The sequence below is a fragment of the Protopterus annectens genome, chromosome 9.part0 (assembly GCF_019279795.1).
Source record: "Protopterus annectens isolate FY-2018-M chromosome 9.part0, PAN1.0, whole genome shotgun sequence".
Lineage (NCBI taxonomy): Eukaryota > Metazoa > Chordata > Ceratodontiformes > Protopteridae > Protopterus > Protopterus annectens.
The window spans coordinates 967,699,858-967,844,036 of NC_056743.1; the positions used below are offsets into that span (position 1 = coordinate 967,699,858).

The following is a 144,179-nucleotide window of genomic DNA, read 5'->3' on the forward strand; positions in this document are numbered from 1 at the left end:
TTTTAAAAATTCCCTGCAAAGTGCAGTACCACAAATACTGGGTGAGGAACTGGATATAGCCAAGGAAATTACTTTTTGGAGCTATGATATGGAATCTGAAATGCAGCCTTGTTGAGTCTAACTATGTTGGCTACCAAAACAGCAATTACTAGGAAATGGAACTCAAGTCTAAACCTGCTGTACTAGAAGTACTGCATTTAGTTACACAGTTAAAATGTGGAAATGGGATTATTATAAAAGGGTAGCAGCAAATGACACAGATAAAGTGGAAATGGAGAAAAAAATACATGCAGAATAAAATATGTAAGGAGGATTGAGGTTCAAAGGAAGTTAGGATTTGAATGAGCTATGTAATGGAATGGCAATAACTGGATATATTATAACCAATGTGCAATGTTTGCTACCACAAATATGTCAGTATGGTTTGTTTTCATTTATATAAATGTAAGATTGCCTACATCTTACATTATAATTTAATACAGATGTTTCCTGTTGTAAAACAACAGAAAAAGAAATGAAGAAACAATCCAAGGGACGTGGCCTCAAGTGGCCATCATCATTTCTCTGGCAGTGTGTCTGTAACAAGAAAAGGACTTCTGTGATGCTGGAGGGACAACTAACACTGCAAGATGAAGGCCCTTTTTGCAAGTTCTGTTTCTTAGACAGAAGGCACAACCTGACATTTGTTCATCATTCCATTATCCACATCAAGACTTCAGTGAGAGTCAGTACAGGCGGCAGTGCAGCAGCAGTGCTCAACCATGCAAAGGTTGTTGTGGCAGCCTTCCATATGCATACCAGCAGTGGCTGATAAATTATAATTACACTTCATTTATCATTAGAAGTAATACCTTTATAACTGCTTTTGTGACAGCAGCAATGTCAGCAAAGGTAACTTACCGGGAAAGCAGTTTGATAAAGAACGTTGATTTCTTCCAGGCAGAAATCCACCATGAAGCAACTAGGTTTCCATTCATCATTCCATTGCTTCAAGATATTCAATGGCTCCAGAATGCACATGGATGTTTCTAGTTGAGTAACAAATGCTGCAACAACTGTGTAACAAACATTTGTACGCACACAAAGGAAAAACAGAGGTAATGCATATCTTGTTGTCCTGTATATTGCATCCAGCAGTGTTATCTGGTTCCCATATTTTTTTTAACAATTTCTTTTGCCAATCTGTCTGGTAGCAAAAAAGGAAATTTTGTTGAACTGAGTTCGCTTCAGAGACAATTCAATTTTTTAAGAGCATGGCTCAGTGGTTCTGTTTGCATTAGGTTACCAATTAACAATGCATTTGCCTATTAATTTATTTGCCTATTAACTAAGCTGTTAACACATTTGTGATATTATTACTTGTAGTATATAAATCTGTGTTTTTGTGAGTGCAAACTCATCTTGAAAAAGCCTGGTACTGATCCAGGCGAAAGCGCTTGATCTCATTTGTTTTTCGTCTTTTATTTTGAACAAATTTGACAGTGAGCTACAGTTGAACTGGTTCGCTTTTCTCCTTTGCTCTGGATTTTGGTATTCATTCGCTTCAGAGACACTATTGGCACAACAGAAAATGTTACAATTTGGAGTTTGCTTTTGCTAGTTCTGCACAAGAGTTTGGAGAAACATTACCTAATTGGACAGCTGAAGCTAAATGTTATTAACCTGCAAATGCCATCATATGAAAAATATGAGAATACATGTGCATTCCCAAGCACAATGAAACTGAGTGACATCTGAACAGGACTTGTACCCCCTCCTGTGATAGCAACCAGTTAGCCATGCCTTCAGCATCCCACAGACAGGCTGTCCTGGGTGCCAATGGGGATTCAGAGTTCACTGCATTGGTGGTTGTAAGGCAAAGTGGCCTCTGACATACTTCTGCTTCTGACATGGGTGATACTGTACAACATGATAATAAAATCAAGAAAGAAAAATAACAGCATATCTGCATATGATGATCAGTACAATGCTATGCTCACACAATCACCCACCATTTCCCTGTTAAGTATCTGGCCACATGGAGAGTTTGGCTTTCTGCTGGCAGGCCAATCAATTACTCTCCTGTGAAGTAGCAAAACAGAACACTAGATGGATGCACATTTTGCATATCCCTTGTAAATGAACTGGAATACTGGTACATGTACAAGGCTGTGTAACAATGTACCAATGCAGTACAGCAATCAACTACTAGGAGCAGCCTGCTCTCCCTACCTCATGATTTACATTTAAAGGTAGAAATGATGTAGGTGCTTCCTCACCGGGTCACTGCACTGGTGGCAGAAGAGATCAACCAAGCGAGTGATAACTGTAAAGTACAGTTGTGTACACTTACCATAAATGTAGATGTTCAAGTGTATTCACTGCTGCAGTCATCAAATTCAGGTTATCTGCTTGCAGTAGTCCTCATTCGGTCTGAAAAAGTCTTGGGTCCTGCATCGGTTGCTGTCCTTTCTTCCATGACATCAGGTCATCAGGGGTATAAATCATGCAGCTGATGCCATTACATAAGTTTTTCTTGCCCCAGATGTCAGGTGCCCCCCCTAATTGGAAGCAATTAAATCTATAAATACACAAGGTTATACCTCCAACAAAAAAGCAAATACACCAAAAAGCTTTTGAGCATAGTAAAGTAGAGTAGAGGTATAGCCAAAAGAAGAAAGGGGGCTGGAGGGAGGGTAACCAGGACTCCAACAGTGAATACACTACAACATCTACATTTATGGTAAGTGTACACAACTGTACTATGTTCTTCGTGTTTCACTGTTGCAGTCATCACATTTGGGTAGATTCCCAAAGCTAAGGATGGGAGGAGGAATTTAGATAGCATTAGGACCAGCTATAAGGCCCTGCAAGACTGCAGTGGCAAAGCCAGCTCTGGATATAGAGAAAATTGGCAGATGGTGATGCTTGGTGAAAGTATGTACTGAACTCCAGGTAGCAGCTTCTAGGATGTCCCTGGTAGGGACGCCTCTGAGGAAGGCTGTAGAGGTAGATGCAGCCCTGGTTGAGTGGGGTCTAATCCCCTGTGGGATAGGTTTTCCATGGTGCTTGTATCCGAAATGAATGCAATAGCCTATCCATTTGGAAATGGTTTGCTTTGAAATAGCCTTCCTCTCTGCCCCTGCAGCAAATGCCACCAGCAGTTGGTCAGATTTCCTTTGAGGTTTAGTCCTGTCCAAGTAGAATCTAAGTTGTCTGTGCATGTCTAAGGAGTGCAGTATCCATTCCCCTTTGTTCTGTGGGTTAGGAAAGAAGGTTGGCAAATGGATGGACTGATTAAGAGCCACACTGGATACCACCTTGGGCATAAAGGAGGGATTGGTCCTGAGGGACACCCTGTCCACATGAAAGATGATGAAAGGCTCCACTGCCATGATGGCCTGTAATTCAGATACCCTTCTTGCTGAAGTGATTGCTAAAAAGGAAAGCTGTTTTCCAAGAGAGGAATTTTAAATCCGCAGTAGCAGCTGGCTCGAAAAGAGGAAGGGTGAGCTTTTCTAATACAAAGTTAAGGTCCCAGGCTGGAGTTGGGGTTCTCCTGGGCGGTCATAAATTTTTGGCCCCTCTGAGGAACTGCTTAAGCAGTGGATGAGAGAAGAGGGGAGGTTCTGTGTTATAATGAGCTGAAATGGCTGAGGTGTGAATTTTGATGGAGGAGAAAGGCAGGCCCTTGTGAAGCATCTCAGTAAAGTATTGTAAAATCTGAGGTAAATTGGGCACTGCTGTGCTCATCCCTTGAGACTGGTTCTAGGCACAGAATCTTTTCCATTTTTCAGCATAAAATTTCTTAGTACTAGGCCTCCTTGCCCCTAAAATGATATCCATCACTGGTTTACTGAGGGATGGTAAAGGAGAGATTAGGTACTTAGCTAGGCTGCTAGGTTCAGTGCATGAAGCTGAGGGTGCAGAATTGGGTTCTCCTGCTGAGACAATAGGGTAGGAGTCTGAGGCAGGTGCCATGGGACCAACAGTGACACACTGCACAAGAGGGGGTACCAGTATTGGCATGGCCAGTCTGGTGCAATCAAAATCATCCTTGGTTTGTCTTGTTTGATCTTTAGTAGTACTTTGGAAAGCAGAGGCAGAAGAGGAAAGGCATAAAGTGATAGTTTTTTCTAGCTGAAGGACAGAGGATCCACTTTCCAAGCTTGTTTGTGGGGAGTCCTTATGCAAAATTTGTCCAATTGAAAGTTGTGTGGGGGTGGGGGTGGCAAACAGGTTTATATCTGGGCTCCCCCATTTGCTTGCAACATGTTGAAAATCCTTGGTTCCAGCTTCCACTCATGTGGGTCCATGAGGTTTCTGCTTAGTTTGTCTGCTAGTGTATTTAGTTTTCCTGGCAGGAATTGAGCTTGTAGATGCACTTGGTAGCTCAGGGCTGTGTTCCACAATGCCATGGCTAGTCTGCATAGGTGCTTTGAATGTGTACCCCCCTGCTTGTTTATGTACCACATAACAGTGGTGTTGTCTGTCTTTACTATTAATTGTCCTGGAAGAATGTGGTCCTTGAAGGCTGTCTGAGCATGCTGTACAGCTAACATTTCTTTTTGATTGATATACAAGTGCATTTGACTTGGGTTCCATTTGCCCTCAATGCACTTCCCTGCCAGGTGAGCCCCCCATGCATAATATGATGCGTCTGTTGTTAGGGTTTGGGCGGCAGGGGGTGGTGTGAATGGTAGTCCCTTCTTTTGGTGGCAGACCTCTGCCCACCAAAGAATCTCTAGGTGTAGGCAAGGTATGATAGGAAACAAGAAGTTATGTACTCACCATAACGTTCGATGTATGTAGCCCATCTCGCCTCACATTCTTACCTGTGGGTTCGGAGCCGAATGTTGGCTCCGACTCGGCCAAAACTTTTCTAGCTCAAAGTCTTTCAATTGGCTGGGCTAAGATGGTATCCCATGCTGCACTGCTCCATATCCCCAGATCTAGTTTGATGCAAACACCAGCACTCATTCTCCATGCATAACAACACCCAAGGAAAGGAAGAACAAACCAAGAGTGAAGGGAACTCTGAAAACCAGTCCTAACCTCCAGATCCTCCAGGTAGGGGGAAGGAGGGGGGTATGTAAGAATGTGAGGCGAGATGGACTACATACATCATACGTTATTATGAGTACATAACTTCTTGATGTTATGTAGTCCAATCTCACCTTTTTCTTACCTGTGGGACAGTGTTCCCAGCACCTATCTTATTGGAAAATACTCCTGAGCACTGTGGAACCAAAGGAAGACCTGCCCTTAGATACCACATCCAACTTGTAATGAGTAACAAAGGTGTGAGGAGATGCCCAAGTAGCCTCAGCACAAATATCATCCATAGACAATCTGGCCTGATAGGCTGTAGATGTAGATACAGACCGAGTAGAATAAGCCTTCACTGGAAACAGTAAATCTTTATCACCTGAAGAATAAACAAAGGAGATACAGCTGGAAATCCACCTGGACAGAGTAACTTTGGAAACAGGAGACCCCATTCTGTTTTCTGAAAAGGACGCAAACAATTGATCAGATTTCCTGAAGTTTTTGGTTCTATGCAGATAAAAACGTAATTGTCTGTGTACATCCAATTGATGGAATTTGAATTCTGCCCTGTTTGAGAACTGAGGAAAGAACACTGGTAATTCAATGGATTGATTAAGGTTACTGATTGACGCCACTTTGGGAAGAAAGGAGGGGTTAGGTCTAAGAGAAATCCCGTCCTTATGAAAAATCAAGTATGGGGGTTTTATTGATAGAGCTGAATCCCTTACAAAGGCACTCTATGAGCACCTGCAAGAATGCATGGATCATGCTATCCCAAGCAAAACCAAGACTCACTCCTCCAAGAAAAGGAAAACAGACTGGTGGACCCCTGCCATAAACAAGCTATACAATAGAAGGAGGAAACTAGAATAGAAAAGAGTAAAATCCCAAGAAGGAAAAACATCCCTGATCAGTATCAGCAAGAAACTATGATCCCTCATAAAATATTCCAAGGCTAGCTTCGAAAGAAAAACTGCCAAGGACTCCAAAGATAACCACAAAGCATTCTTTAGCTATGCCAAGAACCTAAGTGGAAACTCTCAGATCTGCTCTGAGTTAGTGCAGAATGGCATAAAATACACTGAAACAACTGATACTGCCAACATTCTGGCAGACAGGTTTAGTGCAAACTTCAACCCCCTCTCACCCCCTAAAGGACCCATAACCATACCAGAAGAATGTAAAGCCCCAGCAATCACTGACACACAGGTTAAAACAGCCCTATCCAAAGCCAAAAACACAGCTTCAATGGGACCGAATGGTGTCCCAGGCTGTGTCTTACACGAGCTCCAAAATGAACTAACCCCTCACCTAAACACACTGTTCAAACTCAGCCTCTCTACAGGCTATGTACCCATAGAGTGGCGCACAGCAACAGTTATCCCACTCCACAAAGGTGGAGCCACAACGGACCCTGGGAACTATCGCCCTATAAGCCTGACTAGCCTGGTCTGCAAGGCTATGGAGCGCATAATCATGGAATTCATTAAGAGAGACATTGGGAACCTCCAAACATTGGACCCTACCCAGTTTGGCTTTGTTAAGGGCAGATCATGCCTTCTAAACCTGGTGGACTTCTTTGAGACAGTTACCATGGCTTTAGATGAGGGAAAGGAGGTCCACACAGCCTACCTAGACCTTGCAAAGGTTTTTGACACCATTCCCCATTCTGGTATTATAGACAAGCTCACCAGCCTGAACATAAACCCCTATGTCACAAGATGGGTTGCCAATTGGCTCACGTATAGAACCCACACGGTGAGAGTTGCAGGCTCTAGGTCTGACTCTAAACCAGTTACAAGTTGCATCCCCCAGGGCTCAGTTGTGGGACCCCTCCTGTTTGGTATATACTTCTCAGAGGTACAGGCAAGCACAGGAGGACTATGGCTGACCAAGTTCACAGACGACTGCAAACTGGGGGACGGGGACATAATTGACTCTCCAGCTCATACAGACATCCTCCGGTCCTTGAAGGTTGTCTGAGCATGCTGTACAGCTAACATTTCTTTTTAATTGATATACAAGTGCATTTGACTTGGGTTCCATTTGCCCTGAATGCACTTCCCTGCCAGGTGGGCCCCCCATGCACAATATGATGCATCTGTTGTTAGGGTTTGGGCGGCAGGGGGTGGTGTGAATGGTAGTCCCTTGCTTTGGTGGCAGGCCTCTGCCCACCAAAGAATCTCTAGGCGTAAGCAAGGTATGATAGGAAACAAGAAGTTATGTACTCACCATAACATTCGATGTATGTAGTCCATCTCGCCTCGCATTCTTACCTGTGGGTTCGGAGCCGAATGTTGGCTCCGACTTGGCCAAAACTTTTCTAGCTCAAAGTCTTTCAATTGGCTGGGCTAAGATGGTATCCCATGCTGCACTGCTCCATATCCCCAGATCTAGTTTGCTGCGAACACCAGCACTCATTCTCCATGCATAACAACACCCAAGGAAAGGAAGAACAAACCAAGAGTGAAGGGAACTCTGAAACCAGTCCTAACCTCCAGATCCTCCAGGTAGGGGGAAGGAGGCGGGGCTAAGTAAGAATGTGAGGTGAGATGGACTACATACATCAAACGTTATGGTGAGTACATAACTTCTTGATGTTATGTAGTCCAATCTCGCCTACATTCTTACCCATGGGACAATGTCCCCAGCACCTAAATCCTGGGAGACTTAGTGGAAAATACTCCTGAGCATTGTGGAACCAAAGGAAGACCTTCCCCTAGATACCACATCCAACTTGTAATGAGTAACAAAGGTGTGAGGAGATGCCCAAGTAGCCGCAGCACAAATATCATCCATAGACAATCTGGCCTGATAGGCTGTAGATGTAGATACAGACCGAGTAGAATGAGCCTTCACTGGAAACGGTACATCTTTATCACCTGAGGAATAAACAAAGGAGATACAGCTGGAAATCCACCTGGACACAGTAACTTTGGAAACAGGAGACCCCATTCTGTTTTCCGAAAAGGACACAAACAATTGATCAGATTTCCTGAAGTTTTCGGTTCTATGCAGATAAAAACGTAATTGTGTACATCCAATTGATGGAATTTGAATTCCGCCCTGTTTGAGAACTGAGGAAAGAACACTGGTAATTCAATGGATTGATTAAGGTTACTGATTGACGCCACTTTGGGAAGAAAGGAGGGGTTAGGTCTAAGAGAAACCCTGTCCTTATGAAAAATCAAGTATGGGGGTTTTATTGATAGAGCTTGAATCTCTGAAACATGTCTAGCTGATGTGATGGCTACTAAAAAGACAGTCTTCCAGGTCAAGAATTTCAAATCACAAGTAGCTGCAGGTTCAAAGGGTGAAGATGTAAGAGCCTGTAGAACAAAGTTTAAATCCCAAGGCATGACAGGTTCCGATACTGGAGGACGGATTAACAGCGTGCCCTTCAGGAAAGCCTTACAGAGTCTGTGAGTCATCAGACTAGGCCCATTAGCGACATGAAAGTTAGAAATTGCCGCCAATTGCACTTTCCCCATCTGCGGAAGATCCGTTCCGCAACTTGACAGTTCAGGGACCACTCGTAAGGCATCAGAATAGCTCTGCTTAGCCTGTCATCGATCATGTTGGACTTCCCCGGAATGTGCGTTGCCACTAGAAAACGTTGGGAAGACACTGCCCGCTGCCACACTCGCACGCCCTCCCTGCACAGGGGATATGACTTGGTTCCTCCCTGCTTGTTCAGATACCACACCACTGACATACTATCCGAATGGATTGCAATAGTCCCGAGGGGAAGAAAGCTCTGAAGTGCCTGCAACACAAGTAGCACTGCTCTCATCTCCAGGACATTGATATGCAAATGTATCTCGTGCTCTTGCCACATGCCTTGGACAGTCCTGCCTAGATAATGCCCCCCCCCATCTGGGAGGCATCCGTGGTCACCGTGGCTATCAGGGGCGGCGGAAAGAAGGGTTTTCCCGTGTCCAGATTGTCGGTGCAAAGCCACCAACTGAGATCCTGTTTGCACCTGGCTATGAGTAGAACAGGGTGAGAAAGTGGAAGCCGTTGGAGAGACCACTGGGCAAAGAGGAGCCACTGAAGGATTCTCATATGTAACCTTGCTAGAGGGACTAACATAATTGTCGCAGCCATAGTCCCCAGGAGTTGGAGAACCCATTTTGCCTTCGCTCTTCTCAGAGGGAGCAGGGCATGAACTTGATGTTGTAGAGCTCTGATTCTTTCCTGTGCTAGAAACGCCCACATGAGGACGGTGTCTAGTTTTGCACCTATAAAAGTAACACGCTGTGAGAGTAACAAGGCAGATTTTTCCCAGTTCAGTGTTATGCCCAACTGTTGACACAGAGTTATAGTGGTGACCCTGGTCTGAACTAGTAGATGCCTGGTGGTGGCAGTGAGGAGCCAGTCATCCAGATAAGGAAACACCTGGAATCCTTGACGTGAGCAGTCACCACTGCCATGCATTTGGTGAACACCCTGGGGGCAGTGGTGAGACCAAAGGGCAGAACTCAAAACTGAAAATGACTGGCTCCCAGCCGGAAGCGTAGGTGACTCCTGGATGTCCTGTCCATTTTGATATGGTAGTAAGCATCCTTGAGGTCGATGGAGCACATCCATACTTCTTTTCCCAACAATGGGAGAATAGACTGCAATGTGACCATTCGGAACCTGGACTTTCGTACATGGTTGTTCAATCAGCTGAGATCTAATATGGGTCTCAGGTCCCCTGCTCTTTTCAGCACCAAAAAGAATCATGAGTAAGTCCCTAATCCGATCTGGTCTGAGGGGACACGTTCGATGGCTCCTTTTTCTAGCAGCTTTGAAACTTCTGAAGCTGCGTGATCACTTTGACTGGGTGGAACATCCATAATTTTTCTGACTGGAGGGGGGGGTCTGACGAAAAGGGAATGACATAACCTCTGGAAATTATTCGTAAAACCCATTGGTCCTGGGTGATGTCTTGCCAGGCCTCCGGGTATAATGATATTCGATCCTCGACTGGCTCCGGAAACGCACAGTCGGGCCTCCCATCAGGCACGACAGTAGGGAGAATCACAAAAGGAATTGCGGTCTCTCGAGTTGCGGGGGCCTCCTCTGCCTCTAGGGCAGCATCTCCCTAAATAACCCCCCCTGCCTCTGGTGGGTGTGCACCAGGAAAAAAGCCTCTGTGATTTCTTGAACCACATTTTTCCACCCCTCTGGGCCTTGGAATAAGGCCAAGAAGGAAGGGAAAAATGGACCACTACAGCAGACAGAGTTTTTCCCTCCTGCTCGCACCTGGTGAGGGTGTCTTTCACCTTGGTTCTGAACAAAGAGGAACCATCAAAGGGGGCATCGGTGAATGAAGACTTGAAGGCCTCCGCGAAATGACAAAGGCGCATCCAGGCCTGTCTCCTAAGGGCGACTCCTGAGCTTGCTGCCCTACTTGCTCCCTTGGCTACATACGAAATCAGCCTCTTGGAGGAGTTAACGATAGAATTGAGGGTAGACATCTGGGCGTTAACTGCCTGGGTCAACACCTCAGAAACATTACCCGTGAGAGTATCTCCAAGCTCCTTAAGGAGATCTCTTTGGAGCTGTGTAAAGTGAGATAAATAATTCAGCGACCGTAAGGTAAAAGTCACTAATGAGAGGGTATGCTTCCTGTACCAGTTCATGGTCCTAGACTCCTTGTTAGGAGGATGGACGGTTGAAGAAGTCTCAGCTAGTTCCTTCTGAGTGGCCGCAGCCACCACCATGGCATCCACAGGGACTCCCTTGGACAGAAATTCCTTACCAGGGGGAGCAGACAGAAACTTATTGGGTCTCCTGGGGACTGGTTCCACAGAGTCAGGGTTCTCCCACACCCTCCGACAAATCAAATCCAGGAGCTCGAAGGGTAGAGACACCTAGGAGGTGGAGGGCTGAGCACCGAAGGCCTTCAGGAAGACCGACTCCTCCTCGAAGGGGGCTTTAGATGGCCAGTCACCTCTTTGTTTCAATATCTCTAGGATGTCAGAGAAAGAAACATCCTCAGAGGATGACTTGGGGACCCCCTCCGATTCTTCGAGGTCAGTATCTGAGGTGAGAGACTCATCATGGTAGTCTATGTGCTTCCTCTTGCACGTTTTATTTCTGGGGGGGGCTCTTCAGGCAAGCACTCTGAAGGGGGCCCTCAGAAACTTGGGGACCACTCATGGGGGTACCCTGTGGCCTTGGTGCTCCACTGTCTAAAGATAGGTGGTGATCAGGGACCCACACTGGAGTGGAAGGGGACAGAATGACCAACCCACATGATGTTGCTGATGATTTGGCCAGCGCACTCCGCATGGCCTCAACGGCTGGTCCCCCTGAGTCTGAGGAGCGACCAGCCTCTGAAGCCAAGATAGGAGTCGGACTTCCCCAAGCTGAAGCACCAAGAGGGAGACTAGGAACCAAAAGATGTCCCAAAGCCTCTCCCTCGGGTCCGACTGAAGAATCCAAAGTCCTGAATCCCGTGGATGGTGCCAATGGGGTCGGAGCCAATGTCGGCACCGATGAGCTGGGAGGGGCCATAAGAACTGAACCGGATACATCACATGGAGCCAAGCACTCTGGCTCCGAAGGCAGGGATGAGCTCAGAGGAGGAAGTATCGAAGTAGGTTGCAGGATGGGCTCCGGAGCAGACTGGGACGGAGCCGAGAACAATTTTGCCAAGACTGAAGGAGTCTCTGCACCACTTTATCGACGTCCACATCTGATAAAGCCCTGGAGGATTGGGAGGACAGGGAGGGAGATTGATATCTCCTCTCAGGTGATACTTGCCTAACACCAGATGATCGGCTCCGAATAGGCTCCAAAATGATTGGAGCTAACGCCGGTTCCATCACCACTGATACATCCTGTGGCCCCAATGACAGTGGAGCTGAGGATATCGAAGCTGATTTAGCTATTTTCTCCAGTGGCTCTGAGAAGACTGAGGGAGCCGGAGACCTCTTTTTTGATTTTGTCATTTTAGCTTTAGAGCTGGAAGCAGATTCCAGATCTTCTTCAAAGGAGGGTTTCAGAAGTCCCTTCAGAATCAACTTATTCTTTCTTTCACGAAGGACCCTAGGACTAAATGCGTGACAGAAGCTGCAAGACTCCTGCAGATGGATTGCTCCCAGACAATATACACATACAGAATGTCCATTGGTAATGGACATTTTATAGCCACACTTTGAGCACTTCTTGAAGCCCGAGGGCTTGTGCTCCTTAGAATCTTTAGACATCGTAAAGAACTACCAACAGACACCTAGACAAAAAACAGGTACAGAACCAAGTGGAAAAAAACAGTCACAGACCTACACAACACTTAGTGTGGGAAACTAGTACTAACAAACTCCAACAATGATCCTCTGACACACACACAATAAAGGGTTTAGGATTAAAAAACTCTAATTTAAACGGTTTTAGACTGGAAAGTTTGACAGACAGGGAAGCAAGGGGACAGACTAGGTCCTCTAACTGAAACGGGCCTAGCCCGTTGGAACAGCTAGTGGGATACCACAGAAACAATCACACACACACAAAAAGTTTACAAAATTTCCACACAATAACACCAAACAAACAATATCTATTAAAATAGCTTTTTGTTTGCAATAAATTCTCTCAAGAAGAACTAAAAATGGTACTTAGCCACAGCAAGACCACCTTGCAGATAGTAGGGTTTTTGTGGCCAATTGTTTGAAGTAGGTTGTCAAATGAATTTGTTTCTCTGGCATGAAGAAAGCCATCTGGGAAATTGTATTCAAGCTTGCTCCCAGCAATATGATTTGTTGACAGGGTACCAGGTGTGATTTCTTTTATTTATGGTGTACCCTAGACCAGTTAGCACCCTTTGTACAAAGGCCAGATGATTCAAAAGTATGTTCTGGCTTTCTGCCTGAATTAAACAATCGTCCAGGTATGGGTATATTTGAATATTTCTTTGCTTACAAAATGCGATGACTGGGGCTAGGCACTTTGTGAATACCATGTGTGCAGTAGATAAGCCAAAGGGCAGTGCAGAGAACTGGTAGTGACTGTAGCCTGCTTTGAAGTGTAGGTATCTTCTGCAAGATTCCCTGATTGGAATGTGCAGGTATACTTCCTTTAAATTGAGTGTTACCATCCAGGCATCTTTTCCTAGCATAGGAAGCAACTGGTGAAGAATCAGCATCTTGAATTTTGGAATTACCAAAAAGGTGTTTAGAGTAGACAGATCCAGAATAGGACACCATGAATTGTCTTTTCTGCGTACCAGGAAAAGTCTGGAGTAGAAACCTTGTCCTTCTTCCTCTTCTGGTACAGTTTGAATAGCCTTTATGTTTAAAAGACAGAATATTTGCTTTTCAGCCTTGGCCCACTGATTTGGGGGTAGATCTGGCCAACCTTTTGGTGTTGGTAATGTGTGGAAGTGAAATCTGTGTCCTTGGGACACTATAAAACCCATTTGTCCTGGGTAATGAGTTCCCAAATTTTGGCCTGCAGACCAAACTTTCCTCCTAAGGAGCATTCAGTTGAGAAGACCTTAGAAGTTTTAAAATCAAGTCATATAGACAGTTTTCCATAGGGGGAGTCTTACTACTCTCCGATTTGGAAGCGGAAGCCCCCCACTGCTTAGTCTTATGCACACCTTGGGACTGAAACCTGGGATTTCTGTTGTGTCTGGGTTTGGATTTAGAAGGCCTGGAAGGAGCCGGAAAGGACCAATTCTTAGAGGGCCAATGCCTACTAAATCCTGGAGGCTGAACTTGTAAGAAATCTTTAACAGTTTGTATAGATTTAGCTTTATCTTCCATCTTTTTAAGAACTTCCTCAGCTTTGTTGCTAAACAGGTGGTCCTGATTTAAGGGTGCATCCAACAGTTTAGCTTTAACATGATCAGGCCAAGATTGCTCCTTAAGCCAAACATGCCTTCTGAGAACAGATCCAGTGACAGCAGCCCTGCAAGAAGCCTTTAAAGAATCAAACCCACATTTCAAAGTATGTTTTCCAACCTGTTCAGCAGAATGCATTAAATCCTGTAATTCCTTATTTTCAGCACAGTCAGGAATCAACATCATTTTCTGTTTAAGCAATCCAATAATATGCTGTTGATACTTTAACATATGAAACTGACAGTTTAAGGCCCTAATGGCCAAGGTTGCAGAAGTGTAAACCTTCTTATCCCATCTATCCAGCGCCATGGAGTCTCTATCAGAAGGGGTAGGGTTTTTGGCAACAGAGGTCATAACTTGGGTCCCTGTGAAATAGTCTCTGGATCCGCAATAGGATTTTTAAAAAGGAACTTGTAAGAATCAGGAACCCTGTAATATCGGTCAGGTTTTCTGGGAGCAGGAGGCAAAGAATCAGGGGCCAAACTAGATTCCAAAAAGGCATCATCAATAATGTCTAGTACAGCAGGTATAGCTAAAGGCCTATGCTGAGGCAGGAGTAAGAAATCCCTAAGCCTCATTTTGAATCAGAAAAATCCTGGCTTTCCCAGTGGAAATGCTCCCTTAGAGTGTGCAACGTTTCACCAAAAGACAAAATCCTCCAGAGGGGAAGCAGAGGGAATAGAATCCTCTGCAACAGAATCCTCGTAAGTAGATAAGGGTAAATCCAGATCATTAGAAGAATCAGAAAAAAAACAGAATCCTGGTCAGAAGATTCATAAACAATTTCAGTTCTAGGCCTCTTAGAAGAGGGTGGTCTGCTTCCCCTGATTAAAGTTATAAGATCTTCAGCCATTCTTATCATTTGTTTTTTAGACATAGAGGCCTGAGCATGCGGCCTGGGCGTCGGTTTTCTAGGCATGGTTCAAGGTTTAGGGCTTAAAGAAGAAAGAGGCATCGGTTTAATATGCAAGCCTGTAGGCCTGAATGCACCCTCAGAAGCCGGTGCCTGCACAGCTGCTCCGGACCCATCCAAGGTAGAGACATCTGCAGGTTCCACAGTTGAAGCATCTCACTGCATACCAGACTCCGAATGCGTCTCAGTAGAGGCCTGCAAATCAGAAGTAGCAGGTATCAAAGGCTGCAAAAGCCCCTCACTGAGTACCGGTGAACTGGCGACTGGCTTAGAAGAAGCATTGTCGGCAGCTTTGGACCTAGGCTGCCTGTCTCTGTCTTTATCTTTGCGTTTTTTTTTTTTTTTTGGAATTCTGGTAGTCGATGGCTTACCGACTACATTTCTGGATAATTGAACCGAGAACCGAAATATTTAGAGGCGAAAATATACCGGCGACGGATAGTACGTTGATTAAATAAAGCACAAAACCGACAACAAGGTACATTGTAGTCAGAGCCTAGGCAAGGAAAACAGTACAAATGAAAATCTTTGCGAGGTATTTGCTTTCCACAAGAAATGCAATTATTAACTTTTGCTGACATCGGTAAGGAGCAAGAAAAAGTTTCCCCAATGGGGTACTTGGCTTTAATTGAAGACTTTGATTCTGAAACTCGAAAACGAAAATTTCAGGAATTGGCCAACCGATCAGGCACCGCATGGCAAGAAAGACTGATGCAATGGTGTTAGCTGCATGTTTTATAACCCTGACGACCTCACATCATGGAAGAAGGGGCAGCAACCGACGCAGGACCCAAGACTTTGTTAATCAGGCCGATTGAGGGCTACTTCAAGCAGATAACCCAAATGTGATGACTGCATCAGTGAAACACAAAGAACGTCAGTGTTGCATTCCATACTGAAGTGATGTCATGCATACACACTGTACAGTGGTCTGTCATACACCTTTGTGTACATATTGTATTTGCTGAATATGTTTTTCTGTATTTGGATTTGTTTACGTAACTTACCTTATGATTTCAGTGGTAAAGTTGCACTTATTTGTGTTATGCTTCCCCTCTGAATTACAACTGAACTTGTAGTTAGGATGCTGAGTGATTATGAATTCTACTTCATTGTTCATCCTTTTGTATGTAGTCACTTTAAAGTGTTAGCTTTCTTTGATTGGTTGTTGTCCTGTGCTGAGTATAAAATAGTTAATTTTAATCAGTCTTCTGCTCATTATGGATGATGCAAGTAAATGATTGAATGTCACCTCTCCATTACATTCACAGAATTCTTCTGTGCTTGCATTAATCAGTGTGTGTTCATGAGATAGCTCAAAGGAAAGAAATTCTGAATCAGAGACATGGCAAAACCACAATGAGGAAGGTGTCATAAGCAACTAATCATCATGCCTCTGTACTGAACACATGCAGGCACACTAGCATGTTCCACAACACTGGCACACAGTCATGCAAATACCCTTTTACCCTCTCACATATTCAAACCTGCACACATATGTATGATGGTGACATCATCTCCCTCCCTCCCTACCATACTGTGACCACCCTCTCACAAAAAATAGGCATACAACACACCTCAACCACTCAGGCTGGCTGGCATTACCTGTTTCAGTAGTACAGTCATAGAAATTAATATCTGTTTATTATCTTTGGACACTGTTCACCACTTCCTATAGTGTAACATTTCACTAAGCTGGGTGATTTGGGAGAAAAAAACATATGGGAAAATTTGGAGGAGCTGACAGTTACAGGGTGTGCAATTGTTTTAGTAGTATTACCCACTTTCCAAAACAGCCACATTAGCATGCTGCTTTACCCACAAGCCTATTTTGCTTGCTGAGGCACCCAGAAAGGGAATTCCTCAGTGTAAACTACAGTAACAAGTGTACATGCTTATCATGATATGGCTATCTTCACAGATATGGAGTCTGCACTGTACTAAACCTTTCTGAATCCCACTGCCCATCATAGGTCACATATGTGAAAAGCTGATGGTGTGATATATCACTCATATGAAACACATACAGCTGGATATAAACAGAAAGGAACTGAAAAAAATGACACACAAGCACATCTTTTTTTATCTGAACATAAATGTTTTACTTGCATGTTTTTTATCTGAAATGCCTATAATTTTAATGTGTTTAGACTACATGAATCTCAATTTTGTAAATCATTACCTAGGATTACAAATGTTATGTCTTTTTTTAACAAATTGTATATTATGTCTGTATATTTCACTGTCCTACTAGTATATTTACTTTTGTATAACTATTGTAACATTGTCTATATCCTGTGGAGCTTTTCTCCCTTGGGCCGCCACTGAAAACGGGCTCTTCCAGGCCCAGTGGACTATCCTGGTCATCAAACTATAATGAATAAATAAATGCCATAACTCTTGGCTTCTGAAAATGAAACAGTGACATGAAAGAAGTGCCAGTTGTAATCTTCAACTATGCAACATGTATCTTCTTGAAAGACTTTTGTTATTGACACTAATACAATCTGTGCATGTACATTTATTCATTTGCTTATCCACCTGTAGTATTTCACATCATAAGAAGCAAGTAATTGAACAGTTAGTTACCTCTCCACTCACTGCATGATTGACATGGTCTGAGCGTTTAGGAAATGTTGTCAAATATGTATGCAGTACATGAATATTTCTGGTATTCTTCTGAAGAGCAGACTTCAGTTTCTGAGATGCCAGTTTTCTTCTTTTCTCAGTGACACTGTGGATCTAATGCAATATTAAGATTTGTGAAACTGGCATACATTTTTCACAGTTAGCTTGCAATGCACTGCTTACTTAAAAAAAAAAAAAATTAAGACGGGAGCAAACATGGCAGCAGTGACATTTTCAGGGCTGTGCTGTGTCCATTTTCCATATCCCATTCTATGTGTAGCTCTTCAAACATCCTCTTTACAGTAATGAAGTCAACTGTTTTCCGAGTACAATGCGCTGTTTGCAATACATTCATTACTACTAATGATACTTAAAGTAATAAAATGAAGTCTGAAAAATATCTGTACATTTTTTCCAATGTTGGAATATTGGCTGCAATACTTTTGTTAGTTGTCATGATAAGTAAAACAATATGCAGATCGAAACATACTTAAATGTCTTAATCCTCATTAATAATCACCATGTACCCACCTTTGCCTTAAGATTGCCATTCTGTAATCAAGGACAACTGCATGGAAAAGGAGGACCCAAATGGTTTCAAAATCTAGTTATTACTCTTTGGGAAATACTACTTCATCTATCAGTCTCACTTCATGCATAAACAGTGTACGTAGTCACACAATGAATACATAATGCTTTTGTTCTGTAACATTACTTATGATAATCTTGACTCTCAGGCTGTACATGTCATGTGATAGTATCACATCCTTTTTCTGTATATCTTTAGATTAATAACGTCAAAAAACTTTCTAATAAATGAATCCAGTACTAGTGGGTTCACACAGTTGATCTACAGTTTGGTGGGAATATCTCACAATGAACATGTTCAAGACTGCGGAGGAGTTACTTAATAGATGGAAAGTAACAGGCCCCAAATATTATATAATGCTTCAACATGATGCTCACCAGCCCAAGAGGTTGTTCTGTCTAGATTGCATTGGACATTGAACTGTACCTTTCATGACTAAGATACCTTCTCAGTTCATATTCCATGGCATAAGTTCAGTTTTACAGTCCATTTATCAGTGTAAGTGGGTCTGTAACATGTATGTGATATACAACTCCATTGTACAATGTTAACATTTTGCAGGATATGCTAGTAATATTTTCACGTCATTGATTCTAACATACTGTTAGTACAGTTACCATAATCAAGTGGACATTTGCAATGTACATGCACTGGTAAGTATATTGCAGAAAATACACAAAACAACTATGCTTGCATCCCCTATGTTTGTCACTGCAAAAATACTGAGAGAAATGGCAAAGCATAACTGCATACCTTATAATCTAGAAAAGACATGACATGATAAATAAGGATTTTTGCTGGACAATTCATCTTTTTGGTATGCTGAATAAGCTGTCTTTGTTGTAAGATAATGTGTTCATCTCCCTTTAAAAGTAAGCATAAACAAAAGTATGACCAGCAGTATCCAATATGTATGTAGAATTTATAAATAGCAAAATGTTAAATAGATATCCAGAATTTATCATTGTGAAAGCACTGGTATAGATGTGTTAACTATTACAGTTATAATAAATGAAGTCGCTGCTGTACTATTAATCACATTGTGACTGGAGTCTGTGTAGTCTAACTGCATGCATATGAAGGCTCAAATGTAATAGCAAGTGTAATAGATCAACAATGCTGGATCATTTGAAACATGCATTTCAGTTGATATTAATTTATACTTAACAGCACTTAGATGTTCAGAATGAATTATTCAGAAGTGGTCCTTTTCTCCTGCTATTCTATAGGTAAACCAACTGACACGATACTGGGAGTAGTCACTATTGACACAGCATAGGCATGTTTTCTCAACATATCAAAGCATTTCTTCTGTAAACTGCACTATAATCTATCACGAAACACTCAGTGGCTTGAGAGACTATTGACTTGTCATGAATACATAATCACAGTCATTGAAAAGCCCAAATATTACACAGCCATCTGTTTGTTGGGACTAAAGCCTTCCTGTACTCATCTGCTACCTAAAGATACCAACTGCAGGATTGTATCGTCATGTGGATAGATCAATTTTCCCAGTCATTAAACAGCTTATTTTGGATCAGCTGCAATGGCTAGTTCACTTTTTGATGGAAGGACTTCTGAAAAGGTTTGACTCGTATTATGAGCACCTGAAGGGAAATGGAGATAAATGCAAATTTATTTTATTTATTTATTTATTTTACATTTGTTTACCGGGAGAAATCAGACTGGATACATGTCCATTTTCAGCGGAGGCCCGGGGAGAAAAACTCCAAAATCAGACAAAAACAGCAATTATGAGTTAAGTAAAATACATATTAGATATTGAGGATGATTACACGAATACATGTCATTATGTTATAAAAACAAATAAACAATGTAGTAATTATACTAATATAAGTTCTATAGGTAAATTCTTTTAATACATTTACTGAAAAAAAAAAAAAAAGCAATCATAAGATGTAGGTAAGGAGACGACTATTCCTGTGAGAAACTAGTAGACACCAGATAGTGGTCTATTATGAGAGTTTTGTTACAGGAAGAATAAAAGAGGATTAAGGTTTGAGCGAGAAATTGAAGACATTTAGGATCCTAGGTAGGGTTAATCAGGAAATGAGCATTGGCATAGCCAGTGCGACTGGAAGTGGTGGAAAAGTTGTTTTTTGAATTGGGGTAGACAAGTAATTGTGAGAATACTAAGAGGAAGTGAGTTCCAAACTTTTCCACGTTTGTAAATAGTGCATCACCTCCTGAGTTGAAAGATTTAACCATTTTCAAGAGTGGCCTGTTAGAAGAGCGTAGACTGTTTAGGTTGGTATATGGTAAGACTAAGTTCTCAAGTGAAGGACATTTGTCAGGGTGTTTGAGTATTTTAAATGCCTCAGTAAGTTGGGTCAGTTTTACAAGGTTTGGGAGTTCTATCCACCCTAGGCTTTTTAGGTTGATACAATGATGAGTTCTATATGGAGTTCCTGTTGCAAATATTGCAATATGATTGTAAGAGCAGGAGAGTTTATTTAAGTTGATTTTGTTCAGATTGGTGAAAATTGTGGATGCATAAAGAAGGGTGGAGAGCAAATGTGTTCGGGCAATGGTCACTTTTGCCGTTGGGGTTAGAAAATTTTTGATTCTATATAGAGATCCTAGTTTTTTGTTCACAGTTTTAATGGCTAAATTAATATGTGTGTCAAATCTGAGTTTATTATCAATAGTAACTCCTAGTAGTTTCGTGTGAGGGTCTGGGGAGATAATCGTCCCATTATTTGATGTTATAGAAAAGTCTATAAGGTGAAGTTTGTGGGTTGGCTGAAAGAGCAATAATTTAGTTTTTTTTGGATTTAGGATTAACTGACGACCAGATAGCCAGTTTTCCACTTTGGTAAAGCAGCTTTGAGTTTTGGTTAGTAGTCTGTCAGGAGATATGTCAGAGCATACTAGTGTCGAATCGTCAGCATATTGAATACAGGTGGCCTCAGGAATGGCTTTGTGGAGATCATTAATGAAGACTGAGAAGACAAGTGGACCTAATATGGACCCTTGAGGAACCCCAATGGTGTTAGGTAGCAAATTGGAGAGTTTATTCTGCCAGAGTACTGCTTGTTTCCTGCCAGAGAGGTAGGCATTGAACCATTCTAGAGTTAAGTTATCCAGGTAAAGATTTTTTTAAGGTGTCCAGAAGTAGTTGGTGGTTGACCATATCAAATGCCTTTGATAGATCCAGAAAGAGGGCTGATGACACTTTTTTGTCATTACGGTTATGATTTATTGTGTCTGTAAAGGAGAGGAGGGCCGTTGTTGTGCTGTGGTTGGGTCTAAAGCCGTGCTGAGAACTAGTTAGTAGTTTGTTTTGGATAAGATATTGAAGGAGTTGTTTATGCATACATTTTTCCATAACTTTGGCTAAAGGGGACATTATAGCTATGGGCCTGTAGTTAGATAGTTCTGTGGAGGACCCCCCTTTATGAAGTGGAATAACGTGGATATTTTCCATATAGACGGGATTATAGACTCGGTAAAGGTCCGATTGATAAGGATAGAAACAGGGTAGGCTATGACATCTGCAGCTTTTTGTAGGTATTCTGCTGGTAGGAGGTCTGCTGAGAGGGTAGTTGGTTTAAGTTTTTGTAGTAGGGATCTTATTAAGGATGTGGGGACGGGTTTTAGGTTGAAGGTATTTATAGGTTCTGGGATATTCTCAATTACCGATAAGTTGTTGGTGGATAGTTGGGTTAGCTAATGTTTGGATAATATTCGTAAAGAAAGTGTTGAAGGTATTGGCTATTTCTTCAGGGTCTTTATCCATCACTACTTCTGGGGTCGGAGTGGACGACTTGCCTGGGTGGAGAAGGTTATTTAAGCCTGCCCAAAATTGTTGAGGGTTATTTTGGTGTTTATTCTGTAGTTGGCAGTAATAGTTTTTTTTATCAGATAATATGGCTTTTTTAGTTACATTTCTTAGCTGTTGGAATTTAGTGCGGTCTAAGGTAGATTTGGTTGAACGCCAGGTTTCCCAGGCCTTATTTCTGAGTTTGATTTTAAGTTTAGAGTCTTTTGTGAGCCACGGTGCAATCTTAGTTTTAGTTTTGATGAGTCTTTTTGGAGCGTGAGTATCTAGTATGGTTAGGAAAGTGGTGTTAAAGTAATCTACTGCCTCTTCTAGGGGGAGATACTTGAGTGTTGCCCAACTACAGGATTTCAGTTCATTCTTAAATTTTGTGAGGTCAAACTTTTTTTTGTTTCTAACTGACCTATACATTGGGACTGTGGAGTAACCTGATTTATTTTAGTTATATATGTTATAAGGTGATCACTAATGTCATTTGATAGGGTCCCGGACTTGTACATGTGGGGGTGACTGTTTATAAGGATCCAATCGAGAATACTTTCTTTTTGGTTGGAGTTTCCTATTCTAGTGAGGTGGTTATAATCTGTGAGAATCCATAAAGGTTAATGTGTATGGGGTTCTTTTCTGAAGAACATAGGTTCCAGTCAATGTTAACATCACTCATTATTATAGTTTCTTGTGGGTAGTTATTAGATAGCCAGCTTAGTATGTTCTCCAAAGTATTAGTATTATTCCCAGGAGGGATATACATAACAATTAAATTTATGCTTTTTTCTTTATTCAGTTGAAATTTCAAGGCAAGTATTTCAGCATTAGAGATTTGGGGTGGTTGGGTAGAGTTGATAGTAATGTTAAGGTTACTTTTATAGAGTGCGCCACCACCCTTTTTTTTGTTTCTGTCATTCCTATGTATATTGTACCCTGGTGGGATGAGCTCATTATCTTTGATCTCTGGCTTTAGCCAGGTTTCAGTTAAACATATTATATCTGGTAGGTGAGTATCTAGGAGAGCGTGCAAATTATGTACCTTCTTGTTAATACTTCTGATATTTAGGTGGTAAATTTGTAGAGAATGGGATGACATTGGGGAAAATGCAGGGCAGTCTGGGTTGTTTATTGATGTCGGGCCAGGATTAGGGTGGATATCTCCATCATTGGTGATATTCTAAAAGTCTTAAAAGTTTATGTAATAGTTTCTGGGTTTGCTTGGATTTGGGATGGTTTTATTTTATTTTGATTCAGTGGTGATAGATGGTCTTAGATTTTATACAGCAAGGCTGTTGGGTATTAACTTTAATAGAGAGTGGGAATCCAAAGGTACTCCAAAGGGAATCCAAATAGTAGAAAACTGTTGTCAATGACACTGACTAAAATGACATCTGGGAAATGGCAGTAAATAAGTGCTAACTTCTGAGTTTAGCTAAAAATAACATATACATTTCCGGCAAACTAATATATCTTTAGTGAATTAAACATGAAGCCTTTAACTCTGATTAAACTTGATTACAGGATAATCACCTGATACTACATTCCAATTTAACTAACTTATTTGTTTCCCCAAATCCCATTTTCATGGAAAAGCAACTGTCACATTTCTTCCTTAAACTGAAAAAAACACTGTAGTGCCCCCACAGAAAACAACTGGGCATGACAAATAATGAGAATATTAATTTCATTTGCATATCAGCAACATCATCAAGAAATACCCATCCACAACTAGGCCCCCTACACAGAGTCAAAAAATTCATTACAGACTCAGCCAGGGTTACTGTAGGTACCATTTACCTCTTACCCTCTCTGTCGTATATAAATTCCCTATCATGACAAATTTAAAAGCATTACTTAGTTCTGCATTGGAACAGTGTTATAACAAAGTCAGCAGATTTGCTTGCAACAAGCCTTAGCAGACCCTGCAATGTTTAGCACTAAACACTTAACAGCCTTGAGCTTCCTTACCACCTATGTTATTACTCAGCTCACCTTACCCCATAAAATAATCCACATCCCACCTGACTGCCCAGGAATTAGACCAATGCTCCATTACTATCTTCCAACCTCCCCCTTTGGTCCAACAAATGATCAATATATTACCATATGCAAACTACACAAGCTGGTGGGGTCAGTCTCAATTTTAATAGTGTAGCTACCACTTGTAATAGCATTCCTATATCACTCAGGTGTATCGCATACCTTCACCTTATCAAAACATTATTAAAAGAGTTCCTCTATGGTTCTTGGCTTTGTCTGCACTCCTTATCTGGGACATATCTTTCCAGTACCCTCAATCAGCTTTTCTATACCTACCTTGAAAGCAGTGAATCACTTAAGCTGCTTATCCCTTCCAATACCTCACTGCACTGTACATCTTAACGTATTATTCCTACTTCAAACTGGCACTCCCAAATTACTGTGATATCAGTACTGTGTATTAACACTTACATGGGCTTAATTGCTCTAATACCTCCCTCTGTTATATGTGCTAAAGTACTCCAACCTGTATTATACATCACTATTCTTTACGTCATGTCTCAAAACAATGTTTGTTAATTAGTTTTTATGAACACAAGTACGAATTGTATTACGTACGCTATGTACTCACGGAAACTGCATTATTATACTTGTTATTGTTGAGTATTGAATGCATTACATATCATGCCTTGCAGCTTTTCTCCTTGAGCCTCCACTGTCAATACAATGAATAAATGAAACATGCATCCATTACTGTGGACCATAAGTGCTTCCAAGTGACACAAGCACCTATTACTGAACATCATATCAATGTAAACAAAACAGTACATCAGATAAGTAAAGAATGCTATTTTCAGCAGTACCTAGGAGTCACACTGAAAGTTTAGTGACATCAGAATTAAAACTGGTGTAGTGTGAAATCTCCCAATGTGCAATTAAGTACAGTCCATGGATATTGCTCCCAAGCAGCTGTGCACAAGCGTTATATGTCAATAAAAACTTATTGCGTAAGCGTTGCAGTGATAAGCACAGCATCACAAACTACTCACAGACACACAAAAATTAATGTCAACATGCATAGCAAAGCATGGGCTTCTCTTCATTACTTTCCAGCTTTGACAGCAAAAGTGTAGAAGGACATATAGTGAGAAACAATACTGCAATCTTCAGTATGATACATGTCCACCTGTAGGTGACAGCATGAGAATCTGATAGTATATGCTGTGTCTGCAGCTGGAAAGCACTTAGCAGCAGAGGAAACATGGATGGAATTGGTATATGAACATGCGGTATGCTAGTCAGCCAAAGCTGTATGTGTGCATTGAGCATATTATTGCTTGCCAAGAAAGGTTGAAACACCATGTGTCACACTCACATTTGGTATTGGTCCAATGCACTCTTACAATGTTCTTCACATGTTGGTATAGTGAAAATAAATGGCAATTTCATGTCTTTTGTCTCCTTGTGTTAGTACATTTGTAAAGAGAGGTTCACAGTCCAGGTATTTTAAGTAATAATGATCCATTCCAAAGGGTTGTCAAGGTGAGATGACACTGTTAAATTTACTTTAAAGAGAAAGACGCGTTAAACATGTTATCAGCAGAATGCTGAGTGCCTCAACATATGGCAGTTTCAGTAATGAATATCTGTAAACATCAGGAAAACCATGCTGTTTCATATGTACTAAATACATGTTTATATGGATATGTAGGGCACACCACATAAAATTTTGTAAATCAAGTCTGCAATGCTTCGTGTTTTATGGCATCTTTAGAGTTTGCCCCCCCGAGAGGAATAACATAAAAGCAGTACTGAACAGCATTATGTGTAGCACAGTCAAATGTCACACAGGGAGTATGTAACACATTCATTACCATGTGTTCATAAACAAATATACCACTTAATGCTTGTTGCTGGAATATTGTAGGGATGGTTTTCTCACAGGCTGAAATAAGTATGTGTTATACCTATAACAGACTTCATGGAATAAACAGCAAAACTGCCAACAAAGAAGATAACTAAGGACAAAGTGATGCATGGATATTACAGCAACATGGACAGACTGAAATCTATCAGACATAAGAAAGACATTGCATATGCTGCATCTCTTTAGGTAAGTGAAATATAAATAACAGTATAGAAATCTGGAAATAGTTATGGAGTTTAACTTTCGATATGGAAGCCTGGTGTTTGAATGTAAGATTGCAGCCATGTGTCCAGTGAAACTTTTATTACAAGTTTAATTTTCTGATCAGTATACATCAGCAGTACCTTATGAACGCATGTAATTGTTAACTTTTCATGATGGGGTCTTGTACAGCCTGTTTGACATCAATGTAATCAACTGTGTAGAAGTACAATGAAAGGAAAGGCAAATGTAGAGGAAGCAGACATTGATACAAAGTGTTGTGCTGAAGATGATTAATACTGTGCCTAAAGAAACAAGAGAGGGAAACATGAAGGATGAGGGTGAAGCAGTTTTTCAAAAGAAGTCCCAAAACAGTATCTTCTGGTTGTAGCATTAATGTATATAACAATGAATGACATACAAAGTGATGCGAGTCGTATACATATAAATGACAATTACTGAATCAGAAGCTTAAAGTCAATAGTTCAGTTAGCAGTCACCATGTCTGTAAAACAAATGTACATTATACATTCCTATGATGTATATGTTACACAGTGGGTAAAATGCAGTGATTCTCTCATTAGTCAAGTTTTGTTTTAATTAATTTGGAATTATGAAATACTTAATAATGGCTGCAAAGTTTGCAAATTCTAAATTAAGCAAGGGTATAATGGTAAATTTTTGTATAACTGCAAACCACTGAAATTTGATCTACAACTGTTATTTCATTCAGTAAAACAGGGACAAACAACTACATTATGAAAACAAACCTCATACTCACCTGTTTTTTGTTTCTCTGTTCAGCATATTTCCTTTTCTTGGCAACTGCCAAATCTCTTCCCAAATGACACATTAGAACTTTCCGCCCAATAATCACATATGGAATACCGTTGAAGGGTATCACAATTACACCTTGTAGGGTTTGTTGCTGCCAATGAATTCTTGTCTTCAGAGCTGGCCAAAAATCTATACAATGGAAAACAAATTAAATAAATAGCAATAATTTGTACTGATTCGGTTATTATTACAATTAGTAGTTACCACAAGGTATATAGATCTACATGGACCTCTCAGATGTTGATGTGTCTCCAGGAAATGTATGTCATATATGTACATGAATGTATATGTGTGTTCAAGTATGTGTATATGCATATGTGCATCTATATATTTATAGAATTAAACCACATTCTGTATCTATATAGTCTGGCACACTGACATCCCACTCACTAGGCTGGACAAGGAGAAGGTTACTGTTAGCTGCCTGTCGGGATCCAGAATCTGCCACATAACACAAGCACTCGGGTCACCCCAGAACAAGTACAAATATGACTCTGTCATTGTTCATGTTGGTGTGAATGACCTGAGACGTACCTCTCTGGACTACATGAAAAGAGACATGGAAGAGATCTCGGATCATGTAGCCCAGGCGGGTATGACCCTGACCCTGAGTAGCATCCTGCCCTCACCAAGAATGATACCACATTGTAGAGAAAATTATTAATTTCAACAATTGGCTAAGCTTCTGGTGTCATTCAAAGGGGATCCGGTGTCTGTCAGCCTGGGACGACATGCTCGACAAGCCTCGTTGCTTCGCAAGGGATGTCTTGCACCTGTCACCCCTAGGCTTTCGAATACTGGCCAAGGCTCTTGCTACCCCCATAGTGCCATTTTTAAGCAAGGCTCAAAAGTCAAACCCACCTACGTAAACAGCACAAATAAAAAAATGAGGGCTATGCTACTCAACGCCAGGAGTTTAAATCTCAAAATGCAAGTGCTCGAAGCACTCTTCAGTATGGAAAACGTTGACATCTGTGCAGTAACTGAAACCTGGTTCAAGGCTCCATAGAGAACCCCAGCACTACTGGGCTACAACTCATAATACACATTTCGGAAACAGAACATGGACCGAAACACAAAAGGAGGGGGTGTATCCATATTCATCAAGGATACCTACACCTCCAGGTTAGTGGACAGCATGATATCTCTGAGATCATCCATGTGCAACTAACATCAGGCAAATCTGCAATGCAAATTGGGGTCCACTACAGATCACCCTCCATGACCCAGGACCACCACTCCGCCTTTCTGGGGACAGTGGAAAACATGAAGGTTCTACAGAACACCCTGATATTGGGCGATTTCAATTACTCTACTGTTAACTGGGAAAACTACTCAAGTACAAACTCCCAGGACCAGCACTTCCTGGAATTTATCAACTCAAATGCCCTGGATCAGCTGGTGAACTCCCCTACCAGAGGTGAAAACATATTGGACCTGGTCATCACCAACATGGGTGACAGGTGTTCCGCACTGGAGGTCAACCCATCACTGGTTAGATCAGACCATAAACTAATCACTCTGGATATCCACATTCCACCACCATCCCTGGTCAAAGAATCCACCGTGAAAAACTTTTCAACAGCAAACTTCACGTTACTTAAGACCAAGGTGGGAAGTTTCAAAACCCCCATGCTAAAGGATAACGCTGTCCAACCTGCAAAATCCTTTACTAATGCACTCTACGGGCACCTACAAGAATGCATGGATCATGCTATCCCCAAACAAAACCAAGACTCACTCCCCTAAGAGAAGGAAACCAATCTGGTGGACCCCTGCCATGAACAGGCGATACAATAAAAGGAGGAAAGTAGTTCAGAAAAAAAAGAAAATCCCAAGAAGGAAAGACATCCCTGATCAGTATCAGTAAGAAACTAAGGTCCCTCATAAAATCATCCAAGGCTAACTTCGAAAGAAAAATAGACAAGGATTCGAAAGATAACCACTGAGCCTTCTTTAGCTATGTCAAGAATCTAAGTGGCAACTCGCAGATATGCTCTGAGTTAGTGTAAAATAGCACAAAATATACTGAACCTACTGATACTGCCAACATCCTGGCAGATAGATTCAGTGCAAACTTCACCCTCCACTGACCCCCAAAAGGGCCCACAACAATACCAGAAAAGTGTAGTAACCTGGAAATCACAAACACACAGGTGAAAACAGCCCTTTCAAAAGCTAAAAGCACAGCGTCAATGGGGCCAGATGGTGTCCCAGGCTGCATCTTGCACGAACTACAGAACAAACTAAACCCCCAACACACTGTTCAAACTCAGCCTCTCCACAGGCTACATGCCCATAGAATGGTGCACAGCAATGGTTATTCTGCTCCACAAACGAGAGACCACAACTGACCCTGGTAACTATCGCCCCATAAGCCTGACTAGCCTGGTCTGCAAGGGTATGGAGCGCATCATCATGGAACTCATTAACAAAGACATTGGGAACCTCCAAACACTTGACCTGACCCAGTTCGGCTTTCTTAAGGGCAGATCATGCCTACTAAACCTGGTTGACTTCTTCGAGACAGTCACCAAGGCCATAGATGAGGGGAAGGTGGTTCACACATCCTATCTTGACCTCTCCAAGGCTTTTGACACCATTCCCCACACGGGAATTATAGAAAATCTCACCAGCATGAACATAAACCCCTACGTCATGAGATGGGTTGCCAACAGGCTTACAGACAGAACTAACACAGTAAGAATAGCAGGCTCCAGGTCCGACTCTAAACCAGTCACAACTGGTGTCTCACAAGGCTCGGTCCTGGGACCCCTACTGTTCAGCATATAATTCTCAGAAGTACAGGCAAACACAGGAGGACTATGGCTAACCAAGTTTGCCGATGACTGCAAACTGGGAGCCATAATTGACTCTCTGGCTGACACAGACATTCTCCAAAAGGGCCTTACTGAGACGGACACCTGGTGTCAAAGTCATGGTCTCAAGCTAAATGCCACAAAATGCATAGTCATCCCATTTGGGAAAAACAAAACACCCATGAATTACCATATAGGTGGCAGCCCCCTTAATACAGAAGAGGTAATAAGAGATCTGGGGACCCAGGTAGATAGTAATCTCTCCTTTGACAATCATATTGCCAAAGCAGTCAGGCAATCCTTCTATGTAGCCCATTTAATTACTAAAGGGTTCGCATCCAGAAATAAAGAGTTTATAGTGCCCCTCTACTCGTCACTCATCAGACCCATCATAGAGTACAATGCCCCATTTGGGATGTACCTCACAAGACACTTCCAACAGCTGGAAAGACCACAAAAGTAACTCACCAAGAGGATTACTGGCCTAAAACATACATCCTATGCAGCCCGACTGGAAAAACTCAGGTTGTACTCAGTGGCATATCGCTTACTCAGAGGTGATCTCTGCTTGACTTACAAAGCCATGTTCAACTCAGAATTGATGGACATGCTCCACCTAAATATATCCAAGTAACTGTGAGCCACTCACTCTAGTGAGTTAAACCTCGCCACAACAATAAATAGAACATGCTGGAGGGATACATTCCTGTCACAGAGAGACTCCCCATGGTTTTGAACAAAATTCCTAACTACATTAGGCAGAGCCCCTCACTAACACTCTTCAAGAGAAACCTTGACGAATGGATGGGTAACAGAAAATACAGCCCTGGGATCACTTCATTGGCTCTTCTTGACAGAGGCAGAGTTAATTAATCAATGGGGTGGCGAAAGCTGGCACATGAATCTAGCTAGGCTTATAAATGCCCTCAGGCAGATAGCCTAGTACCTACCTATAAACCTATATATATATATATATATATATATATATATATATATATATATATATATATATATATCTATCTATATATATATATATATATATATATATATATATATATATATTCATTTTCATACGTATATATATATATATATATATATATTTTCACATGTACACACATATACATAGTGCGCACATGCACACACACACACATCAAGAAGTACAAGGGATTCATCTCTTCTATGAAACTGGCTGTGTAGTTGGTGCAAACCTGCAATACTGTGGAGTCTCAGATATGAAATTCTGGAATTTATGTGTAGAAGGCTCTCCAGCAATGACTGCTCATGTCCGAGTAGGAGTATAAGATTGTATACCATCTGCTTCGTAGTATGAGACAAGTTTAACTGAGAAATGGCTAGTACAGGAAATGTACAGCAACATTACAAAAACAACCTTTTGTGACACTTTTGTTAACAGAAGTGCTTCTCATTCTGCATGACTATTTTGAGATCACAGACACAGTCAAGAAATGTGAATGAATTAGTATCAGTAAGAGTACCAATTTTTTTTGGGTGCATGACATCAAACACATAGCCAGTGAAGTGCTACATTCACTGCAGTTATGACCAATGTGACATTTTTATCAGTATGACCCTAAATGATTATTTTCATTCTGCTGCCAGTAGGTCCCACAGCAGGCGGTCGGACATTTTTTATTTCTAAAATGTGGATCATAACCCTACTTGTCAATTGAAAAGGCAGCAATAATATAACGCCTGCTCTTTTAAACTGTTGTTGTCACCATAGGAACAGAGCGAAATACTGAAATAATTCACAACAAACCAGAGTACAGTGAACTGTACCTTTTTAAAAGGGACTTCTTTAACTGTATTAACCCTTAATGTGTACTGAACAAGTGTTAGTGGAAGAAACATACAGTAATTACCCCACCACCCTTCAGAGACAACAGTTTCAATGTTTGTCTAAGAAATGAGAATATCCACTGAGAAGGAATGTAAAGATATTGAAGCCATGTCATGGTCATCACAATTTGTTGTTGATTGACATATAACAGCAGTGAAAAATGAGTTCAGTAATCATACATGCTCTACAGACAAGTTTGAAAACTGAAACACATTGATACAAATTTTGCTAAAAAGAATTGCATAAGCTATATCAATTCAAGCATCATCTGCCTGACATGACCAGATGGCCCTGTGTATGTAGTGTGGAAATGTAAGGTATTAACACTGTACCACTTGTAAGCTTTCCGCAGCTGCATGAATGGGTCAGCATCTGGCACAGTATTCACTGAAGTAAGAAAATAACCTTGATTCAATCCATTATTCCTATAAAGGCATATGCTCTCATCTCTGAAATCCAGCATGCCTGCAATATGCAGAAGGCATGTTGCTGAGATGTAGAGCCTTTGATTCCATGTTCTACATGGTATCAGTGTACTGTGTCAACTGTCAACAAATCTCTACATTTAAGGACGGTCTCCTATATTCTTCAGCTGTCATACCTGTCGGAGGTTTTAACCTATGCAATGTGTACATCTGTTTGCAGGACACCTTCATGTCCTCAAATTTCTTGTTTGTTCCAAATCTTTTGCACCACATTGCTCCTTTCATTTGCAACAAGTATGACCAAACTGCCATGATCTGCTGAACTTCTAAGCAATTTGAGCTACTGCTATAATATCCTCATTTCTTTCAGTGTCACAGTCTGTGTCCTACCACCTGTCTCACGCACTTCACCTCCATCACCTCTGCTTTCCTCAGCTGCTCTGACTGCACTGACCATGATTCTGTCTCATTACAGTAGTTCTGGCTACAGCAATGGTTAATACTCCTACTGTTTCAGGTTCTGTGGCAGCCTTCTGTCACTGCCTACTCCTGACTGTGCGTGTCACCCGAGAGCACTCTGATTGTAGCTTTGAACTCCTCATTCAGACTTCCCTTCTGTACAACCACCCCTCCCAGGTACATAAAGCAGTCAACCTATTCCATAGGTTCATAGGTAAGTACTAGGTTATCTGCCCGAGGGCATCTATAAGCATAGCCAGAATGTGTTGGCTTTCGCCGCCCCCTTAGATTAGTTCCCTGTGCCTCAGTCCAGCAGAGCCATTAGTTCCCTGTGCCTCTGTCCAGCAGAGCCACTGCAGTAATCCACAATTTTCCTGTCTATGTTATTTTTCAGGCACCTGATTGCCCTCTTGTACTGCTGTAACCACCGTGTTATTTGCACACAGATTCGTGGGATGTGGCTTCACTGTTGCATTCCATTTCACTATCCAGGTGACAACATTTTTAGAGTCTGGCTGTAGTTACAAGATATGAATACAGCAACTTTATTGATCTGTACTTCTTGATGTTTGAAGCTAGATGGATAAGCTGTGTGCTGTGCTCTTAATGAGATGACCCTTTGTCTCCCTAAAGTGATGCAAGTAGAGGTAGCAACTGTTTTACCATAATACTCATATGGAAGGAAATCAGAATGTTATTATTCATACAAAATTGATACAAACACAGCAATGTTAAAATTGCATAATTATCAGTATTGAAATGTGGATTTTTTTTGTGTGTGTCAAACCATAAATCCTGCAAAATCCTTACTTTCATTCGAAAAGTGTTTGTTCTGTTCCACAACAATGAAATTGGATTTTACGTTTTCCTCAAATTCACTGATAGCTTTCCTCACTTCTTCAAAGGAGTGAAATGATTCCACTTCAGATTTCTCACACGTCTGTAGTTCCCTAAGAAATCACAAAGATGAAAAACGTATTAATGCAGCAGTAGTAATAATTTATACAGATGTCCAAATTACAGTATGTAGCACACATTCTGTAGTAAGACATGACTGTACTTTCCAATTGTCACAATAGATTTCAATTTTGGGCAACATTACACTGAGTTATCACCAGTTCTCTTCCCCACACAAATTACCCACACAGCTGAGGAAGGAAATAATGGTGCATTGCAATTCATTCGAAATAGTGAATTCTGTTTTAACTTCTGCCATGGATTTGCACTGAGATACCATTTTTTTGGTCATCAATGGCACAACATGCAAATGCAAGGTTAATACAAAGAAGAGACCAGAAGTTACGGGAAAAATATTTTGTGATGTAGTGAATAATTACATGGGAAATCACATTTCCACAAAAGGTTTGGCTCCTACGGTTTTCAAGTTCTCCTGTATTTTACAGGACTCATTGCCAAGTAGTACTAGACAGTAGAAACAATAACTCAATTGCTTTAGGAAGTACCTGTTAAAAATATACCTAAATACTGCAAAATAATGATATTAAATGCCTTCTACATTAGTGGTAATATTTACTTACATATAACAGCAAAGAAGTAACTGCAGTACCTAGAAAAGTAAACCTCATAATTTTTAGTTAATTAACATCCGCAAATGGACAGTCAAGTGACATGAATTTCAAACACAGAACCGCCTGAAACCCTTTTTGAAATATATTTGCCTTCCATTCAGGTTTCTCAGTAAAATCAATTCAAACATGTGAAAAACGATCTCAGCTAGCACAGTGAAATGGTTTGAGTAACTAAAAATTTTAAACTTCCCTTGTCTGATTTCTTAGGGTGCTACTTTAGGAATGAAAAAGGTGTTCAGAGTTATGACCTCATAAGTACGATACAGTGAAGTATTTGAAGAAAATATTTTAATGTATCTATAGTTGTTCAGCACATGAAACACTGTTTTGAACTACACCTTCATAAATACATGTGCAAAGTAGGTAGCTACAGAAGGTGCAGTACTTGGTCTTGCTCAGTCTTGGTCTCCATGCAGTTCCTGCAGTTATACTGGGCATATCCTTGTACACATATTTCAGTAGGAACTGCTTAACAGTGTACAGAAGGAAGGCTTACTTTTTCAGTTACTCTCACTGTAATCTTCACAACAGCAATCATTACAACATAATGTAAAGAAATTGGCATCATACCTGCTCTTCAGTTTTCAGTGGTAATTCAGTGTTTCCAAGTCTGATATGAGAAACACCTGTTCTTCTGTATTTGTATGTTTAGAACTCATTTCTGTAGGTTCAACTAGTAAGAGATGCACAAAAATGTCAGCATTTATTTTGCAGTGGTTTACCATCTGCAAATCATACATATTGCTTAAACATTACTAAGGCAGTTGTTCTACATTAAGTAATCTACTGCAGTTGACCTACTGCATCACAAAGTACTAACCTGCCATACGTACCTTGTATAGCAGAGTAGTAAAGTACTGAAGTCATTACATCAAAAGATGCGGTATACCTCAGACATATCTTGTCCTGAACTGGACCTTTATTTAAGGAGTTTACCGTCAGTGTTATGATAGTAAAAATTGTTTCAAAGTAGCACTGCATCTCTGGGTGTAATGTGAAATGTAAAATATAGAAATTTTCCTCTAGAGCTTCCACAGAAGCACTGGTAAAAGCCCAGTTTGGATACACTGTCCAAAAGATTGACAACTACAAGCAATCAAGCAAACAGCTTCCCCAGAAACATGTAATAGAAAATGACCACTACTCTCACTTTTTTCATGTTTTCACTTGTACTGCATTTATATGTTTTCCAGGGGCTATAAAGGATTAATAAATATTATTACAGCCATGGGTATTTTCAAGTGTCAATACTGGAATTTTCTGAAGACAGGATATTTTCAGGGAGCCATACTATGGATAATCTGCCGAGTGACATCTAATTTCTGTGTAGGTAGACAGTAAACAAAGTGTGGAGGACACAACTGCTTAACCCATGAACCTACGGAAAATAAATCTATTCTATTTGTTGCTAAGAACATACATTGTTGTACCTCAATTTACCTTAACAGTGCATGTTCAATGACATCTCTGCTATGGTACCCTTAGGTATGTGGGTCTTCTAAAGCCTTCTGCTCCTTTCATGTGTGCATTAAGGCTGCTACTGACTCCTGCATCCTGCCTGTGATGGCAAATCAGGGGTGTAGGGTCAAAAGCAGTTCAGGACTTTCTTGACAAATGAAAATGGGGATGGAACTGTCCTAATAAGACAGTCACGCTAGCAAAAGGTTCACTGTAGCAGAAACCATACAGAGAGAAAGGGACAGGGCAAACTATGGCTATAGCAGCAGTGATGTAGCAGAAACCGTACAGAGAGAAAGGGACAGGGCAAACTATGGCTATAGCAGCAGTGATGTAGCAGAAACCATACAGAGAGAAAGGGACAGGGCAAACTATGGCTATAGCAGCAGTGATGTAGCAGAAACCGTACAGAGAGAAAGGGACAGGGCAAACTATGGCTATAGCAGCAGTGATGTAGCAGAAACCGTACAGAGAGAAAGGGACAGGGCAAACTATATCTACAGCAGCAGTGATGTAGCAGAAACCATACAGAGAGAAAGGACAGGGCAAACTATGGCTATAGCAGCAGTGATGTAGCAGAAACCATACAGAGAGAAATGGACAGGGCAAACTATGGCTATAACAGCAGTGAGTTGACTGAACATGTATTGTTGTGGTAAGTGCACTTTCAAATCTATATTATCTTCATCAGAAACCACTGCTGAAGTAGCTGCAGCTATACATGTAAATTTCCATAAATGACACAGGCTGGGAGGAGGAAGAATGAGGGTCCTGAATATCTTGGAGACAGATCATAGCAAAGTGTGTGTTCTGTCTAAAGAGAAATAATTTTGGTCTGTATTCTTATATAACAGTATATGCAGGGTGTGATGATGTGAGGTAGGGCCTGCTGTGCTACGGGGAGTAAGGCAGTGCATGTGTGACATATGCCAGTTTAGCTAGGTTGAATTTTGTAAAGAATTGTATATTATTTGAATATCAAACTGATTTGTACAGTTGATTGTGTTTAAAATGTATCTAAAGTTTCTTCAGTTAAAAATGCATCAACAGCGGGTCTGGCATGACATAAAAGAAATACACATGTATGTCAGACTGTATTGTAGTAACTACTGAAATGTATATATTTCATGGAGGAAATTGTAAGGGAAGGTGTAAGCTGAGCCCAGGTAATCTTAATAAAAATATCCTTAAATGAAATTCATTGGTTTAGGCCATAAAGACTATCTCACAGGTCTGAAGGCATCCCGAGATGCAATGTCTGTGAAAAGCCTGGCTTATTAGTTTCTGCAGGAAGGGTGTAAGTGTTGGAATTGTTTTAGTGTTTCCAGATGCTGTAGTAAGCCTTAGCAAAATTCTAGGTGTGTATTGTGACACATCTGTTTTCAGATCCTGGCTCAACTTCTAGTGAGGGGTTAGTGTGGTAAGCACTAGTCAGATGACCAGATATGATGTCTTAGGGTGCTACTTTAGGAATGAAAAAGGTGTTCAGAGTTATGACCTCATAAGTACGATACAGTGAAGTATTTGAAGAAAATATTTTAATGCATCTATAGTTGTTCAGCACATGAAACTGTTTTAAACTACACCTTCATAAATACATGTGCAAAGTAGGTAGCTACAGAAGGTGCAGTACTTGGTCTTGCTCAGTCTTGGTCTCCATGCAGTTCCTGCAGTTATACTGGGCATATCCTTGTACACATATTTCAGTAGGAACTGCTTAACAGTATACAGAAGGAAGGCTTACTTTTTCAGTTACACTCACTGTAATCTTCACAACAGCAATCATTACAACATAATGTAAAGAAATTGGCATCATACCTGCTCTTCAGTTTTCAGTGGTAATTCAGTGTTTCCCAAGTCTGACATGAGAAACACCTGTTTTTTCTGTATTTGTATATTTAGAACTCATTTCTGCAGGTTCAACTAGTAAGAGATGCACCAAAAATGTCAGCATTTATTTTGCAATGGTTTACCATCTGTAAATCATACATATTGCTTAAACATTACTAAGGCAGTTGTTCTATATTAAGTAATCTACTGCAGTTGACCTACTGCATCCCAAAGTACTAACCTGCCATACGTACCTTGTATAGCAGAGTAGTAAAGTACTGAAGTTATTACATCAAAAGATGTGGTGTACCTCAGACATATCTTGTCCTGAACTGGACCTTTATTTAAGGAGTTTACCGTCAGTGTTATGACAGTAAAAACTGTTTCAAAGTAGCACTGCATCTCTGGGTGTAATGTGAAATGTAAGGTATAGAAATTTTCCTCTAGGGCTTCCACAGAAGCACTGGTAAAAGCCCAGTTTGGAAACGCTGTCCAAAAGATTGACAACTACAAGCAATCAAGCAAACAGCTTCCCTAGAAACATGTAATAGAAAATGACCACTACTCTCACTTTTTCATGTTTTCACTTGTACTGCATTTATATGTTTTCCAGGGGCTATAAAGGATTAATAAATATTATTATAGCATGGGTAATTTCAAGTGTCAATACTGGATTTTTCTGAAGACAGGATATTTTCAGGGATCCATACTATGGATAATCTGCCGAGTGACATCTAATTTCTGTGTAGGTAGACAGTAAACAAAGTGTGGAGGACACAACTGCTTAACCCATGAACCTACGGAAAATAAATCCATTATATTTGTTGCTAAGAACATACATTGTTGTACCTCAATTTACCTTAACAGTGCATGTTCAATGACATCTCTGCTATGGTACCCTTAGGTATGTGGGTCTTCTAAAGCCTTCTGCTCCTTTCATGTGTGCATTAAGGCTGCTACTGACTCCTGCATCCTGCCTGTGATGGCAAATCAGGGGTGTAGGGTCAAAAGCAGTTCAGGACTTTCTTGACAAATGAAAATGGGGAGGGAACTGTCCTAATAAGACAGTCAAGCTAGCAAAAAGTTCAAAGTTCACTGTAGCAGAAACCATACAGAGAGAAAGGTACAGGGCAAACTATGGCTATAGCAGCAGTGATGTAGCAGAAACCATACAGAGAAAGGGACAGGGCAAACTATGGCTATAGCAGCAGTGATGTAGCAGAAACCATACAGAGAGAAAGGGACAGGGCAAACTATGGCTATAGCAGCAGTGATGTAGCAGAAACCATACAGAGAGAAAGGGACAGGGCAAACTATGGCTATAGCAGCAGTGATGTAGCAGAAACCGTACAGAGAGAAAGGGACAGGGCAAACTATATCTACAGCAGCAGTGATGTAGCAGAAACCATACAGAGAGAAAGGACAGGGCAAACTATGGCTATAGCAGCAGTGATGTAGCAGAAACCATACAGAGAGAAAGGGACAGGGCAAACTATGGCTATAGCAGCAGTGAGTTGACTGAACATGTATTGTTGTGGTAAGTGCACTTTCAAATCTATATTATCTTCATCAGAAACCACTGCTGAAGTAGCTGCAGCTATACATGTAAATTTCCATAAATGACACAGGCTGGGAGGAGGAAGAATGAGGGTCTTGAATAACCTGGAGACGGATCATAGCAAAGTGCGTGTTCTGTCTAAAGAGAAATAATTTTGGTCTGTATTCTTATATAATAGTATATGCAGGGTGTGATGTGAGGTAGGGCCTGCTGTGTTACAGGGAGTAAGGCAGTGCATGTGCGATATATGCCAGTTTAGCTAGGTTGAATTTTGTAAAGAATTGTATGTTATTTGAATATCAAACTGATTTGTACAGTTGATTGCGTTTAAAATGCATCTGTAAAGTTTCTTCAGTTAAAAATGCATCAACAGCGGGTCTGGCATGACACAAAAGAAATACACATGTATGTCAGACTGTATTGTAGTTACTACTGAAATGTATATATTTCATGGAGGAAATTGTAAGGGAAGGTGTAAGCTGAGCCCAGGTAATCTTATGAATAATATCCTTAAATGAAATTCATTGGTTTAGGCCATAAAGACTTTATCTCAAGGTCTGAATGCATCCAGAGATGCAATGTCTGTGAAAAGCCTGGCTTATTAGTTTCTGCAGGAAGGGAGTAAGTGTTGGAATTGTTTGTGTTTCCAGATGCTGTAGTAAACCTTAGCAAAATTCTAGGTGTGTATTGTGACACATCTGTTTTCAGATCCTGGCTCAACTTCTAGTGAGAGGTTAGTGTGGTAAACACTAGTCAGATGACCAGATATGATGTCACTCTAGCCATCAATGAAACTGTAATTGAATACTAGTGAGAGATATGATAGAAGCACTCTGTTTTGGGAACTTGACAAGAGACACTCATCACACTTCCTCTCGCCTTGTTGTAGTAAGTCACTAGGGAACAGTAATTCCTCAGTCAGTTAAGAAAATCTAGTGTGATTAGGTAAATATTACTTTTCTAACTGTCAGAGTCTTTACATCTGTGTTGTTGTTTATATTTCCTGTGATTGAAACTGTGTTTTTTTTGTGAATAGGTATTTAGTACTGTCATATGCTTTTTGTACTAATATTATTATTAAATGTATCTAAACCATTCATTGTGTCTGGTTTATTCCAAAAATATTTAAACCTTTGAGAGTTCTTGCATTTATATAGTGGCCTTGTGGCTCCACACTCCTGAAAGTCTAGTTATTTGGTCAAACACTACCATTTGTACAGGTATTAATTTTAGTAAGTGTACCTGTTAATAGCCTTAAAATAGCTGGATGTGGGTGTTCTAGTGGCAGTATATCTAACTTATAGTCTGGCAGTAGGTAGCAGAGTAGGTGACCTGTGCCAGCCTTTCCCAGGTGTGTGTGTGTGAATCTAAATCTCAGTGATAGCTACTTTGAACAGGGACACAGAGCAATGACTTCACAGAGAGGGTGGTGGCAGACTTGGCTTTGAAAACACAGCTGAGGAGTTAACTGTTTAGTGGGCACTGTAGAGTTCTATTTTGGTCCTGGAGAGAAAGTCAAGCCCCAGGAATGAGTATGAATACCCTGTGAGCTCTTAAGTGAAACTCTGTGTGGTGCAGAAGGGTTGCATCTGAAAATACTGTGTGCATCTATTTTTCTTACAGTGAGCTTTCCCCTCCAGTGTCCGTGGTGAGGATTCAGGCTCTTTGATCACTGTCTCAGAGGAGGGACGTCACACAGACGGCTACTCAGTTGCCTCTAGAATGCCACTAGAGTCAAACCCATTGCAGTATGCCATCCAGGAAATCAGGACTGCATTAGAAATTGACTTAATCATTCCTGGAGTTGTTTTACCATGGTTACAAATTATGATTTGCACTGCTGTTCTTCTTACATGATGGACTTAGAACAGACAACATAATAACAGAGTTTAAAACAAAACATCAGCAGCAGTGCAAATGGCATCCTTTCTTTCTGCTAATCAGTTTCTGAAAGGCATGATGGATGTTGAAAGCTAGCCTGAAGGTACACCCTGAAAGTTGTGAGGGCATGATTGGGATGTTTGTTGGAGAATTAACCCTACATGCACAGACCAGTAAAAGGGTTGACCCATTGTGAAAAGAGGCAGATGAGATACAAGCATTTGTGAAACTGGCAAGTGAGTTAGTGTACTAAGAAATGAGCCATAAACAGCCACAGTATCTGCTTGAAATGTAGACAGGAAGCAATATCCAGCAGAAAGTACATATCCAAATCAGGTTTAATTGTAGAACATGTGGCATTACATTTACACAGAACAAAAGTCTTAATTCAACTAGCAGTAGTTATGAAGTGGACATGGTAATTAATGTAACGTAATGTGATAGAAATGTATACTCAAAATATTGTTTGCACAAAATTAAAATGTCAGAAAGGTTTTGTGAGTTCATGACCTGGGATTCAATAAACTGCATGTCTCGTTTGTGCGAAGCCTACACAGAGTTTACATGTCAGGAAGGTACATAGCAGTGCTGTTTGCAGATGCATGTTACTTGTGATGTGCACAGGAACACAAGCACATTTCCATGGCCATCAACAGTGGTGGCAGCCATGAAACAGTGTACAGTATCACAAGCACTCATACAGTAAATACACAGCTTGGCCAATGGGCATACTTGCTACTTGAGTTTGCACATACAACTGCACAGATCACCTTGGAAGAAAGGAATGCAGTTGAAACATAAACAGGATGGAAAAGTGTACTGCGTGGAATGTACACTGAAACATCATACATGTACACACAGTAATGAAAGGGTGAAGGGAATAGCAAGGACAGCTACAATGAAAGACACACCGCGTAGGGAAGGTGTGTTGATGTCAAAGTGCACACAAAGGAAATATACGAATGAATAATAATGAAGAGGGCAGGCTACATGTGGAGAGTTTCCTCAGTGGACTTATTTAAGTGTGCACACTTCTCCAGGACAACTGAGTAGTTTAAAAGTATGCAAAATGTATGTCACAACACTTACTGCCATTCCCACTTCTTGAGCAAATGTGGTGCAATGGAAACAGGCACAACAGTATATGAATTGACAGTTACAGAAGCTTGCATTGCAATGCAGGTGACTTGTGATATAAACATCAGGGACATGCTGAGGTGATAGGACAGTTATCAAGGATGGTACATAAATGAGATTTGTATAGCTTGTAGGTCCTCAGAATGACATGTCACAGAAAAAAACACAATGGCAATCTAGCTGTAACATAATCAGGGAGAAATATCAACAGATTCACGGACACACTGAGAAAAAATCAGGGACACTGTTAATATATAAGTACTACCAACCTGAAGCATTGTCAAAGTAAGGCAATATACAGTAATACACATTTTCTGAAGTAAAAAATGTGGAACTGTAACAATTGTCAATAGTTGTTAAAAAGACGTTATGTACTTACCATAACGTTCCATGTGAGTTGTTTATCTCGCCTTTATTCTCACTGATGGGTTCTGGAGAAGTATCCTCAAACACACCTATCCGCTTGCTTCCTTTTCCACCCTCCCAGTCAAGGTGAACCCTGGCCAAAGGTACTTGGAATTGTATCCTCCCATTGCTCAAGTAAGTACTACTCCTCTGTAATCACGCAGAATTCAGAATGGTTATGTCAGAGGCAGTAGCTCTCTTAGCAGTGGCAGTGGCCAGGATCCGCCACATAACACAAGCACTCAGGTCATTACAGAACAAGTACAAATATGACTCTGTCATTGCCCATGTTGGTGTGAATGACCTGAGCCATACCTCTCTGGACTACATGAAAAGAGACATGGAATTGCTCTCTGATCACATAGCCCAGGTCATTATGACCCTGACCCTGAGTAGCATCCTGCCCTCTCCAAGAATGATACCACAGTATAAAGAAAAAAATTCTCAATTTCAACAACTGGCTAAGTTTCTGGTGTCATTCAAAGGGGATCCAGTGTCTGTCTGCCTGGGATGACATGCTCGACAAGCCACACTGCTTCACTAGAGACGGCTTGCACCTGTCACACATAGGCTTTTGAATACTGGCCAAGGCTCTTGCCACCCCCATATTGCCTTTTTTAGGCAAGGCTCAAAAGACAAACCCACCACCATAAATAGCACAAGTAAGATAAAACTGAGGGTAATGCTACTCAATGCCAGAAGTCTGAACCTCAAAATGCATGCACTCGAGGCACTCCTCAGTATGGAGAAAATTGATATATATGCAGTAACAGAAACCTGGTTTAAGGCTCCAGAGAGCACCCCAGCACTACCAGTCTACAACTCATACCATACATTTCGGCCACAGAACCCAAACCAAAATACAAAAGGCGGGGGAATATCCATATTCATCAAGGATACCCACACCTCCAGGTTAGTGGCACAGCACGATTCTTCAGAGATCATCCATGTGCAACTAACAATGGGAAAAACTGCAATTCAAATTGTAGCTTGCTACATCTCACCCATCATGTCCCAGGACCCCCATTCCGCATTTCTGGAAACACTGGGAAACATAAAGGTCCTACCAAACAACCTAATATTGGGTGATTTCAATTACCCAAACATTAACTGGGAGAACTACTCAAGTACTAACTCCCTTGCCCAACACTTCCTAGAATTTATAAACTCAAACGCCCTGGTTCAACTGGTCAACACTCCCACCAGAGGTGAAAACATATTGAACCTGGTCATCACCAACATGAGAGACCAGTGTTCCACACTGGAGGTCAACCCCTCGCTGGTTAGAGCTGACCATAAAAAAATCACTTTGGATATTCACATTCCACCCCCACCACCGGACAAGAAAACCACTATGAAAAACTTTTCAAAAGCAAACTTCACGTTACTTAAGACCGAGGTGGAAAGTTTCAAAGTACCCATGCTGAAGGATAACACTGACCAAGCTGCAAAATCCTTTACTAATGCATTCTATGGGCACCTACAAGAATGCATGGATCATGCCATCCCAGGCAAAATCAAGACTCACTCCTCCAAGAAAAGGAAACCAGTCTGGTGGACTCCTGCCATAAACAAGCTACACAATAGAAGGAGAAAACTAGTACTGAAAAGAGTAAAATCCCAAGAAGGGAAGACATCCCTGATCAGTATCAGCAAGAAACTACGATCCCTCATAAAATCATCCAAGGTGAGCTTTGAAAGAAAAATTGCCAAGGACTCCAAAGATGACCACAAGGCATTCTTTACCTATGTCAAGAATCTAAGTGGCAATGTTCAGATCTGCTCTGAGTTAGTGCAGAATGGCACAAAATACAGTGAACCGAGCGATATCGCCAACATCCTGGCAGACAAGTTCAGCGCAAACTTCATTCCCCTCTCACCCCCAAGAGGGCCCACAACCATACCAGAAGATTGTATAGTCCCTGAAATCACAGACACTCAGGTTAAAACAGCCCTTTCCAAAGCCAAAAATACAGCATCAATGGGACCAGACGGTGTCCCAGGCTGTGTCCTACACAAGCTCAAATAAGAACTAACCTCTCACCTAAACACACTGTTCAAACTCAGCCTCTCCACAGGCTACATACCCATAGAGTGGCACATAGCAGCGGTTATTCCACTTCACAATGGTGGAGCCACAACAGACCTCGGGAACTATTGCCTATAAGCCTGACTAGCTTGGTCTGCAAGGCTATGGAGCACATCATCATGGAACTCATAAACAGAGACATTGGGAACCTTGAAACACTGCCCAGTTCGGCTTTGTTAAGGGCAGATCATGCCTCCTAAACCTGATGGACTTCTTTGAGACAGTTACCAAGGCTACAGATGAGGGAAAAGAGGTACACACAGCCTACCTAGACCTCGCAAAGGCCTTCAACACCATTCCCCATTCTGCTATTATAGACAAGCTCACCAGCCTGAACATAAACCCCTACGTCACAAGATGGGTTGCCAGCTATCTCATGGATAGAACCCACATGGTGAGAGTTGCAGGAGCTAGGTCAGACTTTAAATCGGTTACAAGTAGAGTTCCCCAGGGCTCAGTCCTAGGACCCCTCCTGTTTTGCATATACTTCTCAGAGGTACAGGCAAGCACAGGAGGAGTATGGCTGACCAAGTTCGTAGACGACTGCAAACTAGGGGCTATAACTGACTTTCCGGCTGACACAGACATCCTCCAAAAGGGTCTCACTGAGACGGATACCTGGTGTCAAAATCATGGCCTCAAGCTAAATGCCAAAAAGTGCATAGTCATCCCTTTTGGAAAAAACAAAGTACCAAAAACTACCACATAGGTGGTAGCCCCCTAAATACAGAAGACGCAATAAGGGATCTGGGGACCCAAGTAGATAGTAATCTCACCTTTGATAATCACATTGCCAAAGTGGTTAGAAAATCATTTAACGTGGCCCACCTAATCACAAAAGGGTTCACATCCAGATCAAAAGAGGTCATTGTGCCCCTCTACTCATCACTCATCAGACCCATCATAAAGTACAACACCCCATTTGGGATGTACCTTACAAGACACCTGCAACACCTGGAAAGACCACAGATGTATCTCACCAAGAGGATCACTGGCCTCAAACAGATGCCCTATGCAGCTCGACTGAAGAAATTACAGCTGTACTCAGTTGCATACCGCCTACTCAGAGGTGATCTCTGCCTGACATACAAACCCAGAATTGATGGACATGCTCCACCTAAAGAAAACCTTATCCCCATGAGCCACACGCTCAAGGGATCTAAACCTCACCATAAAAAATAAATAGGACATGCTGGAGGGATAGATTCCTGTCCCAGACACTTCCCATGCTTTGGAACAAGATCCCAATCTACATTAGGCAGAGCTCCTCGCTAACACTCTTCAAAAGAAATCTTGACGAGTGGATGGTAAACAGAAAGTTTACCTCGGGGATCACTTCAGTAGCTCTGCTGGACAGAGGCACAGGGAATTAATCTAAAGGGGCGGCAAAAGCCAACACATTCTGGCTAGGCTTACAAATGCCTTCGGGCAGATAGCCTAGTACCTACCTATGGACCTATGTCTTCCATCCACTAAGATAGGATACAAACTCCAGTGATAGTTTGGTATCCCTGTTGTCTCCAGACAACTTACCACAAGAAATGTTGTTATTGCCACTTGCTGGCTCCCTCGCCTTTTGTTTCCCACCTTGCTGCAGTGTACATGTGCATGCTACATGGCCCCTCTGTTTACATGTAAAATAGCTAAACCTTGATCCTAATTTGGACTTGAGCTACTGGCTTACCCTATTGTTGGTGGACTGTATTGGGTTGGTTTATGGAGCCCTCATGGGTTCCCTTATGTACATGTGAAGCACTAAGTATCCCATTTTAATACAGTGATGCCCTGCTTGCTAAGCGGAGAACCCCTTTTCTCCCCAGCTCATCTACAGAGTTACACTCCTGGTCGTATATCCTCAGGGAAAGTACTAAGGGCTTGTTCCCTCCCAAGCAGGTCTGCCAATCTTTCAAAAGTGGTGACCTGACACTCACTTACCCACCTATGGAAATAACTCCTTAACTCAGCAATATAATCACATACATTTTCATCTACCTTGCGTCTATGCTCACAAAACCTTTTTGCTGTAATCTTCCAGTGTTAACTAAAAACATTCCAATAAACATTAACTTTATTATAATTTAAACAAACAATATCAGACAGTGTAGAAGCAGCAGTTAGAGCTTTACCATCGTGTAAGGGGGGGGGGGCAGGACCCATACCATAGCCCTTGGTCAGCATTAAACTGTTTGCATGCTATTTCAAATATAGGAATAAAACTATCAAAATCATCCTCTTTCATATATTGTGGAAAAGGTTTACTGAACTTCTGTTGCTTTTTAGTTATTCCCTTCCCAATTACCTCCATGACCCTGACAAAGAGTCAACATCCCCTTTTCATGATGTCACTGTTTCTCATTTTCTTCAGCCTTCAAATACCACAGTCTTTTTGCTGATTGCAACTCCATACCTTTGGCCTCCAGTTAAAGTCCGTTTAACTCCAGATGGGTTTCCTAAGCCTCTGAGAGAAAAGGTAAACTGTCCTATTGCCAAGGGCTGCACATCCCCTTCACCAAACTGGTTATCCTCCTGATTGCTGGTCTGAGCGGCAGCAGCAAGTAAAGCTGAAATCATTCCTTCTGTGGTCTGGTTGGCACGCACCAATCTTTTAGCTTCACACAACATGGACAAGTGGTTCCTTGACAGCTTGCCTTAATCCTCTGCTGACATCTTTGCCTGCTTTCCCTGACTAAGCTAAACTAGAAAAAAAAAATAAAATTGTTGATAAAATGAAACTCTGCATGTTTAACTTGTGGCTGTGGAGAGTATACACACCTTCAGTAACAACCGCCCACAGGGTATTGAAGTTCATTTAATATCCTACTGCTCTGCCACCAGTATGTGACAGCCTCTCAACCCCAGGTGAGTAATGAATGAGCCTCAGTCCTCACCAATGCGACAAGTGACAGGCGGCCACTAAAACAGTAATGGATTTAACTGAATTTTACTCAGTATTTTAAAATGCAGTGCTTTGCACCAAGCAGACTTTCCCATTAACAGCACACATGAAAAAGCTGTTAAAGAATGCTAGTCCTCTGTGTCTTGGTACACCCACCTCAAAACAAGGTCACAAATAAATGGATAGGACTGTAGTTCTACCGAACTAGAAATAAACGTCCAAAATAAGTAAAAAAAAAAAAAAAAAAAACTGTTTGAATTTTTGATTGATCAGAGAATTAATATGGATACCTACAATTTTTTAAAGGTACAGTATCCCGTTTTGGCATCTATTGTAGGTATTCTGAAAGTACACAAACACATTGACAACCCCCCCGTTTAGACCCATAATTTCAGGGAGTAGGTCAAAAACTTTCCCTATGGGAACGGCTGTCGACAATTTTCTCAAGCATATTTATGACAAAATACCTCATTTAGTAAAAGACTCATGGAATTTTTTGAAAAATTACCCAGTACATCTGTGGAATGAAGATCTCATTTTTGTCACTGTTGATGTCATTGACCTTTTATTCCAAAAGTTGCTGGGTTGGAAGCTTTTGTTAACAGCATTAGGAAGTATGCTGGTATAGATTGGGATAAAGTTAGTTTAATTTTAGAACTGATGTCACTAGTATTGGAACACAACTGTATCCACTATAAGGGGGAATACTTCAGACAAATTAAAGGCGTAGCTATGGGAGCAGCATGTGCTCCCATATACGTCAATTTAGTTATGCTTGACTGGGAAGAGTCCACTGTTTTCAAGAGCGAGTATGTTCAATACATCAAATATTATTCTTGCTACCTTGATGACATTTACATCTTATGGCATGGTGGTATAGACACATTGAAGTTATTTTTGGACTATCTAAACACTAGCAGTGATTTTTTGAAATTCACTTCATCTCATAGTTATTAAGGTCTCCCTTATTTAGATACTTTTATTTCCAAGGGTGACAGCAGTTTTAAATCTAGATTAAATAGAAAAAACACTTTTTCCAACAGTTACCTAGAATTTACTAGTAACCATCCTAGGAAACTATTTACTAATATATATAAAGGTCAAATTATACGAGCCATAAGAATGACATCAACATACTCAGAAATGTTAGAAGAGGTATCATTTATCACTTCCCTTTTTAGAGAGAAAGGCTATGACACTAGGATGATGGCCCAAATTAGCAACACCATTATAAATGAATGGGGTAAAAAATATACGCCATTATTGGGTTTGAACTTCCTTAATGGAGGAAATAATATAGAAAATCAGACCAAGATTGTCAAAGCTGGTACAGACTATGGAAGAGCTTGTGTTCTTGAATTTGGTCCACATATTAGTAAGATTAAAAAAATTATGGTTAACAACTGGGCCATTATACAGTCGGACCACGATTTAGTAAAAATATTGGGGACCCAACCACTATTCGTGAACAAAATGGGGCGCAACATTAAGAGTTGTTTAGAGAGAACTAGTATTACTACGGTTCACACCCATAGGCACACCACCAAGTGTGGAAATTGTAAGCAATGTTACACAATATTAGAGGAGAGAAGCATCACTTTAGAAAATGCTAATGGGACAAATATAAAGTTTAAATATGGTAACTGTAACACTAAATTAGTGATATACTTAGCTAAATGTATGGTCTGCCCTGGAATTTATATAGGAAAGACAGAGAGAAGTCTAAATAAACATATATATGCTCATTTATACAGCATTAAGATGAAGGAAGAAAACAACACTTTATATAGACATATTACAAAATGTGAGGACAGACACTACTTTAAATTTGCTATTTTAGACTATGTTCACATTGATCCAAAAGGGGGAGACTACAAAGGTATACTGTCATACAAAGAAATGTGGTGGCAGCTTTATACAGATGCTTCCACTTCTCCAGGACTTAATGATTATTTTACTATTAAGCCACTTTTGAAAATATAATACATTTTTTCCAGTTGTATTCGTTTAGTACACACATTTATTATAGATGTAAAGAAAATTATTAGTTAAACATTCATGACGGTTTTGTATATATTATATTAGACTTTTTGTACCATATGTGGAACAATTATAGGAACTGTGTTGACTTAAATTAGTTAGTGGACTTGGACTTGTGTCTTAAGCTAATCAATTTGTATCACACACAGGATTTTTTTTATTAATTAGTGCATATCTTTATGCTTTTTTTAGGTATTAATTTTATGTATCAACTTGTTATTTTATTAATAGTGCATATGTTGCTTTAACACAGTGCCTTTTGGCGCCAAAGAACTTATTTAAATGTTACACTAACATTCTAATGGAGTTCTGAAGAAGCTCGCATTGCAGCGAGTGAAAGCACTTAACTCTTTGGACAATAAACAGTTTTTTTACTTATTTTGGCCGTTTATTTCTAGTTCGGTAGAACTACAGTCCTATCTGTTTATTTGTGACCTTGTTTTTAGGTGGGTGTACCAAGACACAGAGGACTAGTGTTCTTTAACAGTTTTTTTCGTTCGTTGTTCACTGAGCGCTTACTTTTATTAATTAACAGCACACAGGGAACACGCTCAAGATGGCCTGAACTCTTGTTTCTCTCCAGACTCCAAGCAAGACTCCACAGTGACCACTTTGGAGCAGTGTTTACCAGTTTTAAATAGCTGATGCACCCACAGCTGGTTATTTGATTTTCACACACAAGCACTCTGCAGAAAGGTTGGCACAGGATTACTAGCTGTACCTCCTCTTTCCAGACTGTAAGGTAATTACACTGCCACCAGTCAGCTACTCTAAGGGTCTTGCAAGAGTACTGAATTATACTGAGTAAAATGAATTCTAATACAAATGGTGGAGTGTGACCCAAGCACCAAAGCTTTTCTGGGTGGCCACAGTGTCAGTGAAATAATCATAAGAACTGCCAACATGTTAAAAGTATTCTGTAAAAGACCAGCCACAATGAAATGTATAGATATATTTAATAATAAATATTAACATAGAAAACATGGAAATACTGAATATCTAATTACAATGAACACCAGAGTTTCAATCACAGGAGATGTGAGAATACAGTTGGACAGAGTCACATAGCTACAGAAAAACAATATTTACCCAATATCACTGAATTAACCTAATACATTCAGCAATGCAGTATGACGTCCTGAGATGTTGACTTCCACAAGGCCAGGTGATGATCTAAGTAAGTGAGATATCTGTCAAATACCTTTGCTTGTCAGGGAAATCAAAACAACACAAACTGCTGCAAGAGTTCTGTCCCTTCAGTACTGTTTACAGAATGACATCATACACTCAAAAAATATTTCATTTATTCTAACCAGGTCTGTCTGCAGTTGTGGTATATTTTCCTCTTGGTTACTGGATGTCATGTCTGGAACTTGCACTGCTTTTTGCTCAACAGCTGCAGTACTTTTCCCAGTCAGTGATTTTTCCTCACCATTTGTAGCTGATTTTACTTCTGGTCCTCTGTAATTCTTTTTTCTTGGCATCCAGGCAATGCACTTAGTAGACAGCTAGTAAATTTTACCCAGAAACACAAAAGTCCACTGGCCTTCTCTGCTGAGTTTCTGTTTTCACACTGGGAGAGCTAGAATTAAGCTATTACTGAATGTGCATCCATCTTGAAAGTGTCTCCCTGGCAATCTTACTGATTCCAAGCAAGAATCAGAACTTCAGAGGTCTACTAGGGTAGATGCCCCTGTTATGAAAAAGCAGAAAAAATAGAGTTGTGTACAATCTTACCAAAGCAGTAGATGTACTTCTTTATCGCTGTGCAGCATATTACATAAATGGATGTCGTACACAGAGCAGCCCAATGCTCAGCCACAATGAAAAAGCATAAAAAGGATCTTGTATGTGCTGTATGTCACATTTATGCTATCTGCAGAGAAGGTAGGGCATAAAAGGGGTATAGAGATGCAACTATCCAGAACATCTTTGCCACCAATTTGAATGCAACTTTTGCCAGTTGGTCTGAATGCCTTGTTGCTGCAATGAATATTTAGCAATACCAGATAAGTGCCCCGCTTTTATTCTTTTCTTGCTTTTTTATTTTATTTTGCTAACTAAAACTTATATTGTTCAATAATGGAAAATGTCAGTGTGGAACGCATATTCCCCATAAGGATTGTCACAAATATTGTCTTTTTTTGTTGGGCTGCTTCCCATGACCATACCTTTTGTAGTATCTCTAAAGGCATTCTGAAGCCGTTTGTCTTCCCTGGTACTTTATCTTGAGATCCAAAGGCTTACACATGTAGCCCAGGGTACTATGACAGAATTATTTATACCCGAGATACTCCTGTTAGGTAAAAAGACAACCAAGAAGTCTTGAACAGATTCTTTAGCTGTCCAGCCTCCAACAGATGTACCTATAGAAGCAGATAATAGCTCTGCGAGTTGATCAGCATCTACGTCAGACTCCTCTGCCGTGACTCCACCACAGGCTAGCATAGATCTGTCTTTTCACACATCGTTTGATGCTTTGGATGTGCCTGCTATAGAGTTTGAGGGGCAACCCTGGTTGATAATGTTGAAGGGTTCTAGATGGATTCTGCAAATACTGCTGAAGGAGAAAGTTCTGGTTTCTCTTATCAAATCGAAACAAGGGTTGGAAACTCTGGTACGTGTTAGGGTGGATATCCCTCAAAAGAAAAGATAAAGGCTTTGTACCAGTTTAGTACCACACATCTTGTTCTGCGCTGAAGTGGGCATGGTCGCCATGATTGACAAGTATAGTTTGAGAGCCTTATCAATATTCATACTGCTGGCTGTCTGAATACAAATTTTCTTAACCACGACTTCATCGTTTAGGATGGACTTGCTACTGCGCATCCTGTGAGGTACTACACTGAAACAAAGCCAAGATAAAAAACTGAAGCATGGTTTGGTCTGACCTAAGGATCCTCAAAGGGAATGGAAAGAGTTTACTCAAGACTTGTTTTCTGTCTTAATGGTCCTAAAGCCATCCAATAAATTCCAGAAGAATTATTCTTGTAGGCAAGCCTGCCAGCCCTGTAGAGGCAGGAATGGTGGGAGCCTGGAACTGCCTGTTAAGCCTCTCAGATTTCTGTTGCCCAGAAGCCTCCTTCATCTGATGAGCCTGCCTCTCTTTGACAATTCACCCCCCCCCCCTTCTTGTAGCCAAGATTCCCTTGTCCCTTTGGCTCTCCCTTTGTCTTCCAAATCGGTGTATCTGCACTTCAGACTCTTGGGTTTTTTCTGTCATCCATCAGGGTTACTTCATGGTATGGAAATGTTGGCCTCCTTTTTCCAGGGTTCCTCAACTTCCTCATTTATAGGTGGTTCTAGGGGCCCTGTTTAGCCAAGGAATCATTCAGCCTGTTCCACTCTTCACAAGGGGAAAGGGTTTTTTCTTCCAGGATTTTCCTGGTTCCTCCAAAGGAGGTCACTTAATGACCTAATTTGGATCTCTCAGGGCTCAATACTTTTCTTGAAATATCCCTTCTTTTTGGATGCTTACTCTTCAAACTCTGATTCCTCTTTTATTTCTGCAGGCTTTTTCATGGTCCTTGAATCTGAAAGATGCTCACCTTCATATCCTACATCACCCTCTTTTTAGGAATTTTTTAGATTTCTCTGTCTCTTCCTCTCATTTTCAGTTCTCTGCTTTGCCCTTTGGCCTCTCTAATGGCCCAAGGATTTCAACAAAATGCATAGCTCCTGTGATTGCCTTATGCAGGCTACAAGGCATTCAGATTTTTTTCATATGTAGGTCAACCTGTTGCTTCAGTTGCTTTCTTACAGTCGATTGTTACACAATGTGCATTTAACCATCTCTCTTCTTCAAAGTCTGGGGTTTACTATCAACTTGCAAAAGTCCATCCTGACTCCTTCTCAGGGCCATGTGTATCTGGGATGCATAACTGAAACAGTACCAAAGCTGGCCTGGTATTGTCGTTGATGGCCTTCTTTCAGTCTGTTCTTCCACTGAGTGCAATGTCAGTCACAGATTTTCTTCAGGCCCTGGTATTAATGGTCTCTTCTATTCCAAAGCTTCACCTTGCTGACTGCATATGCAGAAGCTTCAGTGGTATGTGTACTCAGTTTGTTTAAAACATAGTCACCCTCTGGATTTAAATATACCTCTCCTTCCCTGTCTCAAGAAGGAATTTGAGTGGTGAATTTAACAGTTCACTGCCATCCCAGGCTGGCTCTTTCAGCCTCCAGTCCCTTCTCAAGAGCTGTTCACCAATGCCTCAAGACATGAAGTGGAGGTCTTTATGTAGTCACTTGAAAGTGCAGGGTCTCTTCCACCATCAGAAGTCCAACCATATCAAGATGAAAGAGAGGATAGCTCTGGTTCTGGGCCTTCAGGATTTTCATCCCATGTTCTCTCCAGGACCCTTGAAAGTGTACACAGACAACACTACAATAATGTGGTACGTCAACAAGAGAGGAGAACAGAAATCTTACCTCCTCTGCATGATTTCACTTCAAGCTTGGGAGATGGTTCTCAGTTATCAGTTAACTTTTCAGGCAATATACATTCCTTCAGAGCACAGTATAGAGGCAGACTGTCTGAGCAGGTCCAAAACACAGGTTCATGAATGGATGCTTCACAGACATGTTTGTGCATATTATACATCAGTGGGGTATTCCCACAGGTAGAGCTTTTTTGCCTCCACTCTGAATAGGCAGCTTCCTGTCTTCTGTTCCAGAGTGCCATGCCATCTAGCATGGAAGATGGAACCCTTTCTTTTTCTTGGAAGGGAATGTTTCGTTATGCTTTCCTGTCTGCTCCTCTACATGCAGGAGTACTGGAGAAGATTCAGCTGGACTCCACAAAACCCTTGCTAGTGACTCCATTTTGGTCAAGACAGCACTGGTTCCCCCTCTTAATGCATCTGTCCAGGGGCAAGCAAGCATCACAAGTTACTTCACCGATTGGATCTCCTTACACAGGACAAGTGGTCTCTCATTCATCACCACTTCTGTATCTGCAACTGACATTGTGGGTGATCCCTTTCAGGCACCTCTTTTCTGAGAATATGCTCAGGGTTTTACAGGAGGCAAGGAAACCCTCAACCAGAAAAAGATATATGTCCAAATGGAAAAGACTTTCAGTCTGGTGCCATGCTGGTAACCAGCACCCTTTTTAGTGAGAGTCCCTGGGGTCCTCTATTATTTGTGTGAGTTGCTTCAGTGTGGCTTGGCCTGTCCTGGTCTGAAGGCTCATTTGTCATTCATTTCTGCATGTCTGCCTTTGAATCCTCCTTCAACTTCTCATTTTGAGGTCAAACAATTTCTTAAAGGTGTCCTGCGTATTAGGCATGCTTGAAAACATATTCCTCCTCCTTGGGACCTTTATTTTGTTTTCCATTCCTCCTCTTTTTATTTTCACTGGAACAGGGTGCCCCTTTGTACTAATCCTTCTGTTATGCCCAAGGTAGTCACTAAATGAGTTTCCTTTAATCAGTCAGCACAACACCCTTCCTTTTCCCCTTCTCCTCAGTCAGCTAGTGAGAGGGTCCTGCATACCTTGGATTTGTGCAGACAGGTCAGGTAATATTCGGATAAATGTAGGACTATTCGCAAGTCTGATCAGCTTTCTGTTTCCTTTCATTCTTTTCATTCCAGGTCTTCGGGTTTGGCTGCTAAGACTCTCTTCCTGGATATCTAAGGCCATTACCTTTTGTTATTCTTTTCACTGCAAATCTCTGCCTACTTCTGTTAGAGCTCATTCCAACAGGGCTGTTTTCTTTTCTGGCGCCTTCATCAAGGTGTTGGACACCAATTCCATTCTTGAAGCTGCTACTTTGGTCTTCAGTGCATAGCTTTATTTTTGTTTAACATTTGTTAACTGGGAAAGTCTGAATAGAAACAGAGCCTCTTTTCAGCAGAGGCCTGTGGAGAAATGTTCCAGGTGCATGCCTCTGTAATGTGGGAAGAAGTCCACACAAATGCCGGGAGGACATGCATACTCCACATAATAGGCATCCCAGCTGAGAATCAAATCAGAGAACCTCTTGCTGTGAGGTGACAACGCTAACCACTATGCCACTGCACTTTCCATTCTAGGGACAGAGCAGGGTTTGCTGAGACCATGTTGGGTGGGTTTGTGGAGGGCTCTCCTCAGACATCCATCACCCATCCTGTTTCTTGGGCTTTTAGGTTCATAGGTTCATAGGTTCATACTAGGCTATCTGCCCGAGGGCATTTACAAGCCTAGCCCATCGTTTTGTGGGCTACGCACCCCTTTAGTATGGGGAACTATACCCATTATTTTGCTGTGCCTCTGTCGAGCAGTGGCACTGAGGTAATCCCTGGGGTATATCTGCGATCTCCCATCCATTGGTCAAGATTTCTCTTGAACAAGGCCAGCGAGGGCTCTGCCTCACATGTAACGGATTTTGTTCCACAGCATAGGAGTCTTTGGGTGATGAATCTATCCCTCCAGCACGTCCTATTAATAGCCGTGTCAAGGTTTAAGTCTCCGCCCTTGTGGCTCTGATGATGGAGATTTTTGAGGTGAAGCATATTCATCAAATCTGGGTTTGACATGGCCTTGTATGTTAGGCAAAGGTCACCTCTGAGCAGAGCTGGAGTTCTTTCAGTCGGGCAGCATAGGACAGATTTTTGAGACCCTTTATCCTTTTGGTGAGGAACTTTTGTGGCCTCTCCAGCTGCTGCAAGTGTCGGGTCAGATACATTCCGAATGGGGCATTGTACTCAATCATTGGTCTGATGAGTGATGAGTAAAGGGAGACTATGACCTCCCTTGATCTAGATGAGAATCCCTTCATGATAAGGTGGGCAATGTAGAAGGTCTTCCTAACTACTTTAGCTACATGTACATATACTCTCCCTTGTATGTGGAATACTGCAACAGTGGTATAGAAGGACATGGTACAGTTAAGTAAAATCTTACCATAACAGTGGATATCCATCTCTTCACTACTTCAGTATTCACTCCCTCTTTCCAACCGCCTCTTGTTTGTTCTGTATTTTTCCTTCCAGATGTGCTTTTGTCCTATGGAGGCTGTTCCCTTCTTGGGCAATTAAGTTGTGTAGCTACATACGCACGGCCCTTTTATATCCTATGTTGCAAGGAGCATAAATGTGACGTTAGCATAAAACATCTTTTTAAGCTTTTCCATACTGGCAAAGCGTTGGGCTGCCCTGGATGGAACATGCTTCTATGGAAATGACTGCAACAGTGAATAGAAGAATGTCTGTCCAGGGCAGCCTGACATTTGACCAGTGTACAAAATCCTTATGATCTTGCATGCACCGTACATCTCAGATATGCTCCCTGCACAGAATGTAAAGCTTAAAGTGATGTATGGATGCAGTTACCCAGAGCAGAACTGCCCCAGCAGAAAACATTATCCATAGGAAAAAGGGGTCCATGCACATCCAGAATGAGAAAATGCAGAAGAGAAAGGGGAGGCCCTCAACCAGAAGGAAATCCAAAACAAAGAGCAGAGCAAACAAGAGGGGGTTGGAGGGAGTGAGTGAGTACTACAACAGTGAAAAGAAGGGCATCTACTGTTAAAGTAAGAGTTTACACAACTGGTACTATGTCCTTCTGTATCACTGTTACACGATTATTTGCTATAGGGTCAGTATAAAAGCTCAAGAAACAGAATGGAAAGTGGAACTGAGAAAAGTCCTCAACAAAGTCACAAAATGGTTCTATCAAAACCTGCTCTGTCGTTAGAACCAATTTCCAACTTATAATGCTTAGTAAAGGTATGCAACGAACAGCAGGTGCAGCTTCAAGGATGGAATGGTGTTCAACCCTTACAGAAAGCACCAGAAGAGGCAATAGCCCTAGTGGAATAAGTTCTAAAAGAAGGAGACTTAGATTTTCCATGAAAATAATAACAAAAAGAAAGGCATTAAATATCTGGGAGGAGATGGTTTGCTTAAAAATAGCCAAACCCAATATCCTGGGATGAAAGGAAACAAACAGCTGGTCAAACTTACAAATGGCCTTAGTTTTATCTAAGTAGCACCTGAGCTGTCTGCAAATCCAGGGTATGAAAGACCCTGTAAGTAGCAGACTGAGGATAAGGAAAAAAGAAGCGAGTTGTACTGACTAATTCAAGGTGAACTCATTTACTACCTTGGGCATAAAAAAATGATTAGTACAAAGGATCACCTTGTCTCTGTGAATAAACAAAAAAGAAGAATGGCTATAAGGGCCTAGAGCTCATAAACCCACCAAGCAGAAGGAACAGCCAGCAACAAAACAGCATTCCAGGAATCTGCAAGCTCAAAAGGAGCCTGATTTAATTGTTCTAAAAGAAAATTAAGGTCCCAAAGAGGAGGAATAGTTTTCCTTGAAGGCCTAATATGCAGGATGTCTTTAAGATGTTTTTTTTAACTCAAAACAAGAAGCCAAGGGAGGATTCAAGGGCAGGAAAGCAAAAATGTTTGAAAAATGGGCTTTCACAGAAGAATAAGCAAAGCCAGACTGGAGAAACTCAACACAAGTAAGACAGAACCTGACAGGACCCCCTCCCCCCACACACACACTGAAAAACAGTACTAATTACCAGCATGGCACCAAACAAAATCTTTTCCATTTGGACAATTTAGATTTTCAGGCTGAGGTTTCCTCTCCTCCAGTGAAACCCTGAGAAAAGTCTCAGAAAAAAAAATGTGCTTGAAAGGGATCAACACCCTACTGCCCTCATTGTCAATTGGAGTGGACAGGTGAGGATGGATGAGAGACTCCTTGTCCCATGTGAGGAGGCCCAACCAGTGAGGTAACGTGGTGACTGTCCATGGCCAGATGCATTAAGAGGTAGAACCAGTGCTATCTTTGCCAAAAGGGAGTCACAGAATTTTGGGGGAGTATAGATGAATCTTCTCCAGGACTCTTAAAGATACAGGGAGAGGAAAGCATAAAGAATCAACCCTACCAAGGAAAAGAAAGAGCATCTCTCTTCCACACCAGATGCTACGGCACTCTGGAAAAGAAGAGAGGGAGTTGCCTTTTCAGAGGAGAGGCAAAAAGATCTACCTGAGGAAAACCACACTGAGCAGCAATGTACAGCAACACATCCCTGTGAGGCATCCATTTGTAAACATGTATTTTAGGCCTGTGCAGAGAGTCTACCAGTAGATTGTGCTCTGAAGAAATGTAAACTAACTGAAGAATGAACTGATAACTGACAGCCACCTCCCTAGACAGCAGGCATGTCGATAAGGACCAAATGCAGGAAGGGTCTATATTATAAAGTCGAACGCTTACCCCCATCAAATAACTAAACGTCGACCCATCATCATCAAACCACATAAACACTGAACGCCCTAAACCACAAAATTCAAAAAGTCGAACTGTCATACTTGTCCCACCACACTCCCCGCTACATACTACCTACACAAACAAACTAAATAAACCACATACATACACTAACCAAAACCCTACTTCTAACCCTAAAGTAAACCCTACTTCTAACCCTACACTAAATCTTACATATGCCTTTTCAGAGGAGAGGCAAAAAGATCTACCTGAGGAAAACCACCCTGAGGAGCAATGTACAGCAACACATAACTGTGAAGCATCCATTTGTAAACATGTATTTTAGACCTGTGTAGAGAGTCTACCAGTAGATTGTGCTCTGAAGAAATGTAAACTAACTGAAGAATGAACTGATAACTGACAGCCACCTCCCTAGACAGCAGGCATGTCGATAAGGACCAAATGCAGGAAGGGTCTATATTATAAAGTAGAACGCTTACCTCATTGAATAACTAAACGTTGACCCATCGTCATCAAACCGCATAAACACTGAACGCCCTAAACCACGAAATTCAAAAAGTCGAACTGTCATACTTGTCCCACCACACTGCCCGCTACTTACTACCTACACAAACAAACTAAATAAACCACATACATACACTAACCAAAACCCTACTTCTAACCCTAAAGTAAACCCTACTTCTAACCCTACACTAAATCTTACATATGCCACCATGTATGCACTTAACTTAAAATGCACCCTAACCTTAAGGTTCGTAAGTATCGCACACTTACTTTAAAAAGCTAAACCCAAACAAACTAAATAATCCACACACATACACTTAACAAAACCCTACACTAAATCTAACATACATTACCATCTATGCACTTACCTTAACCCGCACACTAACCCTAAGGTCCGTAAGTATCACACACTTACCTTTACGGAGCTATACCACAGAAGGCCAACCATGACGATTTGACGTTTCTGCTTTCGCTCTTCTGGACGATCAATGTTTTCGCAGTTCAATAACGATGGGTCGACGTTTAGGTATTCAATGAGGTAAGCGTTCAACTTTACAATATAGACCCTGCATGAATGGTTAAGGAGAGGTGAATTTAAACCAAAAGACGAAAGATTAATATTGGCGGCCCAAGATAGTGGACTACGTAACTGCTGGTTTAAAAATTCCACGGAACATGTGGGAGAAATGGACAAATGTAGGTTTTGTAAAACAAAACTGGAAACACTCGCACATCTTATAGCTACTTGTGCTATACTAAAGGCAGAAGGACTGTATACTGAAAGCCATAATAATGTGGCAAGATTGTTGCATTGGGGAATGTGCAAACATTATGGTACTAAAGTGGCTGAAAAACACTGGAAACATGAACCACAAAGCAGCACAGAAAATGATGAAGTTTACATCACATGGGATCACCCATTACCAACAGTTCAAAAAAATAGATGCAAGAAAACCAGATGTAGTAGTACATGAAAAGAAAACAAAAGTAGCATTGATTATTGATACTGATACACTCAGCGACTACACTGTCTCATAGACAGATAGGCTGAAAGTCATAAAATACCAGGATTTGCAGGCAGAAATGAGGGCAATGTGGAAGACAGATACCCAGATAGTCCCAGTAGTAGTAGGAGCAACGGGTCTCATAAAAAAGAATTTACAATCGTACTTAAATATGTTACCAATACATGTAACTCCATACGAATTGCAGGAGGAGTCATTGCTGGGCACATTGTAGGTGCTGCGAAGAGTACTTTTGGCCAGTGTAAAAGGTTGAAACAATAGAAATTACATAAACATTTATCGTACTTTGAATTGGGAATGGGGTCCATTCCTGTGATGCTATTAAAAACCCAAAAGATGTGGAGAAATTAGAAAGAGAGAGTAGATAAGATTTTGTGCCTCTCTGCTTGTTGACATACCATGTTGCCTGTGTACACTTATAAGGGGCATGTAGAGAATATTGGGTGAAAAGCATGAAGAGCCATAATCAGAGTTCTCATTTATTTAAAGTATATATGGTCTGACTTGTGATGGGGGGCTAGAGACCCTAAACTTTCAGATGACCACATGAAATCCTCACACCCCAAGTCTGAGGAATTCCTGACCAGATGTTCAGAAGGGAGTGGAAGATGAATATGCAGGCTGGGGAAGGAGAGGTACACTGAAATCCAGAAAGTGGCAATGCTGCAGCCAAACCAAGTTGAGGTACCATTGAAGACTCTGCATATGCAGTCTGACAAGAGGGAGCACTGGAACAGAAGAGGTCATGAATCCTACGGCCAGAAGAAAGTCTCTGGCTGGAATGGTAGTCAGAGGAAAAAGACTGACAGTGGCAAAGCTGCTGGAGGTGGAAGAGAGGCCAACACTGGCACTTTCTGAATCCTGCATCCCAGATACACATGATCCTGAGAGGGAGTCAGGACTGAGTTAAGAAAGTTGATAGTGAACCCCAGAGTTTGAGGAAAGGGGATGGTGAACTCCAGATCCTGTAACAGGTGACTAGGAGAAAGTGCCTAAAGAAACAGGTCATCTAGATAAGGAAAAACCTGAATGCCTTGGAGTCTGCAAAAAGCACTCACAGGAGCTAGGCATTTTTGTGAATACCCTTGGGGGCAGTACAGAGTTCAAAGGTAAAAACAAAGAACTGAAAATGAAAAGAAGAAATAGAGAAACAAAAAAAGATTATTTAAAAGAAGGTGACTAGGGATATGAAAGGATGCATCCTTGAGATCCAAAGCCAAGAGAAACGCATGGGCTAGTAAAAGAATAAACATGGTTTGAAGAGTAAGCATCCAAAAAGAGAGGACTTTGAGAAAGGTGTTGAGCAAGGAGAGATCCAGGATAGGTCTCCAAGTGCCCTCCTTTCTATGAACCAAGAATGTCTCGTAATAAAAACCCTTTCCCACTTCGAAAGGGGGAACAGGCTGAATGGTTCCTTGATTCACCAGGGACCATAGGGCATCTGGGAAATAAGGAAGCTACTCTAAAGGAGGTTGAGGAATCCCTGAAAAAGGAGAGAGAGACTTAAATAGTATGACGTAACCCTGATGGATGATAGAAAGAACCCAAGAATATGAAGTGATGAAAAGCCAATTTGGAAGACAAACAAAAAGGTGAAGGGACAAAGGAACCTGGTCTAAGGGAAGGGGGGGGGGGGCAATTTGTCAAACAGAAGCAGGCTTATCAGATAAAGAAGGCTTCTGGGCCAGAGAAGTCTGATAAACCCTAGCAGTGAAGGCTTGTCTATCATGCTTCCTGCCCTTGGAGGCCTGGCAGGACTGCCTATCGACAAAAGTAGATGAATAAGATTAATTCCTGTGGAACATATGTATAGGAAAGACAAAAATATGTTTCACATCTTGCAAGGCTTTGTGTTTCTCTTAGAGACAAAAATGTCAACAGCAGCAGTCCCAAAAAGATGCGTATTATCGGATTCACTTTCGAACATCGATAGCCTATAACATTGAAATTCAAAACACCGAGACCAAAATCCTTAAAATTCAAAAGACTGAAAACTCAAAACTTTGAATCCCATAACAATGAAAATACATAGGAAGGCAACATGCACTATATTCCAGCACAACTACATACAGAAACAAATAAAAATCAAACCATATTGCACTTCTTCAACTATAAGCAGCGGGGCAAGCCCCCCTGCAACTTAAATATATCAACTCCAAGATCGCACTACACTACACTAAGATGTGTTATGTTGTAGTATAGTAAGTAAGAAGGGAACATGACTTAGGTTACCTATGAAACTCGGGTATGTATCGGAGAGATATATAGTAATGTGTAATGTTTTAATAGTGAAGTAATGTTTCTAAGAGAAGGTTGAGGACAGATTTTTTACAATTTAAACAGGCAGTTATGAAGCGCGGAATGCTATGTTTGCCATTTTGTTCTGTGTAGTGCGATCTTGGAGTTGATATATTTAAGTAGCAGGGGGTATGGGGGGCATAGTCCCCCACATGGGGGTTGCAACAGTGTTTGCCCCCCTGCTTATAGCTGAAGAAGTGTAATATGGTTTGTTTTTTTATTTGTTTTTGTATGTAGTTGTGCTGGCAGATATCAAATGTTGGTTTCCTATGTATTTTCAGTGTTGTGGGATTCAATGTTTTGAGTTTTTAGTGTTTTAAATTTTCAAGATTTTGGTCTCAGTGTTTTGAATTTCAATGTTAGGGGCTTTCAATTTTCTAAAGTGAATCCGTATTATCCAAAGGAAGATCAAACAGCTTGGCCATAATGCCCTCAGTCAAAGACTGGAGATGAAGGTAAGAATAATGCCTCATGACAGACCCAAAAGCCACAGCACTGGAAAAGGCATCAACGCCATCATCATAGCTACACTTGTAAAAGTGGCTAGCCACTTGAGAAGTGGAACCTAAAACAGATAGGGCAAAAGATTTGTCTTCAGAATCAGGGAGGTCAGATATAACCTGACAAACTTAAGCAATCAAGACTGGAGCATATCTGGTTATGTGGGTCTGGTAAATTAATAGCTGTAAACGTCAAATTAAAAGCAGTGTAAACCTTCTTAACAACTCTCTCCATTGCACTACTATCCTTATCAGAAGGCCAATGTTTGGAGGAGGGCAAGAGCTTGGAAGTTTTGTCAGAAGAGACTGGTTCTATAGCAAGATCAGCAGGACAAAACAAATAAAAATTGACAATCGTCAGTAACCTTATAGAAGATCTCTTAAGAGATCTAGGCTGCGAATCTGGAGACTTTGAATCAGCAATGAAAGTGAATAACAAGGCAGCCAACACAGGAGGAACTGCAGATGGTTTAGGAGTATCCATCTGTGGTAACACAGGAAGAACTGCAGATGGTTTCAGAGTATCCACCTTAAGCAACTCATAATATGTCCTGTGAATGTCAGACTCTTGAAAATCCCACTTAAAGTATTCCATCAGTCTGGCAATTCTGCCTCCAAAGGACAATTTCTCAAAATTTGACTCAGGGATAATAAATTCCTTCTCACCAGAACCATAAGCCAAAGGTGAAGGCATCTGAGAAGGTAGGACAAGGAACCCTCATCAGACTCTGAATCCTCGTGCAAGGAATCAGCTTCCCTAGGCCACTTAGAAGAGGTAGAGGTCCAAGGAGCAGCAAGCAAAGAAACCCCGTCAGGATGCTTCAGGTCATCAAGGCCGAAAACAAGCCCTAAGTAAACTCTTGCCAGTCCCTTTGAGGATCCTTAGGATATACTGAAACATGCTTCATCTTTTGTCATTTCTTGCAAGGGACATCAGCCCTAATAAATACTGGGGGTTCTGACCCTTGACAAGATTCAATAAGACTACCCAGAACCTCCACCCTGACCAATATCTGTGGAATCTCTCTATGACCCTCAGAGAAAAATCAAACCATGGTTCCCGCTCAATGTCTGCATAAGATGTCTATACAGCCTCAGTGGATGTGCAGAAAAATGGTCCCATACTGGTCAGCGACAGGGTCATGGCAGAGTGGCTAATGAATGGCCTACAGAGCTATTCCCCACTTCTACAGGGATATCTGGTGGAGGCTGAACAGCTAAAGAATCCGACCAAGACTACCTGGATTTTTTCCTATCTAACTTAAGTATCTCAGGATTATGGGGTTCCGCTATTTCACCCTGTGCTAAATGTTTAACCCATTGGTTTTCAAGATAAATGGTCAGAGAATACAAATGGCTTCTGAGTGTCTTAGGCAGAAATGGCTAACAGATACTGCAAGGAGTATGGTTGTGGGAAGCAGCCAAACAAAAGAGACACTGTTCATGATGATTGTCAAGGGGAATATACCTCCAACACTGACATTTTCCCTTCTTGGATGGCATGAGCTATAAGCAAGCAAAATAAATACAAGAACAAAGAAAAAAAAACAAAACCACAACTTCAACTGGGCACATATGTGACGGATACGTATTCAGGGGTCTATGACAGCTGATCGAAAGGTAATTTCCACGAACGGCACATTCACCGAAAATGCCATTAATAGAAATATATATATATATATATATATATATATATATATATATATATATATATATATATATATATATATATATATTCCAACTCCGCGATCGCAATACAGTGAGGAAAGGGCAAATTTTCCATTCTTCACTGTACCACGATCTCACAACACCACTTTCGAATAACAGCATTTTTGATGTATATGCCGTTCACAGAAATTACCTTTTGACCGGCTGTCATAGACCCGGTATTCAGCACAGCAATAAGGAGTTTGGAGCAAAGAGCAATAATGGTGTTCAGACTTGCAGCAAAGAAGTTGTAGGTAACTGCATCCGTATGTCACTTTTACACCCTATGTCCTGTGTGGGGAGCATATGTGTGACGTACAGCACATACAAGATCATAAGGCTTTGGTATACTTGCTGAATGTCAGGCATCCCTGGACACGAGATCACCATAGTCAAGAATACTGCAACAGTGATACAGAACAATATCTAAGAATACCTCTGCTGGTTCTTAGGATCCTTGGTGGGTATGACAAGACTTTAATTAGGGCTTACTCAATGCTCTAATGGCCTTAAAACCTCATCAAGGTATTTTAGTTCCTGCTACCCCAGTCATCCAGTCTGTCAAGAGGGCAAGGGAATCTGATTCATCTGTAGAGGATTCAGATTCAAGGGCGGAGTCCCTTGCTTAGTTTTCTCAAATTCCTTCTCCCCTGGATTATGGGTCTTCGAAGGAGGTTTCCTCTGGCAACAGAGTTTCCCTTGGAGGAATTATCATTTGGGGACACAGTCTCTTGGGTAAATGAATATTTCAAATGTGACTCTTCCCAATTTCTGAGGTTCAACAAAAGGTACTTTGAAGTGCTGTAGATGTTATCCGTTAAACATTCTGCTGTTCTTTCTGTCTTAGCAGCTCTTCTGGATACCTTTTCTGCTGCCTCAGTGATTCCTGATTCCCAGTCACCTGACCCTAACAAAATGGATGAGTTCTGCATGGTGCCAGATGACTACAAGTATGTAAGTGTCCCTCAGCTGACCCTTCTGTGGTGACAGTCTATACTGAACAAGCCTTCTAAGCTTATGCCCTCTTCCAAGCCCCTTCCTTCAGATAAGGATAGTACAGCTATGATGAGAATAAATAAAAAAGCGCATACTGCTACTACTTTGGCTTTTCGTGCCATCCATTACCAAACCCATATGACTAGTGATGTTTTGACACTACTGACTCCAGTTTCTGTGGTTGTTTCTGACCTCCCTAATGCTGAGGGTAAGGTTTCTGTGCCCTCCAAGACTGGGCCACTTCTCTAGTTACTCTATTCTGCTGATGCCTCTTTTAGGGCTGCTACCTTCAGGTCTGTTATGAGATAGTATTCTTGGCTTCATCTGGAGGCTTTGCCTGATGACATTAAGGCCAAGCTGTTGGATGCCCCTCTAGATAACAGAAATCTCTTTGGGACTGCTGCTGCTTGTTGTTTAAATTGTTTCAGGATAGCAGCAAGGCTATTCAGGATCTTAAGCATATTTTTGTGCCTCCTTTTCCCAACTTCCTGAGGAATTATCCTTCTAAATCTGCATTTTTCCACAGGAAGCCTCATCAGTCCACTACAGGCAGAAACAGAAGGGTTCCTCTTGCTATGTCTAATCAGAGTCCTGCTCAGATGTTTTACTTTCAGGACAAATCTATCTGACATTCTGTCCAATCTCCTCTCAACTAGGTTTCCTTGTCTCTCAGGCTTTCCTTGTCCTTTCCAAAATGGCAACTGATTACCTTAGACTCTTGGGTTCTGTCCATTACCTGTCAGGGCTAGTTCATGGTGTGGAAATCTCTCCCTTCTTACTCAAGCAATCCTCAGCCTCCTGTGGATCAACTCTCTCATTTTCCAAAGGTCCTTCTGTCCCTCCTGGACCAGGGAACCATTTAGCCGGTTCCCTCCTTCCAACTGGGAAGGGTTTTTTACTTCAGGAAGGTCTTAGCAGCTTGAAAAGAGGCCATTTGGAGACCTATTCTGGATCTCTCTCTCTTTTTCTCAATACCTTTCTCAATGTGCCTTTTTTCCAAATGCTCTCTCTTCAAACACTGTTTCCTCTGTTGCTCCCTCAGGCTTTTTTGGTCTGTCTGGATCTGAAGGATACCTATCTCCATATTCCCATTCATCCTCTAGTCAGGAAATATTTACATTTCCCTGTTTTTTTTACTCTCATTTTCTGTTCTATTTACCCTCTGATCTTCCAAATGCCTCACTTCTGAGATTGCTTTTTGTAGACTTAAAAGCATTCACGTTTTTCCCTATCTGGATGACCTGTTGATTCTGGGTCCTTCTCACAGCAACTTCTTACAGGACATCCATTTCATCACTCTTCTCCTACAGAGCTTAAGGTTCAATATCAACTTCAAAAAATCTGTTCTCACACCCTCTTAAGATCACATTTCTTGATTGCAAGATACAGGCCATTCCAATGCTGGCTTCCCTTCAAGATGCAGAGGTCTTGCCCTTGACAGTTTTCTTCTAGTCTCTTCTTTCCCATCCTCTATCTCAATCAGAGAATTTCTTCATGCTGTGGGATTTGTGGCTTCCACCATCCCCTTGCTTCCTCTTGCCACACCTCATATAAGAAGTTTCAATGGTACCTGAAGTCGATTTGGCTTCAACACTGCCATCCTCTGGAATTCTGCGTACCTCTCCTTCCTTGTCTCAAGCTTGAACTCCAGTAGTGGATTCAGCAGCCTGCTTTCAATCCAGGTCTGCCCTTTCAAGCTCTGGTTCTTTCTCAAGTGTTGTTCACAAATGCCTCAGACCTGGGATGGGGGGCTTCTTACAGCCTTAAGAAAGTTCCAGGTCTCTAGTCCCCTCACCAGAAGTCAGACCGCATCAACACTTTTTACACTATGTTTCTTCTTGGCCCTCTGAAAGTTTTCACAGACAACACCACCGTGATGCGGTATCTAAACAAAGAGGGGGGCACAAGGTTGTATCTTCTGTACAGATGACCTCTTCAGGCCTATGATTTATCTGTCGCTATTAGGTGACTCTGTGGAGTTTTCCTCAAGTACTATTTTTACCTCCACTATCACCAGGAAACTTACTGTTGTCTGTTGAGGAGCATAAAGTCCCCTGATTTAGAAGGTGGTCACCCTATCCTTTCCATACAGGGAGTTGTTTCTGTATGCTTTACCTCCCCTTTCTCTGCTGTCAAAGATCCTGCAAGACTCCACACAAATCTTGTTAGTGACTCTCTTTTGCCTCACACAGCACTAGCTCCCCCACTTGTTCTATCTGGCTAACGGCAATCACCACAAGTTACCTCACCAGGAGGACCTACTACACAAGACAAGAGATCTCTTATCTATCATCATTTGCTACTCTTCAAATGACTCTGAGTGCTAGAAGGCTTTGATCCTCTTTAGGCACCCTTTTCTGAGGATGTGCTTCAGATTTTACAGGAGAACATGAAACCCAATACCAAAAAATATTTGTCCAAATGGAAGACATTTTCTGTTTGGTGCCTCTCTCGTCACCAGAATCATTTTCTGGGGGGGGGGGGTCCCTTTAGTTCTCTCTTATCTGTTTAAGTTGCTCCAGGCTGGCTTGGCCTACTGTTCAGTCAAGACCCTTTTGACAGCAATTTTTGCCTGTCTGCCATGGAATTCTCCTTTGGTTGCTTGTTTTGAGGTTAAACAATTCCTGAACAGTGTCTTACATATCAAAACCCCAAGAAAGCCTATTTCTCCCTCGTGAGACCTTTACTTTGTTTTGGAAAAACTGACTCAGGCTCCCTTTCAGCCTATAGATTCAGGTTTCCTGCAACATTACACTTGGAAGGCTGTCTTGTCATTGTTCCATACTTCAGCCTGAAGGGTCTCAGAGTTACAGGCCCTTATGGCTGTTCCTCCTTTGTAGTCTTTCATAAATACATGGTGCATCTTCAGACCAATCCTTTTATGTACAACGTGGTAAATAAGCTGTCCCTTAATCAGCCAATTCAGCTTTCTTCCTGTTTTCTTTCCCACAGTTTGTTAGTAAGAAGGTTCTTCACACTTTGGATTTACACAGACAGCTCTCGTATTATTTAGAGAAAACTAAGGACTTTCATTATTATGAGTAGCTTTTTGTTTCTTTTCATCTGAGGACATTGGGTTTAGCTGTCTCCATGCAATCCAAATCCTCTTGGATTTCTAAGACCATTTCCTTTTGTTATTCTTTTTCATGAAAAATGTCTTTCTACCTCTGTAAAGATGCAGTCAATCACAGCAGCTGCCTCTTCAGGTGCTTTCTTACAGGGTTAGAACACCAATTCCACCTTTGAGGCTGCTACTTGGTCTTCTGTTTATAGTTTTACTAAACATTATAAGTTAGGTGCTGTTTCTGGGGCCAGGGCTGGTTTTGCTAAGGCCATCCTGCATGGTTTTGTTCAGGGCTCTTCTCCGCCTTTCTCCTCCCAGTCAGCTTCCCAAGGTTTTGTACTCTCCCCTCTAGGAATACTGCAACAAAGATATAGAAGGACATAGTACAGCTGTGTAAAATTGTACCATAACAGTAGATGTCCCTCTCTTCACTGTGCAGTAATGAGTCCCTCCCTCCTTCCTCTTATTCTTTTAGTTCCTCTCTTTGGGTGCTTTCCTGGCTGAGGGGTTACCACTCTCTTTTCCATGTATATTTTTTATTCAGGATGTGCATGTGCTCCTTTGTCCTTAGGAGGATGCCTTCTCTCCCGGGGATATTCAGTTGTGGGTAATTGCATCTGTACATCACCTTTATGCCTTAAGAATTGTGTGGAGAGCATATGTATGACATATGGTACATATAAAATCCAAAGGGTTTAGTACACTGGCAGATATTGAGCTACCGTGGCAGGAGATAACCTTCTGTTAAGAATACTGCAACACTGAAGAGAAGGGCATCTACTGTTATGTCAAGATTTTACACAACTGTACTTTAATGAGACATGGTTCAAAGCAAGAGAGTACCCCAGCAGCACAAGGTTTCGATGCCTTCCACACCTTTGACCAGTAGCTGCACAGACAGGGGTTAAAAGTGGAACTGTCTCAATATACATCAATAACAAGAAAAACTCTTGGGTTGTCAAACAGCATGACTTTCTGGACTTCCTCTATGTGCATAGACAAAATACCGTACCATATCCTAGCCAGCTATAGGTAACCTACCATGTCCCAAGAACCTGAATGTATATTTGGACCTACTAGAGACACTTACCATCCAACCTGACACCCTACTATGCATGAATGTAATCACCCTATACAGACTGGGAATCCTAAATGGCCTCAAAGCTATATGCAAAGAGATTCCTGGACTTCTACAAACACCCTCGACCAAATAGTGAGTACGCCCATTGGGAGATTCCAACATACTGGACCTTGTGCTTGCAAATATGGGAGAAAGCTTCACCCCCCCCCCCCAATATCTTGCCCTCCCTAGTAAGAGCTGACCATAAAGCTGTCTCCTTCAAAATCAAAATCAACTCAATAATCACATTAAAACTAGTAACAATTATGAACTATTCCAAGTCAAACTACCTTTTACTAAGTGATGCTTTGTCAAAATTAAATGCCCCACCAAACCCCAAGACCACAGCAGCATATGCTGAATTGCCTCAGAATACTGTACAGCCATGTCAATGGCTGCACAAAGGTGGCTAAATGTACCAGAAGCAAGCACAGGACTAGCTCCAGAAATAAACTATCCTGGTAACATTCCCAATTAAACAGGATAAACAACAAAAGGAAAGAAAATGGCAAAAACCAGGAACGATAATTTACATAAAAAAAAAACTCTTTCACCAAACCAAACAGGCAATTAAGAAGACTAATTAGGTTAAGCAAAGACAACTCGGAGGTGAAGATAGGCTCCCAGGTGAAAGATAACCATAAAGTTCTATAGCTGTGTCAGTCACCTAAAGGGCAACATACAGAAATGGTGGTTAATGGTGCCACATTCACTAAGCCTGGTGATATAGAGAACCTGTTAACAGACAAACTCAGTTAAAACTTTAGCACCTCTCACCACCAACACCCCCAATACCCACAAACATAACCCGTCCAACTATAACTAGGGAGCGTGTACTGGCTGCACTCTCTAAAATCAATAACATCCCAGGATTACTCCTGAACAGTTTAAATTATGACTTATCAGGACATGTAGTGTAATTATTTAACTAAAGTCTTAAAACAGGTTTTATGCCATGTGAATAGAGAGAAGAGATGCTCACCCCCCTTCATAATGGAAGATCTTTGACAGATCCTGGATACTACAGACCCATTCGTCCGACTATTCTAATTTGCAAAGCCGTGGAAAAAATTACCAAGGAAATTATAAACAAGGATATAGGAGATATCCAAACACTAGATCTATACTGGCTTTGTCAAAGGAAGGTCATGTTTACTGAATCTGGTGGACTTCTTTAAAAAGATCAGTATGAAAATGAATGGGGGAAAATGGTGCATACCCCCTAAGTAGATCTGGCCAAAACATTTGATATAACAGTCCACTTGTGCATTGTCAACAAACATATGTAACTACGTATGAACCCATTTATAGCATACTGGATAGCTAGCTGGTTCGCTGATGAGACAAAGTAGATTAAAACTGGCAAAGTCACCTCCACAAAGAGGCCAGTTACCACTGGAAGCCTCAGGGCTCTATGCCAGACCCACTCCTCTTTGGTATCTGTTTCTCAGATGTCAAAGCTAATGTCAAAAGTCCTCTGGCTAACCGAGTTCACAGATGACTGCAAAATGGGAGAAGTCATTGAATCACCCTAGATGAGAACACTCTCCAGGAAAGTCTGATACAGACAAATTCTTGGAATCAAAGCCATGGCTTAAAACTCAATGCCAAGAAATGCATTATAGGACCTTTTGGAAAGTCAGCCACCATGGATAACTATGTGATCAATAAAACACCCCTAAAAGTTGATTCATTAGTCATGGATCTGGGAAGTCATACAGAGTGTCCTAGCCTTCAACCAATATGTAGACAGTACTAAGGAAATCCTTCTACACTGCTTTATTTAGAAACAAGGCCATGGTATCCAGGTCAAGAGAAGTCATCATACCACTGTACTCTGCCCTCATCACAGCCATCATAGAGTAAAATGTCCCCTTTAGTATGTACCTGACCAAACACGTGCAGCAACTGGAGTGCCCACAATGGTTCTTTACAAAAAAGATACAAGGAATAAACACAATGACCTATGCTAATTGCCTCAAACACCTTTATCTTTACTCAGTATCATACATACTTCTGACAGCTGATCTCTACCTATCATCTACCATCTCTAGCTGATACATGGCATCCCTGGACCTGTTTTGATGAACCTTTTACATAACTGCAAAACAAACGGCATCAAAAGTAAATAATGTGGGAAGAAATAGCCAGGGAATTGTTATGGCTAGGCTTGTATAGGCCCTAGGGCTGACAGCCTAGTACCAATCTATGAACCTATGAACCTATGAAAAGTACTACATTAAAAGACCTAAATTTGTCTAAAAATATAAATAGACATGTTGGAGAGAGATGCATTTCTCAAAAAATTTCCATTCTGTGGAACTGGCTCCCCATCCATTTCAAGCAGAGTTCCCCCCTATGGATAGCTAATTAGAAATTCACCCCTGGTCTGGTGCCTATGTCTGATGGACAGAGGGAGTCAGTAAATTAGCCCCATATATAAATCAAACTTGTGGTTCTCATTTAGGTTGCACAGCTAGGCTTATAAGGGTCCTACTGGTAGTTAGCCTAGTGTACATCTAAGAACCTATGGTGGAATCCTAAAATTAAAAAAAGAACATTTATTACATGCAAAAACAAGCTCAGCTCCCAAGGTGCCAAAAAGGAACTACATCAGAAACAGTGACCAGCACTGTTCACAACTAATAGCAAATGACATTACTTACTAAAACCCAAAGAACATAAATTTATCAGCCAATAATTTTAGTGTAAACTTCAACCTCATTCTCAAAACAGTTTTCTCAATCCATTAACTGTAACTAACCCACCAAATCTTCCAAGGGCACCATCAAAGGCCAAGAACACTATTTCTATGGGGCTGGATAGGCTGGACAGCATACCGTTCATCTTCTGGTTAGCCTGAAATTACTAGTCAGAGGTCTTGCAAAAGATATTCGGTATCAGCCTCACATCAGGCTTTGTGTTAAACAAATAGTGGACCCCTCCAGTTATCTGCTTGCCCAAAAGTTGGGTCTCAACTGACCCAAGTTAATGGTAGAACCATAAACTTGAACAGCCCCATCTGTAAGACCATGGAAAGGATTGTTATACAATTAATATATAGCAGTATAGGGAACCTACAGACATGTAAGCCATGGTAGTATGTATATGTTAAGGGCAAATCCTACCTATTTAACCTGACAGACTTCTTCAAAAAAGTAACTAACGCAATGGATGAGGGCAAACCCATGCACAGTGAACATCTAGACCTCACAAAGGTGTTTAATACCATTCCATAGTAATGTATCACATAAATTGTCACAACTAGACGTAAATTCTGATGTAAAGCTTTGGATAGCAAACTGCCTCACAAATAGAACACAGGAAATCTGGACGGGCAGCCCCATGGACTTAAAGATTTGAACCAACAGAGTACCCAAGGTTCAGTCCTTGGCCCACTCCTCTCTGGCATCTATTTCTTAGAGGTCACAGACAATGCACACAGCTTATGCCTTACAAAGTTTACAGATGGCTGCAAACTTGCAGCCATGACTAACTACTCTGAAGACACAAAGATTCTCCAAGAAGGCCTGTCTTAAATGAACAGCTGGTGCCAGATCCAAGGGCTAAAACTGAATGCCAAGAAATGTATAATTGGTGCAGTGGTACAGCGGTAGCATTGTCGCCTCACAGCAAGAGGTTCTCCGGTTCGATTCTCGGCTGGGGTGCCTTCTGTAAGGAGTCTGCATGTCCTCCCTGCGTTCATGTGGGTTTCCACTGGGTGCTCCAGTTTCCTCCCACGTTACAAAGACATGCATCCGGAGCATTTCTCCCCGGGCCTCCGCTAAAAATTGGCTTAGTTCCAAGTTGGACTTTCCCGGTTAACAAATGTTAAATAAATACATAAATTGTAGCCTTCAGCAAACAACACACACTGTGTAACTATCACACTGACAACTTACCTCTGAAAGTTGATCCTGCAGTTAGGGATCTGGGAACCTGTTTTGAACACCATGTATCTTCTTCTTCTTCTTTTGGCTTTTCCCGGTTAGGGGTCCCCACAGTGGATCATCTGTCCACTCATGATTGGCAGTGGAGTTTTATGGTGTCGAGTTGCCAGCCCGGCGCCCAACCTTCCACAGAAGGCACACACACGCACACACTAACATCTAGGGCCAATTTAGAGTGTCCAATCCTCCTACAGCATGTCTTTAGGATGTGGGAGGAAACCGAAGTATCCGGAGGAAACCCACGCGACCACATGGAGGACATGCAGACTCTGCACAGAAGGCACCCCAGCCTAGGATCAAACCAGATAACCTTTTGCTGTGAGGCTGCAACACTAACCGCTGCACCATCGTGGCCACCCGAACACCATGTATCCCCTATTGGAATTAAGTCCTTCTTCATCGCACAGCTTATATCACAAGGTATGGTATATACGTCCCGAGATGTCATAGTTCCACTGTATTCAATACTCATTACACTGAACATTGAGTACCATGTCCACTTTGATATGTATTTATACAGACACCTACAACACTTAGAAAGTCCATGCCACTTTCTCCAAAAAAAAAAAATTTAAGAGGAAAAACAGGGGAATACATAATAAAAGTAATGCTAACTGCCTCATAGCACTATCTGTCTTCATGGTATCTTAAAGGATTGTGTGAGGCAACAACTGCCTAGCATATACAGCTTCAAATGAGCCTATCCTTTCAGGCCTATTAAACATTTGTAAGACTACTGATGTCAGAAACACCAGCCCGAGGAATATAAGTCTCTTCTGCAACATAAACCATGTAGGAAGGTTAGGTATGTATCAGAAAGAATCCTGCTTTTGCAAAACTGCCTTCCACTCCAATGTAAGCAATGCAAACATCTTACTCTGTTCAAACGCAACTTGGATGTCTGCTTAGGAAATCTCAGATTCACCCTGGTTAAGCACCTTTGTCACTCATGGATAGTGGAAGTATGTAAACATCCAAAATTCACTAGTTACAAACAACTATGGACACTAGTACGTACACTCTACAATGACAATATGTATAGGCTTCATACAATCCTCACAGATCGATAGCCTAGTAACAACCTCAAATCTGTGAATCTGTAAGTAAAAATCTGATTGCTAATGCCTCCCTCCCCAAAATAAGAACAATGAATTTCTGCCTTAATTCCTTATTTATTCCCAGTTCAACTTTATAGATCACCACACAGGAAAAATTACATGTTTCTGTCACTACAACCACATTCCCACAAATTAAAGAAGACAAAAAAGAAAAGAAAAGATTTAGCAGTTACATTAAAAAAGTGCTTAACTTTCTGTAAGTATTCATAGCAGTGTACAGAGAAAAGCATATCCCAGAAGACTGACGAATAAGCATACTCGTGCAAGTGTACAAGAACAAAGGGAACATGCACAAGTATGGGCAGTACAGGGGCATCAAACTCCTAGAACAAAGGGAACATTTCCTTGTTCAAGAGAAATCTTGACCAATGGATGGGAGATCGCAGATATACCCCAGGGATTACCTCAGTGTCACTGCTCAACAGAGGCACAGCAAAATAATGGGTATAGTTCCCCATACTAAAGGGGTGGCGTAAGCCACAAAACTATGGGCTAGGCTTGTAAATGCCCTCGGGCAGATAGCCTAGTATGAACCTATGAACCTATGAACCTATGAACATCCACAAGTATGGGCACTACAGAGGCATCAAACTCCTAGAACAAAGGGAACATGCACAAGCATGGGCACTACAGAGGCATCAAACTCCTAGAACAAAGGGAACATGTACAAGTATGGGCACTACAGAGGCATCAAACTCCTAGAACAAAGGGAACATGCACAAGTATGGGCACTACAGAGGCATCAAACTCCTAGAACAAAGGGAACATGCACAAGTATGGGCACTACAGAGGCATCAAACTCCTAGAACAAAGGGAACATGCACAAGTACGGGCACTACAGAGGCATCAAACTCCCATCACACTGCATGAAAGTTCTGGACGGGGTGACTGAAAAAAGGACATGCAGAATAGTACAGTGTAAGATGTGAGATGAGCAGTTCATATTTAGATCAGGATGCAGCGCAAATGACCCGATGTTTGCAGTGAGACAGATAGTTGAAAAGAAGCTAGAGATGAGGAAACAGTCCATCTGGACATTCCTAGACTTAGCAAAAGCATATGAAAGGGCCCAAGAAAGATGATCTGGGCAGTACTGTGGTGGTTTGAAGTCCTGGAAAGATTAATAGAATAAGTGCAAGCTATGTACAAGACCCTACTGACTCAATTATGAACGGTCATCGGCCTCACAGAGGGGTTCCCAGTGGGAGTGCCTGTACACCAGGGTTCAGCTCTGAGCCCACTGCTGTTCATATTGGTGACAGACTACATTAACAAACAGTTTGGAGGGAACAGATCAACAAAGTTGCTGTATGCAGATGATGTGACATTACAGTCAGACTCTGAGCAAGAACTGCAGCAAAGGATAGGGGAATGGAATAAAATACTGAAGGCAAATGGAATGAAACTAAGCACAGATAAGACAGTGGTAACGTAATGGCAGCAAACTGGGGAAATCAGAAGAAGCTGAGAACTGAGATAGAAGAAAAGATAGTGGTAAACGTAAACAACTTCAAGTATCTGGGATGGGTGGGAAGTCTGACTGAAGAGGTCAAAGCTAGAATCAGAGAGACTGCAGTCAACTGGCATATAATCTCAGGTAAAGTCTATGACAAAAAATGCCAAAGAATCTGAAAAGTAAAATGTACAAAACAGTGGTGTGACCAGTACTACTGTATGGTACAGAAACCTGGGCAATAAAGGCAGAGCAGATTAAGAGGCTAGAGGTGAGGGAAACAAAGTGCCTGAGAAGGGTGGAAGGATGCACAATGTGGGACAGAAGAAGAAATGACAACATAAGTACAGAAGCCAAAGTAGCTCCAATTGCAGAAAAGATCAAAGAGAAAAGATTACGGTGGTTAGGACACATGCACAAAAAAGCAGAAGACAATCTGGTGAAGAAAATTTGGGACAGACAGAAAGAAGGTGTAAGAGGAAACAAGAACCTCTAGCAAACAGGAGGATGGATTGTGTGAAAGAAGACCTGACACAGTTCAGCATGAGTGTTGAATTCAGAAACGTGCAAACGATACCCCAACCCAATGGGAAAAAGGGGGAAGAAGATGATGATGATGATGTGGTAAAGGAAAGTGCTTAAATGGGTTCAGCAACATAACCACATATCCCAACTTCAGTTTTACTAACTTATTTGTAACCTATTTATTACCTTTATGCTTATCTATAATAAAATACAATATATTACTTTAAAAACAAAAAACATATTTTATTATTGAAATAAAACATACATGGTAGCAAAATGAAAGCACAATTAAGCAACACATGCCCAGATTTTTGCCTCTTATTTTTGGTCTGTTCCTCATAAAATGTGTTTTTCTGACAAATCACTGGTATAATATGGAGAATTGAAGCCACTAAATTACGCATACATTTGAGCTGAAGACTTCAAATCCTTCAGAAAATGCACATTTACGCAAACCCTGTTATGCACAACCTGGTTGTACAAGTAATTTTTAAAAACTGTCCCTATTTTTGGGCCCTTTGCCCCACTTTTAGTTATGGTTTTGTCCAGATTTCTTGACAGATATTTTCTTTTCAGATTACATACCCTTCAAAAACTCATGCTAATGCCCAACCTGTTACTGCATCAACTTTATAATTTTGTGAGTGCAATATTTAAAAATTGTCACTGTTTTTAGGCCTTTGTCCCAATTTTATATATGACTCTGTCCAGATTTCTTGCTCTTAAAAAGTTAAGAAGTACACGAAAAGAATCAATATAATAAAAAAAAATCTAACGGTATAATATTTAGATGAAATGGCTCCATAAATAAAATAGAGAAAATGAACGTTTCTCGCAATTGCAACCGTTATCTTTTCTCGCAACTCCAACTCAGATTTCCAGTCGCATGTGCGAATCATATCTTCCTTAAATAGAAAGGGTAATCGTTTCTTACTTAGATGGAAAGATCGATTAATATAACACAAACAAATCGTTTTTTTTTAAGTAAAACCGATCGGTGAATATAATACAGAAAATTACCTTTTCTCGCAATTCTGTACTAGACTTCGAATGAGTAAAGTAAAGCACAACCTTTAACTCAGAAGTGTGAAATGGCTAACCCTGCCCCTTTCCCAACCCAGTAACACTGGCCCTTTCCTCCTAGTGACGTTGGATGTGACGTAAGCAAGGTCCCTTCAGCCGAGGGAATCTAGCCACGACCGGAGAAGCAGGACTGTACGTGTCAAGGAGGGTCCGGGGAGGGGAGGACCCACAGTCACAGGTCATCTGAGTCGGACACGGAGTGAGACTCCCACTGTGAGAGAGAAGGAAGTCGAGAGATAGCACAAATAAAGGTATGTGTGACCACTTCTGTTCTGCCCTCTCTGCTATATGGAACACAGTGAAAATATAGTTGGTACAGTTACAGTAAGTCTGTCTGCAACCCATATTGTAATGTCACTGATTTTGCATTTTTCTTCTCACACAGTGACAGACAGAAGTACTTTCAACTGCTTGATAAATGTATAGAGCATTTATAATGTCTGGCAATGTTGCAGATTCTAACTCATTTATTTTATTGTTGCTGAATTTTCACTGAAGTGTCTTTAAAACCTTTAAACTTGCTGCTCTCTTTCCTGGCCTACTTTAGTCCTGAATGCCTTAGGCTTGGCAGGTAGTGGTTACATGTATTTCTTATTATCTGCATGCTTAACTGGACAACCCTAAAATCCACCAAGGCAGCTTCTTGTAAAGGGCATGTAAAATTGCAATGTTTTGTTATTGTTGTATAGATTCATCTCAAATAAATATATGTATCTATATATATAGAACCAAACATGAGTGTACTGCTGAAAAAATAGAGTATGAATGCAGCAACAAGCAGCACTGAGACCACAGCCAGGGCAGGTTTGTTCCACTACCACTTCTCAACACAAAAGTTTGTTTGTTGCAACACCTACAGGTGCTTGCTTTCGATTGTACTCCACATGCAAAAAAGCTCAGCAAGACACTTGGTTGAGCAGCCAAAATGTTTCAAATGTATTGTCTTCCCAAGCACAGCTTATATAATCAGCTCTACTTGAATATCAGCAAGTGTAGTTCACCTTCGTTACCATAGACGACAACTGCATTCATTAAAACCATCAAGTATTTATTCACATCGAACAATAACTTAAAAATAAAAACAAAAATAAAAAACAAACAGGACAAAGGATAAGCGCTTTCAGGTCTCCTCAATAACCCTTCATCAGATCCATATATGTGTACATATATATATATATATATATATACATATATATATATATATATATATATATATATATATATATATATATATATATATATATATATATATATATATATACACACACATATATATATATAGATATATACATATATATATATATATATATATATATATATATATATATATATATATATATATATATATATATATATATCTATATCTATATCTATATATATATATATATATATATATATATGTGTGTGTGTGTGTGTGTGTACATGTATAGCTATGACAAAGAAATTCCTGAAAATCAGACAGACTGTTCTTTATAGTGAATTAGAGAATGGGTGAAAATGTACATTGTTACCTTACTGGAGAACAAACATTCTCCAACAGGGTGTTAATGTACAGATATCACCCAGTAAAAAACAAGTACACTGCTTCTCAACAGTTTACTAAGATTCTGTAAAGCACAGACCAAAAAAAGCAAACGGACACTATTTCTTACTATTGCTAAATGCAGATTTGCTGCTCAGTGAGAGTAAAATAAAACAAAAAATAAATAAAGAAAAAAGCAACAGATGTGTGCATGAGTACATGTGCATATGTGTGGGTGAGAGAGAGTGAAAGACAGAGAGAGAAAGAAAGAGAATGAGCATACATCTTTACAATGCAATGCCATGCATTGTCTAAATAGTAAGAATTATGAGACTCTAATGTATGGCGTAATACTCAGGGACATACCAGAAAATCAAAAATTGTATGAGGGACATAGCAAATCTAAGAGGCAAAATCGGGGACATTCTGCAAAATCGGGGACAGATAAGATGCCTGGAGGGTTACAGTGCCTTTAAAACTAGGATTTTTTTTTTATTTTTAATTTTTATTCATTTGGTCAAAATGAGACAGCTGAGATGCATTCAGCCAACAAAGTCATTATAACTGTGTGTGTGTGTGTGTGTGTGTGTGTGTGTGTGTGTCTGTCACTGAGTTGCTGCGTGTGTTGTCATGAGTGATGTTTGTGTATGGAAACTGGACATGTGTATGAACTGGGCTTTTTAAGTGCTCATAATTTGAGCATTTTATTTTTGATCTTTGTAACCGTGACTTATTTTTGACAACCAGACACAACTATGTGGTGTTCACTACCAAATTGTTGTAATCTACATCTCTGATTTAAACTGAAATGACCTTCTGCTACACGGTACAAGAATTTGCTTACATGATGGAAATTGTTCAGCATTTTCCTTAAGCTACACCTTTGAAAAAACATGTTATTTGATTAAAAAAAATCACAAACTGAATCTTCACATTTACTTTATTCTTAGGAAAATCTGTTTTATTCTAATCTGTCCAACTTGACAGTTGCAGAACATTTTACAATTGGGAATCTATTTTCCTTTTCATCCTATCCTTGAAATTTATTTGGTTCACTCCATGTGGATGTGGACAATGACATATTCTATTCAGTACAAGCTGCTAATGGATACATAAATGACACCAGTTAGTTAAACAAACTTGTCAATAATAGCCTCTTTTCTTTCCAACTGTTTCACTTTTTTGTTTCGCTATGATGGTGACTGGAGTGCAGCCCTATTAATAATGGCATTGTTGCGTTCTTATCTCTACTTTTTGTTTCATTGTGTGAGGCTGGTTGGACACAGATACATTTTTTTATTGTTATTTAACAGAAGAGGGTCTGCTGTGCAAGTTTTCAGGCCAATCAAAAATCGCCATGGAGCTACTTGTCTTTAATGTGAAAGACCTTAAGACCTTTTGTCCCGACAAAGAATCTATCGTCCTCTTTTTTGTATAACCAAATATGGTAACCCAAAGGGCCTACCGTGCCTTCCTCATGCATATACATTTCCATCCACACTCTAATTAGGGTTAATATCATCAGTTTGGTGGAGCCAATCTCTAGTCCAGTTTTAACACTTGGGACACCACCACTTGCTTAGGAGTAATCAGTTGGATAGAACTCCACTCTCCCCTCAAAAGATGGTCCAGCTAGCTTTGGTTGCCTACTGACATCCTCCCCCACCCTAACTCTTCCAGCATCCAAGCCACTGTTCAAACGCAAGTCATTTGGGTCAAAGTAAGGGCTTTATTCCTCTACAGCACAGGTCAGGCACTACATTTTTCATAGTTAACTTGACATGAAATATTCATGCCAATAGACACATTCTTGTTTCTATGTAAACATCCTGGACACATTTAATGCATGCTATGTGCAGCCAACCTTTGTACTGATTTGGACAAAAAATGGTGCCTTCCCCACGTCTCACAAACTCCAAATCAACTTTTTCTTTTTTTAATTCTAAGCTCATATTATGTGGCAGCAGATCAAGATCTTCCCTATCTACACAACAAAATGGAGCATGAAACTGCTCACAGATGTAAATCCAAGACACTTCAAACAATTAAATATCTAGTAACTGGTTTAAACCTGCAATGCTGACTTACAGATGACAGACGTAATTAGATGACAAATTGAGAGATATACTTGTGCCCATCTGTTGTAAGTAAAAAGATAGGATGTTTCACTACTATACAACACCCCAGAAAACAAAGTGACCAAGTACCCTATACCAAAAACCCTAATGCTAAAACTCTAACCCTAAAAGTACAGTTTTGTACCTACCATAAATGTAGATGTTCGAGTGTATTCACTGCTACAGTCATTACACTTGGGTTATCCTGCCATCAGGCGGTCCCGCAGTCGGACAGAGTTCCAAAGTCTTGGTCCGGCATCGGTTGCTGTCGCTTCCTCCCTGACGTCAGTGCATCAGGGGTATATCAGGTGCAGCCAACGCCATTTTCTTCAGTTTTTCTTGCCCCAGATGTCAGGTGCCCCCAAAAAGGTAGGCGATACACATTGCTAATAAAGCATAAATAAAGGATAAAAAACAAAACCTTCAGTTACAAGCAAATACACCCCATAGGTTGTATAGGTAGTGAGCTATAGATAAGTCCCAGCTAAAAAAATGGGGCTGGAGGGTGGGTAATCTGGAGTGCAGCAGTGAATACACTCGAACATCTACATTTATGGTAGGTACAAAACTGTACTATATTCATCGTGTTTCACTGCTGCAGTAATTACTTTTAGGTTGAATCCCAAAGCTGAGGTTGGGTGGCTGGTTCTATAAAGCATTTGGGGTGGCTATGAGGCCCTGCAGCACTGCAGTGGCAAAGCCAGCTCTGGATTTAGAGTAAAGAGGCAGGTGGTAATGCTTGGTAAAGGTATGCACTGAACTCCAAGTTGCAGCTTTCAAAATATCCTTGGTAGGTACTCCTCTAAGGTAAGCAGTTGAAGTGGCTGTTGCCCTGGTGGAATGTGACCTAATGTTGCTAGGTACAGTTTTTCCATGCTGTGTGTAGCAGAAACGTATACAGTGGCCTATCCATTTTGAGATGGCCTGCTTCGAAATAGCCTTTCCCTGTGATCCTGCAGCATATGCTACAAACAATTGCTCAGTTTTCCTGAAAGCTTTTGTTTTGTCCAAGTAGAAGCATAACTGCCTGTGTATGTCGAATGAATGCAGAAGTCTCTCCCCTTTATTCTGGGGATTTAGATAAAATTTTGGCAAGTGAATAGTTTGGTTAAGAGCCACACTTGATACCACCTTTGGCATAAAGGTAGGGTTTGTTCTTAAAGAAACCCTGTCTTGATGAAAAATGATGAAAGGTTCCACTGCCATTAGTGCCTGTAACTCTGATACTCTTCGTGCTGAGGTTATTGCCAGAAGCAGAGCAGTTTTCCATGACACATATTTTAATTCTGCTGAATTGGCTGGTTTAAAAGGAGGTAAAGCTAATTTCTCCAAGACAAAGTTAAGGTCCCAAGTTGGAGTTGGTGCTCTCCGGGATTGTCTTATGTTTTTAGCCCCTCTGAGGTACTGTTTTAGCAAAGGATGAGAAAAAATTGGTGGATCAGTGTTGTAATGAGCCGAGATGGCAGAGGCGTGGATCTTAATGGATGAAAAAGATAGGCCTTTGTCCAGCATCTCAGTTAACTATTGTAGTATCTGAAGAATATTTGGGACATGAGGGTCAAAGCTTTGAGCCTGGTTCCAGGCACAGAATCTCTTCCACTTTTCTGAATAGGATTTCCTGGTGCTAGGCCTCCTGGCCTCCAAAATGACACCCATAACAGCTTTAGAGAGAGGTGTTGTCTGCTTGACTAAGGAATCTGCCATGCAGCCAGGTTTAAAGTTTTGAGCTGGCTGTGAAGAATCTGATTGTTTTGTTGAGTCAGAAGGTGCAGAATGAGGTAAAATCCATGGTGGGCCTTGAGCTAAGTTCTTTAAGATTGGGTACCAGTGCTGGTGTGGCCAGTCTGGGGCAATCAGGATCATTTTTGGCTTTTCTTGTCTGGCTTTTAGGAGTACCTTTGAAAGGAGAGGTAGTGGTGGAAAGGCATATACTTGTAGGTTTTTCCAACTGAATGAGAGAGCATCCACTTTCCATGCTTGTGTGTGGTAAGTCCTTGTGCAGAATTTCTGTAGTTGGCAATTCATTGGGGAGGCAAACAGATCTATGTCCGGGCTCCACCATTTTTGTGTTATCATGCTGAATATTTGTGGATTTAATTTCCACTCGTGAGGATCCATGATGTTTCTGCTTAAGTCGTCTGCCAGAGTATTTTTCTTTCCTGGCAAGAATTGTGCTTGCAGATGAACTTGATAGGTTAGAGCTGTGTTCCACAAGGTTATGGCTTGTCTGCAGAGGGGATATGAATGAGTGCCCCCTTGCTTATGTACCACATAACTGTGGTGTTGTCTGTCTTTAGTAATAGTTGTCCTGGATGCAGAAGGTCCTTGAAAGCTATTAGGGCATTTTGTACAGCTGGCATCTCTTTTTGATTGATGTGAAGATGCCTTTGGTCTGCGGCCCACTTGCCCTGAATACATTTTCCTGCCATGTGTGCTCCCCAGGCGTAGTCCGAAGCATCTGTTGTTAGTGTCTGCCTGGCTGTGGGTTGAGTGAAAGGCTGTCCCTTATTGAGGTGACATGCCTGTGCCCACCATCGAAACTCCTGTTGAAGGCAGGGAATACCTGTGATAGTGTTGAGTCCAAACACTCTTTAGGTATCATTGTAATTTCCTCATATGCAGTCTGGCATATGGAATTAGTAGTATGCAAGATGCCATGAACCCCAAGGCCTGCAGAATTTTTCTTGTAGGGAGTTGGGTTTTTGTTGCCATCAACTGAAAATATTGAATCAGTTGTCCTTGCTTGTCTGGCGTGAGATAAGCCATCTGGGCCGTTGTATTTAAACTGGCACCAAGGAATATTATCTCTTGTGAGGGCACTAGTTTTGACTTCTTTTCATTTACTGTGTACCCTAGGCAAATTAGCAATCTTTTTACAAACGCCAGATGCTTTAGAAGAATGTCCTTGCTCTCTGCTTGAATAAGGCAGTCGTCCAAGTATGGGTATATTTGAATTCTTTTTTGTCTGCAAAATGCAATTACTGGTGCCAGGCATTTTGTGAATGAAGACCCTGGGCGCAGTAGATAAGCCAAAGGGCAGTGCAGAGAATTAATAATGCATTGAACCAGCTACAAATCAGGTATCTTCTGCAATTTTGTCTGATAGGGACATGCAGGTATGCCTCTTTGAGGTCCAAAGTAACAAGCCAAGCCTTCTTGCCCAGCATGGGAAGAAGCTGCTGTAGTGTCAACATTTTGAATTTCGGAACATCCAGGTAAGTATTTAGAGTAGAAAGGTCCAGTATGGGTCTCCAGGCTTTGTCCTTTCTGGGGACCAGGAAGAGTCTTGAGTAAAATCCTTGTTCTTGCTCCTGTTGTGGCACTTTTTGAATAGCTCTCATGTCCATGAGGGCTGTAATTTGTTTCTGTGCCACTGCCCATTGATTTTGTGGCAGGTCTGGCATTCCTTTTAGCCTTGGTAAAGTATGAAAGTGGAACCTGTAACCTTAAGACACAATATTCAGAACCCATTTGTCTTGGGTGATCATATGCCAATTGTGATAAAAAAGTACTAGTTTCCCCCCCAAGGGGGCTGCCAAAAGGTAAGTGCTTGGCATTTGAAGGGGGAAGTCATTGGGACTGTTTCCTTTAAGGTTGTGACTTGTCTTCCCCTCCTTTTGGGGTTGAACACCCCACTGTCGTGGTCTGTAAGAGCCTTGGGGCTGAGATCTGCCTCTTGGCATCTGTATCTGCCCCTTTGTGGTCTGTCTGACACTGGAAAGGACCAATTTTTTGTAGGCCAATTTCTGCTAAATCGAGGTGGCTGTACCTGTAAGAAATCCTTCACTGTTTGCATAGATGTTGCCTTATCCTCCATTTTCTTTAATACCTCTTCTGCCTTAACACCAAATAAAACATCCTTCTGCAAAGGTTCATCCAATAATTTTGCTTTGACATGATCAGGTAAACCTTGTTCTTTTAACCAAGCATGCCTTCGAATCACAGATCCTGTAACTGCTGCTCTACAAGAAGCCTCTAATGAATCAAAACCACATTGCAGAGTATGTTTTCCCACTTGTTCAGCTGCATGCAATAAATCCTGTATTTTCTTAAAGTCAGGATGTTCTGAACTTGTAAGCATTTTCTGTTTTAACAGACACATTAAATATTGTTGATATTTAAGCATGTGAAACTGGCAATTTAAAGCCCTCACTGCTAAAGTTGCAGAAGTGTAAACTTTCTTCCCCCTGTCTAATGCTCTAGAATCCCTGTCAGAGGGAACTGGATTTTTAGCCGTGGAAGCCTTTACCCCTTTGGGACCCTGGGAAATAGTTTCCTGGTCAGCGATAGGGTTTTTATAAAGAAATTTGTGAGAGTCAGGGACTCTGTAGTACCTGTCTGGCTTGATTGGAGCAGGGGGCAAAGAATCAGGATTTAAACTGGATTCAGAGTACACAACATCCACAATATCTAACATTGGCAGAATAGCAAGGGTCCTGTGCTGAGGCAATAAAAGAAAGTCTCTGAGCCTTTTCTTGGATTCTGAGTAATCCTGGCCTTCCCATTAGAAATGCTGCCTCATGGTATGTAAAGTTTCCCCAAAAGAGTAGTCCTCAGGAGGAGAGGCTGAAGGAATTGATTCTTCAGCATCAGAATCCTCATAGGGGGGTAAAGAGTATCCCTGATTTGAAAGGAATCCGAAGAAATGGAAACCTGGTCAGAGGAATCATAGTCTGCATCCTGCCTAGGCCTTTTATCAGGAGGGGGATGGGAACCTCTGATTAGAGTAATTAAGTCTTCAGCCATTTTGAGCATCTGTTTTTTAGGCATGGAGGCCTGTCCAGGTGAATGCTGCACTTGCTTCTTTGTCTTTAAAGAAGTTTTAGACTTGGCTGTAGTTTTGATGGTAAGTGGAGAAGGTCTGAAAACACCCTCAGAAGCCGATGCCTGCTCAGCGGCTCCGGACCCATCTAAAGGGTTAGTTTCTGTAGGCTCAATAGCTTGAGTATCCAGAGGCCTAGCCATCTCCACGTGGGAGTCAAGAGGTGGCCTGTGATTCTGAGGTAGCGGTTGTCAGGGGCTGCGAAGGCGCCTCACTGAGAACTGGTGAACCGGCGACTGGTCTAGAAGAGGCTTCATCATCAGTTTTGGGCCTCGGATGCCTGTCCTTATCCTTGTGTTTTTTGTGTATTCTGGTCATCGGTTGTTCCGACGGCATGGTATAATTAAACCTTTGGCCAAAATAATGTCGGGCAAAGTCAAACCGACGTTTAATAGTGCGCTTGTTAAATCTCACACAAAACCGACAACTAGTGACGTTGTGGTCTGGGCCTAGGCATGGAATACAGTAAGAATGAAAATCCTTATGAGGTATTTGCTTCCCACAAGAAATACAACTATTAACTTTTACTGACATCGGTCTGAGGCAAGAAAAAGTTTCCCCAATGGGGTACTTAGCTTTATTGAAGATTTCGGTTCTGAAATTCGAATTGAAAATCTCAGGAGTCGGCCAACCGGCACTTGCGAACTGCTTTTGCTTCGGGCACTGCGTGGCAAGAAAGACTGAAGAAAATGGCATCGGCTGCACCTGATAAACTCCTGTCGCACTGACTTCAGGGAGGAAGCGACAGCAACCGATGCCAGATCAAGACTTTGGAACTCTGGCCGACTGCGGGACCGCCTGATGGCAGGATAACCCAAGTGTAATGACTGCAGCAGTGAAACACGATGAACATCCCTTAATTCTAATCCTAACACTAACCTTCATCCTAAACACTAAACTTAAAATCATATCCTTAAAACTTGAAGCCCAACAGTACGGTTAATCCTAAACTTCTAACCCTAAAACTGTATTCCTAATCCAAACCTAAAAATACTACTAGTCAGTCAAACTATAAGCCTAAAACTAAAGACAAGAATAAAAATCACAAAGTGGAACTTGCACAAATCACCTTATGCTGGTTACTTACATAGGACTGCCTGCCCACTATAAGTCAGTAGACCAATGGCTGCTAGTAGTGAGTGACCAAGGTGATGCTGTGTGAAAGCAGTGCAATTACTTCTTACGCTGGTTGAAGCAGCCTGCTCTGGACACTACCTTGATAAAAAGTACTTGAAAAGAGAGGGTGATGCATTAAAGGCATAGTCAGGTTTTAGGCTGAGGGTCGGGGATAGCATTCTATGGTCAATGTCAGGGTTTAGGATTAGTGCTTTAGGTTCAGAGTTGTTGTATATATTAGTAGTTTTTGTTTTTTTTTTAAACTATTTAATAACTGGTAAGTGGGACTGTCTGAAGACTTCAGCCACTACCTAAACATAGGAGCAAGAATACAATACTTACCAAGTCCAAACAAAGTGCAAACATAATAAAAATAAGTTATTTATACATGATTAAAAACACTTTTACAACAATACAAATAAATACACATTTTTACACTAAGAGGGTACCTAACCAGGCACTTGCAACATTTGGAAAGTCCTTAAATGTTCCTCACCAGGAGAATCCAGTGTACGAAACCCCTGTCCTACCATAGATCACCTTAAGGCCCTTTCTCTGTATTCAGTCTCTTACAAGTTACTGAGAGACTATCTATGCCTAGCATATAAAAGCATCCTCATATCCCTATGGATTTCTTGAACATCCAAAAAAAAAAACCACCACCATAAGCACCAGATCCAAGGAAGTATACTTTGCCTGTGATATAAACTGAACATGCTGGAGAGACAAACACTGCCCACTGAGTGGCGCAGAGCTACAGTTATCCCACTCCACAAGGGGGAGCCACCTTGGATCCCGGAAACTACCGTCCCATCAGTCTGACAAGCCTTATCTGCAAGGCCATGGAACGTATTATCATGGAACTTATAAACAAAGACATTAGCAACCTTCAAACACTGGACCCCACCCAGTTTGGGTTTGTGAAGGGCCGATCTTGCCTCCTGAACCTGATTGACTTCTTCGAATCAGTCTCCAGAGCCATGGACATGGGTAAGGTGGCCCACACTGCCTACCTAGACTTTGCCAAGGCCTTTGACACCATTCCTCACTCTGGAATCATAGATAAACTTACTAAGCTGGGCATTAATCCCTACATCACCCAATGGGTTGCTAACTGGCTTATTGATAGAACCCACACTGTAAAAGTGGCCGACTCCAAATCCAGCTCCAGACAAGTGACAAGTGGAGTACCTCAGGGTTCAGTCTTGGGACCGCTCTTGTTTGGCATCTACTTCTCAGAAGTACAGGCCAACACTAAGGGACTCTGGCTAACAAAGTTCGCAGATGACTGCAAACTGGGAGCCATTATTGAATCCCCAAATGATGTGGATACTCTACAAAACGGCCTTTCAGAAACAGATGCTTGGTGCCAGAGCCATGGGCTCAAGCTCAATGCCAAGAAATGTATAGTTATCCCCTTTGGGAAAAAAACATGTATTCGTGAATTACCATGTAGATGGCAGTACACTAAACACCGAAAGTGTGATAAGAGACTTAGGGACACAGGTGGACAGTGGTCTCACCTTCGATAACCACATCGCCAGAACAGTCAGGAAATCCTTCTATGTGGCACACCTCATCACTAAGGGCTTTTCATCCAGAAAAAAGGAGGTCATTGTCCCACTGTACTCATCCCTCATTAGACCCATTATAGAATACAATGCCCCATTTGGTATGTACCTCTCAAGACATCTACAACAATTGGAAAGGCCACAGAAATACCTCACTAAAAGAATCACAGGCCTAAAGCAGATGCCCTACGCTGATCGCCTTAAAAAACACCAGCTATACTCTCTGTTGCATATCGTCTACTCAGAGGTGATCTCTGCTTAACATACAAGGCCATGTCAAACCCAGAGCTGTTGGACATGCTACACTTAAAGAAATCCCAATCCATCAGAGCCACACGCTCCAGGGATCTAAACTTTGTCATCCACAATAAACAAAACATGCTGGAGGGATAGGTTCCTGACCCAGAGACTCCCCACACTCTGGAATAGATTGCCCATACATGTCAAGCAGAGTGCCTATTTGGCCCTCTTCAAAAGGAACCTTGATGATTGGATGGGAGAAAGGAAATTCACCCCAGGGATCACGTCAGTCACCCTGCTAGACAGGGGTCCAGGGAAGTAAATAATGTGGGAAGAAATAACCAGGGAACTGTTATGGCTAGGCTTGTATAGGCCCTAGGACTGATAGCCTAGTACCAACCTATGAACCTATAAGTCCATAAAAAGGATCACTGCTCTGTGGAATAATCTCCCCATCTATGTAAAGCAGAGTTCATCCCTGATCCTACTCAGCTCCATTCAATTTTATTGTTATATGTACTAGTGACATCACCCAGTACAATGAAATTCTAATTCCGCAAATCCTCCAGCAATATGAAAACATTGACAATTAAGACAAAAAAGGAAGTAGTTAAGAACAGCAATACTCGATAGTATAAAATACAAATATCAATAAATAGGTAATTGTGCAAAAGAGTACATTTGTACTAAGAGCGGATTTCACCCCCTCCAAACATAAACCAACCTACAATGCTGGAGGGAGAGGCAATGGATGAATTTTACTCACCAGTCTAATGGCTTGAGGTATAAAACTGTCTTTTCAGCCTAGTTGTTCTGGCCGCTATGCTCTTATAACACCTCTCTGACGGTATCAGCATAAACAGTTCATGTTGTGGGTTGGTAATATCCTTAATGCTTTGGGCACTCCTGAGAACTCTTGACATAAAATGTCCCCTAATGCAGGAAATGTTGCTACAATTATATTTTGCAGTTTTCAAATAGTATACGCTCGACACAAAAACCAAGAACCAAAAGTGGACACGGTTGCAATAAAGGCTGTCTTCCAAAATCACAACACCTCCAATAACTCCACCAAAGTCTGCAGGATTCATAAAACGATAATTCCACCAATGGTAATCAAATAATAACTTTTATTCGACACAGACAGATGTACGCCAAAAAAATATATATAACTGGGTAATGAATGAAATACAATAAAGTCAATAATGCGATTTAGCGCTTTCGTCTCCCACTGGAGACCTCTTCAGAATCAATACATATAGTTAATTCAACTCCTTAAATACTACCCATAGTTCGAATTAATGAACTAATTAAGTACCAAGTGATTAGTAACACAAAATCAATAAAATTAAAGGTATATGTACCTATATATATATATATATATATATATATATATATATATATATATATATATATATATATACTTATACACACACAAAGATGAAAATGAATATACAAAGATGAATATACGGAGATGAATGGGGCTGACTTGCTGCATATGATTGTTATAAGTTTTCTTATTAAAGCAATATTTCACCATATCAATATTTTGTATACATCAATCCATACAGGTATACAATTTTTTTCATTCATAAAAACACTTGTATATTTTGTTTAATGAGAAATACTTTGTTTACTGAAAGAAAGTACTGAAATATTGACCCATATAAGTAGAAAATATATATAAAAAACATATATATATATATATATAATATATAAAAATATATATATATAAAAAAAAATATAAAAAACTACTAGATGAAAATCGATATAAGTGATATAAATACATATATACATATATATAAAAAAATACAAAATACATAAATAAACTATGAAAAGCTATAAAAAGTTGAATTAACTATATGTATTGATTCTGAAGAGGTCTCCAGTGGGAGACGAAAGCGCTAAATAGCATTATTGACTTTATTGTATTTCATTCATTACCCAGTTATATATATTTTTTGGCGTACATCTGTCTGTGTCGAATAAAAGTTATTATTTGATTATCATTGGTGGAATTATCTTTTTATGAATCCTGCAGACTTTGGTGGAGTTATTGGAGGGGTTGTGATTTTGGAAGACAGCCTTTATTGCAACCGTGTCCACTTTTGGTTCTTGGTTTTTATGTCGAGCGTATACTATTTGTTGACAATTTGTTTTTTCTGTGGTACGGTTTCGAGGAGTCTCCTGTAAAGATTTTAGATTTTTTTCACCTTCCACTCCCCATTTTAATATGGATGGTTCGAGTTTATTGAGTGAGTTGGTTCGAGTGATCCAGAACCACTCACAATCTACAAATTCCCTGGGTGACACGGGGAATGAAATACCTTGTGCACAAAAGTAGTCCTCAGGTTTGTGACAATGCGGATATGACGTCAGACACCAGGATGGAGTCTAATGGAGGGACGAGGAGAGCAGATACCCGAGAAAACAACTTTGGCAATAAACATTTGGGTAATGGACACTATAAGGACAGAGTGCAATCAGGAACTGGTGTTTCTAATAACTTTTCACAATACGACAATATTGACTAACTCGTGGCTGAACAAATCTTTTGTTAAAACGAATAGAACACACGAAGGGGACTGTGAACGGACTATGGACTATAAAGAGAAATGTAAAGTTTTGAAATCCTTACTTATGAGATACAAAAATTTAGCTATTGAAAACTGGTATTTCAATTAATGTCTTAAGGACAAAATTGTTCCGAAGGGGCTTAGGATCACCAAGTTCCCTAGTAATATTAATGATAATATGGATGGTGAATTGTTTAAAAGTATCAGTAGTATTTTCAATGAATGTGGGCTGGCTATGCTTAAAGTACTTATTAATTTCAATGAGAAAAAGATGGAGTTGGACAAAAAGGAAATTGATAGATTATTTAAAGAAATTAATGAAGATTTATTATTTTCAGTGGAAGAATATAAAATGGTTTTCACGAGAACATTGTATGATGTGGACAATACAGTTACTCGAAGTTATAATAGAAAATTGTCTAAACTTGAAAGAGATTTGAATGATTATAAATGTGGGACAGCTTATAATTCTAGTAACAACTGGCAGTATTCACAAGCTAGGAAATATGGGGCGGAGAATATGCATAAATCACATAGACATGAGTACTATGCTGGTAGTAACAATAGATTTAATAACAACAATCAAGGTCAATATATGCATCATTCCTATGAGCAGGACTTTTATGAAGACCGAAGAAATGTTTCTAGGGAGGGGGTCCCTTTAGATGTAGAAGGCCCGAGGAGGTCAGAGAGACTGAGGAACCGGGCCCAACAACAACCCTCCTATGCACAAATAGCAGAGAATCATCACCAACAAGGTTATACAAGGAGAACTTACAGATAATGTCTAATAGTTGTGAAGAGTTTGTTACTAGTACTGTTACTACTGAATTGCGTCAAGATGACAACTTTTCATCCATAATTTATTCTTTTGATGGTTTTAACATTTTTAATTATTCAGATGTTACTATTAATGATGTTTATTTTAAATTATTTATTAAAGGATTTACATTTGTGCCAGTAAAGAAACCAGGAATAGAAAATATTATTTTGGATATTAAAACATTTACTAGGAAGTTGAATTTTAGACATTTTTAAACAAGACAACAATAGTAATTATGTGGCCAATAAGTTACAGAGGAGTAGTACATATAACCCCCCGCTTCAGCGGGATATTCTACATTTTGAGAACACTCTTATTAGAAAGGTTAGATCTGAATACAAACAAGACAAAACATGAATGCGGTAGTAATCTAACCAAAGAAGAATGTAGTCTTTTACACGAACTTGGAGATAACAGCAAGATTCGTGTGATGAAACCAGACAAAGGAGGGGGTGTGGTTATAATGGATCAGTGGGATTACACTAACAGGATGTTGGAGATTTTAAATGATGACAGTAGATATGCATTGGTTTCAAGGAATGAAATACATATAGCCTACAGGAAAATTGACTATATCTTAGAGGATAATTTATTACAAGGCGTCATTGACAGTCACCTGTACAATTTCTTGAAGGTGAACAAACCAATAATTCCAGTCATATTTGGTATTCCCAATACTCACAAGAATGTAGCTGACCCTCCAATGAGGCCCATAGTGTCATCCCAAGGATCTAAGACTCAACCTTTTGCCATATATGTTGACACCAAGTTAAAAAGCTTTCACATTAAATATCCACACATATTAATTGATTCATGGGATTTTTTTTACAAAAAATAGGTAAAGACCCATATAATGATGAGAGTATATTTATAACAGTTGATGTTAAGGACTTATTTTCGGTCATACTACATAGTGTAGGTATGGAATGGTTCGAAGAAATTATACTCGAGATGAATTTGTTGACAAATGATGAGTTTAAATTGATATTGGAATGTGTGGAGTTAGTTTTAAAAAATAATTATATATTTTTCCAGGGTGATGTGTACCACCAAAAACAAGGAGTCGCTATGGGTTCGGCCTGTGCCCCTTTATATGCGAATATAGTTATGCTATATTGGGAGAAACATTATTTTTTTGGGTGTGAATTTTTTAAATATGTTAATAGTTATTACCGATTCTTGGATGATATTTTTATTGTATGGAATGGACCGGAAGTTCTTATTGATGGCCTAATAATGTATATTAATAGTAGTACCACTTTTTTAAAGTTTACACATGAAATTAATAAGTATGAAATTAATTTTTTAGATATTAAGTTACAAAAAGATTATGTTACTAGTAAATACAAATCCAAGATATATAGGAAGTACCATTCTAATACTTACCTTCATTTTGATAGTGACCACCCTAACTTATTGAAAAAGAATATTGTAAAGGGCCAAATGATAAGAATAGCAAGGATGACATCTGAGAGTGATGACTTTCTTTTTGAGGTGGATAATTTACAAAAAATGTTCCAGCAGAGGGGTTACCCCCTGGATTTAATTAAGAAGGTGAAACAATATGTAACTGATAAAAGAGAAACCCATTATAAACCCCTTTTATATAAGCAGGAGGTGATTAACACATTAGAAGGGGAAAATGGTAGGAGAAATTTTAACAATAAGTTAGTTACTACTCCTTTTTTAACTTTAACTTATTACAAGGGTATAAAATGGCATAAGAAATGTATTGATGATACATGGGAGGTTTTTAAAACTATGCCCACCAGAGTGACTATTTTTCAGGATAGACTTACATACAGCTATAGAAGAAATCAAAATTTGAAGAACATTGTTGAGAAAAAGAAAAATATAGGGGTAGGTGAAATTGTATCCAATAGAATCAGTACATTCAGGTGTGGGAGGTGTTCACAGTGTTCGTTCATTGCGGACAAGAAAACTTTGTGGATTCCTAGTTTAGGTATGACCCTGAAATCTAAGAGATACAGTAGCTGTTACACCAAAGGTGTGATTTATTTAGCCTTTTGTAAACACTGTTGGGCATTTTATGTAGGGAAAACGATAAGACACCTAAGAAGGAGAATATATGAATATATGAGGGATATCAATAGAAAGGATGTGAACAATGCACTTTATAGACATTTGTTAACATGTCAGCAAGCTGATTTTAAATTTTGGGTATTGGAAGAAGTGGAACAACTGGAAAGGGGCGGTGATTGGGAGACAAGATTAGAATACAGGGAAATGATCTGGCAATTGAAAATGGATGCCTGCTATGGCAAGGGGTTGAATGATCATGTCTCCATTACACCTGCCCTTAAAATACTAGCAGAAGACCCAAAGAGAAATTAATATCAATATTAATATTAATACCAATAATCTGGGTAGTTGTTTAGAATAATACAATTTACCAATATTATTTTCTTCCTTATTGGTTACTTATCTCTATAGGATTCATTTTTGTAGCCTTGTGGTTTTGTTAACATGGATTTTTTATTGCATGTTTATGCATTTTTATTTAGTTTTAGTATCAATAGTATTTATAACACAATATCTATTTTTTTATATAGTAACATCAGTTGTTTTAGGAATCTGTTTATGTGTTTAACAGTGCAACATTTCAAGGACAACCATATAGAATTTTGATAATATCAAATTTTATTATAGGGTTTTACATTAAATCTAGCCATATTGGATGTGGAGTGTAGTTTTTATAGCTTTTTTATAGCTTTTCATGGTTTATTTATGTATTTTGTATTTTTGATATATATATATATATATATATATATATATATATATATGTATGTATTTATATCACTTATATCGATTTTCATCTAGTAGTTTTTTATATATATTTTATATATATATATATATATATATATATATATATATATATATATATTTATATATATATATATTTTTCTAATTATATGGGTCAATTTTTCAGTACTTTCTTTCAGTAAACAAAGTATTTCTCATTAAACAAAATATACAAGTGTTTTTATGAATGAAAAGAATTGTACACCTGTATGGATTGATGTATACAAAATATTGGTATGGTGAAATATTGCTTTAATAAGAAAACTTATAACAATCATATGCAACAAGCCAGCCCCATTCATCTCCGTATATTCATCTTTGTATATTCATATTTGTGTGTGTATAAGTATATATATATATATATATATATATATATATATATATATATATAGGTACATATACCTTTAATTTTATTGATTTTGTGTTACTAATCACTTGGTACTTAATTAGTTCATTAATTCGAACTATGGGTAGTAGAATTTTGCAGTTTTCATTACTCACTGCAGAGCCTTATGATCCCTTGATGTACTATTCCCAAATCACACTATGATAGTGGAACAGAATACTCTCAATTGTACATCTGTGGAGCTTTGTGAGGATAGTGTTGGAAATGCCAAACTTTGTCAGCCTTCTCAGAAAATACAGATGCTGACAGCTTTTCCCTGGCAGGTCTGTGACATTAGGAGTCCAAGTGAAGTCTTCAAAGATGTTCATGCCAAGGAATTTGAATGTGCCACTCTCTCCACCTTAGACTCGCCAATATATAAAGGTAAGTGCTGCCCTCTATTCTTCCACGTATCAATAATCATCTCTATTTTGCTGGTATTGAGAAAGATTGCTGTCCTGACACCACTACCCTCCTGTAAGTTGACTCATCACCCTCAGAGATCAGACCAATGACGGTTGTATCATCCACAAATTTAATACTGGTACTGTGTTGGGAAGCAACACAATCATAAGTGAAGAGCGTGTACAGCACTGGACTCAAAACACGGCCCTGTGGAGCTCCTGAGTATATTACTATTGATTTGGAGAGGTTATTCCCCAGCCTGACTGTGTTCTGCCTGTTAAAAAAATCCAGGACCCAATCACAAAAATATAGGTGGTACACCCAGTGTGGGCAGCTTATTGGTGAGCTTAGTCAGTATTGTAGTATTGAAAGCCAAATTATAATCAATAAACAGCAATCGCGCATAACAGTTCTTATTCTCCAGATGAGTAAGAACTGTATGCAATGCTGTACTAACTGCATCCTCGGTCTACCTATCTGGTCTGTGTATGAACCTTACGGAATTTCATTGTATCAGTTATAACTGACTGAATTTGACTCATAATAATTCTCTCAAAGCATTTCATCACTATGAAAGTCACAGCAAACGGCTGGTAATCACTCATGCAGTTGGCTTTGCCCTTTTTTGGCAGTGGAATAATAGTGGTTAACTTATAACAAGTGGGAATTGTAGCTCGTGCAAGGGAAAGGTTAAATGCATCAGCAAGCATTGAAGCACAGATTTTGAGTATCCTTCCAGAAATACTGTCTGGGCCGGCTGCCATCTAGGGATTTATCCTTCTCAAGGACTTTACCTTTCATATCATATATATGCTCTAGTAGCTCTACACAGGTCATATCCAGATTTTTTTACTCACTGACATTGCCTGATGCATATGGTTTAGAGTGGGAGTGAAGCGCAGAGCGAACCTATGAATTAGTCCACGATTTGTTATTTGTATATAACCAGGTATCTTTATCTTTATGGTGCACATATGCAGCTGGAAACTACTGAACTGTATTCCTCAAGATCAACAGTACCATCTCATTCATAGCAGATGTCTTACATCATCCCACTGAATCAATCCTGAAGCTCCTGTTCAGATTCCTCTATCCACATCTTCACAATTTTTCTTACAGTAGGAGCCTGTTTGAGGAGCTGCTACATTGGACAGAGAGATACAGAAATATGATCACTGACCAAAATGAAGGAGAGAGACAGCCTTGTATGCCCCTTCATATCATTGTACACATGATCTAGTATATTTTCTCCCGTGTAGTGGAAGGTAACATATTGCTGGGATGCTGGCATCACAGATCGTAAATTGCAATGATTAAAAATCGTCAACCACTATAAACACTGCATCCGGATGTTTACTTTCTTGTGCATTTATAGCCTCACACAATGTCCCCAATGCAGCTGAAGAACTGTCTTGTGGACGGATATAAACAGCTAAAATAAACACAGCTGTAACTCTCTCGGTAGAAAGAAGGGTCTGCACTTCAATATTACATACTCTGCATCATTCGAGCAGTGTCTGCTAACAATCTGCACATCAGAATACCACTGATTATTAATATAGATGCAAGTACCCCTACCTTTAAGTTTAACTGATGCTGCTGTGTGGTCCCCGCAGTGGATAGAGCGAGTATGCAACCAGACATATGAATCAGGAATATTCGCTGATAACCATGTTTCAGTAAACATCAGTACACAGCAATGTCTCATTTATCACTGGGTCATGATCCTGGTTTTAATATCATCCATTCTCCTCATGGGATCGAACATCAGCAAGCAGAAGGCTTGGAAGAGGTGGTCTGCTAGCCATGGCCTTTAGTTTCACATGTAACCCACCTCTCCTACCTTGCCTCCACTTAAAACGTTCCTTCCTCTGGCTGCATTCATCACCCAGCTCCCCCGCAAGTAGAACAAACCTTGACTGTTGGATGCCGCCAGTCTGGCCCCCACATCTCCGATGGGCAGAGATTTACAGTGAGTAAACTAATCCCAAAGTAACATACCCCCCCACCATACCTTTAGCTACCTCTTTAACATACCCCACCATACAGGCATCCAAGGAACTCTGTGACAAAACTGGGTTTGGTTGCATGGCTAGACTTGTAAAGACCTTGGTGGTACTTGGCCTGTTTTTATAGGTTTATACTTGGCTGTCACACTACTGTGGTTTTAACACAATTCCTTTGGTGAAACTGGGGGAGGGGGGTCTCTATAGTAGAATGTATTACTAAATATCCCCTCATTGTTGTCTCTTCTTCACTCAGTCACTATCTTCCTTCTTAGAGCAGGTATATGTTATATGTTCTTACATTTCTATTTGTTCTAAGACTGTGTAAAATGGTGTAATAATTTCACTCAGATCGGATAACCTGTGTGTATGTGTATTATATATTTACAGATAAATGCCATTCTGTTTTGAAGTACTGATTAATCCCATGAATTATTCTAAGCGAGGGTGTTATAGTGTGCTTGTGACACCCCACCACTGGCAACAGTAATCAAGCAGCCTCAATCCTTACCACTGGCACCAGTGGGGGACGTACACTGGGAGGATGACAAGTACAAACACACACACAGTATTTCCAGATGCAGCTCACTGCATCAAGTGCAATTTCCCTTAAGATCACACAGAGACCACAGTCAGTCCAGGCCTGGTTTCTCCCTCTTTCTCCAGATCCCGAATAAGACTCCCCACTGGCACAGCTATAGAGTTGAGTCCTTAGCCAGGGTTTTAAGCCAAGTCCTCCAACACACTCTGTCCAAACACTGCTTTGTGTCCCTGCCCAAGCAGCTGACACACATACTCTTGGAGATTTATTTTACACACACACACACACACGGGAAAGCCTGGCAGAGGTTGACTAGCTATGCCCCTTTCTACCCAGACTAGGTCATTATTACTGCCACCAGAACTCCTTATCAGCTACTTTAAGGCCCTTAACAAAGGGTGTGGTGCTGCGGTAGCGTTGTCACCTCACAGTAAGACGTTGTCCTGTTCGATTCTCAGCTAAAGCATCTTCTGTGTGGAGACATGCGTGAATGGGCGTACCTTCGTTGAAGGTTGCACGTTAGGACTGGCAACTCAGTACGTAAAAATCTACTGCCAATCATTAGCGGACCAGAGTTCCGCTGTGGCGACCCCTAACCGGGAAAAGCCGAAAGATACAACAAAGGGTGTCCAATCTCACTATGTAATGTTACTATTAATACAAATGGTTGTTTGACCAACAGCAAGGCTGTTAGGAGTGTCACCAAATAAATATGCAAGTACACTCAGAACTTAAATATCTCTAGACAGATCGGCCACAATGAAAAGTTTAAATGTATTTAATAATAATAAATAAAACAACAAGACAATACTAAATATATATTTACAGTGACATCAGTGTTCAAAATCACAGGAAATATTTAAAACAACACTGCAAGACAGTCACAAATAAAGAAAAATGGCTAAGCTAAGCTTTGCTACATTCCTGATTATATCCAAGAGAATTACTACACCCTGGTTAACTTACTCACAGAGCAACAAGGCACATGTTTGAGTGGATCTTAATGCTGTCAGATCCAAGACAGAACACATAATGCAGAGTCTCTCTCAGAGAGCTCTCAAATGAATATCTCAATTACTACTGCTGTGCTAGTTTGCAGAATTACATTGCTTCTTGTCATCTAACTCCTAGTTCCTAGGCTCAAAACAACCACTGATGGCAGCTGGTAGCATCTACCTGTAAAAATACACAGACCTCAGATCTATGGCAGATTCTGGAAGTCATAAAACAATAAAACACTTCCACATCTCTATCCTAGTAATTACTTCTCCTTCAAGACAACACAGACAGTTCCCTGGTATACACATCTGTCTCTTGCTGTCATAAAGTGATTTAATTTCAGCTATTTTTCTGAAGGTTTGCTGGAATTAAGTAAACCTCCTGTGTTCCAGTTTCCACTGTTAAAATATATACATAGAAACAGTTACAACAGTGTACGTACATTTCTGTTCTCTTCCAGCAGGACACACTGTGGATACATCTTTAAGCTTAGTACTTTACAAAATACCTTTTTAAAACACACGTCTATACAAACAAGTTAGATATACACATGACATACAGTTCTAATACATTTATTACACAAGCATCGTATATACATCATGTTAATATTCACAAATGACATACAATTATTTACAAAATTCCACATAGCTGTGCTGCCAGAATCCTCTTTTGTGACAGTTCCCAACAGTGTAGTGCCATGCTCTGATAATTTGTTCAATACATGTGTATATTCACACAGTAATGCTGTGTGAATATACAGCTGTATATTCACACAGCATTACTGTGGTTCTCTATCAGTATACTTTCTGCTGCAACTACTTTGAGCTTCCATACATGCATTTTTTTAACCATTATTCTACTATCATATTTCCCCTGTATTCTCTTGCTATGACTTACTGTAGTTCTTCCACCATCTTTTTTGTCTAATAAATACCAACTCTATTGTCTCAATATAATTTTACAGCTTAGTAGAATTTCTTCCTTTCATTTCAGTCTGTGGTCACTACATTTACATATAAGTTTACTGAGGCTTTGTCATTATTTCATAACCTGCAGTCATATCTACATGCAAGTTTGAGACTCTGTCATTGTTTCATATAACCATGAAGAACCTTGCTGCATATTAACTGTAATCAGTTAAATACATGTCTGCTCTGTGAAAATGTAGGACCCTTTACTAAGTTTGCCACTGTCTCCTTTCGTTTGACAGTAGAGTATACTGCATATGCTGGGTACTTTGTCTCAGGAAATGGCAGTAAACCTGCTTTACTTGCATCTCTTAATTATTTTGTTCTGGCTACAGAGTGATTACACTCAAGTTATAAACTGACCTGCACTCACTTATAAATCAACCCATACTGCTTTGCACTGAATCCATTTACAAATCACTCCCTCCCTAATAGTAGCTATATACTCTACATTATATCCTTTTCTTTTTCCAAGTAACCCCCCATTTTTCTTACTACATCAATATACTCTAGCCTTTAATACCCCTCTATTCCTCTATTCCTATATTCCAGTGAAGATACTAGGACAACCTACCACTCTTCTTTTAAAAACTTATATTTCCTCGGACTGGCTCTACCTGCTCCATTCACCCTCGATCCACTCGGGTTCACTCTGCTCCCCTACCCCACCCATAATCCCATGCACCCCCACTATCCCTAATTTTAATCTTATCCACAAAAACACCCTCTTAACTACTCATCCAATCACATCAGTCTTGCACATAATTGCCAGTTACACAGATTGCTTTTCTTAACCTCAATACAACTCATCCCTATTAGCAGCCACACCCTCATTAGCTTCTCCCTACACCATTCACCAACACAACACTTAACTCCAACAATGCTGCTCCAACTCTTTGTACTATTTATTCTGCTAATTACCTCTTACCTTTCTCCTTATTATCAAACCCAACAGGTCATAAAGTACAGTTTTGTACCTACCATAAATGTAGATGTTCGAAGATCCACATTGCTGCAGTCCTTACACTTGGGTAGTCCACTGTCCTCGGTCGGCCCGAATATCAAAGTATAAGGCTGACGTCGGTCAAGGCGCATTTGACTGACATCAGGATGTCAGGGTACAAATGCGCATGACCGACGTCATATCCTCAGTCTTTTCTTGCCCCAGATGTCAGAAGACCCTAAAAATAAAGGTCAAAACCAAAAGACAGCAAACAAACAACCAACCAACCTAGCACTAAAAATATGTACAATATATACAATATACATCATATTGACAACCCAACCCACACAACCGCCTCTAACTACAGAGGGGAAGGAGGGAGGGTAAATTGGACTGCAGCAATGTGGATCTTGAACATCTACATTTATGGTAGGTACAAAACTGTACTATGTTCTTCATCTCACATTGCTGCAGTCCTTACACTTGGGTAGAATCCCAAAGCAGAGGTAAGGGAGGATGGCCAAACTATAAGGAAGCAGGAGCTGCCAAAATGCCCTGCAAAACAGCAGTGGCAAAACCAGCCCTGGATTTAGAGTAAAGTGGTAGGTGATAATGCCTAGAGAAAGTATGCACTGAACTCCAAGTAGCTGCCTCCAAAATATCCTTAGTTGCCACCCCTCAAAAAGTTGTCAAGTGGCAGTAGCCCTAGTGGAATGAGGCCTAATCCCAGCTGGAATCTCCTTGCCATGATGGGAATAACAGAAAGCAATGCAAAACCCAATCCACTTAGAAATAGTTTGTTTTGACACAGGCTTGCCCTGAGAACTCAAAGCAAAAGAAACAAATAACTGCTGAGACTGCCTGAACCCTTTAGTTCTGTCCAAATAATACCGCAACTGCCTGTGTACATCTAAAGTGTGCAAAATCTTTTCCCCTTTATTTTGGGGATTTGCATAAAAAGTAGGCAAATGAATAGTTTGGTTTAAAGCCACACTAGAAACCACTTTAGGCATAAAGGAAGGATTAGTACGTAAAGATACCCTATCCTTATGGAAAATCAAGAAAGGCTCAACCGCCATAAGGGCCTGCAACTCAGAAACCCTTCTAGCAGAGGTAATAGCCAACAAAAAAGCAGTCTTCCATGATAAAAACTTTAATTCAGTAGTAGCTGCAGGCTCAAAAGGTTGTAGAGTGAGTTTCTCCAACACAAAATTGAGATCCCAAGCAGGAGTAGGAGCTCTTCGTGGGGGTCTTATATTCTTTGCCCCTCTAAGAAATTGCTTGAATAAAGGATGAGAAAACAATGGTGGGTCACAATCATAGTGAGCCGAAATTGCTGCAGCATGAACCTTAATAGAAGAGAAGGACAAACCTTTGTCCAGTAACTCAGTAAGATATTGAAGAGCCACACTTAAATTAGGCTCAGAAACATCAAAATCCTTTGCTGCACTCCAAATTAAAAATCTCTTCCATTTATCTGCGTACACTTTCCTTGTACTAGGCCTTCTAGCTTCCAAAATAACATTCAAAACTTGCTGTGGAAGTGGAGGCCCACTATGGTTCAAAACAGAATATGCCAGGCTGTTAGGTGCAGAGAGTGAAGCTTGACATTGAGCAAATGACTGTCCTCCTGAGACAACAGGTGTGGAATCAAAGGCAAAGGCCATGGAGGCTTCCGTACCAGGCTTCTCAGTAATGGGTACCAATGCTGTCGAGGCCAATCTGGAGCTATCAAAATCATCCTTGGCTTGTCTTGTCTGGCCTTTAGTAGTACCTTTGGGAGGAGAGGCAGAGGCGGAAAGGCATACACATGAAGATTGCTCCAATTGAAAGAAAGAGCATCCACTTTCCAAGCTGTGGGATGAAACCTTTTTGTGCAAAACTTTGGCAGCTGGTGGTTTAGTGAAGAAGCGAACAGATCTATGTCTGGAGTTCCCCATGACACTGTCAAATTCTGAAATACATGAGGATCCAATTTCCACTCGTGGGGATCCATAATTTGTCTGCTCAACACATCTGCTAAGGAGTTCTGTGCTCCCGGCAGAAACCTTGCTTGAAGATTTAGCTGTAAACTGAGAGCAGTCTCCCACAAAATCATTGCTTGCCTGCATAGAGGATAAGAATGTGTTCCGCCTTGCTTGTTGATGTACCACATGACAGTTGTGTTGTCTGTTAGAATCAACACCTGCCCTGGAAGAAGTAAATCCTTGAAAGCTATTAATGCAAACTGGACTGCTAACATCTCTTTCAAGTTGATATGTAGATGTTGTAGTCTGGCAGGCCACTTGTCTTGTATCCACTTTCCATTCAGATGAGCTCCCCAAGCTTTGTCTGAGGCATCTGTCGTTAGAATCTGACTCGCCTCTGGCCGGGTCACAGAGAGTCCCTTGTTTAGGTGACATTCCTGAGCCCACCACAACAATTCCTTTTGAATGCAAGGTATTATTTGAATGACAGTGTCCAAATCCTGGCAGTGCTGTGTCCATACATCTTTGAGATACCATTGTAGCTTCCTCATATGCAGTTTGGCATTGGGAAGCACCAGAATACAAGATGCCATGAACCCCAAGGCTTGAAGGACTGACCTTGCAGTCAGCCTGGACTGATGAGACAACTGATGAAAGTAAAGGGAAAGATTCTTTTGTTTGTCCGGGGTCAAAAGGCCATCTGGGATGCTGTATTCAGTCTCACACCCAGAAAGCACATGCCCTGAGAGGGTACTAGCCTGGACTTTATTTCGCTCACATAATACCCCAGGCATCTTAGCACTGCTATCACATAATCCAAATGATGAAGAAGCTCGTCCCTTCCTTGAGCCAGAATCAGGCAATCGTCCAAATAAGGATAGATCTGTATTCCTTTTAACCTGAGGAAAGCTATCACTGGAGCCAGAACTTTCGTGAACACTCTGGGCAGTAGATAAGCCAAAGGGCAATGCAGAGAACTGATAATGAGAAGTCCCAGCTCGAAAACGCAGATACTTCCTGCAACTCAGTCTGATAGGAACATGAAGATAAGCCTCCTTGAGATCCAAAGTTACCATCCAATGATCTTTGCCCAGCAGAGGTAAAAGCTGCTGTAACGTCAACATTTTGAACTTGGGAATGTCCAGATAAGTGTTGAGGATAGATAAGTCCAAAATTGGTCTCCACGTGTTCCCTTTCTTTGGTACTAGGAACAGGCGAGAATAAAATCCTAGGCCCACTTCTGGCATAGGGACCGGCTGTATGGCCCCTATTTGGAGTAACAGAGAAATTTGCTTGTGAGCCTCTATTCTTTGTTGAGGAGGAACGTCTGGCATGCCTTTGAAAGGAGGCAAGGTATGGAAATAAAACCTGTAACCGTGGTGTATGATATCCAATACCCATCTGTCTTGGGTAATTAAACTCCAATTTTCTTTGAAAAGTGCCAACCTTCCTCCCAAAGGTGCTGCCAGACAAGAAGGCTCTGGCAGCTGAAAAGGTAGGTCATTGGGTCTGTTTACGAAAGGACTGACCCCTGCCCTCACCAGAAGACTGTGCAGGAGAACTCCCTGTTCTAGGCCTGAATGAGCCCTGAGCTCTGCCCCTACCACGCCTAGATCTACCCCTAGACTGGGAATCATAAGAAGGATACGTCCACCCCTTAGTAGGCCAATTTCTACTAAACTTTGGAGGCTGAACCTGCAAGAAATCTTTAACAGTCTGCATAGACTTAGCCTTGTCTTCCATTTTCTTTAAAACTGCCTCAACAGGAGAACCAAACAACACATCAGATTGTAAAGGAGCATCTAAAATCCTTGTTTTAACATGGTCAGATAAATTCTGATCCCTCAGCCAGGCGTGCCTGCGAAGAACTGACCCAGTGGCAGCCACCCTAGATGAGGCCTGTACAGCATCAAAACCACATTGCAAAGAATGCTTACCCACCTGTTCAGAAACATGAACTAAATCTTGTAACTCTTTACAATCAATACCTTCCGCCAGAGCATCAACCTTAGACTTCAATTGTGAAAGGAGATAGTTTTGGTATCTTAACATGTGAAACTGGCAATTCAAGGCCCTCACAGCTAGAGTGGAAGAAGTATAAACTTTCTTTCCCCATCTATCCAAGGCCCTGGCCTCTTTATCTGTAGGAACCGGATTCTTGACAACAGAAGCCTTAACACCTTTAGGCCCCTGACTAACAGTTTCTGGGTCTGCCCTAGGACTCTTAAAAAGATACTTATGAGCTTCAGGCACCCTGTAATACCTATCCGGTTTAACAGGAGCAGGAGGCAAAGAATCAGGATTAAGAGAAGCCTCTGTAAAAACATCCTCCACCACATCCAAAACAGGAGGTATAGCCAAAGGCCTATGCTGGGGCAAAAACAAAAATTCCCTAAGCCTTTTCCTGGAATCAGAGAAGTCCTGACCTTCCCACTTAAAATGCTCCCTCATGGAATGAAGAGTTTCTGAAAAAGAAAAATCCTCAGGAGGAGAAGCAGAAGGAGTAGAATCATCCACATCAGAATCAGAATAAGGGGAATACTCCTGCAAGTCTTCAGCCGAAGACTCTGAAACATCCGAAGCCTGCTCAAAACTCCCTAGCTCAGGCTCCACCCTAGGTCTCTTATCAGGAGGGGGCAAAGAACCCCTAATCAAAGTAATCAAATCTTCTGCCATTTTAAGCATATGCTTCTTGGGCACAGTTCCTGAAGAACTAGGGGTGACACCAACTGAAGCTAAACCTGGCCTGCCTCTGGGAGAAGCCTTGGAAACAGAAGGAGAGGGCCTAACCACCCTAGGAAGGGAGGGGAGTATAGTAACCTGAGAAGCCCCTTCAGCCTGACCTGCCTCCTGAGAGGCCACATCCTGCAATAACAAAGTCTCTCCCTGGGATCCCAAAGAAACCTCCGGTGGAACCACCGGCTCCACCGACACCTCTAAAGAACCGGCATCCGGTACGGATGGCTCTTCTAGCCTAGGCTTAACTGCTTTGTCCTTGCGCTTCTTCGAAGAAGCGGGCGTCGGAGCATCCGACGGCATTTTGTAATTGCACCGCTTCCCGAAGACTAACCTGGCACAATCCAACCTTCTCTTTATAGTGCGCTTATTGAATCTAGCACAAGAGCGACACCCAACAACATCCTGCTCAGGCCCTAAACAAGGAATACACAAAGTATGATAGTCTCTATGCGGTATCTGTTTCCCACAAGAAATACAATTATTCACTTTTTCTGACATCCGGTAAACCACTGAGGCAAGAAAAAACTAAAATATTCCCCAACGGGGTACTTAGCCAACTTTGACTCGGTCTGAAACTCCGAAATCGAAAAATGTCAGAACGCCAACCGGCACTTGCAATGCTGCTTCTGCATCGGACCATGCGGCAAAAATGACTGAGGATATGACGTCGGTCATGCGCATTTGTACCCTGACGTCCTGATGTCAGTCAAATGCGCCTTGACCGACGTCAGCCTTATACTTTGATATTCGGGCCGACCGAGGACAGCGGACTACCCAAGTGTAAGGACTGCAGCAATGTGAGATGAAGAACATCTATCTACTCCCCCACTAACCCACTCAACACTACACCCCATACTTCTTTAAACATAATCATATCTCCATACCTTTACAACAGCTCCAATACAGAACTCTTCACATTTAAATATACACATTTGCAGTTAACCCCACATTTACTGCACAAATATGTTAAACCAGTTACCAGACTCACACACTTACCATATTTCTCTGCAAATAAGACCTAACCAGAGAATAAGGCCTAGCACGGTTTTCCAGGGAGGTCATGATATAAGCCCTACCCCAGAAATAAGCCCCAGTTAAGATAGTCAACAACACGACAGATATGTTGAATTATAAAATATTACTGACACCTGTTGACTGAGGTTATCGTACTCTGCTCGCCATTTTCAGACTATTCAGACACCCAACTTCCTCTCTTTGCAGAAAGTCGTAAGATTCTTTCCCTGCGAGTCCTCCACGATTCTTACTGTATCCCTAATCCTCACTCACACTTGATGGTTGAGATCCTTGGCCCATAAACACTGGCAAGTGTACTTTGATTGGTCAAAGTACAGGCAACTCATGTAAAACGTGCGCAATTGATAAACAGGTGTTACTATGTCTTAACTGTCACCATTTTGTGCTGCCACTTCTGTCTCGTAAGTCTTCAATTAACCCCCTCCCCCAGACAAGATGAGTGCAAAAAGAAAGAGCTATTCCACTGAGTACAAGAAAGGAATCGTGGAAGATTCCCGGGGAAAGAATCTGATGGCTTTCTGCAAAGCGAAGTTGGATCTCTAAATGCTCCGAAAATGGCAAGCAGCATACGATAACCTCAGTCAACAGGCGGATGAGGGAAATGCTAAGAAGTGCAAGTATAGATCAGGTCGGCAACCATTATTTCCTGAGCTGGAAGACATCATCTGTGAATGGATTGCTAACAAGACAGCCAGGGCTATGGTTGTGCGCAGGGCTGATATTCAAGCATCTGCCCTTGCAATGGGATCAAATGTTAAAAATATCCCCAGAAGAATTTAAAGCATCTCAACATTGGATGGATGGCTTCCTTCAGCAATATGAACTGCCTCTAAGAAGATCGACAACATTGTTCAAGCTGGAAGATACTGAAGTTATTAAACGTGCACTTGTATTCAAGTCCTTTGTTGTTGGCATCGACTTTTCTAAATCCCAACTCTCCAACATGATTGCTATGGATGAAACTGCAGTGTTTACGGGCCAAGGATCTCAAACAATTGATCAGAGAGGTGCCTCGTTAATCTACATTCCCTCCACCGAGTATGAAAGTGCACGTGTTACCTGTATTTTGGCAATTCATCTAGATGGAAAGAAAACCCCACATATAACACTAAACATGCTTCAGACATTTACATTCTTGAAACTGAAAAAGCCTGGTGCACACAAGCAGTTATAAGGAAGTGGGTCGATGTAATGCTGCCACTTGTGTTGTGAGGTGGCGAAAGAGGTTTGCTAGTCTGGGATTCAGCCAGCACTCACCACACTAAAGACATGAAGAACTTCCTTGCACAGAGAAGGACAGATCAAATAATGATTCCCGCAGGAATGACTGCCTATCTCCAGACTCTTGACATTGCAATAAACAAGACATTCAAGGACCATTTGCACATGGAACTCAATGACTGCACTGAAAACAGAATGGAGATAAATCATTGTTGTAGAGACTTTGTGAAGCCTGGCCTGCACGAGATTGTGACTTGGGTGAAGAATTCATGGAATAAAATCACTGACAGCTGTGTTGCCAATGCACTACGAGCAGGCTACATAGAAAAGCAGTGCTCATTTAAGGAGAGCTCCATTGCTAGGCATGACAGATTGGGGCCAATAGTTCTACAGGAAATGGAGTCACAAGAAATTCAGGACGGAACTCGGGGGTTTGAGACTTATGACAATGTTCCAGAAGATGACATGACTGTATTTGAATAACTTTTCCATTATCGGGGCAACAGAATGGATTGCTTCTGCTTTCTGCTGCCAGCAAGCTAGTCAGTTTTTTTATTTTATTGTATTAAGGTAACGTTTCATTATCAAGGGGTAATTACAAAGTAAGGCCACTAGTTCCCAGACTTCATTTTTATGACTTTTGACTTTCCATCATTCTTCTCTTACTGCTTGGGTAAAGAATAAAGAGAGCATCACCACTCAAAAAGTGGCATTCGCTTGTTTTATTTCCCCTCCTCCAATACACATGTATTGAGATTTTTCTGCACTTTGTTAAGCATGAAATATTGCACTGAGAAAGCCAAGGTGTAGATGTTCTTAAGGTGAAATGTTTGTTGCACTGTTTATGTAGAGTTCTCACCCAACTGTTAACGCGTTACCTACAACTGTTGCCCAATAACAGAAAAGTACCAAATAAATGTCAATTTGTGTACATGAATCAATGTCGATTTGTATACATGAATAAATGTCAATTGTTGTACAGGGGGGTAAATAAGGAATCCCCTGATGAGCCCTAATGCGTATTTCGGCAGGGGAAAAAGTATAAGACCTGGTCTTATTTTCAGGGAAATACAGTATTTCTATTAAGTTTCTACCGTGAACAAACTAAGTGGCGACATACATCCTAATCCAGAACCTCAACTGCTTATCAAACCCCTCTCACTCCAAACAACCCTTACTCCCCACATATCCCTAATCTCCCACAAAGTAGCTCCAGTCTCTTAATATTAAACATGAGCCTAAGAAGCATACTAAATAAAACTCATGAATTTTGTGCAACTATCACCCAATATTCTCCCGAATTAGCAGTCCTAACAGAAACATGGCTAAAACCCCACATACCAGATAGTGAAATTCTAACCCATAGTTATAACATCCATAGACACGACAGGACTCAAACCAGGAAGCAGCATAGCTGTAATATATAAAAATACTATCAAAATAGACATACTTCAAATCAACCTCCCAGATATCTTGAATTCTGAAATTCTAATCACCAGCCTTCAACTAAACTCCAACAAACATGTCATTATAATAGTTATTTATATACCCCAGGTAACAACTCAAGACATTATTGAAAACCTTCACTGTTGGTGTGCCTCAACTTTTACTCAAAAATAATAATGGGGGATTTCAACTTGGACTGGTACACCTGCTGCTTAGAAAATCCCTCATTTTATTAACCTCCATTGTTTCTGTCAAATTATACAATCCCCTACCAGATTTGACAAACACAGCAAAAAATAATCAGTCCTAGACTGGACACTTGCAAATAAACCCTCTCTCTGTCACCAATCTGGTTGCCTCCCTGATAGACAGACTAAGTGATCACCTACCCACTTACCTTCTTAGGCACTGCATTGCCCTACTAAATATATCATTTACAAACTTGTCCACAACAAAAGTCATTTCTCCTTTGAAGTCTTCAAATCCCTCCTGCAACAATGTGACTGTCCCCTTTAAAATATATGCACCTTGAGTACGTAGTTCAATATTTCAAATGGCAAATTTGTCAATATCCTAAACAACCTAGCTCCCCTCAGAAAGACCCATTCTAACTACAAGCACATACCATGACTTATCAATGACACAAAACAGCGAGCCAGAGCCGGGTCATTATATCACAAGACCAAAAATCAAGACTTCCTTCTTACCTACCATCAATTAGTCAACCTTGCCAAAAAGCAAATCAGGCACGACAAAAAGCTATACTATACAACAATGCAATAAAACACCAAAATAATCCTGAGAAATTTTGGGGAGCCATAAAACAACTACTAAAGCCTGGACAGATCACAACCCCAACTCCAGCCACAACACATTCCAGATAGTATTGCCTCACAATTTAATTCACACTTTATCAACTCTATACTCTCCCTAGTAAAAAAAACAAAACAAAAAGAAAAAAACAGCAACACTGTCCATTAGCAAAATTCCTGATAACTCTCCTCCCCTTCACCATCTACTCAGCCAATAAATCTAAAATTGAACCTGCCCAGCACACCAAACTCCTTGGAGTCACAATTGACAACAACCTAAAATTTGACAAACACTTTGCTCTAACTTTCAAAACAGTCCACATTAAGCTAGGCTCACTATACAGAGTCAAGCCATACCTAACAGAGGCCACTAGACATTCCACAGCTAGGTCTCATTTACTCTCTATCCTTCTATTTGTCTCACCAATATTCACTAATATCAGAAAATCACATGTAAACAAACTGGAGTCCTACTATAACAAAACTCACAATATTTGCTACTAACCTCCCTTACAGATCACATCACTGCACAGTACTTCATAAACTAAATTGGACTAAACTACCCAATGTCCTATCCCTCAACCAATTAACTTTCATTCATTCCATCTTCCACCATCCAGACAACTGTCCAGTACTCAACAGCTTAGTGCAGCCCTACTCAAATGGCAGGCTACTAAGATCCACAAACTATTAGTCAAAGTAATTAAATCTAATAATTGTTAAGGTAACTGTCTTCCCTGTTCTTACAAATATCTTCCCTTACTAACATCCAAACTACCCCTTCTCTCATACTTACCTCAAGTTCACTACTGCTCCTATCTTTATCCTTACCTATCTCAAGCTTTCTTCAGTTACATCATATTCCATTCCTTCTTGTACTTCACCTCACTATTGCTTTAGCTATCACTGTTTAGATTAGAACAAGTAACACTAGCATAGCAACAATCAGCCATATTTTTGTTCATATACTGTGCATGAATTTCATAAATATTTACCACCAATACCATGATACTGATTTTTACTATGATGGCACAAGCTATTTCGTGCTAGTTTATTTGTTTAGTTGTCTTTTTTCCACTTTATATTACTCTCTCAATTTTTGTTCATGTATAAACTATTTTTTATATTAACCAAACTTATGTATTTTTGATTGTTATCAATTATAGTGTTTGTAACATGCTTTTTGTAAAGGAGCTTTTCTCCCCAGGCCTCTGTTGAAAAAGGGCCACTGACCCAGTCGGATATCTCAGGTAAATAAATAAATTCCTCTCTATAGAGTTGCCAGGAAAACATATGTACATTACATATAACAAATATGCAGTCTGCATACAGAGTTCACAGAAGAGATATGCAAGCAAGGTGTTAAAAACTGGAGGTTTTAACGAGAGAAACAATAAGTCATGTCGCTTATAAACTCTTTAACCGTTATCCTTGTTTACTTGGGTTAGTGTTATTTTTTGCTCAGCTAGGGTTTTACATTTAAGGATACTGTGTTAGGATTATTTTGCAGCTACAATGTTGGGATATAACAGTAAAAGTAGCGTTTATGGTTAGCGCTTCTGAATTAGCGAAGTTTGTTACTTAGAATACATTTCCTGGGGGAACCAAAACACTGAAACATGCACGCAGCATCCAGCACCAAAATTTCGCTCTAATTCTCACACCAGCCGGCAGAAGTTGTTTGTCTCATCCAGAAACAAAGTACACAAAAGTTATGCAATGTGGCTCTAAGTAACCACCACTGCCAGCGTCACGCTTTAACCATTATCTTACAAAAGAAATCAGTTAAAGGCTCTCCCAGTAGCATTTTGAAACTTGATCTGCATAAATTGGGAATGTAAACTGCAAGTTACGCATAACTTGACTGCAATCAACTCTTATAGCATACGTCAATGTGACTCTATAAATACCTTATGCTTAAACCCACCCCACCCAGTCCAAAAAAAGCTTTCTACAAATTGGTCAATTATACAGAAAAGAACACCGCTCGCGGGGCAACGATGTGCAACAGCAAACACTACCCATTCTTCCCATGATTGATACGACATACGTGTAATCCCATTTAAACATGTCATAAGCAATACCTTACAGCATGTACAGTATTAGTAATATTTTATTGTTCTTATAAACAACAGTTTCTAAAGTGACACATCCACTACTAAGAAATATGACAAAATATCAGTTTTGCATCAGCATACATTTTCTGAAAGATACGAAATTGGAAAATCAAATGTCTGTCGTTACTCAGTGACTTTAAACATCAATGATTTGCCAGGAAAAAATGAGAAGGTGCCAAAAATAATAGGCGAAAATATGGACATAATAAAAGTAAAAGAAAAATAAAAAGGCGGGGGTTAATGAAGGACAGCAGTTCCCCTTATGCGGTTCATTAAATAAGGAAATCACTAAATTAACTGAAATCAGTAATAAAAACTTAGATATGCCAACCAAACCAGTTAATTAGTTTACATTTTTAGTTAATTTACTTAAAGATGATAGCGATTGTGTAGAGAAAAGAGTTAACGGAATGTAAACGTTGCGGTTGACAGCAAGCATCGGTCACGCCCACCACGTGCAAACCACAAAACCATACTCCTTTTCTTTACAATGCCCCCAAATTCATAGTTTTAGAGGCTCATGCACCCATCTCCGAAAAAATGTAATGTCCGCAATAACTTATTGTTGGGGACTTCATGACTCACTACTACAACACAACGTCACAACTCTATTGCACCTACCTTCTCCATCTAACACAGACTGTTTTAAGAACTTTAACTCTGTTACTTCACACGCAATATCTGCAGCAGACAATAACTGAGAAGAAACAGCGCTACGTGCCTTCGCTTGCGTAATAATGAAAAAAAAATATATATATATATATATATATATATATATATATATATATTTCCACGACCACCAGGCTGCTATAATTTATTCAGCAGTCCAGCTGCATAAAAATGGAAAGCATCCATACTCAGTCTAAACAATATCACACTACTGATGTTCACAACTTCAGTTCTAAGTGCTTAGGAGACCGATACCATAATAATATAAATCTCCATTTCAGAAAGATGCTTATAACACGTATTCCAAACCATTACATTTGTGGCTTTAATTAAGACACTTAACAAAACTGACGTACAAGGAAACGACCAAACAGAACGGAATTACTTCTGGTTGAAAGGTTACGCAATTGTATATTCCTCCGAGTGCGTTTCCAGGTTATCGCGAGATGTTTTTCATTGATAGCTCTCTCAGTGTGAAAATGATTGGAAAGTTTGGTGGCTCGCAGTAAGTCGTAGAATTAGTTCAGTGCTGGGACGGTGCATTAGAACAAAAGGTGGTGGGGTAGGGCCGACTGTTAAAAACATTAAATTGGGCACTGATGGTGAATGTTGGACTGAGCGTAACTCATGTCTGTGAGTCACGCTCAGTCCGGTGTTCTTCATTCTCATCTGAATTAGATACAAGGGAGTTTAGATTTTATTTCTATTCAAAATCATATTATGATGTATATAATTAATATGAAAGACAGGTCTATTTGTAGGTTTGGTTTTGTATTAGACCACTACCCCACCAAATGCACAATAGCAAGGACCGCCCAATTCCCGCCCACCACTCTGCTCATTAATTTATTCTGAAAACTGCTTTGAAAAAAGTTGGAAAAACCAACCTCATAGAAATGAGTATGCTTATGCTACACTATTTTGGCCATGTTGTACTTTACTGGCTCACCTTCAGTTTCGCTCAGGAGTGGGCGTGGTCCAGCTGATTGACGAGCGAACCTGAATATGAAATAAGGCATGATTGGCAGACATGCATATTAGCCGCAGACATCATGCATACAAGCCAACAGGCTTGCTAGCTGTTATTAAAACAAGCTCATCAGAACGTTTGTACTAAAGGCTACCTAACTCAGCTGCTTAGCTACATTCATTGTATGTGTCATGCAGCATTACACTACTCTTGCTGGTGCTAGTGGAAAGCAGTGGGTCCTATGTAAGCCGGAGTCGGAATATCCAAGTAGCGGGGTGGGGGGTGCAGCATCACCCCTGTGGGCTTGCCCCCTGCAAAAGCAAGGGGAAAACATGTAATTGCTGTTTCTACTACAAGAAAGAATGTGAAAAATCGCGTTAAACTATTCATGCCTTTGACATTCTTTTCTGGCTGGAAGACATGTCATGTTGGTTATTCATGAGAACAGCGACATGTCAACCAGCTGGGGCGGGGTTTGGGCGGCGCTTGCTCTGCGCATCTGGTGAGCCAGTCAAGTAAAATATCACCATTATTTCATTACAAAGCCTTTTCTCCCTTATTTGCTGGTACCAAGAATTCCAATTTTCACTGATCAAAAGCTTTGATATACTACATGTTATTTGGCAGAATGTGTACTTACAAATGGTGTACCGATCCAAACAGATTTTTACCTTTTACACCAAACACAGAATATGCTGCGTTTATACAAAAGTATTACACTGAGAATTACAATTCTTTAAAATGGGAGGGGCAAACACATAAAATGCTGCATGTATAAAATCTGTCACACAGACTTAAAATTCCTATTCTGTAAAGGTGTAGGGTAAGGGTGGCGACCTTTCTGGGAGGTCTTTTTTATTGCATTTATTTATTGTCCCACTGTCTAAGAATATTGCTTGTTGCTTTATCTCCAGCAAAAAAATGTTTAAAGAAAGAGGGGGGCTTCCCCCCTGCAAAAGCAATTACTGCACAACATTATACCAAAGACAGGTGGGAGTGCACGGGTTATGGGTATGTACTGCAAAACGGGAACTTTTGGATGTTGTGTACATGCTGCCCTTCTGACCCGCTTCTTACCCTACAACACAGTATGTGGTTAAGTACAAAGTGACAAAGCAAGTCAGACACCCAGCACATGCTGTGCTTTCAACGATGCACTTCTAAATGTAGAAAATGAGGACAAGTTTATTTAATCTGTTTTACATATCGTGTACTAAAAGCTGTAGTAACTCTAATTAAAGATAATACAAAGAGCATGAAGCCCATGTTAAAAACGGTCAGAAAATGAATATTCACAACTGACATTCACCATGTCACTATAATCTGCATACCTTGTCACTCAACCCTGTCAATCATGTAGGCTACGCCCATTCCTGCGGGAAAATCGCGGTGGGGTAATATTCTAATACAAAGCCATAGGTTTGAGGTTACATTAAATTACATCAGAAAAGTACGTCCCCGACAACTACAAAATCTGAGCATTGTTCCTCTTCCTGACTCCTACACAGAGGGAAGAATTAATAGATTACACACCCCTTTTAACATCTTCTTTCTTCTTCTTCTTTCAGCTGCTCCCGTTAGAGGTTGCCACAGCAGATCAACTGTTTCCATTTCTTCCTGTCCTCTGCATCTTGCTCTGTCATACCAACCACCTGCATGTCCTCTCTTACCACATCCATAAACCTCATCTTAGACCTTCCTCTTTTCCTGTTACCTGGCAGCTTTATCCTTAGCATCTTTTTCCCAATATACTCTGCATCCCTCCTCAGCACATGTCCAAACCAATGTAATCTTGCCATGCTGGCTTTTTCGCCAAACCTTCCAACCTGGGCTGACCCTCTAATATACTTATTCCTAATCCTGTCCACCCTCGTCACACCCAGTGCAAATCTTAACATCTTCAACTCTGCCACGTCAAGCTCCGACTCCTTCCTTTTTGTCAATGCCATTGTCTCCAACTCATAACATAGCTGGTCTCACTACCCTGTTGTAGACCTTCCCTTTCACTCTTACTGGTACTCATCTGTCACAAATCACTCCTGACACTCTTCTCCACCCACTCCATCCTGCCTGTACTCTCTTCTTCACCTCTCTTCCACACTCACCATTACTCTGAACTGTTGATCCCAAGTATTTAAACTCATCCACCTTTGCCACCTCTACTCCCTGCATCCTCACCATTCCTCTATCCTCCCTCTCATTCACACATATATATTCTGTCTTAGTCCTGCTGACCTTCATTCCACTTCTCTCTAGAGCATATCTCCACCTCTCCAGGGTCTCCTCCCCCTGTTCCCTACTCTCACTACAGATCACAATGTCATCTGCAAACATCATAGTCCACGGGGACTCCTGTCTGATCTCGTCTGTCAACATGTCCATCCCCATTGCAAATAAGAAAGGGCTCAGAGCTGATCCTTGATGTAATCCCACCTCCACCTTAAACGTATCCATCACTCCTACCACAGACCTCACCACTGTCACACTACCCTCGTACATATCCTGTACCACTCTGACATACTTCTCTGACACTTCTGACTTCCTCATACAATACCACAACTCCTCTCTAGGCACCCTGTCATATGCTTTCTCTAAATCCACAAAGACACAATGCAACTCCTTCTGACCTTCTCTGTACTTCACAGCAAACATCAGATCTGTAGTGCTCTTTCCTGGCATAAAACCATACTGCTGATCACTAATTATCACCGTCCTTCTTAACCTAGCTTCTACTACTCTTTCCCATAACTTCATGCTGTGACTGATCAATTTAATCCCTCTGTAGTTACTACAGCTCTGCACATCACCCTTATTCTTAAAAACCGGTACCAAAACACTTTTTCTCCATTCCTCAGGCATCCTCTCACTTTCCAAGATTTCATTAAACAATCTGATTAAAAACTCCACTGTCATTTCACCTAAACACCTCCATGCTTTCACAGGTATGTCATCTGGAACAGTCCATTCTTCATCCTCTTCATAGCTATCCTTACTTCCTCCTTGCTAATCCACTGCACTTCACGATTCACTATCCGCACATCATCCAACCTTCTCTCCCTCTCATTCTCTTCATTCATCAACCCCTCAAAGTACTCTTTCCATCTGCTCAACACACTCTCCTCGCTTGTGAGTATGTTTCCTTCATTATCCTTTATCACCCTTAGCTGCTGCACATCTTTACTAGCTCGGTCCCTCTGTCTAGCCAGTTTTCTCCCTCCTTAGTGTCCAACCTTTTATACAATTCTTCATATGCCTTATCCTTAGCCTTCACCACCTCTCTCTTTGCCATGCACCTCATCTCCTTATCTTTCTTCATCTCTCTGACAATCCTACTTCTTCTTCGCCAACCTCTTTCTCTGTATACTCTCCTGTACTTCTTCATTCTACCACCAGGTCTCCTTGTCCTCCTTCCTCTTTCCAGATGTCACACCAAGTACCTTTCTAGCCATCTCTCTTACAAGCTCTGCTGTAGTTACCCAGCTATTTGGTAACTCTTCACTGCCACCCAGTGCCTGTCTTAACTCTACCCTGAACATCACCTCACAATTACCCTTTTTCAAATTCCACCATTTGATCCATGGTGCAGTCCTCACTCTCATCCTCCTCTTCTTGATCACCAATGTCATCCTACAAACCACCATCCTATGCTGTCTAGCTACACTTTCCCCTGCCACCACTTTATAGTCTCCAATCTCCTTCAGACTGGCCTTTCTACATAAGATATAATCCACCTGTGTGCATCTTCCTCCACTCTTGTATGTCACCCTATGCTCCTTCCTCTTGTTAAAATATGTATCCATCACAGCCATGTCCATCCTTTTTGCAAAATCCACTACTGTCTGACCTTCTGCATTCCTTTGCTTAACACCATACCTACCCATCACTTCCTCATCCCCTCTGTTCCCTTCACCAACATGCCCATTGGAATCTGCTGCAATCACCAGTCTCTCACCCTTGAGTACAGTCATCACCACTTCATCCAACTCACTCCAAAACTTTTCTTTCTCATCCATCGCGCACCCAACTTGTGGAGCAAATGCACTAACAACATTCATCATTACACCATCAATTTCCAGCTTCATAAACATCACTCTGACACTCTTTTCACCTCCAAAACACTCTTAGCTTACTGTTCCTTCAGGATAATGCCTACGCCATTTCTCCTCCCATCCACACCACGATAAAACAATTTGAAACTGCCTCTGATACACCTAGCCTTGCTCCACTTCCATCTGGTCTCTTGCACACACAATATACCAACCTTTCTTTGGTCCATCATATCAGCTAGCTCTCTCCCTATACCAGTCATACTGCTAACATTCAAAGTTAAAATAAATATTTTAGTCCAAGCATCAACGAATTTTGGCCTGTTGGTTGCAATAATACGCAAGTACCGTTAGAGGTGAAACAAGGAGAAAAATAACAAACAGATGGATTTAAGACGGTGAGTGTGGAAGAGAGTACAGGCAGGGTGGAGTGGGTGGAGAAAAGTATCAGGAGTGGTTTGTGACAGATGGGTACCAGTAAGAGTGAAAGGGAAGGCCTACAAGAATGTAGTCAGACCAGCTATGTTAGATGGGTTGGAGAAGGTGGCATTGACAACAAAGTAGGAGTCAGAGCTAAGGTGGCAGAGTTAAAGATGTTAATTTGCATTGGGTGTGACAAGGATGGACAGGATTAGAAATCAGTATTAGAGGGTCAGCTCAGGTTGGATGGTTTGGAGACAAAGCCAAAGAGATGAGATTGTGTTGTTTTGGACATGTGCTGAGGAGGGATGCTGGGTATATTGAGAATGCTAAGTATGGAGCTGCCAGGTAATAGGAAGGCCTAAGATAAGGTTTATGGATGTGGTGAGAGAGGACATGCAGGTGGTTTGTGTGACAGAGCAAGATGCAGAGGACAGAAAGAAATGGAAACAGTTGTTCCACTGTGGTGACCCCTAATGAGAACAGCTGAAAGAAGAAGATTTAAGAGGGAAATGCCCAGGTTAATGTAGGCATGGAGAATTTCAGATGCACTTTACCCATTAACTGTGAATGATTAGTTATCTCAGCACTTGCTGGAAAAGAAGAGTGAGGATGCCAACCTAATCTGATTTTCCCTGCACCTTTTTACATTTAAATTGTGTAAAGCACGTTTTTTAAATAAAAAAAGTTTACGTCTTCAAACGCTTTATGGATAAAATTCCTTTAATAATTTAAGCACTCTTTTGATTATTTTTTACACCTAAACACTACTAAGATTGAAATATAAATATGACAAAAACAATTTTAATAAGTGATTACATCAAATGCAACTGTTCAAATTACATCCAAAGTACATGTTCTGATTTTAAGTACAGAATTTATAACTGCTACTGAACAAGTGCAACAAAAATAATGAGCTCTTCTGTCCTTAGTAAGAGGACTAAGTAGTTGGTTAATGTAGTCTACTTCTTCTGAAGTGCATATTACTTTTTTCACCATGTTTATTTTCCTTTACTAAGCAACCAGTGATTGGGCGATAATGGAGTACATGGAACTGAAATCTTCACCATAGTGATTTTTAAATGTTATGACAGCAACACGCATGCATACAACTCTGCTTTTACCATAACACTTCAGCCCTCACGCAAATACACTATTTCAGTCCAGTGTTCTCCCCTTTTAGGAAAAATAAATGGCGATATTTCAGTTTAGACCGCATGGTCTTGGGGGTGGATCATATTATGTTGCACCACCCAATCTGTTACATACAATCTGGTGATGTTTCCGCCCACTGAAAGGAATGACAACAGTTAATCCGCTCAACTGATTGGCAAACAAAGCTTCTGAATAGCTATAAATGCAATCGGTGATGGTTAGTAGTAGAGACTGTATATAGAAAAACTGGATGTGATTTAGCAACTTGTAGTATTTGTTGATATAAATGCATACAAGGAATATACGTTCTATAGGTTCACAGTTGTGTACTAGGCTAATAGCCCTGGAGCCTTTGCAAGCCTAGCCCACAGGATTACCCTGGCATCATGCCACCCAACCTTAGTTCCCAGTGACTCTGTCAAGTACAGCCATTGGAGTGATCCCCGGGGTGAATTTTCTATTTCACATCCACTCAAGATTTCTCTTGAAGAGGGCCAGTGAGGCGTTCTGCTTGACATGGATGGGAAGTTTATTCCATAGCATGGGCAGTCTCTGGGTTATGAACCTGTCCCTCCAGCTTGTTCTGTTTATTGTGGTAATGAGGTTGAGGTCTCTGGATCATGTAGTGCAGAGGGATTGGGATTTCTTTAGCTGGGTTAGACATGGCTTTGTAAGTCAAGCAGAGATTGCCTCGAAGTACGTGATATGAGACAGAGAATAGTTGGGAGTTTTTTGAGTCTGTCCATGTAGGACAAGTGTTTAAGGCCTAGGATCTTCTTTGTGAGGTACTTTTGTGGCCTCTCCAGTTGTTGCAGGTGTCTAGTGAGGTACATCCCAAATGGGGCATTGTACTCAATGATTGACCTAATGAGGGAAGAGTAGAGCGAGACAATGACCTCTTTCTTCCTGGATGCAAAACCATTAGTAATGAGATGTGCCACATAGAAGAACTTTCTGACCACAGTGGCAATGTGGTGGTCAAAACAGAGGTTGCTGTCAACATGTGTTCCCAGATCTCTTATGACGCCTTCTGTGTTCAGTGGACTTCCATCGATGTGGTAATTCATGGGAACCGGGTTTTTCCCAAGGGGGGATGACAACACATTTTTTGACATTGAGCTTAAGGCCATGGTTTTGACATCAGTCATTTGTCTCACTGAGGCCTCTCTGTAGGATGTCAATAACTTGGGGAGTTAATTATGGCTCCCAACTTGCAATTGTCTGCAAACTTTGTCAGCCAGAGTCCATTCATGTTGGCCTGGACTTCAGAGAAGTAGATACCAAACAGGAGAGGACCCAGGACTGAACCCTGTGGGACTCCACTCATGACTGGTTGGCAGTCTGACTTGGAGTCAGCTACTTTGACACTGTGGGTTCTGTGAGCAAGTTTGCAACCCACCTAGTGATATAGGGGTTGATACCTAGCTTAGTGAGTTTTTCTATGATTCCTGAGTGGGGAATGGTATCAAAGCCCTTGGCCAGATCAAGGTAGGGTGTATGAACCACCTTGCCTTCATCCACAGCTCTGGTGATGGACTCAAAGAAGTCGACCAGGATGAGCAAGCATGATCTACCCTTCACAAAACCAAACTGTGTGGGATCCAGAGTTTGGAGATTCCCTATATCCTTGTTTATTAGGTCCATGATGATGTGGTCCATAGCTTTGCATATCAGACTTGTCAGGCTAATGGGGCGATAGTTCCCAGGATCTGTAGTCGCTCCTCCTTTGTGGAGAGGGATGACTGTAGCAGTGTGCCATTTGGTAGGGACAAAGCCTGAGGTGAGGCTGTGATTGAACAGGGCACACAGGTGAGGTGCCAGTTCATTCTGTAGTTCATGTAGAACACAGCCAGGGATATTGTCAGGTCCCATAGAACCTGTATTCTTGGCCTTGGACAGTGCTGTTTTAACCTGTGCATCAGTAATACTGAGTGACTGGCAATCTACTGGTATTGTGATTGGTCCTCTGGGGGGGGGGGGTAAAGTTGGCACTGAATCTGTCTTCAAGTATATTGGCAATATCTGTTGGCTTGTTACAGGAGGTGCCATTCTGCAACAGCTCCGAGCAAATCTGGGTATTGCCGTGGAGATTCTTTACATAACTATAGAAGGCCTTGTGGTTGTCTTTACTATCTGCTGCAATTCTGTTTTGATAGCTAGCTTTAGAGGATTTGATGAAGGAGCTCAACTTTTTGTTGAGGCTGATAAGGGAGTTTTTCCAGCCCTGGGACTTCACATTATTTCGCATGAGTTTCCTCCTTCTGTTGTAGAGTTTGTTTATGGCACGGGACCACCAGATTGGCTTCCTTTTTTTGGAAGAGAGCGTCTTGGTTCTATTGGGTATGGTGAGCTCCATGCATTTGTGTACGTGTTCATACAGGGCATTAGTGTATGATTTGGCAGTCATGCAGCTGTTCTCCAATTGCATGGGTGCCGTGAAGTTAGCCATTTCTGTTTTCAGGGGCCCAAAGTTAGCTTTGGAGAAGTTTTTCATGGTGGTTACCTTTGCGGGGGATGTGGATTTCCAAGGTGATTTTAGTTTGTGGTCAGATCTAACCAGGGAGGAGTTGACTATTGATATAGAGCAAAAGTTGCCCATGTTAGTAATGACCAAGTCAAGGATGTTGCTACCTCTAGTGGGAATAAGAGCAAGTTGGTCCAGGGCATTGGAATTGATGAATTCCAGGAAACGTTGGGCAAGTGTATTGGTACATGAGTAGTTTTCCAAGTTAATGGAGGAGTAGTTGAAGTCGCCCAGTATGAGAATGTTAAGTTGGACCCTAATATTCTCTAGGGTGCTTAGGAATGTGGAGTGTGAGTCTTGGGTCATGGTTGGGGGCCTATAGCAGGCTATGACCTGAATCGCTGTCTTGCCCAATGTTAGCTGCACCTGAAGTATCTCTGATGCGTTATGTTGTGCTACCAATCTGGAAGTGTGTGCATCCTTTATGAATATGGAAACACCACCTCCTTTGGAGCTTCGGTCCAAGTTCTGGGGCCGAAAGGTGTGAAATGAGTTATAGCCTGGTAGTGCAGGGGTACATTATGCTGCCTTGAACCAGGTCTCTGTTACAGCACAAATGTCGATGTTCTCCATTTTAAGGAGTGCTTTGACCGACTGCATTTTGAGATTAAGACTTCTAGCGTTGAGCAGCATGACCTTCAGATTGCATTTGTTTGTAGCTGTTACAGTGGTGATTTGGTCTTTGGAACACCGCCAAAAAAGGCACTATAGGGGTGACAAGAGCCTTGGCTAGTATCCAAAATCCACGGGTGACAGATGCAGGCCATCTCTGGCAAAGCATCAAGATCTGTCAATCATTTCATCCCAGGCAGACAGATACTGGATCCCCTTAGAATGACACCAGAAACTTAGCCAATTGTTGAAATCAATCATTTTCTGCTTGTACTGTAGTATCATTGTGGGTGATGGTAGGAGGCTGCTCAGGGGCTAGGGTCATACCCACCTGGACTACATAATCCGAGAGCTCCTCCATGTCTTTTTTCATGTAGTCCAGGGATGTGTGTCTCAGGTCATTCACACCCACATGTACAATGACAGAGTCATATTTGTACCTGTTGTTAAGGGGCCTGAGTGCGTGTGTTATGTGGCGGATCCTGGCACCTGACAGGCAGCTGACTTACTTTTACTGTTACTTTTCCTTATTCAACCTAGTGAGTGGGACATCAGTGTGCCTCACTATTGAATAACCTATGACTAGTGTGTTGAGTGTGCTGTTTTGCCTTAGGGGCTTTGGTTGAGTGGCACACTGTTTAGGAGAGTTATATGTCTCGTGATTAGTGTTGTGTTGTGGTGGTCAAGTGCATTTCTGCCTTGGAGGTCTCTGCTGTTTGGTTAGATTTTTATTGACAGCCTCCACAAAGGTGGGTGTGTGGTTTGAGTTTTTATGTGAAGGCAGTACTGGTGTGTGTTCTGGAGGGCTATGTGTTCCATGTGGTGTGGTGCAAGTGGTGACTTTTTCCTCTTGACCAGCTATTCCGATCTTGGCTGGAGAGTGTGTGGTTTCCAGTTTGGATATATAAGTGTATCTCTCGCAAGTCTGAGTGTTGGTAGGTAAGAGGAGAGGGCTGTCAGTGTACATGAGGCAGTTGCTACATTGCCTCAGGATGCCCAAGCTCACCAGGTTAGGTGGGCATTAATAATAAGTACTGGAGCCGTTTTCTTATAGAACGTTTAGTGCTGGTAGATCTTTTGTGTGCTACAATAATTGCTACAAGAAGTTTGATAAAGTGCTAGACTAATAAGCTAGTAAAAGTGCAGGAAAGGAGAGAACTATCAGATCTAAGGGAAAGATTGAAGAGGTGACTTTTTGGCACCGCTCAGAAGCTTACAAACAGCCCTGGATACAGCAGATCTGTATCTGGACTACACTAGTTGAAGGAAACAGGTTTTAGTAGAAAGTGAAGAGAGAATTCAATATTCAGTAGCTAAAGGGGTGGGCCTTTGCTAAGTTCTCACTATAAACAGCAGAATGAGCTGATGTAATGTGACGGGGGAAGTGTCCAGTATCACTTTATACCAGAAGCGGGCAACTGAAAGCCACCAAGACTTAAAACCACCATAAGAACTGGGAGGGTGGGTGAAATAAAACAGTTGTACAGATTACAGAGATATTAAATCAAATGTGCAGAAGTTAATTGAGAATAAACCCTTATCTTTTCCCAATATTGCAGTAGGTCAATCTCTCTGCAGCTTAGATCAGCATCAGCAAACAGATATATCTAACTGAAAAACACTGGCTATTAAAGGTAGAGGAACAGAAACCTATCCAATCAACAATACAGTTTTGCTGGAATGCCCCTGGCTAGATTAAACCAGTCCTTTCACTCTCTCTCACTGAGAAGCAGATAGGCCTCTAGACAAAATATTTCACTGCAAACTGAGGGTAACAGCAACAGAAATTCAGCTCTATCACACAACAAAAAGGACAATAAAACCAGTTGTACAGATTACAGAGCTATTAAAATAAAAAAACTGTAGAAATTAATTGGGAATAAACACTTATCTTTTCCCAATATCACAACAGACAGTAGATTAGTCTCTCTGCAGTTTAGAACAGCTTCAGCAAACAGGTATATCTGACTTAAAGCACTTGCTATTAAAGGTAGAGGAATAGGAACCTATCCAATCAACAATATAGTTTTGCAGGCCCCTGGCTAGATTAAACTGGTCCTGTTCTCCCTCTCTCACTGAGAAACAGATAGGCCTCTAGACAAAAGACTTCACTGCAAACTGAGGGTAACAGCAACAGAAATTCAGCTCTATCACATAACAAAAAGGACAATAAAACCAGCTGTACAGATTACAGAGATATTAACTCAAAAGTGCAGAAGTTAATTGAGAATAAACACTTATCTTTTCCCAATATCACAGTAGGCAGTAAGTCAGTCTCTCTGCAGCTTAGATCAGCTTCAGCAAACAGGTATATCTAACTGAAAAACACTGGCTATTAAAAGGTGAAGGAACAAAAACCTATCCAATCAACAATACAGTTTTGCAGGAATGCCCCTGGCTAGATTAAACCAGTCCTGTTCACGCTCTCTCTCACTGAGAAACAGATAGGCTTCTAGACAAAAGAGTTTACTGCAAACTGAGGGTAACAGCAACAGAAATTCAGCTCTATCACACAACAAAAAGGACAGTAAAACCAGATCTGATGTTGTAAATCTTTATTCATTCCTTACCGATAGGAGTTTGGTTCCGTCCTCAGAACCGACATGGCCATTTCCAAGCTCATGCCAGCCAAAAACTCTCAGCTAAGACCTACCCCTAATGCCCCTCTCATAGTCTCTTCAGATCTCGTTTGCCATGTTCCTTATCAGACGTGCCAAGCCTTCTCTCTCAAAGAGAAGTGTAAAATTTGTGTATTTTTTGTGTAGTTTCTCTCAAAACTTTACCTTTTTTAGTTAGTCTCGCTATTTTCTCCTCTCGCCTGTAAACATCTTCTACTTCCTACCCTCTACCTTTGGTAGTTACCCTTATACCATTGTTGGTACTGTCCCTCTCTCCTACCTTTGGCAGGCCCTCTGTTTACCACTCGTGGTATTTCTAGGTACCATTGTTGGTACTCTTCTATTTCCTTCTATACATATTAAAAAAAAAAAAAAAAAAAAAACCTTTCTACTTTCAGTCTGTTTCCTTTCTTGATAGTTTTTTGTCAGCGTACATTATGTCAGAAAAAGCCAAATTGGGGTTTAAGCAGTGTGATAAGTGTGGGCGTAAGATGCCCAACTCAGACGGTCACGCTCGATGCATTTATTGTTTGGGCGTGGACCATATAAATGCTTTGTGTGACATCTGCTCTAGTTTCAGTAATAGCACTCTAGCTGAGTGCAAAAACAAATTGATTTTGAAAGGTTTAGTGAAAACGCCTTTTTCGGAGGCTCTCTCTGGAACGGAGGTCTCATCACCTTTTAAGACCAAAAAACAGAAAGAGAAACAGAGTCAATTGGTTCCTACATCTCCATCCATTTTGGAACCAGGTTGACACGGAGCTTTCCTGGTGCCTTTGGCGCAGACAACCTCAGCACCAGGATCTGTGTCTTCTCCCTCAGTGCCGCCTCTGATGTTTGACTCCTATTACGGTTCCAGCTTCGACACCATCATCTTCAGCACCATCCCCAGCCATGGTGCTGATAGCTTATTCGGTTCCACAGACTATGACCCCGTCTGTTCCAGAGGTCGAACACCTTCCCAGAACCAGATATTCTCCAACCTACAACCCTATTTCAGGGCACCAATTTAGCCCCGTTCTTGAAAGACCTAACTCTCCTTCAGCAGCCTCCTATAGATCCACCAGGAGCCTTTCAGAACAAGATGAAGTGTGGGTTGTGGACCAGCTTCTGGCAGCTAGAGGATTGCCCACTCATGCTAGACCTTCTGTCCCCTTTGGAATGGAACCTTTCACAGCATACTCACCTGTATATCCTCCACAGGCCTCTTCCCAGGCTCTGGAGACCTCGATGCCAATGACCACCCCACTGCATACTGTCTTGGCTCTGACTGCGGAGTATCCCCTGTTGGTACCGACTACCCCTGGTGCATTGGCTCCATTGGAACTGGTGCACTCTTGGAGCAGTGTTTGGGCTGTCGGCACCGTGGTTCTTAGTTTGGCGATTATTTTTTCATTGGCACCATCTATGTCCAGGGCTCCACTGACAGCTACCAGTCCTCTCTGAGCTCCTCACTTGAAGGTGGGCTCCTCAGGACAGGGTGTGACCCCGGTTCCGAGGTTGTCCTTTTCGGTTCTGGCCTTCCATCCCTCCTCGGGCAGGCCTGCTTTCCAGGTGATGGAGAGGGTCCTTGCCTCCACAGGCTCACAGACAGCACCAGTGGCATCGACACCAGAACCCCCCTCTAACATGCAGCTGTCACAACCCCCTAATCTAGGATCCCGGGCATGGGAGCCACAAGACCATCCCTTGAAGGGAACTCTTTCTCCAGGTTCTCCTCAGAAGATCCCACTGGGGAGCCGCCCCGGAAGAAATGGCAAAAGAGGAAGCACCTTGATTCCCATGAAGAATCTATCACTGAGGACACCGATTGTGATGAGGGAGAAGGGTCCCATTGGTCTCCACCAGAAGACGTCTCATTTGGAGACATTCTCAAAATCCTCAAGCAGAGGGGAGACTGGAAGTCCTCTAACCCTTCTTCAGAGGAATTGCTGTTCTTGCAGGCTTTCCATGCCCAGCCATCTACTTCCTGGGTGACCTCACCTGCGGATGAGCTTGTGAAGCTGATCGTGCAGCATGCCTGGAAGGCCTCAGACAACGCAGAACCTGTCTCCCGGATGCTGGACAAAATTTTATCCACCCCCAAAGACCAGCCCAATTGGTCCAAGCAGTTGATAGTTGATTCCATGGTCATGGTGGCTGCCACCAAGAGGGAACCCGCAGAAGATAGTTTCACTGTTCATCCCCCAAACAGGAGTCTCATGCTATGGACAGTTTGGGGAAGCAGACCTACGCTTCAGCGATTTTGGCAATTTGATCGCTGAACTATCTGGCACACTTCACTCGCCTCCAGAGACCTAATTTCTGAAATGTCTACCTCTTTGGTGGGGGTACTGTCTGATGAGGTGCGTGACACTGTCACCTCACAGCTAGCTACCCTGGAATCTATCTCGAACTCCTCAATGCAACTGATATGTCACACCACCGAGGGGGGCAGCTCGAGGAGCCCCATCAGGCATCGTCATGAGACAGCATGCTTGGATGCGTTTGTGAGATTTTGCAGACTCCTTTAAGTCTTTCTTAGTCAACGCACTTGTCAATGAATCTTCACTGTTTGGTCCCAAAGTACGAGACACACTATCACAAAGTGAGAAAGATGGCAGGACGTTGTCTGCTGTGGGCATACATTTTTCCACCCCCCAGAGATCCTATTCCAGGAACCAGAGGGGAGGGAAATTGTGGTTCAAAAAGTCCCAAGGATCTTTTCATGACACTCGTGGTGAGCAATCCCCCCGGGACAGAGGGGGCAACTCATCTGGAAGACGCCCCTTTTGGGGCAGAGGGGGTCTGTGTAACCAGGGCACTAGAGATTCCTTCTCTGGCTGACCCTACCAGTACTCCTGAGCAGCGGCCTGATTGCTTTCCTCTGGAAGCAGTCGGGGGTCGTTTTTCTCTGTACCTACCAGCCTGGCAACTTATTACTACCGATGTATGGGTGCAGAGAATTATATCCAGAGGCTACCATATCCCATTTGATCTTACTCCTGGACCCGTCAAACAACCAATGTTCCACCCAATCAGAGGGAGGTACCAGTCTTAGAAATAGAAAAACTGCTAAGAAAGAGTCATCCAGCCAGTTCCACCAGACCAGAGAGGATCCGAGTTTTACTCAAGGTTCTTTTTAGTGCCAAAAAAGACAGGGGACTGGAGACCAATCCTGGACCTCAGCCTATTGAACAAATTTATAAAACCTCAAAAATTCTGGATGATCACGGTACAGTCCATCCTCCCTTTTCTAGGGAAGGACAACTGGATGTGCTCTATAGATCTCCAGGACACACATTACCACATAAAGATGGACCAGCGCTCCTGGAGATTTCTCCGCTTCCAGCTGGGAGCCAATCACTACCAGTTCAGGGTACTGCCATTCGGTCTCTCGACAGCCCCCCCAAGTGTTCACCAAATGTATGGCAGTTGTAATAGCTCATCTTCGACTACAAGGATTCCAGGTGTTTCCGTATCTAGACGATTGGCTCCTTACTGCCATGACCAGGAATCTTCTCATCCACAGCCTCTCTTACACTCAAGGCCTTGCTCTTCGCTTGGGGATTACGATCAACAAGGACAAAATCTCAAATGTTCAAAACAAAAACACTGGAATTTATTGGAGCGATCTTCGACACAACATGCTGTCAAGCTTCCCTTCCTCCTCACAGGATTTCAAAGATAAGAAACCAGATCCAAGTCCTCCTTCCACAGACATTTGCACCAGCATGCCTTGTACGACAACTATTAGGCTCTATGGCAGCAACCATTACCCTAGTACCACTGGCGAGGTTGCACATGAGACTATTACAGTGGCTCCTTTCATCACAATGGTCGATCTTAACCCACCCATTCGACCACATGATACGTCTTACAAACCTTTGCAAGAAAGAAATGCTATGGTGGATGAAGCCAGAATCAAATCTTTGGTGTCGACCATTCTGTCTCCCTCAGCCCAGGGCCACGGTGACCACGGATACTTCGCTGTTAGGGTGGGGGGCACATTTCCAGGGAAAGACGATCCAAGGCACCTGGTCCCCCATGAAAGACAATTTGCACATAAATGTCCTGGAATTGAGGGTAGTTCTCTTAGTGTTGCAAGCGTTCCGTACATCCCTCCCTTCCGGGACCATTGCAGTTCAATCAGACAACATGTCAGCTGTCTGGTATATAAACAAACAAGGCAGAACCAGGTTTTATCCCCCGTGTCGGGAAGCCATGAGAATTTGGCACTGGGTGATAGCTTCCAACTGCTTTCTTACTGCAACGCACATTCCCGGGAGTTCCAACCTTATTGCGGACAATCTGAGCAGGAACATCTTTATGCCTCACGAGTAGTCCCTCAGTCCTGTAATAGCAGGTCGGATCTTCTGCCGTTGGGGCAGGCCTTGTTGCGACCTGTTTTGATTCCCCCCTAAACAACAAATGCAGAAGCTAACTTTGCCCTGATCCCCCCTCAGGGGGAGTCAATGAGGGATGCTCTAATGCACGATTGGTCCCCGGATCTACTGTATGCCTTTCCTGTTTCCTCTCATCCTGAAATTCCTTCAGAAAGCCCAAAGGGTGAGAAGCAAAGTGATCCTCATTGCCCCTTATTGGCCCCGGCAAGTCTGGTTCCCTTTCTTATGGCCTCATCTGATCCACAGCCTGTGGATCATGGATCAATCCCAAGGTCTGCTATCTCACCCTCAGGGACTGATTCACCCCAATCTCCACAGCCTCAAGCTCACAGCTTGGTTCCTCCACTTCTGATGATTGCCAGGCTGCCTGATATTTCATCTCCTGTCCGTGAGATTCTTCTGGCTTCACACAAACCTTCCACCAGAAAAATGTATTCTAGTAAATGGGCTTGGTTCTCTACATGGGCCAAAGATCAGGACATAGACCCTTTCTCTATGCCTAGTCAGAAGATCCTACAGTACCTGACTACTCTTCTACATGCAGGAGCTTCAGCATAGACAATCACTGTACGTTTAGCAGCTGTCGCAAATTTTCATAATGGATTTGATAATTCTTCTATGTCACACTGTCTGTGCAAAACTTTCTTGAAAGGAGTATCACACATTAAACCTCCTGTCAAGCCCCCCATAGAGCCTTAGGACTTGACTTTGGTACTTCAGTCATTAACAAGCCCTCTTTTTAAACCTTCTAATTCATGTGATATAAAATTTTTATCTTGGAAGACTCTTCTTCTAGTAGCACTTACCTCAGCGAGAAGAGTATCTGAGTTGCAGGCCCTGACTGTCAAGAGACTTTGCTTGAATTTCCACAGGGATAGAGTGTCCCTATGTACCGACCCATCCTTCTTGCCCAAGGTCATTTCTGGATTTTCAATTAGCCAATCTATTGACCTGCCATTTTTTTTCCCTCAGCATTCAAACAGATTGGAGTATCTTTTGCATACCCTTGATGTCCATAGGCAGCTTTGTTTTTATTTGGAGAGAACTAAATCTTTCAGAAAAATGGATCAATTGTTTGTGGCCTTTGTGGGACCCAGATTGGGTAAACCTGTCTCCAAAGTGACTATCCTCCTGGCTTAGAAACATCATTACCTTTATCTACCATCAGAATAAACTGTCTTTACCTTCCAGACTACAGGCTCATTCCACTAGATCAATGGCTACTTCTGTGGCTTTTCATTCCAGAGCCTCTATGGATGATATCTGCACAGCAGCCACTTGGGCAAGACCTCATACCTTTATCACTCATCGCAAATTGGATTTGGCCTCCAGGGGACAAGCATCTTTTGGTTCTATGGTGCTCAGGAATATCAGCAATGATTTTCCTAGAAAGCCACAAATTTTATGAGGAAATGGCTAAAAACAGGAGACAAAAAATATGGACATTTTGTCGTAACAGGGCAAGCATTTAAGACATATGGTAATGTATGTATATTTAAGGGCTTGTTTCCTTGTTAATTTTCCTGAAATGCATTATAATAAGAATATTGACAGGTTTATAACTAAATAATTTTAGTATTTGTGATATCTAAGTTTAGGTCTGACATTTGTCTAGACAAAGATATTACAGTGTTACATGGGTATAGAGTAGATTGCCCTGCAGGTAATTGGCAGTGGATAGTAGAGTTTTATAACCTCAAGCTCTTGTCCCAGTTGGCTATCACTTTCAAATGTGTATTTTAACTGATTTAACATCTTCCATTTTAAAACTGCGCCTTATGGTGACAAGTATGTCTGTTAACATGGAAAATTAAATTACTAATTACAAAATTAATAACAGCTCTTCATATGTTCATAGGTTTGTACTAGGCTAATGGCCCTGGAGCCTTTACAAGCCTAGCCCATAGGATTACCCTGGCATCGTGCCACCCGACCTCTTAATTATAACACTGATTATTAAATCATTTTTATGTTATGAGTTTACATATTTTTGGTACTTTCCAACATTAAAATTTCAACACAATCTCAGATCATCATCAACCCCCTACTTCCCAATTTCTGCTTGGGTAGGGGTGTTGTGTTAACTGTCACCAGCTCTCGAGTCAATGCCACATTCCTGTCTTCTTCTATACTCATGCGTGACTGTGACAGATCTTCTTTCACACAATCCATCTGCCTCTTTGCTGGACACTCTTGTTTCCTCTAACCTTCTTCCTGTCTGTCCCAAATATTTTTCACCAGACTGTCTTCTGCTTTTTTGCACATTTGCTCAAACCACTGCAGTCTGTTCCACCACTGTAATCTTTTCTCTTTGATCTTTTCTGCAATCGGAGCTACTTTGGCTCTTATGTCCTCATTTCTTAATCTGTCCCACAGTGCGCATCCTACCACCAGTCACAGGCACTTCATTTCCATCACCTCTAGCTTTCTCATCTGCTCTGCCTTTACTGCCCAGGTTTCTGTACCATACAGTAGTACAGGTCACACCACTGTCTTGTACACCTTATTTTTCAGCTTCTTTGGCATTCTTCTGTCATTCACTACATCTGAGACTCTATGCCAGTTGGCTGCAGCTCCTCTGATTCTACCTCTGAGCTCTTCATTCAGACTTTCCTCTCCTCAACCACCCTCCCTGATACTTGAAGCTATTAACCTGTTCTACTATCTTCCATTCTGTCTCGGTTCTCAGCTTCTTCTGATTTCCCCAATTTGTTGCCATTACTACTGTCATATCTGTGCTTAGTTTCATCCCATGTGCCTTCAGTTTTGCATTGCATTCCCTTATCCTTTGCTAAAGTTCTTGATCAGAGTCTGCCTGTAATGCCACATCATCTGCATACAGCAACTGTGTTGATCTGTCCCCTCTGAACTGTTTGCTGATGTAGTCCATCACCAGTATGAACAACAGTGGGCTCAGAGCTGAACCTGATGCATATCTACTCCTACTGGGAACCCCTCTGTGAGACCAAATATTGTTCATACTTGAGTCATTGGGTTCTTGTACATAGCCTGCACTAATTCTACCAATGTTTCTGGGACTTTGAACCACCACAGTCCTGCCCAAATCAGCTTTCTTGGGACCTTATCATATGCTTCCTCCAAGTCTAGGAATGCCCAGTTTTACTCTCCTCATCTCTAGCTTCTTCTCAAGTACCTGTCTGACTGCAAACACTGGGTCACTTGTGCTGCATCCTGATCTGAATCTGAACTGCTCATCTCCCATATTGCATTTGACTACTCTGCATATCCATTTATCTATTACCATCTCCAGAACTTTCATGCAATGTGACAGGAGTTTGATGTCTCTGTACTCCCCACAGTTGTGGTTGTCTCCTTTGATCTTGTACACTGGCACAAGTATGCTTATTCTCCAGTTATCTGGGATACGTCTTTCTCTCCACACTGTTATGAATACCCTCAGGAGCCATTTCTCCCCTATCTTACCCAGCATCTTTATCATATCGGAACTCCTCTTAGCCTGCTGCTTTCCCTGACTTCATTTTTTAGTGCTATTCTTACTTCTAGGGTGAGCTCCTCCTCTTCTCTCATTGTAGACTGTGTCTGGGGTGGTGCAGCGTTTGTGGAGTTGTCTTCATTCAGAAGCTGATGGAAGTACTCCTTCCATCCATCTTTGATGTCCTGTGGACTGGTGAGCAGGTTGTTGCTAGTATCACTTATGAAGGGTGTCCGATTATCTTTTTTATCTTTCTGCCTTTCCCCTGCAACCTGATATAGTTTTATGTCACGTACTGAGTCACTTTCCAGAAGCTGGTAGAGTGCCTCCAATGCCATGTTCTTTCTCCTTTCTTAGCTTCTTTGTTAGCCAACCAGTATTCCTTCCTAGCCTGGTTGGTCTTTTCTATTCCCCTCTTTTTCCTGCAGTCCTTCTTTCTTTTGATGATTTCCTGGACTTCTGCATTCCACCACCAGCTTTTCTTATGTACCTTATTTCCATAGCTGGATGGGCCATATATCTGTTCTGTAGTCCTCACATGTGCTGTTTTAAGGCACTGCCATTCTTCTTGAACTCCACCCATTTCCTCCTCTTCTTCGGGTGCTAGACCCAGAGTAATTCCTTGAACTGTTGTGCTTTCTCTCCAGTCAATTTCCAGGTCTTCAGCCTGGTTTCTGTTGGCCTTAGAGCCTTCTCTGATCACTGCTTACAGCTGAATGTGGTAACCAGTGGTTTATGCTATGGGCCGACTGTTTCGCTGGGGATGACTTTGCAATCATTGATTCTACCCAAGTGACCTTTCCTTAGTAGGAGGAAGTCTACCTGAGTTGCATGTTGGCCACTCTTGTATGTGATCTTGTGAGTGTTTCTCTTTCTGAACCATGTGTTGGCTACTATCAAGCCATTTGCTTGACAGTCCACAGTGGTCTCTCCTTCTTTATTCCTGTTTCTACCCCATCCATGTGGACCAGGCAGTCATCACATCCTGTTCTGTCTGTCCCAATATGTATATTCAAGTCCCCCATTATCAAGACCAATTCATGTTCTCCTGCTTTATCTAGTAAGTCCTGCAACTGCTGTCTGAATGCACTCTTTTCCTCACTATCACAACCCTGCTGGGGGGCATAGGCTGAGATTATGAATACTGACCTGGCATTACACTGGAGTCCGAAACTAATTCTGATATCTCTCACTGCCTTCTGAAGCATCTCTCACCACAATTCCCACACCATTTCTAGCTTGTCCAAATCCTGAGCAGTAGACTCTGGATCCCAGGCCAAGTGGCTTCACTGCACTGCCCATCAATCTTGTCTTTTGGATTAACTTATTTTTTAATTAACTATACATGCATATATTATAAACATATGTTACTCAGAAAGAAAACATATAACATATTGTTTTAATATACTATAGTACACCTGTTCTCTTTGACAACCACTCCTTCTACACTGTCCTCCCCTATATCCTCATTACTTACCCCATCCCCTTCTTAGTCCCATCCATTCCCTACCACATGCTCCTACTCTCATATGGAATCATACCCTCCCACTCTCCTACCCTGTACCACTACATATCAGTCATATCTACTACTCATTCCCTCTCTCTACTCTATCCTCAATCATGTGGCACCTCTATCTCTCCATCTCCTTTCTCTTCTTCCTCTCACTAACAACCTCCTACCATACTTCACTTTGCCTTCAACCCCTCTCTTCCACCCTCCCAGATACTCTCAGCATCCACTCTGTCACCCATATTTAGTCTCACCATCACTGTTCCCCAGCTCACCATCTGATTCTTCAAAATTACCACCTTTTCTAGCTCATCTCTCCTCACTAGTCAGAAACCTTGATATCATTCTACTCTGAACCTATGCTTCTATATTCTCATGTCTTTGACACACTTCTCTTGGGTGGGAACATCCAACGCAACCCAGGACCTCCCACCCCTTGCTTGCACAATACCTGAACACTAACCTGTCCCCCCCCACCTACCCCCTCCTAACACTCCCCCACCTAAATCACTAAAATCATCTCACTGAATATTCAAAGAATTGTAAATAAAATAACAGAACTGCACTCTTAGATTTCTACTACATCTCCCCACATCCTAACTCTTTCAGAAACCTGGCTTAAACCACACATCCTCAACTTGGAAATCTTGCCTCCAGGCTACAATATCTTACACTCGGAACCAATAAGCAAGGAGGGGTGTGGCTATCATCTACTCTGAACTACTAAACCTGTCCCGTGTCTCCATCTCTGTTCCATCTTTCTCACCTGCAGAAATCCTTATCATTAACTGTCACCTAACCACACACAGAAAATTTGTCATAGTCTCTATATACATTCCCCCAGGCAATAATATTCCAGTCCTAGAGAACTTTCTCCTGGCTCACTCAACATGTCCCCTGTGAAACCATCATACTTGGAGACGTTAACATATTCTGATTTAAACCGTCACCCTCATCTCCTACTCTCAACCTCGATGGATTTCACCAACACATTTCTACCCCCACTAGAACTAACAAAAACTCCCCTTCTGGACCTATCCTTGACTGGATTCTTACCTCAGTTCCCAACCATTACCATAACCCTGGCATACTTCCAGACTCTAAGTGATCACTCCCCAACCTTTATTCATTAGATTCACTCAACATTTTCCCAAAGACCATACTTACAGAATATGCAGGAACCTCACCCACTTTGACCCAGACACTTTTAACTCTAAACTATCTGGCATCAATTGGTCCTTCCTAATACCACCTCCCTCTCAATGAGGCTGTAGAGTCCTTCAGCAAGACTTTCCTTGACACTCTTGATTCTATCGCCCCTTCTAGAAAAATCAGAATTAAATACAACTATGCTCCCTGGCTTACAAAACAAACCAATTGATCATGCACAAAAGAGATAGTACCTGGAAATCCTGGGTTGAAAATAAATCCCCTCCCTTACTTCAGACGTACAAAGAACTCAAAAACTATAGCAAAAAACTAGTCATCAAAGATGAGAGCTTATTTTTCCTCTAACAGTCCTCACAAAAATCCAAAAAAAAAAAATCTGGACCTCCATCAACAACCTGCTCCACCCAGGTAAACCCACTACTCCCAACCCCTTTCCGCACAACACTGATACTGAAACTGCAACTGTCCTCAACAACTATTTCATAGAAACTATCCAAAAGCTCACTCAAAATAGTACTTCTCACCCAACCCCTCTATCACCTCTTAACAAAACTCTTCCCAATACATTTTCTTTCCAACCAGTCCCAATTACCACTGTTAAATCTCTTCTAAATAAACTTAAGCCTTGCTCCCCCTCTGCCAACCAACTACCCTCCCACTTCCTAAAAATAGCTGCACAATCCTTTGCCTACCCTGTCACTATATTTATTAATCATTCCATCTCTGAGGCCCTTGTCCCAGAAATCTGGAAATCCTTTTATACAATCCCTCTAAACAAAGGCAGCAACTCTACTGAACCCTTTGACTTTAGACCCATTGGTATCCTGTCCCCCCTTTTTAAAATTTTAGAAAAGTGCATCCATGCTCAGTTAATCAAATACCTTCTTGACAAGTCCCCTTATTCCTACCCAACATGGCTTTAGACCCCACAATAGTACAGCCACTGCATTACTTTTCTTTACTCAAATAGCTGAAGCCTGTGACAATAATTTGCTCATCTCCTGTCTATTCCTTGATCTTTCAAAGGCCTTTGATACGGTCTCTCACTCTAAACTCCTTACTAAACTTTCCGATCTACATTTCTCTTCCTTCTCCATCAACTGGTTCTCTAGCTACCTCTTTGGCAGGTAGCAATCTATCCACTGGCAAACTGCCTCTCTCCATTCCTCCCTGTAAATACTGGAGTTCCCCAAGGATCGATTCTAGGCCCCCTTCTGTTCAACATATTCACTAACAAACTTCACTCTGCTACTAACCTCTCTACACTTCTACAATATGCCGATGACTCCACCCTTATCACCTCTGCCCACAACATCCCTGATCTAGCTCTCACTCAACAAACCTTCAACTCTGTTGGAACCTGGCTGTCTAATAACCAATTAATACTAAATCCAAAAAATACTAAACTCCTTCTCTTCTTCCCTAAAACACTCGCCCAGCACAAATCCTATTTCTTTATCACCTCTCTTAATAACACCATCATCAAACCTGAACCCCATACCAAATTACTTGGAGTAATTATTGACGATAAACTAAAATTCGATACTCATATCCAACAATGTATAAAAAGACCCACCAGAAACCCGAACTTCTTTATTGCAACCAGAAATTTGTCATCTTCTTCCAAACCTTCCCTCACTCAGTCCCTTTTTCTACCCTGTTTTCTCTATGCTGCCCCTGTCCTTACTAATGTTCAAACTTCAGTTATCACTAAACTAGAGCAAACATATCACAAAATAGCCATGTTTGCCTTTAATCTCCCCTAATAATCCCACCACTGTCTTACCCTTAAATCACTCCAATGGCCAGAATTCTCTAAACAAGTATTTCTACCTCAACTTCGCATTACGCACTCTATCCTGAATGACCTCTCTTCCTGCCCTTCCATCTCCAACCTAGTCTCCTTCTACAACCCCCATCGTCACCTTTGTACTTCCAGCAAACACCTCCTTGACATATATAAACTCAATAAAAATATAGGAAAGTCCCTCTACAAATACTCTGTTGCACATGCTTGGAACTCACTCCCTCAAAACATAAGAAGCATTCATCAAAAACACTCGTTCAAAAAGAAATTAACATTTTTCTTCACAGTACATGGCCCTGCCCTTGTCTATCCCCCACTTGATGTAGCCTCCTCTGTTCTCAACTTTAACTACTTTTCCCTATTGTACTCTTTACTTCCTTGTACTTGCCTCATATACCTTTATACCTCCCTCTCCCCTCACTTCCATAGCATATATATTCATATATATCTTTATTTAAAAAAAATCTGATTGAATGGTTTATCTATTTGTATGTACTTCATGTGTGATATTCTTTAGACCTGTCAATTGTTTTTTAACCTACTCTATGTACAGATACAGTGGATATCAAAAGTGTACACCCCTGTTAAAATGCCAGGTTTTTGTGATACAAAAAAATGAGACCACAATAAATCATTTCAAAACTTTTCCCACCTTTAATGTGACCTATAACCTGTACAATTCAATTGAAAAACAAACAAATCTGTTAGGGGAAAAATATAAAAAATACAAAATGTACAATAAGCTGGTTGCATAAGTGTGCACACCCTTAAACTAATACTTTGTTGAAGCACATTTTGATTTAATTACAGCATTCAGTCTTTACTGAATTATTAAATGATTTATTGTGGTCTCATTTTTTTATATCACAAAAACCGGGCATTTTAACAGGGGTGTGTACACTTTTTATATCCACTGTAATCTCTAACTGTTGATTTTCTTATGTTTCATGGTGGTTTTAATTCTTTACTCTTATTTTTACTTTTGATTTGATTATTATTGTAAAAATATATAATACTTCTGGAGCTTTTCTTCTCGGGTCTCCACTGAAAATGGGCCCCTGGCTCAGGTGGACTAACCCGGTTAACAAATGTCAATAAATAAATAATAAATATTATACATCATATGACTTAATGTCTTCGTGCCCTGCTTCCTTCTATATACCTTGCTCTGACTCTATTTTTTTATTTTGATTCTTTCAGCATGCCAACTCTGACTTCCACTCATAAAATGCATGTATATAATGTGTTTTTTCCACTTACTCTGTATATAATATCATTTATCTATTGCCTTTGTTCCCTCAAGCCAATTATGATATTCGGTTTGTCTGTAATATTTGTATACATTGCATTTTATCATTCACTCTGTATGTAACATCATGTAACCATTGTGTTTTCCCCTGCTGAGACTGAATTGTGTACAATGAGATCAGTGCTCTACCCCAGATAAAAATTTAAAAATAAAATATAAATGACTATAACTAATTTATAGATGGTCAACACTTTCTCCAAAATACAATACTGCACAAAAGGTTGTAGTGTGAAATCATACTGAAATAGTCATCAAGTACCAATACTGCAGCTGAAATACGTCCTATCCAATATTGGACACTTGTACAAAAATACAGCATGCATAACACATGTAGTTTACATGTGCTCATTTATTCCAAACCATAATGCGGAACAAAAGCACGATAGACTAACTCTAAGCTGTAGCAGAGCTGCCAAAACTAAACAAATTCATCCCGACAAGATTAATGGTATCACACGCCTACAGAAGAACTACCAGGCAAGTGACTTAATCCTGGTCATAGTCCATATAATACAGTCAAGAAACGTAGGGCGAAATATGTAAACTAATAGAAAATACAAACAGAACCTGACTGATAAATCCATTAATCACGTGGGCAGTAGTTTACAGTTTTACCAAGTTTGCTAGCCAGCATGAATGTGACAGCTGTAAAATGTCCAATGTCTCTAGCTGTTCACTGATTTAAATAGCTTAAAATAATACCTGATCATATACAGTTAATCGGTTCTTTGTATGTTTGTGTCTGCAATAAATTCCATTTCTCAAGCTGTGCATTACTTTTATAACAGTCACTCTAATGCACAAACCTATTCTGTCCTGCCCATAGCCAAGTTACACCTCCCAGTGAAAATGATATACCTAAACCTCAAACATTAAACCTAACCCTAAATGTAAAATTCTAAACCTAACTATAACCCTAAAATTATCAATTTTAGGACCGTTTGCAGGAATAAGGGCCACATGGTGGAACATGCATAAATGACAGAGTGCTTGCCTGCTGTAAGTCAGTATGGCAATGACTATTTGTAGTGATCAAGTGAGCACTCAGTGATGCAGTGTATTTACAAGTTACTGTTTAAAGAGTCCTGCTTATGTCACTAGTCCAATAAAAAGCAGGATGTAAAAAAAACAAAGAGATATTAAAGGCAAGTGCAGGTTTTAAGATGAGGATTAGAGTTTTAGATCAGGGTTTCAGGTTGATGTTTTATGGTTAAAGTTTTAGGTTTAGAGTTAGTGCTTTATGGCTAGTTTACAGTTTCATGGTTATGATTTCAAGTTTAGGATTAGGGTTAAAGTTTTAGGTTTGTACTGTCCCAAGATAAAGATCAGATATGAGAAGTACAATGTTGTGATCTTGGGCAGCTGAGGGAGAAGAGGTTGACATGAATTGATCATATGTGTGTATTAAATTATAGTGATTCTCCTGGTGCTGAAAGTATACACTAAAGTCATGTAAAAAGTATACACTAAAATCATGTAAAATGATAGTTTCCTAGTATGTGAGATGAGCTATGTTATGCAACTGTGAACACGTTATCTGGTCTTTTCTACAGCAGAGTTCTGCAGGGGCAGACACGTCTGCAGGTAAAGCAATTACTAGAAGACACAACATGTAGAAAAAAAAATCTAAGATTAATCAAGAAATGACTGAACTGTGAATTGTAAAGCATCCGTTTGGGGGCCTGGAACCTGATATGCAATAGTGAAGATGTATCACAGGGGGGGTCTACTTCGTTTAAAAGAATCTGACTTACCTGAGCTGATTCCACAGAAACGACAGTAGAACGCATGGACTGCCGAATTCCTTTCCTCATGAAAGGAACCACTTGGCCACCATGGTGAACTGTGCCCTCTCTTCCATTTAGTGCGATCTCGGAGTTGGTATATTTAAGTAGGGGAGTTTGCTCTGTTACAATTCATTGCTCTGGTGGCCATGTGGTTCCTTTCACAGGAAAATGAATTTGGCAGTCTGTGGGTTTGTCCTAATGTTGTTTTGGTGGAATCAGCTCAGATAAGTTAGATTCATTTAAACGTACATTAATTTAAAAGAAATAGATCCATCACAGGAGGGAAAAATAAAACAGGGTAAGTTTCCTAAAGAAATACATAGATATTTGGAATGAAAGATGTAAAATTACTAGAAGGAACTCAGACATTATTCCCCAAGTTACAATCATAGGATTAGATTGGATAGAAATTATATTTTGCAGGGGTAAGATTAGTTAATTAAAAGTTCTGAAATGCATACTTGCACCAATAAAGACTATGAGAGAGATGCAGGGTAATCAATTAAAAATGAGACACTGGCACTTTCCTACTTATCTATTAAAAAGAGAGGAATTTTAAGAGGTGGGTAGTAGAATGATTCAAGAGTTGTTAGGGAATATACAGATTTCTTCAGAAGGAATATCTCAGGAGTGGAATAAATGAAAATGAAATTTAAATAATATGGTAGAAATGTGAGAGAGAAAGCGATATGAGAAAGAATCAATTGGAATTATTTAGAGGAATAATCAAATGTTACAGTAATGCAAATGAATGAGAATCTTATGGAATAAGAAGAGCTGCTGATGAATGCTAAAGGGAAAATAAGAGAGCATGTGGATAATATGCATATGTTTAAAAAGGTCACTGTTAAACAAGTTTTTTTATAACAACCCCAGAACACAAAAACTATTAGTAAAATGACTTAAGCAACAGAAACTAGAAAGGGGTGATGCCAAACTTAATGAGCCTATGGCCAAAAAAAAAAATAACCATAGACCCTATGTGGATACTGAACATTCTATGAACATTTTTATAGAGGAGAGGAATATAGGAACCAAGAAAAGATACAAATGGAAATATATATGGAAAAATTAAATATGCCAAGGCTAGAGGAAGATGAGGCTCAAGAATTGATAGCTAACATCCAAGGGAATTAAATAAAATGATGATGTATCACCAATCTACATGGAAGTCTCTGGAAACAGAGGGTATTCCTGTGGAGGCTTGGAATTTAGGAAGAAAAATGATAAACATTTTAAAGGATTTAACTATATTTCAAAAGGAGGGACAGCACTAGCATCTTGGAAGAAAGCTATGGTGGCTGTACTACCCAAAGAGGGTAAAGACACATCAGACCCAACGTTATATAGACCAGTTTCAATTCTGAACCATGATTATAAAGTTTTTATGTCTGTGTTAGCTAAGAGAATGTCCAAGTTGTAAAAAATGATAGATACGGAACAACTGAGTTTTGTAGATGGGAGACAAACATTTGAAAACATTAACAGAATTATGATGATCCAGAAGGGAAGCAGAGTGCAAAAAAAGACACCATTATTGTTGGTGGGTCTTGATGCAGAGAAGGTATTTAATTAAGTTAGCTGAGATTTTATGAGCAGGACAATGACATTTGCATTTCTGATAGAATAGTTGGGTTAATTAAGAAGATGTATGAAAAGTGACAGGCAAGAATCAAGGTGGAAAAGTTCCTCACTGACAAGCTATGTTTGAGCAGAGGAATCAGGCAATTGTGTCCTCTTTTTCCTTTGTTTTTTTTACCTTTACTTGGAGCCAATGGCAAAGAAAATAAGGGACTCATAAATTCAAGAGTATAACTTGTATGACATTCGAGAAAACAATAGCCTTATTTACTGATGACATTGTTTTGTACTTCATTTATCTAGAAAAGGATATTTAAGTGTTGTGGGACATTCTGAGGTAGCTTCATTATTTTCAGGATATAAAATAAATGAAAATAAAACAAAGGCTATAGCAGTAAATTATGTACCCACTCAAACTGGTTTATCGCTACCCATATTTATTGGAGAATGGTAAGATGACATGTTTAGACAGTATGTAAACAGTATGACAAAAATGTAAAATAAAATAAATAAAATAAATTTATATGCTTGGATTAAAGAACAATTCTATTGTGGCAACTAAGGAAATGTAGGAAGAGACTTAAGATAATACAAAAATTGAGAATTTGGAAACTCTAGACTATGGATATAGAAAGTAAGGTACAAGCAGTTAAAATATCTCCTGTTCCTTTGCTATTATATATTTATAATGCTCTTCCACTGCAAAAACAGAAACTGAGAGAAAAGGGCAGGGAATTTTTAAGCATGGAGAAATTGAGTTACTGCGTGATAAATACACTGCCTGGATGCCAACAAAGAAGCAATTTGGAGAAACTACAAGAAAATCAACCTAAAAAAGGTGAAGGAAAAACACTGACTGGAAAGAATCCTGCAGCTGTTCAGCAAAAAAGCAGTTCAAGCTTCCGTTCTGGAACAAGAGACAATTTCCAGTAATTAGGAGAATAAATATAAATCAAATGTACTCAGATGTGATTAAAATAAATTAAACTTTGAAGGAATATATCTACTCAAATAACAAAAGGCTGGAAAAATAGAAGAAACTTTAACTAGCTATTCAGATGAACTAAAAAACTGCAAAAAATCAGATGTTCAAATGAAGAAAAGTCTGGCTAAGTATAAGGCTTCTGAAGAACAGCTGTTTCAAAAATAGTAGAGTTAGAAGACAGAGTGCGCAGAGAAAACCTGAGATTTTCTACTGTACCATAGAAACTGGAAGGAA

At 41.0% G+C, this 144,179-nt stretch overlaps 1 long non-coding RNA gene across 1 annotated transcript; it reads right to left on the minus strand.

Moving 5' to 3' along the window:
* Positions 1-17,358: 17,358 nt before the first annotated feature.
* LOC122810917 lies at positions 17,359-113,889 on the minus strand. Its single transcript, XR_006366149.1, has 6 exons — positions 113,565-113,889; positions 33,102-33,241; positions 26,672-26,856; positions 25,138-25,327; positions 18,743-18,853; positions 17,359-17,514 (listed from the first exon to the last, which is right to left on the minus strand). It is a non-coding gene; the product is annotated as an uncharacterized LOC122810917 (long non-coding RNA).
* Between the last annotated feature and the right edge of the window lie 30,290 nt (positions 113,890-144,179).